This window comes from Ovis aries, chromosome 1, assembly GCF_016772045.2.
Source record: "Ovis aries strain OAR_USU_Benz2616 breed Rambouillet chromosome 1, ARS-UI_Ramb_v3.0, whole genome shotgun sequence".
NCBI lineage: Eukaryota > Metazoa > Chordata > Mammalia > Artiodactyla > Bovidae > Ovis > Ovis aries.
The window spans coordinates 73,832,941-73,977,119 of NC_056054.1; the positions used below are offsets into that span (position 1 = coordinate 73,832,941).

The 144,179-nt window shown below is 36.5% G+C and overlaps 1 protein-coding gene across 5 annotated transcripts; it reads left to right on the top strand.

Annotated features, from left to right (window-relative positions):
• The first annotated feature begins 15,426 nt into the window (after nt 1-15,426).
• On the top strand, nt 15,427-99,015 carry PTBP2 (polypyrimidine tract binding protein 2). 5 transcript variants are annotated; one of them, XM_015092131.4, is made up of 14 exons: nt 15,427-15,508; nt 17,191-17,221; nt 39,855-39,930; nt 57,650-57,822; nt 58,781-58,924; nt 64,589-64,753; nt 64,844-64,954; nt 73,122-73,317; nt 90,025-90,179; nt 91,636-91,669; nt 92,087-92,179; nt 96,952-97,168; nt 97,275-97,352; nt 97,515-99,015. In XM_015092131.4, the coding sequence occupies exons 1-14, from the start codon at nt 15,501-15,503 to the stop codon at nt 97,645-97,647; spliced, it is 1,614 nt and encodes a 537-aa protein (XP_014947617.2). In that variant the 5' UTR covers nt 15,427-15,500; the 3' UTR covers nt 97,648-99,015. The 5 variants fall into 5 exon arrangements, with proteins under 5 accessions (XP_014947617.2, XP_014947618.2, XP_014947619.2 ...); XM_015092132.4 differs by having other exon boundaries at nt 97,518-99,015; XM_015092133.4 differs by having other exon boundaries at nt 90,040-90,179.
• The last annotated feature ends 45,164 nt before the right edge of the window (nt 99,016-144,179 follow it).

The window sequence follows — 144,179 nt, forward strand, 5'->3', positions numbered from 1 at the left end:
CTCTGTCAAGAAGCTTCCAATAACACACAAGGGGATTCCCATAAGGATAACAGCTGATCTGTCAATAGAAACTCTTCAGGCCAGGAGGGAATGGCAAGACATACTTAAAGTGATGAAAGACAATAACCTACAGCCCAGATTACTGTACCCAGCAAGGATCTCATTCAAATACGAAGGAGAAATCAAAAACTTTACAGACAAGCAAAAGCTGAGAGAATTCAGCACCACCAAACCAGCTCTCCAACAAATTCTAAAGGATATCCTCTAGACAGGAAACACGAAAAGCGTGTATAAACCCGAACCCAAAACAATAAAGTAAATGGCAACGGGATCATACTTATCAATAATTACCTTAAACGTAAATGGGTTGAACGCCCCAACCAAAAGACAAAGACTGGCCGAATGGATACAAAAACAAGACCCCTCTATATGCTGCTTACAAGAGACCCACCTCAAAACAAGGGACACATACAGACTGAAAGTGAAGGGCTGGAAAAAGATATACCACGCGAATAGAGACCAAAAGAAAGCAGGAGTGGCAATACTCATATCCGATAAAATAGACTTTAAAACAAAGGCTGTGAAAAGAGACAAAGAAGGCCACTACATAATGATCAAAGGAACAATCCAAGAAGAAGATATAACAATTATAAATATATATGCACCCAATATAGGAGCACCACAATATGTAAGACAAATGCTAACAAGTATGAAAGGGGAAATCAACAATAACACAATAATAGTGGGAGACTTTAATACCCCACTCACACATATGGACAGATCAACTAAACAGAAAATTAACAAAGAAACGCAAACTTTAAATGATACATTAGATCAGTTAGACCTAATTGATATCTATAGGACATTTCACCCCAAAACAACGAATTTCACCTTTTTTCAAGTGCTCATGGAACCTTCTCCAGGATAGATCACATCCTGGGCCATAAATCTAAACTTGATAAACTCAAGAAAATCGAAATCATTCCAAGCATCTTTTCTGACCATAATGCATTAAGATTAGATCTCAATTACAGGAGAAAAACTATTAAAAATTCCAACATATGGAGGTTGAACAACACACTTCTGAATAACCAACAAATCACAGAAGAAATCAAAAAGAAATCAAAATATGCATAGAAACTAATGAAAATGAAAACACAACAACCCAAAACCTGTGGGACACTATAAAAGCAGTGCTAAGAGGAAAGTTCATAGCAATACAGGCATACCTCAAGAAACAAGAAAAAGTCAAATAAATAACCTAACTCTACAACTAAAGCAACTAGAAAAGGAAGAGTTGGAGAACCCCAGAGTTAGTAGAAGGAAAGAAATCTTAAAAATTAGGGCAGAAATAAATGCAAAAGAAACAAAAGAGACCATAGCAAAAATCAACAAAGCCAAAAGCTGGTTCTTTGAAAGGATAAATAAAATTGACAAACCATTAGCCAGACTCATCAAGAAGCAAAGAGAGAAAAATCAAATCAATAAAATTAGAAATGACAATGGAGAGATCACAACAGACAACACAGAAATACAAAGGATCATAAGAGACTACTATCAGCAGTTGTATGCCAATAAAATGGACAACGTGGAAGAAATGGACAAATTCTTAGAAAAGTACAATTTTCCAAAACTGAACCAGGAAGAAATAGAAAATCTTAACAGACCCATCACAAGCACTGAAATTGAAACTGTAATCAGAAATCTTCCAGCAAACAAAAGCCCAGGTCCAGATGGCTTCACAGCTGAATTCTACCAAAATTTCGAGAAGAGCTAACACCTATCCTCCTCAAACTCTTCCAGAAAATTGCAGAGGAAGGTAAACCTCCAAACTCATTCTATGAGGCCACCATCACCCTAATACCAAAACCTGACAAAGATGTCACAAAAAAGAAAACTACAGGCCAATATCTCTGATGAACATAGATGCAAAAATCCTCAACAAAATTCTAGCAATCAGAATCCAACAACACATTAAAAAGATCATACACCATGACCAAGTGGGCTTTATCCCAGGGATGCAAGGATTCTTCAATATCCGCAAATCAATCAATGTAATTCACCACATTAACAAATTGAAAAATAAAAACCATATGATTATCTCAATAGATGCAGAGAAGGCCTTTGACAAAATTCAACATCCATTTATGATAAAAACTCTCCAGAAAGCAGGAATAGAAGGAACATACCTCAACATAATAAAAGCTATCTATGACAAACCCACAGCAAACATTATCCTCAATGGTGAAAAATTGAAAGCATTTCCCCTAAAGTCAGGAACAAGACAAGGGTGTCCACTTTCACCGCTACTATTCAACATAGTTCTGGAAGTTTTGGCCACAGCAATCAGAGCAGAAAAAGAAATAAAAGGAATCCAAATTGGAAAAGAAGAAGTAAAACTCTCACTGTTTGCAGATGACATGATCCTCTACATGGAAAACCCTAAAGACTCCACCAGAAAATTACTAGAGCTAATCAATGAATATAGTAAAGTTGCAGGATATAAAATCAACACACAGAAATCCCTTGCATTCCTATACACAAATAATGAGAAAGTAGAAAAAGAAATTAAGGAAACAATTCCATTCACCATTGCAATGAAAAGAATAAAATACTTAGGAATATATCTACCTAAAGAAACTAAAGACCTATATATAGAAAACTATAAAACACTGATGAAAGAAATCAAAGAGGACACTAATAGATGGAGAAATATACCATGTTCATGGATTGGAAGAATCAATATAGTGAAAATGAGTATACTACCCAAAGCAATTTACAAATTCAATGCAATCCCTATCAAGCTACCAGCCACATTTTTCACAGAACTAGAACAAATCATTTCAAGATTTGTATGGGAATACAAAAAACCTCGAATAGCCAAAGCAATCTTGAGAAAGAAGAATGGAACTGGAGGAATCAACTTGCCTGACTTCAGGCTCTACTACAAAGCCACAGTCATCAAGACAGTATGGTACTGGCACAAAGACAGACATATAGATCAATGGAACAAAATAGAAAACCCAGAGATAAATCCACACACATATGGACACCTTATCTTTGACAAAGGAGGCATAAGCCTTTTATCCTTTTCTGTCAGAGGCCAGATAGACTGAAAACCACAATCACAAAAAACTAACTAATCTTATCACATGGACCACAGCCTTGTCTAACTCAATGAACCTATGAGCCATGCTGGGTAGGGCCACCCAAGATGGATGGGTTATGGTGGACAGTTCTGACAAAACATGGTCCACTGGAGAAGGGAATGGCTCCTCCTTCTACCAGAAGTCAAATTACATGAGGCTGAGGACTGTTGGACTGTTTTGTTTCTTTGCTTGTTTTCATCCTTGTGGCTGCAGTACCTCACACAGAGATTTAAAATATGGTACATTTCCAATAAATTACATGTTAAACAACTTAATTTTAAGAAATTTTGAACAGCCACAGTCAATATATTTCCATACTCACACAGAGAGCGTTAAAAGTGCAGTCTCTTACTGTTTTATCTTCTTTTAAATTTCTGCTTAAATATTGCTTTATCAGAATCAGCTTTGCTAATCTCCCTATTAAAACACATCACTCAATTGTCATTTATTGCCTTTTTCCTACCCTGCCTTGCTATTTTTCTATCTAGAGTTATCATCTCCTGATATATATATGGATACATGTGTGTGTATACATACATGAATATATATATACACACACATATAGTGTGATTATATTCCTAGTCCCTAAAATAGAGTCTGAAACAAAGAAAATGTAAATTCTTTCATTTAACAAAAATTTATTGTTAATAAGATTAATATTTTATAGATCCATGCTTATAGATATAGGCTATAGATAAAGACTTGGGGTACATTGACGAGCAAAGAGCTTTCCCTTGTGAGTGTCCATGGTGAGAGACTTGTTGAAGGAAAGAAAGAAAACAAAAATTAAATTTAATACAAAAGGAAATTGTTTACTATATTGAAAGATGTTATGAAGAAGTGAGAGTAGGGTGAAGAGGATCAGATTTGCTACAGGGACAATTTACACTATTAAATAGGACAGTCAAATAAATATTTATGAATAAATAAACATTTATTGATTATACAAATATGTATTGTGCAAATACATACTTGTCTAATGAATGAATGAATATCTCTTATTGTAAGTGGTCAACTATTTTATACATATTTAAACTTGCATTAGTTAAATAACTGGCTCACCAACAACAACATGAATGGTAACTTTATAAAACAGAAACTTATTTTTGTTTGAACTGGATATTTTGCCTCACATAAAAAGGAATTGAAAAATTTATGTTTTCAAGTAAAATAACCTGATCATAGACTCTTTGAGTTGGAAGGAAACCTCTAATCATGCCATTTCAAAATATTTCTTTTAGCAAAAAATCATTTATTGCCACCCAGTTTAGGCAACTGACACAAGAGCCAACTCTCCTGAACTACTTATCCTTTGCTCTTTCTATTTCTAATTCAGATAGTCTTTTCTGAATCAAATTACTAGCCTTATATAAATGCAACACACTTTATATCAATAGGTAAAGTCATTTGTTTTTCTATATTTCAGTCTTCCAAACGATGAAGTCAGGATAAGGAGGAAAAGATATGCCATCTACTGTCCAGGCAGATCACTAGAAATAATTTCTAAGTAAACTTTCTTCTAACTTTCCACTTTAGTCATTTGTCTTATGTATCTAATCATTTATTCATATATTCAAACAGTTTTATTGAGTGTCAATTCTGGTCCAGGCACTGTGCTAAGCACGTACAATAGAGAGATGATTACCACTTGATTTAGCGAAGTCTATTCATTAATTCATTTCATAATGATTTATTGACTGTTTGCTTTGTGCCAGGCATTGTTCTAAGTGTTTGAAGAGTAACAAAGGACAAAAAATGCAAATTTATTACTCTTCTGTAGTTTGCATTTTGGGCAATGAGACAAATAATAATCAATTAAACATTTAAACATACAGTATACTCTTAGGCTATTAATTCTTAAGGAGAAAAAAAGAAGTAAGGCAGAGAATAATGGAAGAGAGTTGTTATTTTAAGCAGAACTGTTTGGGAAGGCCTCTCTGAGGTGGGGTCACTTCTGAACAAGACTAGAAGGAAGGCAGAAAAACATGCAAAGGGAGAAAAGCATTCAAGACAAAAGAGCCCAGCCTGAGGCTGACATGCTTGGAAGCAGATTCTGGATTCAGTAAGGTGGCCTGTATCAGTGGTATGCTGGAACTGGCTTGTACACAGGCTTGAGAACCAACTAGGCTCACATCTTCCCAAATTCATGTTTGTGGCTTGAAATCAACCATGGAGGAAGTATTTGAAAGTGAAAGTGAAAGAAAGTGAAGTCGCTCAGTCGTGTCAGACTCTTTGCGACCCCATGGACTATAACCCACCAGGCTCCTCTGTCCATGGGATTTTCCCGGCACGAACACTGGAGTGGGTTGGCATTTCCCTCTCCAGGAGATCTTCTCGACTCAGGGATTGAACCCGGGTCTTCTGCATTGTAGGCAGACGCTTTACCATCTGAACCACATGCAAATCAGCACACATGACCAATCAGAGCTATTCTCCCAGTTGTGAAACATTTTCCCGTGTTCTGCCTATGTTCCCATGCACTGAGGGAGAGGACAGTAGTGGTGGTGAGATTATTTCAGGGGGCAGATCTGACTTCCATGAGACTGGTTCACATGGTAGAGATCTGGCCAAAAGCTTATACTTGTTTTCGTATGTATCCCTACAATTTCCCCACACTACATTTACTTTTTTCAATTGGCAGAGTATGCATCCCAATTAATGTGCAGACAGAATATTACCTTTACCCTTTATATATAAATGGTAGATTTCATTTATTAATCCAGAACCTAAAAATGCAGATAAACAGGGGTTAAAAGTGAAATAAAATATTTATTAAATGCAAGTAATACAAAGAATTTGACTAGCTTACTAGAGCGAGAGTGAAAATGAGAAAGAGAGAGACTCAAGAACAGGAAAACCATTGGGCCTTAGGAAGGACTGAAATAGGAACTGAAAAGCCTGATAGTCAAGCAGCATAAACACTCATTCAGATTTATTTCTTTGCATCAGCTACATTCTTTTAATTCTTCTACAGACCAGTTATCTTTACTCATTAGCTCATATGGTAGAATTCATACGCTAGAATATGATTGTTCATTACTTCTGGATTCAGATGTTACCTTTCTAATCACGTAAGAAGACCAGTTGAAAGATTTTTCTCCTGTCTCTAAATTTCTAGGTGGAAGAATCTGACTGATTCAGTTTCCTAAGCTGCCCATCCCTAGTCTAATTACCTATGTCCAAAGGAGCTGGGTTCTCACAATATAAATCTGACTGCTGGAAGCCCATCCAAGTAAAAAGAGTCAAGGAATGAAGAAGGAGGTAGACGTTTTATGGGTAAAGCAAATATCCTAAAAGTGCTCACATCAAAATACTTCAGATCTGATTCTAGAGTAGCAATGACTCCTCTAAAAATCAGAGTTCAATCTACTGCCAAATGCAGTGACCTCTGCTATCCTCTCTCTGCCCCATGGATGTATTCAGTATCTGCTTGGATAGCAGAAAGCTGGCTAAAGCCTGAGGCAGCTCATTCCAGCGTGAGGCCGTTTCATTGTTAGAAGGTCCATTTGTACACAGAGCTGAGATCTCTATAACTTCAATCCATTCTGCTTTGTGGAACAATATATGCCTAAATTCTTCCTGGCAGCCCTTTATTTATTAGAAGATAACTAACACGTTCTTCACTGATGTTCCCCAGGGTAAAAACATCTCCAACTCCTTCATTCTTTTTCTCTGGTATGAATCTCTTATCCTTCAGTACTTTAATAATTAGTTTGCTTTCAGTTGCCTAAAAAGGATATTTTTGTTTCAAGTGTATAAAGCCCTGAAGGAATCACCTTCAGGCAAGTCCACAGTCAGTTTTCTGCAAGTGGGTGATCCAGCAGCTAGGTTGCTCATTCATCCTTTAACAAAGGATTGAGGAGCACCTACTATGTGCCAGGCATTTGTAATAGGCACTCGAGGTATGTCAGGCCACAAATAAACCACCATTCTAGAGCTTATATTCTAGTGGAGAAAGACTGATGGTAAACAATAAATATAAAAATATAAACAATTGAACAGTAAGTTAGAATGTGGCAGGTGCTTTTAGTAAAATGAAAAAGTAGAACAAGGAAAGGGGGCTGAGATTGTTGAGAGTGGAGTACAAAGGCTATATTAGGGTAATTTTCTTTGAGATTTGAATGAAGACTTGAAGACTTTATTGCAGGTGTACATAGGAGGTGGGCAGGGAATATTTGAAGGAAGAGCAGAGAAACAGATTTAGAGAAGATACTAAGGTGAGATAGTACCTGGAATATTCTAACAGCAAAGGCCAGTACATCAGTAAGGAATGAGTATAAAAAAGGAGAGTCACTACAGATGCGGAGAAGGCAACGGCACCCCACTCCAGTACTCTTGCCTGGGAAATCCCATGGATGGAGGAGTCTTCTAGGCTGCAGTTCATGGGATCACTAAGAGTCGGACACGATGGAGCGACTTCACTTTCACTTTTCACTTTCATGCATTGGAGAAGGAAACGGCAACCAACTCCAGTGTTCCTGCCTGGAGAATCCCAGGGATAGAGCCTGGTGGGCTGCCGTCTATGGGGTCACACAGAGTTGGACACAACTGAAGTGACTTAGCAGTAGCAGCACTACAGATGAGGACAGAGAGAGGACAGGGGACCAGATCATGTCAGATTTATAAACCTTTGTAAGGACTTTGCCTTTTACTCAAAGTGAAATCAAGCTCCATTTCCAGCTTCTGGGCAGAGTAGTGACAAGATTTTGCTTACAAAAGGAACTCCCTGGCTCCTATTAAAAATAGATTTTTGGAAGGCAAGAGTTCCTTTCCGTCTTTCTGTAAGGTTTATGTTTAGGCAGTCTTCAGTTGTGATTCTAGTGTGGTTACCAGCACTGGTCAGAACTACATGCTTCCATGTTTGTGTCTATGGGATTTCATGCTGACTGACCCATCCTTGACCCAACTTCTGTTTTCAATGGAATGCCATGTTCTGATTAGCCTTAGGTCTGGATGACCTGAAATTATCACTCTGGAAGGAGAGGGATGATTACTTTGATTGGCTTACCCCTCACCAAATTGCATGGCTATCCATAAAGAGAATGGGGCTGCCAACAATATTGTTCTCTACAATTATCCTGGTACAACTTTTTTTTTTTTTTTTTTAACACATTCCAACTAAACAAAGTCCATGGGAAAAATTTGAGTCGAATATAATGGAACTATTACCTTCTTAATTGAATATTTTTATTTTATTAAGAATCCTAATTGCTTTGGGTCAATGCTTCATATTTTCTGTATAGAATGTATCATCAAGCCACATACCCCTGAATATGCAGAACCTTATACAGTTGATTTTTTAAAACCTAAATAGGAGAATTTACATTTATATTCCTATTGAATTCCTTCCAATATCATTTTGAATACTGATTTTATCTTCCTAATATAAAGTACCTGTCACTTGCAAATTTGGAAAAAATACTTCACCATAAATGTTAAATACATTAAATAAGGACAAAATCATATTCGTTTCTTCTTCCTTAAAAACATACGTTATTTTCTCTAATAGAAAATGGGTGTAGAGGGTAAGAGATCAGACTTGAAGTAACAATGCTCCAACAGAAATATCCGTTGCAAGATAATTAAGAGATTTAACCAAATCTGAACAATTTTCAGCTCTCATTTCTCAGCTTTTCATTGCCGGTGTTAAGGAGCAAATGTATTCAAATTACTTTGAACACTCTAGATTATTAAAATAGATTTTGAAAAGGCCGAAGGTTTCATTTGTTATTTGGTCCCTTTCTGTGTGAAGTTAACAAAGAAAGTCGGTTTGGAAGAGTTACTCATTCCAGGAATGAGCTTCAAAGCTGTAGTTTTATTTGCAGACCACTTGTCAGTCATCATTTTTGTGGTTATTTGCATAAAGGTAAGTAAATTATAATGTGGATTTTATAATACATTTATACTATTTCACAGTTTATGATATTATAAAGCAAAATGATATTGTTTCTTTTGTATTTAGCATATTTTTCATCTTTTACTTTTCTGTGCATTTTTCTTTATTTTTCACATTCGCTCCCCTAGTTTAGTTCTTTATGCATGATCATTCTAAAAACTGCTGATCCGCTTAAACTATTGTGTTCTCTTCCAAGAATAATCTTTATTATATGCACAATATAGGAAGGACAGCCAGCTATGCTGAGCTTTTTTCAGTGAACATGTAGATAAGCAGTCATTTTTGCAGAATACAAAAGAGGCAATGTTTGTGCTAAGACAGTCCTTTCGTAGCTGCCATCTAATCCTTTCTTTTTTTAATGTAAAATTTATTTTTACCAAAGTAACGCATGCACAAAACTTAAAAAGTAAATAGTTTTAGAAGATTTATCATGAAATAAACAAAATCCAAACTATACTCTTTTGTCTCACCCTTTTCTTATCCCCAAGTATTATACTCCAGAAACAACTGCATTCAACTCTTCTTCCTGATTTTCCTGGTATTTATCTCCATGCTTCTGAACAGTATGTTCATCTACCATTTTCTCATCTATCAATGCTAGACATTATCTATTGGCTTCCTACTTTGGAATATGAGAATTTGCATTCCCATCACATATATATATGCATACATCTATGCTTCTCTTCCATCCTCCCATGAAATTGCTCCACACTCTTAATTTTATTAATATTCAATGCTTACATTTTTATGGAGATGTAACTATTTTTATAACTGATCCACAGTGTACCTGATCATATCTCCTTACAACTTTTTGTTTATCTTGAAGCTAACTTTTAAAAAATTTCCATGTATCTTTTATTAATTTTTCCCTTAAGCTTGCCAACAGTGCTATAAAACTCTGCTCAATATATTCAGACATTTTCAGTCTGTAAGTTCCATGTTTTTCCTTGGAGAAATGTTTCCTGGAGCTCTCTGGTCTCTGGAACCCTATGACTGCTATATGGCTGTATAGCTGTTTGCCTAGGCCTTCTTTCATTGATACCTAATTTTCTTCTCTTACTCGTTGGCTCTCTGGTTTCCTGGGTACCAAGTCTTCTTTACTGATACATTGCTTCATTGGGAAATATATCTTCCAGAAGACTGCCAAATAAAAAATGCATAGGGAATAGACTTTTTGACATTCAGTATATCCAGAGGTGGGTTTCCCTGGTGGCTCAGCTGGTAAAGAACCCACCTGCAATTTTGGAGACCTGGGTTTGATCCCTGGGTTGGGAAGATCCGCTGGAGAAGGGAAAGGCTGCAGGTCAAGAAGAAAGAGTTAGAACCGGACATGGAACACCAGACTGGTTCCAAATTGGGAAAGGAGTACGTCAAGGCTGTAAATTGTCATCCTGCTTTTTAACTTACATGCAGAGTACATCATGAGAAATGCCAGGCTGGATGAAGCATAAGCTGGATTCAAAATTGCCAGAAGAAATATCAATAACCTCAGATATGCAGATGACACCACCCTTATGGCAGAAAATGAAGAAGAACTAAAAAGCCTATTGATGAAAGTGAAAGAGGAGAGTGAAAAGCTGACTTAAAACTCAACATTCAAAAGATGAAGATCATGGCATCCAGTTTCATCATTTCATGGCAAACAGAAGGGGAAACAATGGAAACTGTCAGACTTTATTTTCTTGAGCTCCAAAATCACTGCAGATGGTGACTGCAACCATGAAATTAAAAGATGCTCGCTCCTTGAAAGAGAAGCTATGACCAACCTAGACAACATATTAAAAAGCACAGACATTACTTTGCCAATAGAGGTCCATCTAGTCAAAGCTATGGTTTTTCCAGTAGTCATGTATGGATGTGAGAGTTGGACTATAAAGAAAGCTGAGCACTGAAGAATTGATGCTTTTGAACTGTGGTGTTGGAGAAGACTCTTGAGAGTCCCTTGGACTGAAAGGAGATCCAACCAGTCCATCCTAAAGGAAATCAGTCCTGAGTATTCATTGGAAGAACTGATGCTGAAGCTGAAACTCCAATACTTTGGCCATCTGATGCAAAGAAATGACTCATTGGAAAGACCCTGATGCTGGGAAAGATTGAAGGCAGGAAGAAAAGGGGACAACAGAGGATGAGATGGTTGGATGGCATCGTTGAATTGATGGACATGAGTTTGAGCAAGCTCTGGGAGTTGGTGATGAACAGGGAAGCCTGGCATGCTGTAGTCTATGGGTTGCAGAGTCGGACTGAGCGACTGAACTGATCTGAACTGATATCTAGAGGTATCTTTATTCTACTTTCACAATTGATACTTTGGAAAGGAATGCTTTCAGTACTGAGCTTTGTGTGATGTTTGCCTGAGGTGGAGGAGGGAGGTGGGCATTGAACAGGTGAAATTAGTACATTAGTACAGTTTTACTTTGGATGCTACTTATTATAAGTGAGGCTGAGGATTTATAATTTTTGCTTTTACTTTCCTATGATGTTTGTTAATATTTTATTCATATGCTTTCCCATTTTTAAAATTTGGTTGTTGGACTTTGATTTTTTTATTTTTAGGAACTCCTTGTATATTAGAGATAGCAGCCCTTTTTAATGATAAGAATTGGTAATATTTTCCTGCAAGGACTCAAGCACCTGTGGGGTAATGTGGTAGCATCCTTTAAAATAAAAAGTGAATTCTATCCACAAATTTATCTATCCAGAAGATATATTCATACATGTGAAAAATGACCTAGAAATAGGAATATTCATCACAAAATTGTTTGTAAATAGCAAGATTGGAGGCAACATAAGTATTATCTATGAGTTCTAGTTTAAAGAAATCATGATTCTTATTTGATGGAACATTATGCAGCTATATATAAAGAATGGGGGCTTCCCTGGTGGCTCAGTGGTAAAGAAAAACTGCCTGCCAAGGCAGGAGACATGTGTTTGATCCCTGGGTTGCGAAGGTCCCCTGGAGAAGGAAATGGCAACTTACCTCAGTATTCTTGCCTGGGAAATCCCATGGCCAGAAGAACCTGGTGGGCTATAGTCCATAGGGTTGCAAAGAGTCAGACATGACTGAGTGACTGAGCCTGCACTTTGACATATATAAAGAATAACATAGTTCTTAATGTGGTTAGTGATAAGGACAGATCTCTAAGATATATTTTTAAGTTAAAAAATAAGTTACAGGACAATGTGTACTGTGGTTACTACTTTGTAATAAAACCTATGTAACTCTGTATGTAATCAATTTATACATTAAATATATATATATGGAAGAATATACCAGTAAACTGGTAGGATGGGTTTCCTCAGTAGCTAAAGATATGTGCTTTTTCCAGTTGACAGATTTATTGATGTACAATTTACATATTATGAAAATCATCAGTATTAAGTGTATAATTCAATGAATTTTTTAATATTTAGTATATTGTATAACTATCACCACAATTTACTTTTAGAATATTTCCATTAGCCTAAAAATACATACTCCCCTGGAATTATCTAATTGATCCTATGATCATTTCCTCTTTTCATAAGAAGAAAAGCAGCATAAAAAAGTTAAAAGAAGTCTTTAGTAATATAGGCAGGAAAGATGTAAAGCTAGGAATAAAATCAGAATATTATGAAAAGAGCCTATCTTCTATTTTTATTGCATCAATATTAGACCTCATTTTGACTTAACATACACTGAAATTTAGATTTAATCATTGTTCACATAAGTGTAAATCTCTGTAAAAGGTCAAAACATTTACCACTCAGAGGAGAAAGAACAAATCATTATACTGAAAAAAGATATTGAAATGAAAATAATACTGTACAAGCACTTTAATTTTTATTGCCTTATTTTGTTAGGAAGTCATAAACACTAATATAGTCCTGTCATATATTACAAAGGTTGATCATCTGCTAATGTTGAGATTAATAATCTCCACCATGGTTAACTCATAAAATCACATAAATCTCGATTTGGATGAGGTTTTAGGAATTTATCTCTGACATTTCCCCAGATTTATTCCACTAGATATCAGCCAATCTAATTATGTTAGTGATGTGTTTAACCTTTGTGAAAGTCTCTATATAGTTTTATTTATATGAATATTATTGGTGCTAAAAAATCCAAGGGCCAAAAAATTGCAACCTGTTCCTTCTCAAGTGAATAATAATACTTAGTAACAACAACAACAAAATAGGATGATGATAGCACCCTTTATTGCTTTATTGAGCATTTACTCTATCCCATCAGTGAGCTAGAGTTCTGCTTTACATACATTAGGACTTTTAAGGCCAGTCATCTGGGATGAAGGCCTTATTTTTAATCCCATTTTTATTTATAGTAGAGGAAATCCCATTAACATCAGTTAATGAAACTTTTTCCTGGAGAGGCTAATGAACATGTCTAGTGTCACACATCTACTAAATGAAAAGAGCTCTGATTTGAATCCAGTATTTAATCAGAATGCTTTTGTGATATAGTTGTTGCATTAGTCTCACTTCTGGTTCTATGTTGCATTATCCTTTTGTGTTATTTCTTTATTTCACTTTATATATTTTACCTACTACTTTTTGTGTCTTGACTTGTAAAGAAACTTAAATTTTTTCTAGAAAGTGATGGGTCTAAATAAGCAAGCACACTGACTACTGTCTGTCCGTAGTCTTGTATTTTATTAGGGAAAAAAAAAGAAAAACACGTTTTTGTGACTATTATAGTTTGGTCTTGGTTAACAGGATAAACTTTTTTTGTTTGTTTTGCCACTTAAGGACAGAAGTTTCCTTTGGTGGAGTAGCTTGTCTTTGCCAGGATAAAACAAGAGCTAATGAATCAACATTCATTGAGTCACTGTTGGGGAATATAGAGAATTATGATAGAGTTCCTGGCCTTTGGGAGCTTACATATTTAATTGCCGAGTGAAAATACACGTTCAAAACCACAAACGTTTGAAAAGTGATTATTAATGGCACTGATAATGGGTGCTTTATGTATCACAAGTTAATGTTAAAGGCAAAGGGAAGACACTGTAGGAAATAATGGTTATTATTATTATTTTTTTAAAGAAATTCTAATCCCTGAAGCAAATCAAGAATTCTTAACATGTGAGTGCTCTGAAGAGTTCTGTTTGGACCAGATGTTCTATAAGTTTTGTTCAAGTTAAAAACAATGTAATTTTTATGAATCATAAAGTATATTTAGTACAGTGAAATTCCAAATAGTAAATGGATAAGAGGTTTGCATGAAGGAGATACCAGAAAACCCAGAGTAGTCATTGAGAGTAATTGGAGAGACAGAATATTTTTCATTTTAAGGATTAGAAGTGTGCGTATGTGTGTGCTGTGGTTGCGGGTTATGGATGGAGGATAGAGAAAAGTCGCCCACTGAGCAAATTTTTCAAAAACGGATGCCTTTTCAAACGTTGAGCCTCTGATAAAAACACTGTAAAGGAATTGTTCAATATGCTTTTAAAATTTAAAAGGAGACCGATGAGAGATATGGAAAAGGGAGTCAATTTGAGTAGCCCATCGTAGTGTTTCCTCCATCTTTAACCAACGGTAAAGATGGAGCTAGTACTTCCATCCCCACTTGCTCTTTCAAGCCTCCAAATGGTAGATCTTACCGTTGGTAGCAGATTTCTTACCAACTTTTTAATATATCTCTCAACCTGTGTTCTTTCCCATCCAGGTATTGTGAATATTTCCTACAGGTGCACACTAATCATCAGCTGAGTGACGTGAGAATCATATCTTTCTCCCCTTGGAACTTCAAGTGTCGGGAAGCAAAAGCCTATGTTTCAATCTGATGTCTACTTGCTTCAGAAGCACTGTTTTCACTAAGCAGTGGTCTTGGTTAATGGGATAAAGTTTCTTTTGGTTTTTGGTTTTAAGAGGATGGAGGGGTCTGTTAATAAAAGATGGCATAGTAAAAAAGAAAAAAGAAAAAAGCTATGAAATAGTTTTTTATTGGCCCATCTAAGTCGACGGCAGCCAAGTTGGGACCTGCTTTGGAGGGAAAAGTGAGGAGGTCTTTGGGCAGTCCTGCGGTCCAGGGAACACCCTCCCGAGGTCCAGGGCAGTGGGTGTGGAGGGCTGGGTGCTAGTCCACCCACACCGCCCTGAGTGGTCAACAGGGACTTCGAGGAGGAACGTACAATAGAAACCAAGCAAGCCACTCTGCTCAGCAACAGGCCGAGGCCCAGAGCGCAAAGGGCGGAGGGCCCCAGGCGCGCGGCGGCGCGTAGGAGGCCACTGCGGCGGCGCCCCCCTCCCCGTCGTCCCCGCGCCCCGCCGCTCGCCGCCCGCAGCCGGGCGCCGGCGCGCTCGGCTCTTTCCGCCGCCGCCGCCGCCACGCGCTGCCCCGTGCGCTCCGGCACCTTCGGCAATTTCCGTCGGGCTCTAGCCGCCATTTTCTCTCCGCTTGTGTGTCTCGCCAGCTGCGTGGCTCGGTTCTTGTGAGCGAAGCTTTGTTCGGTTCGGCAATGGACGGGTAGGTAACGGGGTTGGCGAGGTGGTGTGTGAGAGGGGAGTGGGGCCCGCTTGTGGCCCCGTCCGGGGTCGGGCAGAAACCCTCTGGCGGCCCCTCCCAGGGCTGGGCTGCCGTTACCCAACCCCCGCCCCATCGCACACACCCCTCCCTGGGCTTCCCCCGGCGGGCTCTGGTCGAGAAAACGGGAAGAAAGCGGACTCGTAGGCTTGGCCGGCACTGGGGCGACGACCCCGAGAAGCAGCGGGTCTTGGAGGGGCGGCGAGGAATGGGGTGGGGGCCCCAGAACGTCTCGCCCGGCCCTTCCCCCCCTCTAGGAGCCATTTCTATCCGTAACCGGGGACCCGGACCCCGGACGAGCGGCTCTGGTGGGAGCGAGTGCAGCGGCCGGAGAGCGAGGCCTACGTTGGGGGGAGGGGGGCGGCTCCCCGCCGAGAGAACAGAGGGCCCCCTCCCCGGACCCTCTCCCTGGAAGTCCCAGGCCTTCTCGGCCCCGCCTGGCCCGCCCTGGCTGGGGGAGATGCCGGTGGCGGGAGCTCCGGGGAAAGCTAAGTGGGAGCCGCGGGGGACGGGGGGCGGGGAGGCGTGCGGCGGCGGGAGGAAGGGGGAGGGCAGATGTCACACTCCTTTGTTTTCACTGGAGTCTGCTAGTGGGGGCGGGAGGCTGAAAAATGCCTTTCTGTGCGGCCTAAGAACGTTGAAGGCTTGGCAGAAGGGCCCAGAAATTAAATCATCTCAAATACGAAGTGTTTGTGGTGGACATCAGTCACATGGGCAAAGGCTAAGAGCTGTGGCAGGAAGAAGAGCAGATAGTCAACACAGGGCCATCTTTTCAGCTACTTTGACCAGTTTCTGGAAAAACAAAAACAACTCTTAAAAAGCCAGAACCATCTGCATCTTTGAGGCTGGCGATAGAATGCTAAGTAAGTGAGGTGAGGCAAAGGCTTCGGGAAATTATACCAGACCAGGGTTTCCCTTGTACTTAACGCTCCACACCTGAAAAGACTCTAATAATTTAGCTCATTGTTAAAGGAGGCATCCTTCAGGGAGAAATATAGCCGTATTCAGCCCGTTTGGGAGCATAGGAAAACAGTATCTTTTATTGGAATCAGTGACTTTATTTGGAAGGGTCAGAAGTAAAATACGAGGTTTTTTTTAAGCATCTGGAGTTTGATGTTTTTTAAAGATACCAAGTGCAGATCTAATAAAAGTTAACAGACTAACGAAATTTGAGTCATCCTAGAGGTTCTCTAAAGATTATTTTCTAGATGAAACAAATCCAGATTTCACCGTTTTCCCCAGATCAACATGGAAATAGATGGCAAAATTTGTACTGAATTTCATGTTTCCTTATCCTATTAAGATTACTAAAGAGTTGAATTAAGTTTTAAGTTACTAACCTAAGTGTAGCGGGACATTATGTAGGCTTTGGGATTTTGTTCTTTTTGCTATTTGAAATTAAAAAAAAAACCACAACAACACCTGAAACTGTGTTTCCTCACACGTTTGAAACTCATTTCTAGAAAGCCAAGTTGATAATGTTCCACTGACCATCTTTGTGTGTGTTTTCCATCTGCATCTTGAGTGGAAGATTTATGAATGATGAAATACCCTAAAAAGCTGCAGTCAAACAATGACCATTTGAATAACTAGAGGTTGAAGCTTTTTGTTTGTTTGTTTTACAGAATTGTCACTGAGGTTGCAGTTGGCGTAAAGGTAGGAAAACAGTGTTTAAAACTAATGAAAACTGGGTTCCTCGGTCTACTGAGTGTATTATCATCATTAATGGAAACTTTCTGTTCACTTTTGAAAACTATAATATAGCTTACAAAAATTCCAGTGGAAAGTACTTGCTGAATTTTTAAAGTTGGTTTATATAAATAGTTTTAACCTAAATAGACAACCATAAATTTTTCTAGAAAAGCAGTCTCTGAGAATAACATTTCAAAGTATGAAAGGTGTTCAAAGAATTGAAAAAGCTTTCAGACATGGCTTCTTGTAAATATAAAATGATAACCCAATTTTCTGAGAGGAACTTATCGTTGTAAATGGACAGATAAGTGATTTGACCTAAATGATATAATTATCGTAATGTAAAATTTTTTTCACTCTGCTTTTCTGTTATGAAGTCTGAGAGATTTTCACCAGTAATAAGCTTAATTAGAAATCAGTTTACTCTGATTTTTAAAGACAATAAAGAAACTTGTTCAGGCAGTTAGCTTCAAATTTGAGTCAGAAGTTACAGAGTTGGTTTGTGTGTCTATTAAAGAAAGTTAGTCCTTACAGTAGAGATTGTTTAGAATCTTTCCTCACTCACTTTGGCCAGAAAAATTATTCATACTTTAAACCTTAGATCTAGTGCTTTGGCCTTTCATTTCCTTGAATCTTTGTACATTTTAACATTGGGATGTATTACAAATTTTTGTTTGTAAACCTTTCTGCCCTGTTAGGGCACGATTCTTAAATCTTTAATTTTCCAAACCTGGCAAAATGTCTTTCAAGCCTAGATCTCAAATACTTGTTGGATGCAAGACATTTACCTCCTTCAAGTGTGAGTGGTCATGAGCGGCAGTTTGCTCTCGAAAGTCCAGTTATTTCTGACCATTCTAAATAATTTTTGGCATTCTTAAAATTTCATCAAAAACGATGTAATATTCTTTAGAACACTTGGAGATATTTTGTGTTTTCTTGCTTATTTTCTGTCCTCTCTATCTAGTGAATTAATTAAACCCTCGTCCACGCTGTACTATTTTGCCTTATCTCTTAAGTTCTTATTGTGTAGATTGAGGGAGAAGTAATGAGCTTTTTGTGGGAAGGTGTATTTATTTTTATTCAGCAATGCTATTTTCTAAGTTAAGAGGGTCAGATGTAGTTACCATCCAAGCATATCTTCTGGTAGTGAATTTTTAAAAAGAATATAAATGATGCAAGTCTGAGTTGTCAATTACTGGATAAGGAGAAAAGGAATTCACAAAACCTAGAACAAGCAGAAAGAAATGAAGATGCTTAGAAGAGGGTGTTCAGATGTGGTTTATTGACAGTTTTATACATTAGTAGTTAGAAGAGGGAATGTTAGAAAATGATGTTAAAGTGGTTGCTAACCTTTTTTTGGTCTGTTGTTTAATGTAAAAGTTTTGATAACTGAAGTTGTAGTTTTATAATCTGCTAGGATAATGGTTAAGAATTTTTCCTTTGGCGTCAGATTTATGTGCTAAGTAATTAAGCTTTCATGAAATTTAAAAAAGTAATACATGTGTGTAGTTAAAAAAAATTCAAGTGAAAAATATTTCTCCCTGATTTCCAGTCCTTTTTCTTAGGTGTAGGTAATTATGTTAAAATTTTTTTGGTGCCTTTTTTTTTTCCCTGAACTTAATAGTTTCCATATTACCACACATATAAACATCCTTGTCTAGTTACACAAATGGATTCATGCCGTGTGTACTGGACTATATTGTGCCTTAAAAAAAAAAAAGCTTTATTGAGCTATAATTTGAGATAAACCGCCTATATTTAAGGTATACAGTGTTTTGACATATATACACCTATGAACCACTACTATTATCCTGGGGATAATGAACCCCAGGAGTATCATTTTGCCCCTTTGTGATTCCTCCCTTCTGCCTTTCTTTCCCCAACCAACCACTGATCTGCTTTCTGTCACTGTAGATTAGTTTGCAGTTTTTAGAATTTTCAACAGAGAGTCATACAGTATGTATCCTCTTTTTCCCTGGATCATTTCACTCAGCATTATTTTATTGGAATTTCAGCCATGTTGTGAATCAATAGTTCATTCCTTTTTATTGCTTAGTAGTACTACATTGTACAGACATACAGCAGTTTGTTTATCCACACAGCTCTTGATGGACGTTTGGATTATTTCCAGTTTCAGTCTATTATAAATAAAGTTTCTGTGAACATTCCTGTGCAGGTCTTTTTGTAAACAAGTGCTTTCATTTCTCTTGGGGAAATACTTAGAATGGCTAGATGATATAGTTAGGCAAATGTTTAACTTTTTAACAAATTGCAGTTTTCCAAAGTGGTTAAATTTTTACATTGCTACCGGTTTACTGCTGGTGACGTCTTCCATCTGCATCCTCTCTAGTGCTTGTTACTGTTTTTTAATTATAGACAGTCTCATGGATGTGAACTGGTAATCTCTTTGTGGTTTTATCTTTCATTTTTCTAGTGTCTTTGGTGTTGAACAACTTTTCATGGACTTTTTTGCAAGCTGTATGTCATTGGTTAAGTCTATTTAAATGTCCACTTTTTGAATTGATTTATTTCTTTAAGTTTTGAGAAGTGTACATTCTGGTTACAGGTTCTTTATCAGATATATGGTTTACAGTTTTTTCTGCCTTTTTTGTTTTGATTTTCTCAATGGTGTTTTGAAAAATAGCATTTTTAAATTCTGATGAATTTAACAGGTGTTTGTTAGTGTGGCTCATGCTTTTGGTTATATGAGTCATCTTTAGGGTTTCCCTGGTGGCCCAGTGAGTGCTTCCCAGTGGATCAGGGGTAGAGAAACCACCTGCAATGCAGAAGATACGGGTTTGATCCCTGGGTTAGGAAGATTCCCTGGAGAAGGAAATGGCAACCCACTCTAGTATTTTTCCCTGGTAAATACCATGGACAGAGGAGCCTGGTGGATTGCAGTCCATGGAGTCACAAGAGAGTCTGAAGTGACTTAGCAACTAAGTACAAAAACAGGTCATTTTTGTGAAACCCAGGGTCACAAAGATTTCTCCTTTGTTTTCTGATAGATTTTATAGTTTTTAGTTTTACATTTAAGTTTTTAACTTTTTTTAATATGATGCAATGTATGAATCAAGATTTTTTGGATTTGGATATGGACATTCACTTTTTTTTAGCATGATTTGTTGAAAAGACTTTTTTTCTATTGAATTGGCTGTGCGTCTTGGTCAAAAACAATTATGTATCTACATGATTCTTTGTCTGTACTGTATTCTTTTCCATTGACCCATTTTTGTCTATTTAGTAGCCAAAAATGTACTGTCTTAATTACTGTAGTTTTATATCAAATCTTGAAATAAAGTAGAACTTCGTTCATTTGCAAAGTTGTTTTGGCTCTTCTGGGTCCTTTATGTTTTCCTATGAGTCAGTCTCTACAGAAAGGCCTGCTGGAATTTAATTGAAATTAGCTTGAATCAATAGAGCAATTTTGAAAAAAATTAACATCTTAATGTTGAGTTTTTTCACCCATGAACACAAATTATCTTAACATTTAATTCAGTCTTTTACTTTCTGGAGCAGTTTTTAGTTTTCACTATACAGATTTTTTGTTTTTTTTTTGTTTTTTTTACTCAGATTTATCCTTATTTTGCGGCTTTTTTGGTGCTATTCTAAGTAATATTTAAAACAAATGTCCATTTGTTATTAATATATAGAAATAAAGATTAATTTTGCCTATTGCTTTTGTATTTAGCACATTTGCCAGACATTTTTATTACAGTGTACAGCTTTTTGGTAGATGCCATCAGATTTTCTGTGTACACTGTTTGTCATATTTTCTATCTGAATGTCTTTTTTTTTTCTTACCTATGACATTTAGTTGTTCAGTCACTAAGTATGAAAAGGCATCTAGTGGAATGTTTAAGTAAGGAGAGCAAACATTCTTACTTTGTTGCTGAAATTAATTACCTTAAACGACATTATTTTTTTCCTAAATGTTTTGGTACAGTTCACCAGTGAAGCTATATGGGTTTGCTGTTTTTGTGGGAAGGTTTTAAACTACACATTCAATTTATTGAATAGATATAGGACTATTCAGATTACCCTTTTGAGTGAACTTTGGCAGTTTTGTTTTCATAGAATTAGTCTGTTTCATCACAGTTGCTAAACTTTTGCATCAAAGTTGCTAAACTTTTGCATCAGAGTTGCTAAACTTACTTGTAGGGTTGTTTGTTGTATTAGATTTTTATATTTTTAATAACTAGCATCTATAGTGATGTCATCTCTCTCATTCCTGATATTGATAATTAGTGTCTTCTCTTTTCCCTTATCAGTCTGGCTAGAAATACATTGATTTTATTAGTTTAAATAATCAGTTTTTGGCTTCATGTGTTTTCCATTTCTCATTTTATTGATTTCTGCTGTTTTAATGTTCTGCTTTGTATTCAGTTTACTTTTTTCATATTTAATATTAAAGTTGATGTGGTTGACATGGTATCTTTTCTAATACAGAGGATTAATGTTATGTATTTTCATACAAATATTGCTTTCATGGCATCCCTCAAGTTTTGACATTGTAAGCATCTTTTCATTCAGTTCAGAGTACATCTACCATGTTTATTTCTTTGACCCATGGGTTATTGAGAGGTATGTTATTTAATTTCCAGGTATTGGGAATTTTTCCATATACTTTCTGTTTGTTTCTAATTTAATTCATTGTGCCTGGAGAACATATTTTGGAAGACTTGAATCTTTGTAATTTTTTATTTTATAGTTTAGATATCATATATCCTGTTAGTTTTAAGTGCTTTATAGACAGGTATATTCTGTTGTTGGGCGATGTGTTCTGTACATGTCAGTTAGGTCATGCTTATTGGTAATGTTGTTCAAATGATGTCTTTCTATTGCTGTCACTCACTGAAAAAATGATATTGAAATCTCCTATATTGTGCATTCATTTGTTTTGCCTTGCGTTTCTATCATTTTCACTTTATATTTTTGAAATTGCAATTAGTGCATAAATATTTAAGATTACTATGTCCTCTTGATATATTCACCTCTTTAATATTATACAGTGACCATTTTTCGTGGTAATCTTTGCTTTAAGGTATACTTTTTCTAATATTAATACAGTCATCTTGGATTTGAGTAGAGTTCACAAAAGTAAGTATGTCTTTTTCCATTGTGTTACTTTCAGACTATTTGTATCCTTCAGTTTAAAGTGTAGTTCTTGTAGGCTACAGGTGGTCAGAGTATTGGAGCTTCAGCATCAGTCCTTCCAGTGAATATTCAGGGTTCATTTTCTGTAGGATTGACTGGTTTGATCTCCTTGCTTTCCAGGGAACTCTGAAGAGTTTTCTCTAGCACCACAGTTCAAAGTATCATTTTTTAAGCACTCAGCCTTCTTCACAGTCCAACTCTCACATCTGTACATGATTACTGGAAAAGCCATAGCTTTGACTATATGAACCTTTGTTGACAAAGTGATGTCTCTGCTTTTTAATGTGCTGTCTAGTTTTGTCATAGCTTTTCTTCCAAGGAGCGAGTGTCTTTTAATTTCATGGCTGCAGTCATTGTCTGCAGTTATTTTGGAGCCCAGGAAGATAAAATCTGTCACTTGTTTCCACTTTTTCCCCTTCTATTTGCCATTAAGTGGTGCGACCAGATGATATGATCTTAGTTTTTTTTAATTTTGAGTTTCAAGCCAACTTTTTCACCTTCCATTTTCACCCTCATCATGGGGCGTTTATAGTTCCTCTTGGCTCTCTGCGGATAAAGTATTAGAATACTTCTCCCCTTTTGGCCTGTGTACTATTGTTATTATAACATTTTATTTTTACATGTTATAAATTCTATAGTGCATTCTTTAAGTAGCCATTTATCTTTTTAAAAGACTTAAACAACAAGAGAAATAACCTTCTACTTTACATAGTTATGCACGTGCATTGAATACTCAGGGACGATTCTCTGCAGAATTTCCCGAGTTCTCTGTGCAGCTCTCTCTTGAACTCTCCCAAACAAACTTGAACTGCTTTGATCTTGGATTTTTGACTTTTAACGCTCAGGGAATTTTTGAAGTTCAGCCCGGTTTCCTTATTGGAGCTGGGCCTTGACCTGGACTTTCTCAAGCCAGTAAGCTGGGACTATCATGGCCTATCCCATGGTCCATCATTGTCTAATGTCCAGTGGTCTTGAAAAACAGTGTTGTATATATTCTGTGTGACTTTTTTGTTTTCCTAAGTAGGGCAGAGATTGGTGCGTTGTTACACCTTCTTGGCCAGAAGTAGAAGTTCACTTAAAAAATTTACTTAATATGGTCTCTGCAGTTACAGTTTTGTCTTCTTTGTTACATGGGTGCATCACAGTGCAGTTGCTTTACACATCACAGTTTAGTTCCACATCGACTAATATTTTGATTTAATTATTTTTGCAGTTAACAAGTGAGCATATTAAAAGTAAAAATACTGTGTCAAATTAAATTACAGCTGAAGAGTTTATTAAAACCACAGTGCCAAGAGGATTCTTACTCATTTGTTTTCCACAATTGTGTATGAGAGTGCTTGTTTTTCTGCACCCTTACCAATTCTGAGTTTTAAAGAAAATTTAGAATATTAGCTAATTTTAGGGTAAAAAAAAGCTTTGTAATTTATATTTTGAAATAGCTGAGATTTTAAAACTTAGGCTTTCTGTTTCTGTGAACTGCCTCCTTGAATATATGATCTATTTTAATGGTTATCTTGTTTGTCCAACTCTATATAAAAAGATAATTGATTCATATGCATTATAGGTACTTTTTCCTACAGTTTTGTTACTTTTTTGATACAGTTTTGGGCATTTAGATGTTGTTGCCCACCAGGCTCCCTGGTCCATGGGGTTCTCCAGGCAAGAATACTGGAGTGGGTAGTCATTCCCTTCTCTGGGGGATTCTCCCAACCCAGGAATCAAATCCGTGTCTCCTGCATTGCAGGCAGATTCTTTACCATCTGAGCCACCAGGGAAGCCCATTTGAATTATTAAGTAGTATAATTCAGCTTTTTTTTCTGTTTGATACTTAAACATTTTAAACTTGTTTCTTTAGAATTGAGATTACAAACTTTGAATATTAAATGTGATTGTACATAAAAAGTATTTTCCATGAACTAAGTCCTTTATTAACGTTAACCAGTTTATACTACATATAGAATATCCAGTTTTTGTAGCTCTGGGGTATGTTGAAATCTCATTTTTCATTATCCCTATGAATGTTTTCATTGATTTTAGTTCAGTTAGTTCAGTCCCTCAGTTGTGTTTGACTCTTTACGACCCCCACGGACTGCAGCACACCAGGCCTCCCTGTCCATCACCAACTCTTGGAGTTTACTCAAACTCATGTCCATTGAGTTGGTGATTCCATCTAACCATCTCATCCTCTGCCTAGCCCTTCTCCTCCCACCTTCAATCTTTCCCAGCATCAAGGTCTTTTCAGATGAGTCAGCTCTTCTCATCAGGTGGCTATAAAGTATTGGAGTTTCAGCTTTAGCATCAGTCCTTCCAATGAACATCCAGGACTGATCTCCTTTAGGATGGACTGGTTGGATCTCCTTGCAGTCCAAGGGACTCTCAAGACTCTTCTCCACCACCACAGTTCAAAAGTATAAATTCTTCGGCACTTAGCTTTCTTTATAGACCCCTTTTTATTTGGTTAGGTCAGTGAGACTGTGAAACAGAAAGGAAATTGGTAGATTTTAATACAAAGTTCATTGCATTTCTTTAAAAAAAATTTTTAAATTCTTTGTAATTTGTTTCAGAGGTTTATTTCTATACTCTTAACCATTTTGCCTCTGTGAAATTCTTGCAGAATGATGGGCCCAAGTAGTTAGCTTTTTTTAGGTTAAAGTTTGCTAGAATTTTGAAAGCACCAGTTGTAAACTGCTGAATGCAAAGACAGTTTAAGTTGTAATATGGGTATTTTATTCAGCATCATTGGCTTTCCTAGATAATTGCAATAAAATAGTACTAAACATAACCTTTCTAATAGTGGTTGAATATAACTGATTGATGACCAGTATTTTAATCAAAAACTGTTATTCGGGTTTTTAGGTTTTGAGTTTTCTTAAAATGTTACATAATTCTTGCTAGGGTATTTATATTAGAATTTCAAATTAAAGACATTTATAGTGTGTCTACTAAATGACAGCACTATGTTAAAAACTGGTGATTCAGAGACACTAAGAATAGAATATATGTGTCTTGAGAGCAGAGACCTTACTTGTTTTGTTGATTTTCCATCATTGGTGGTACATATTACATAGTACATGCTCAGTATACTTAGTGACTCTTGAAAGGTCTCTGGCTTCAATATGCTCATGATCTCATGAGCTACTTATCAGTGAAAAGGTCAATGCCAATTTTATTGCTTAACCTTCTTCCTTTTCCCTGGAGATCCAAAAGAGCTATATCTTCTAGGATGTCATCTAGTTAAAGACATAAATATACTAATACAAGGTTTACTAAAATGCCCTAAGGCTACAGCAGGGAACATTAATTGGTAGAATCAGAGTAGATTTCATGAAATTAGTGGATTGTGACCAGTGCATGTAAATGTTTGGGAGCAGAACTGAGCAATATATGTTGAGGGAAAGACATGTCTAAAGTTGTGCCAGTAGGCTGGCACGGATTCATAACCATTGAACAATCAGATGAATCATTTGAATTTTACTGCAGCGTTTGTATGTGGGAGGGAGAGGAAATACAGGATGTCAGGTAGGCAGAAAGATTGTACTTCATGTGGTAGGCAGTATTCCATATACCTGTTCAGTTCAGTTCGTTTGCTCAGTCATGTCCGGCTCTTTGCGACCCCATGGACTGCAGCACGCCAGGCTTCCCTGTCCATCGCCAACTCCGGGAGTCTACTCAAACTCATGTCCATTGAGTCAGTGTTGCCATCTCTCCCTCTCCCTCTCCCTCTCCCTCTCCCCCCCAACCCCCCCCCCCCACCCTCTCTAATTTAAAGAAATACAACCACAGTGCACTCCCTCCAAAAGAAAAAAAAAAAAAAAAAGGCAGCAATTGCTTAATGTTCTCAAGTGCCAAATTTGTGTTAAGATTTCTGTCTTGTAAAAGTTGTAGTATGTTTACTGGCTTTAGTTTTAGTGGTACAGAAGGTTCAGAATCAAATGAGATCAACACATTCAGTAAATAAATTTCATTCAATCTGCAAATTATCCTTTTATCCTTGTGAGGCTTTTATAATTACGTTTTATTTTTGAAGAAAACTGGTTGTTGGTCATACAGAGTTATCCATAGTCTGCATCTACTGATTGTATTCTGATGTTACAATTATGTTTTCCATGTGTCAGTTGGTGGATGGATCTAGAGGCCATCAAGTTCTTTTGATTTTTAGTAATATTTTGTAAGTGGTGGAATATTTTTCCATTAATAGATACATGATAGCTGATTTTTTTTTGCATACATCTGTGTGATACTTTTTTCAAGAACATTCATTTAAATAACTTTGTTAAACCTGTTTATGCTCAGCATAGTCTTCTCGATAATTATCTATTCATCAGTATTAAAGGATATATAAAAGTCCAAATAAAATTTTTATAATAAAGATGCAATATTAAAATATAGGTTGGAATTATTGATGATGAAAAAGAAATGTTTTGTCAGTGTAGGTCTTGTCAAATTAAAAACACATGATTTAGAATTAACAGACCAGTTAACATTGAACAAGGTAACCTTTGAGTTTCAGTTTTACAACTTTTAAAATGGGTTTAATGGGACCTATTTCAAAAAGTTGTCTTGATTGGACAATATGTAAAAGAATTAGCACAGAATGGTACATAACTACTCAAATGATGGTGATGCTTTTTATTATAGTTCTTTAATCTGTAAGTGAGCGAGTGAGTGAAGTCTCTCAGTTGTGTCCAACTCTTTGAGACCCCATGGACTGTAGCCTACCAGGCTCCTCCGTCCATGGGATTTTCCAGGCAAGAATACTGGAATGGATTGCCATTTTCTTCTCCAGAAGATCTTCCCGACCTAGGGATTGAACCCATTGTTTCCTGCATTGTAGGCAGACGCTTTACTGTCTGAGCCAGGGGGGAGGTCCTGTAAATCTGTAAATCCTAAGAAGGAGCACTTTACTAGAAGTCAGCTTCAAAGTTTTCATTTATTTTCTTGGAGTTTTATATGTTGATTTAAGGAGCTTTTCCTTTTATTGATTCTTAGCAGTTTTTATGTATTGTGGGCACTAAAGCTTTATTGTACAAGGTACAGATAAACTTCCTGTCTGTAGCTATTTTTTAAAAAATTGATGGTTAGATTTGGAAATACTAACATTAAATTTGTTTTAGCTTTAAGAAATTTGTTTTAAATTGGTCTTTTATATAGTCTTCCAGATTTTATTTTAAACGTTAAAAAATTTTTATTTTCAGTCTACTTGAAATTTAATTTTAGTGTGTTATAATGGTTATATGATTTTTTTTCCCTTATGGCTAACAAATTTGCTACAAACTTGATTGATTCATGTTTTTCCTACTGATCTGCAGTATTAGTTGTTGTGTTTCCATATATGTGAGAAACTTCCCTGGGCTATCTCTTCTGTTTCATTGTTTGTGACTATCCTATTGCTATCAATACATGTCTTAATTTAATGTAACATCATGATAAGTCTTGGAATTTTGGTGAGTAAATTTCACAACTTTTCTTAAAAACTGTCCTTGGCATTTTTTTTCATTTAATATATATATTTATATATATGTGTGTGTATATACAAGATAAGATGGCTGGGTTCCATGAAGACTTTTGATTTTTGATTATAGTTGTACTAAATTTATAAATTAATTGGAGAGCATATTTCTTCTCCAAGATATTTTCTTTATTTGTAAAAGACATACTCAATGCAGAAACTTAAATGCTTTAGGCAAAAAGGAAAATAAGTCACTGGCAATTTTACCAAAGCTAATGCATTGTACTTCCCATCATTTGTCTTACATGTTGCAAGGATTTTAAACAGCCTATCTGTAAGGCATGAGGAAAGAGAGAGCCTTTTTTTGACAAATAGTTTGATTTCTTCCAAAGTTATTTTTCAGATTTATTTCTTTTTAATTGGAGGATAATTGCCTCTCAATATAGTATTGGCTTCTGCATACAACAACATGAATCAGCCATAGGTATACATATGTTCCCTCTCCCTCTTGATCCATGCTCCCACCTCTCATCAAAGTTTACTGATCTATTCAGTTATTCAGTACTTTGCTATTCTCAGAATTTTATAGCATTTTTTAATTCTCCCCTTTTCTATTTTTGTTAAAAGCACATATTCATATTTTATCCTTTATTTTTCTTGTCAGAGGCCTTATTTTTACTGGTTTTTTTCGAAGTACCAGCTTCTGTAATTTTTTTGTTTCATATTTCACTAATTTCTGTTTTTATCTCCTACCCAGCTAGATTTTATTATTTTTTGTCACTTTACATGCTGAACATGTTTATTTTCTTATTTAAAAATGCATTTAAGATTAAGAAAAATCAGTTGATACGTTTGGCAGTAAGCTTTGATTTGTAGAGTTCTCTTTTTCCTTTTTTTTTTTTTTGAGATTGTGATATAATTGACATATAACATTGTATTATTTTCAGGTATACAACATGATTTGATGTATGTATAAATTGTGAAACAATTACCAGAATAAGTTTAGTTAACATCCATTGTCACACATAATTAAATTTTTTTCATTGTGCTGAGAACTTTTAAGATTTACTTTAGGCAACTTTCAAATATTGTTAACTATATTAGCATGTGTTACATGGTCAGGGCTAATTTATGGGCTTCCTTGGTAGCTCAGCTGGTAAACAATCCGCCTGCAATGAGGGAGACCTGGGTTTGTTCCCTTGCTTGGCAAGATCCCCTGGATGAGGGAATAGCTACCCAGTCCAGTATTCTGGCCTGGGAAATTCCATGGACAGAGGGGTCTGGCAGGCTACAGTCCATGGGGTCGCAAAGAGTTGGACACTACTGAGCGACTTCCACTTTCACTTTTTTACTTTATGTCAGAATTCCAAGTTTGTACCTTTTGGCCACCATCTTTACTGCCTCCCCCCACCTCCTACTGCCCCAGACTGTGCTTCTGGAATTCAGTGTTTTGGGTTTTCGTTTTTTAAGAGTTTACAGGTAAATGAGATCATACAGATCATACAGTGTTTGTCTCTCTCTGACTGACCTCACTTAGCCCTATTACCTCATTTGCATGTTGCTGCAAATGGTGAGTTCTTCTGTTTATGGCTGTTAGGAATGTGTAGATTAACCACATTTCCTTCATCCATTGATGGAGACCTAAGTTGTTTCCCTGTCTTGACTGTTGTAGATAGTGCTACAGTGAACATGGGGGTGCTAATGTCTAGATAGTGATTTTATTTCCTTTAGATAAATATCCAGAAATGGGATTACTGGATCATGCAGTTATACTTTGTAAAATTTTTTGAGAAACTTGCGTAGTGTTTTCCTTAGTGGGTACATCAGTTTACATTCCCATCATCATTGTGCAAGTGTTCCATTTCTCCAAATCCCTGCCAATGCTTGTTGCTTCTTTTTGATAGCATCTATCCACCTAACAGGTGTGAGGTGATACTTTATTGTAATTTTGATTGGCATTTCACTGATTCATGATTGAGTACCTTTTCGTGTACCTATTGGTCATTTGTATGTCAGTTTATGTCCTCTGCCCATTCTTTAATCGTACTGTTTATTTTTTCTGAGTTCTATGAGTTGCTTATATATTTTTGATATTAACATTTCATGTATGATATGCACATTTTTCCTTCCATCCCCATCTTGTTGATGGTTTTCTTCACCCTACAGAAGCTAAAGTTTGACATAGTCTAATTACTTTTGCTTTTGTTGCCTTTGCTTTTGGTGTCAAATCCAAAAAGTCACTGCAAAGATTGATTTCAAGGAACTTACTACTTACGTTTTCTTCTGGAAGTTTTATCGTTTCAGCCATTATGTTCAAATTCTTAATATATTTTGAGTTAATTTTTCTGTGTGGTGAAAGATGGTGGTCCAGTTTCTTTCTTCTGCATGAGATTGTCCAGGTTTCTCAGCATCATTTTAGAGAGACTGTTTTTCTCCACTGTGTATGTTGGCTCCTTCTGTTTAAACTGATTGACCATGGATTATTTCTGAACTCTGTACAATTAATCTATAATAGTCTGCTTTTATGCCCATATTATACTATTTTGAGTTACTCTTTATATTATAGTTAAAGACCAAGAGGTTTGCTGCCTCCCCTTTTGTTCTTTCTCAAGATTGCTTTGGTTCCTAAGGATTTTTTGTTGTTTCATACAGACTTTAGGATATTTTCTATTTTATGAAAAATGTCATTGGAATTTTGATGATTGCATTGAATCTGTAGATTGCTCTGAGTAGTATGGGAATTTTAACAGTATACTTCCAGTCCATGAGCATCCATGAGCACAAATGGAAATCTTTCCATTTGCATCTTGTTCAGTTTCTTCCATCAGTGTCTTTTACCTTTTTTACTTTTTCAAGCTTTGTGAAAGCTTCAAAAATGTACAAAAGTGGGGTGAGTGGTATAATAGTACACTTCTTTTGCCTTCCTTTGGAAGAATATTAAATCTTAGCGATAATTTTATGTCAATCCTCTTGAACATATTTTTATAGTTAATAAAATTTTAAAGAATTTTTTTGTTGTATTGAAAAGCAGAGACATTACTTTGCCAACAAAGGTCCGTCTAGTCAAGGCTGTGGTTTTTCCAGTGGTCACGTATGGATGTGAGAGTTGGACTGTGAAGAAAGCTGAGCACAGAAGAATTGATGCTTTTGAACTGTGGTGTTGGAGAAGACTCTTGAGAGTCCCTTGGACTGCAAGGAGATCCAACCAGTCCATTCTGAAGGAGATCAGCCCTGGGATTTCTTTGGAGGGAATGATGCTGAAGCCGAAACTCCAGTACTTTGGCCACCTCATGCGAAGAGTTGACTCATTGGAAAAGACTCTGATGCTGGGAGGGATTGGGGGCAGGAGGAGAAGGGGACGACAGAGGATGAGATGGCTGGATGGCATCACCGACTCGATGGATGTGAGTCTGAGTGAACTCCGGGAGTTGGTGATGGACAGGGAGGCCTGGCGTGCTGTGATTCATGGGGTCGCAAAGAGTCGGATACGACTGAGCGACTGAACTAAGTGTAATTGACATACTATATTATGATTTAGGAGCACAACATAATGATTCAACATATATACACATTACACATTGGTCACTGTAAGTCTAGTAACCATTTGTGACCATATAAAATTATTACAATATTATTATTACATTTCCCATGCTGTGCATACATCCGAGTAACTGACTTATAACTGGAAGTTTGTATCACTTAATTACCTTCACTTATTTTGCCCATCCCACCCACCACTAAAATAATTTTTGTTAACTTCTTTTTGGTTGTGCTGGGTTTTTGTTGCTAACTTAGGCTTTCTCTAGTTGCGGTGTGTGGGCTTCTCATTATGGTGACCTCCCTTGTTGTGGAGCAGGGACTCTATAATGTGGGCTCAGTTGTTCTGGTGCAAAAACTCAGTTGCTCTTCATGTGGGATCTTCCCGGACCAGGGATCAAATCCATGTGCCCTGCATTAGCAGGTGGAGTCTTATCCACTGTACAACTAGGGAAGTCCCTAAAATAATTTCTTAATGCCATGTAATCTCCAACAGTAGTAATCAGAATTTCCTGATCACTTTAAAGAAATCTTGTATATTTTCTTTTTAAATCAGGGATCAAGGAAAGTCAGCTTACTGATTTGGTATTTTTAGGTCTGTATCCCTGCCGGAGGGCATGACAACCCACTCCAGTATTCTTGCTTGGAGAATCCCCATGGACAGAGGAGCCTGGCGGGCTACATACAGTCCATAGGGTGGAAAAGAGTCAGACACAACTGAAGCGACATAGCGTGCATATAAGCAAGTCTATTAATAGGACAGTTGTGTTTGTTTGTTTGTTTGTTTTTTTCTCCCTTCCCCTTTCTTGATTTTCTATTAGAGAAACTGGGTCATCTATTCCATATAATTATTTGAAAATTATGCTTTTTTGACTTTACCTCTATGTTGTCATTTTTTCTGTTTCTCATATCCTTTATCTCTTGTGTACTTGTAGTTAGGTAATAAGACTTGATCAGATTCAGGTTTAATTTTCAGCAAGAATACTTTGTAAATGTACTGTATAGTTTCTAATGTATCACCCTAGAAGGAACATGTCTAGTTATCTTTTTGTGATGTTGACATTTGCCAGTAGGTTCAGGTGTTTTCTGCTTGATGCATCCAGTATAGTGTGCTCCATCATCTTTCTGTACTAGTGAGTTTTAGTAGCTAATAATTGCATAATTCCACTGGGTATTGCAAAAGTGGTGATACTCTTTTCCTGCATATGTTACTTAGTATTTTTCTATTCAGAAGAACTTTGCCTCTCAAATATTTGGTTATACGAAAACACCTTTATTAAAAGAAAAACAGACATTTTTGCTAAAAATTTTCCTTATGAGCTGCTAACTCTAGCCTAAACTCCAGTGTAACGTGAATTTTTTATTGTTGATCAAAGTGTTATTGTGAAAGCAAAGATTTTTACATTTAGTCTTACTACAGTGATCATTTCTTTAAAAATGTTTAAATTTTCTCATCTTGGGCCATCAGTGGCTCATAATATCACTAATTTTGCTACTTACCTAAAGTATTATTTTTTTCTCCAAAATTTTAGTTAGGTGGAAATCACGGGTCCTTTAGTGGGACCTGGTCCTTAGAGACAATAATAATACGGATGCAAAGGTGCCAATGTCTTTTAGGTTTGTTACTGTTTCCAAATTTTTTCACTTGACAGAGCTAATAAAATAAGATATATATTTGTGTTCCTTTCCAATTCGTAAATAATTTTACTATTTTTCCCTTTCCAATTTTTTTGTTGGTATCTCTTGTAGGTTGAAAATGCTTGCTAATGTTAACATAATTGCATATATATTTCTTTAAAAAGCAACATCAGTGTTAACATTGTAGTATATTTTTTGCAATGTAATATAATTTTAAGATTTGTTTTGCAATTATTTTTGTTCTCAGTGTATTTCATGAAAAATGTATAGTATTGGGTTTGCCAACAGGTTTGTTTGTTTTTCCATAAGATGACTCTAGTATTGCTTAGTTATCTTCGTATTAACTTCAGTCGAAACAATTTTGTTAGTTTTTTTTAACTTTATTCACTTGAAACAATTTTGTTAGATCGTACTGTGACAGCTATCATATCAGCATGCATTTAAAAAACTTATTAAAATTGGTGAATTTTTGTGCAGCCATTTTACAATTGAGGATGGAGGGGAAAGCAACATTTTCAGCATATTTATTATTTCAAGAAAGGTAAAGTGCAACTGAAACACAAAAAAGGACTTGTGTAGTATATGGAGAAGGTGCTGTGACTGGTCAAACGCGTCAGAAGTGGTTAATCGAAGTTTTCATGCTGGAGATTTTTTGCTGGATGATTCTTCAAGGTTGGGTAGACCAGTTGAAGTCCATAGTGATCAAATTGAGACATTCATTGAGAACAGTTGATGCTACACTATGTGGGAGATAGCTGACATACTCAAAATAGTCACATCAAGCCTTGAAAATCGTTGGCACAAGCTTGGTTATATTAATTGTTTTGATGTCTGGGTTCCACATAAGTGAAAAAAACCTTCTCAATGCTGTTCTCTACTTGAACATAGCAAAAACGTTCTGTTTTTAAAACAAACTGTGACAAGCAGTGAAAAGTGGATATTGTACAATCAGGTGGAATGGAAGAGATTGTGGGACAAGAGAGTTGAAGTACCACCAGCCAAACACCAGTCTTCATCCAAAGAAAGTGGTGATGTGTATATGGTGGGGTTGGAAAGCAGTTCTCTAATAAGAGCTCCCTCTGGGGAACCAAGTGATTAATTGTAATAAATATTGTTACCAATTAGACCAACTGAAAGCAGCACCCAATAAAAAGTGTATGGATTTATTCAACAGAAAATGTATAATCTTCTATCAGGATAATGCAATACCGCATGTTTATTTGATGACCAGGCCAAAAAAAAAACTATTAGAACTTATCTGGGAAGTTCTGATTCATCAGCTGTATTCACCAGATATTGCACCTTTGCGTTTCCATTTAGTTTGGTCTTCACAATATTCACTTAATGGAAAAGATTTCAATTCCCTAGAAGACTGTATAAAGCACCCGAAATAGTTCTTTACTCAAAAAAAGTTTTTAGATGATAGAATTATGAAGTTATACCTGAAAAATGGCAGAAAGTAGTGGAACAAAATAGTGAATGTGTTGTTCAGTAAAGTTCTTGGTAAAAATGAAAAACATGTCTTTTATTTTTATTTAAAAACAAATTTTTTGGTTAGCCCAATTCAATTACAGGATCTTAAAGTTTATTGAGATAATTTTGTGTGTGGTTCTCCCATCACCCTAATAGTTAGATTTGTTTGTTACATTTTGATTTTCATTTTTAGGGAATAGTTTTTCACTTTGAATAAATTTTCCAAAGTTGCAAAACAAGGTACATTCGTAGATGTCTTCTGCTCCTGTTCATTCTACTTTGCTTATTCTATCCCCTTAGAAAGGGTTTCTACTTTCATTAATTTTTGGTTTATTCTTTTATTTAATAGAAGCAAATGTGAGTTTTTTCTGCATGCTCCCTCCTAGCATCTTAGAGAAAAGATAGCACAGAATACACAGGGTTTAATATCTTTGACTTTTTAACGTAATGATAAACATGCCCTGGAAGGTAAATATGCCCTGGAAATCACTCAGTGGCTAAATATGGAAAATTATCTCATTTCTTTATACTGCTGGTTAGAAATGCAGGTTCCTCAGTTCTCCATAGCCTGCCCAGCATATTGAAATGCTTGGGATTTTGCCAGTCTGAGAAGTGAGATGGCATATAAGTCTAGTATTGATTTTTCTTTCTTTCTTTTTTTTTTTTTTTTTACTGTGAGTAAGATTAAGGGTAATTTTCATTTCATGTACTGAAAACTAATCTCTTGCTACTTATTTTATGAGTAACTTGTCTTTTAAAGTTTCTTATTACTCTGTGAAGTTTAGAGTCATTTTTTGGCTCAAATTTTTAGAAACTGTTTCAAAATCTTATCTGAATAAACTACAACAATTAGATTTTGTTCTGTTTTTCTTTTCTCTTATTTTCATTAAAAATCATGTTTGATCAAATATTACAATCTGTACAATTTCTTATTTTTGAAACTTATTGAGGTATTCATTACATAGTATGTAATCCACTTTTGTGACTTACACTCATAGATAAAAAGATATTTTCTTCTGAAAAATTTTAAAGTCTTATCTATTCTGTTTGTCTCTAATTCATCAAAAAAAAAGTTACTACACTATATTAGGTGGGGATCCAATTTTATTTCTTTTTGGTCATATAGAGCTAGCTAATTGAAATATGCAGTGTCTTTTTTTAATTTTTCACATTACAGGGGTATGTATATGTTAGTACTGTGCTGCTGCTAAGTCGCTTCAGTCGTGTCCGACTCTGTGTGACCCCATAGACGGCAGCCCACCAGGCTCCCCCGTCCCTGGCATTCTCCAGGCAAGAACACTGGAGTGGGTTGCCATTTCCTTCTCCAGTGCATAAACGTGAAAAGTGAAAGAGAAGTCGCTCAGTCGTGTCCGACCCTTAGCAACCCCATGGACTGCAGCCTACCAGGCTCCCCCATCCGTGGGATTTTCCAGGCAAGAGTGCTGGAGTGGGGTGCCAACAAAATGCAAATGCAGAATATAGTGGCATAAATAGCCTAGAAGTTTATTTTTCTTAAAAGTCCTGCAACTGTAAGAAAATGGTATCATTATGCTCCATGAGGTTATTCACTGAGCTAAGTTGTTTTCATCTGGTTGCTTCAGTTTTTTCCCTGAGCTTTTATTCTTATGTGCATGGATTAATGAGGTATAATTAGCTATCTTTTTTTGTTTTGTCTCTTTTGTTGTTTTCAAAAAACCAAAAGCTTGATTTTATTGATCCTTTTTGGTGTGTCATTGTTAAATTTATTTTGTATTTTTATTGATTGTGTGAGTTTGTGCTCTCATGGTGTTTAGCAAGTAGATTCCTCTCTCCATGGAATCTTCCAAGTGAGAAATACTGGAGTAGGTTGTCATTTCCTTCTCCAGGAGATCTTCCCAACCCAGGGATTGAACCTGCATCTCTTACATCTCCTGTATTGGCAGGTGGATTCTTTACCACTTGCATCACCTGCGAAGTCCATATTCATGTATAGAAATACTCGGTATAGTCAGGATGTCAGTTCTTCCCAAAATGATCTATAGAGTCAATCCCAGTCAAAATTTCTGCAAGTTGTTATATGGGTATCAGCAAATTGATTGTGAAGTTTATATGGAGAAGCAAAAACCCCAGAATAGCCAACACAGTATTGAAGGAGAATAACAAAGTTGGAGGACTGATACTACTCAACTTCAAGATTTAATATGAAGCTACAGTGATCAAGAGAGCTTCCCTGGTGGCTCAGATGGTAAAGCATCTGCCTGCAGTGCGGGAGACCCGGGTTCGATCCCTGGGTTGGGAAGATCTCCTGGAGAAGGAAATGGCAACCCACTCCAGTATTCTTGCCTGGAGAATCCCACGGATGGAGAAGCATGGTAGGCTAGTCCATGGGGTCGCAAAGAGTCGGACACAACTGAGTGACTTCACTTCACTTCACTTCACTTCACAGTGATCAAGGCAGCCTTGTTTTTGTGAAAGAATAGACAAATTGATCAGTGAAACAGAATAGAGAGCCCAGCATAGAGCCCCCTATAAATATAGTCAAACCTGTTTTTGACAAAGAGGCAAAGGCAAAACAGTGGAGCAAAGATAAGTCTTTCTGACAAGTGCTAGTGAAACAACTGAAATCCATGTGCAAAAGAATGAATTGAGACAGACGTTAAACTTTTCACAAAAATTAACTCAAGGTGAATCATAGACCTAAATGTAAAATGCTAAACTATAAAACTCTTAGAAAATAATGTGGGAGAAAAATCTCGATAACTTAGGTATAAAGGTATCTCTTCAGGTACAACACCAAAGACATAACCTAAGAAAAACATAATTGATTAGCTGGACTTGATTAAAATCAGTAATTTTTTCTCTGTGAAAGATAACTAGAAGACAAGCCACAGACTTGAAGAAAATACTTGCAAATAATACACGGGGCAAAGGGCTATTATCTAAAATACCCAGAACTTTCAAACTCAGCAGTAAGAAAGCAACCTGATTAGAAAGTGGACCAAACACCTCACCAAAGAAGATATACAGATGGCAGATACACATATGAAAAGATGCTCCGCATCATATGTCATTAAGTAAATGCAAACGGAAGCAACAGTGAGGTACTGCTGCACTATCAGAATAGCCAAAATCTGAAACCCTGGCACCCATAAAGGCCGGGGAGGATATGGAGTGTCAGGAAATCTCATAGCTTCCTGTTGGGAATGCAGAATTATATAGCCACTTTGGAAAACAAATAAGCTGTTTTTACAAAGCTGAACATACTTGTGCTATATGATCCAGCAACTCCTTGATTTTTATTCAGAGATGTTGAAAAGTTACATATACAGAGAAACCTGCACATGGATCTTAACAGCAGCTTTATTCATAATTGCCAAAACATGAAGTCAGTCAAGATGTCTTTCAGTAGGTGAATGGATTAGTAAACTGTGGTACATAACAATGTAGTATTTATCAGCAGTAAAACAAAATGAATTTTCAAGCGATGAAAAGACATGGGGGATTCCTGATAGCATAACGCAGATTACTAAATGGAAGAAGCCAATTGAGAATGTTTCATACTGTAAGATTCCACCTGTATTCTGAAACAGGCAAAACTATGGAGACAACAAAATTAAGGGGTTGGAAGGAGTCTGGATGAATAATAGCCAGAACACAGAGGATGTTGGGAGTAGTGAAAATAATGTTTAAAAAAAAAAGTTAAAAGATGGATATATGTCACTACACATTTGTCCAAACACATTGAATGTACAGTATTAAACCTTAATTTATTAAACTGGACTTTGGGTAGATATGATACATTAATCTTTGGTAATAAATGTACCAGTCTGGTGGAGGATGCTGATAATGGAGGACGCTGTGCGTGTGTAGTGGCAGGGTGTATATGAGAAATCTGTCCCTTCTTCCCAATTTTATTCTAAATCTAACAGTGTTCTAAAAAAACTAAAAAGAAAACAAACTAGGAAACATTTTTGTTGTTGATAGTTAACCAGTAATGTTTATTAGCAGTTCTTAAACTTTAGCATTCAATAGAAGCACCTGGAGGGCTTGTTAATGAACTCAGGTTGTTGGATCCTGTCTCCATTGTTTTCTTCAGTAGGTCTAGGATGGATCTGAGAACATAGTTCACTAAGGAAATTTCCAGGTTTTTAATGTTGCTCTAGGGACCACAATTTAAAGATCTCTTAAGTAGCTAATTCTGTATGGCATGTCCTTATAAAACATTGCCGTGCTGTATCTTCCATACCTTGACTAAAAAATTAAAGATGATGTAAATGTGGCATTAATGTGACTTCATACTGTGTTTTTATTTTTCTTCTTGTATTTCTCTGAGCTTGATGTTAATAAAAAGTTCCCTTTTAAAACAATGAGGACAATGACATATGAATATTTATCACTTTTATATTTGTTGTGATACAGTTTATTAAAGAATGAGTTTAACACAGATTAGCATGAAGCTTATGGTTAATTAGAATTGTTTTGGACTTTCTGAAATGCTCTGATAAATTATCTTTGTATATTTTTTTTCCATTTTGGTGGTTGCATTCAGCTTTGTACTGTTTGTCTAAATCAGCTAGTATTGATTTAGTTATTTTAAATATTGATTACCAATGTATGTAAGTATAGACATACTTCAGATAGGCAAAACAGTTGATTAGCTATTTTAAAATTAGTGTGCTCATATGTACTTTTGTAAGTATGCACATCTTAAAAGCAGCTGAAACGACATTGCTTGGTTTGAACAAACTGTAGTTCTAAGAACATATGAACATAATGATTCATATGATTTTTCTTTAAAGGATTTGAAGACATGATTGTCTCTTCTTATATTGGCAGAAAGAAATTTCTCATTCCATAGATTTTGCCTTTACTTACAGTGTTCTACCCATTGAAACATATACCTGTGTAATTTCAATGATTGTGAAGATGAGTTGTCCAGATCATTAGTGTGCAGTTCTCATTTTCTAAAGACCTGAGTTATCTGGATGAGTAAAGGATATGAGGTTGGAGGATTCGGAGTGTCTATGAGAAAGTTCAACTGCTTTGGTATTTGCTTATTAAAAAAATGATGTAGTTTTCCAAAGCTTTTGATTATGAAACCTAGTCATTTTTCCTATTTATTGCCTTTTGGACTCGGGTGAATGGAAGGAAGGACCTACTGTTGGCTTTGTGAGAAAGGAACTTACGAATAGGAGAGTGGAGTTAACTTATTATTTCAGGAATTAAATTTTTTTTATTCCCAGTAGTGTAACACCTGACATTTTTCAGTGACAGTATTTGAAAAGTTACAGAGAAGTGACTTTCAGATTAACATTTTTAAATTTAAAGGGGTCTTATGCCAATTTGTTCTTGTTTTTATAGAGAGGATCTGACGAACTACTCTCAGGCAGTGTTCTCAGTAGTCCAAACTCTAACATGACCAGCATGGTGGTTACAGGTAAGTGTTACTCTCCTAGGTCTCATTATTTGCCATTTTGCAGGGCAGAATGTTACAAGTTTGGTGTGCTTTACCAGAATAGCCTTCATTTTTAAATGCTTTGTGTTGAAACATTTTAGAGGAAATTTTGCTACAGTATATATGTATCAAGTGGAAAAAAAAAACCTGAAGTGGGTGTCTTGTGGTCAAGTAATTAATTCTGATAGATTTTTTTTTTTAATGACAAATGTAACTTTTTTTTCCTTTCATTTACAAGTTTCCTCACTCGCACTTCTTTTGTACTTTCGTGTGTTTAACTTTCATGTTTGTATGTCATAAAATATTTTTACGGTATTTCTTCTCAGTCCCACAAATCCTACAGCCCCAAATACAAGATTCAGTTGCATAGTTGTCTTTTTTATGTGGTTTCAATATGTTTCTTTGCTGTAACAGTATTTTAATTTTTTGAATTGATTTCCTTTATTTACTTGAAAACATAAGATTTGTTTAATCTTCACAGGGTATTTAAACTTTATATATTTGAAATAACTGGCTGTTTGTATTGTCTGTCTGTAAATATGTGGACCAATATTTAGACTTTAGATTTTTGGCCAGTGGACCAAATTTGAATCTGATGATGAATGAGTTAGTTTGCTTTATAACTGTAAATTTTATGTTACTTACCTTAACCAAGGTTTCTTTTTACTAAACTCTTTCCTGAATTACTTGTTTGAGGAATCAATTACATTGGGCAATATAAAGATTGTGAAAGAAGGAAAGCATTTTCGTTTTCTTTAGATAACCACGCCCATGTATATGTACGCCTCAGTGCACACATACAGACCCTGCAAGTTAAATAAAAATAATGAGGTATTCTCCAAATATAGTTATAATAATGATAAGATAAATTCTTCTTCGTATTGTCATTACTGAGTTTTCCATGTCACAATTACAAAGCAAAATTACTAGGCCATGATTTTGAAAGTCAGGGTACCATGTGCAAATAATTGAACGAACAAGCTCAGATGTCTGTGTCTCTCTGTCAGTTTCATTTTTTTAAAACTACATTTAATGATTGATAATTGAAATGAAATGGCAACCCACTCCAGTACTGTTGCCTGGAGAATCCGATGGACAGAGGAGCTTGGTGGGCTACAGTCCACGGGGTCGCAAAGAGTCGGACATGACTGAGTGACTTCACCTCACCTCAATGGAAATGTTTTAAAAACTGATTTGTAGGGCTGTGACAGACTATTGGTAGCAGCCTTTCCTTCTTTGCATCTTCCCTCAAAATGAAAAACTATAAAATAGAGTAAAATATGTAGGACAGCTGTTGTCTGGAATTGATGAGTAAATAGTATAAGATGGTGATTCTTGAGATAAAGGAAACACGTGAAATTAATCTCATAGTTTGGCTTTTCTACTTTGAGGTACCCTACTGTTGTAGCACATGGAGGTAGAACCCAAGCAGAGCATGAAGGTTTCACTGTGCTGAAGAGAGTAAGATTGGTATTCAGAGCTTCTGAGACATTTGGAATTTACAGAGGAGGATCCTGAAAAAGGAACTCGTCCAAGGGTTTGGGCATAGGTCAGAGGGCAGAATTTGGTGTAGGGATTCTTAAATCAGAATTTTGAATAATGACTGGACTGCATATGTGCAGGTTAACACACTCATGGTCTGTCAGGAATGACCTACTGTGGGGCTGAGAGTTAGAATGGTGATTCCATAGATTGTACAGTGCTCTGAGACATTGGAGTTCTGGGAAGTTAGAGTGCGTACGTCTTGTGGATTACCTCAAACATTCTGTTTAGGCTGCAGAATGCTCAGGCTTTCAGAGAAAGGATCATACACTAATACTAATAGTAAGTGACTGTGATAGTCCAGTCTGACAAGACGTGAAGAATTCACCAGTAATTTAATTGCCTGCCTAAATAGTATCCCCTATGGGAGACAACATGATTCAGTCTTCCGACAATTATCTACAGTATCCTACCTACATCAGATGTTACAATCATGTAAAGAAGCATTCAATAAGAATAGACCTCAAAATGACCTAAATATTGGAGTTTGAAGACAGAGACTATAAGTATTTTTAAAGCTGTAAAAGAAAATAATGAAAGAATGAACATGGAAGATGTGTTGAGAAAGCTATAAAGAAAGCATATAGAAATGCTGTAACTGAAAAATACAGTATTCACACTGTATTTGGAATGGAAAAATTCACTGAGATGAACAGAAGTTTGGAGACAACTGAAGAAAGGTTAGTGAACTTGAGTACAGATTGATAGAAATTATTCAGTTTCCAGAGAGAATGAAAGTATGTCTTTGGATGATCAGGCAGCCTAACGTATGTATCCTTGGAGTTTTCAGAAAGGGAGTAAAGAGAATGTTGCGAAATATGTATGTAATTGAAGCAGTAATAACTGAAAATGTCTAAAATCTGAAGAAAAATGCCAGGTAAGATAAGAAAAAAGAAACATTTTGTTGTTCAGTCACTAAGTCATGTCAGCCTCTTTGCGACCCCATGGACTGCATTACTCCAGGCATCCCTGTCCTTCACCATCTCCCAGAGTTTGCTCAAACTCATCTCCATTGAGTTGGTGATGCCGTCCAACTGTCTCATTCTCTGTCGCCCCCTTCTTCTGCCCCCAATCTTTCCCAGCATCAGAATCTTTTCCAATCAGTAGATTCTAGACATCAGGTGACCAGCATATTGGAGCTTCAACAAAGATGGATAGTTAAAAGCTAGTAGAAATTCAGAGGACTGACTCCTGTTTTCAAGTTATTGTAAACCCTAACATAATCAAAACAATATCATATTAAGGTAAAGGTACATAGATGAGTAGAACAGAATAGAGAGTCCAAGAAAAAAGCCACACAATTATGGACAGCTGGTTTTTGACAAAGGTACAAAGGCAACTCAGTAGAGGGGAAAAAATAGATTTTTCAGCAGAGAGTTGTGTAACAATAGGATATCCATATGCTGCCAACAACAGGAGCAGCAAACTTCTTGGATCTACGTTTGGTTGTTTAGTTGTTAATTTGACTCCAAAAACATGGTCTATGAGAGAACAAATGGGATTTGATCAGTTTTAAAAACTTAACGTTATTCAAAATACAGTTAAGAGAATGAAAAGACAAGCCATAGAGTGGCAGACATCTTGACAAAGCATGCAGTTGATAAAGGATTTTTATCCAGAATAAAAATTAAAGCTAAAGTGAGACAACATTGCCTATCTCTACAACAGCTAATATTTAAAAGAGTGACCATAGTAAGTGTTGGAAAGGATATGAGGGTACTGTAACACTCATATACTGTTGTTGGGGATGTAAAATTTAGGACTGTTTTGGAAAACAATTTGGCAGTTTCTTAAAAACGTTAAACATTTACTGTATGATCCAACTTTTGTTTCTTAGGTACTTAACCCAAGAAAAATGATAGCATATACTCATCACTCATGTAAATGTTTATAGTAGCTTTATTTGTAATATCTAAAGCCTAGAACAATCCAAGGGTCCATCAATGATGAATGGATAAATAAATGACTCTTTTGGCATTGAGTTTCATACATACAGTGAAATGCTGCTCAGCCATGTAGAGTGACCTATTGTTCTATGAGCTTCCCTGGTGGCTCAGTGGTAAAGAACCCGCCTGCCAATACAGGAGGTGTGCGTTCTGTTCCTGGCTTGAGAAGATCCCCTGGAGAATGAAGTGGTGACCTACTCCAGTATTCTTGCTTGGGAAATCCCATGGACAGAGGAGTCTGATGGGCTACAGTCTTCGGTGTTGCAAGAGAGTCAGACCCAACTTAGCAAGTAAACAACAACAAAGCAAAGGGCATGGTGGGCGGGGTCTGTAAAGGACATAAGGAATTTAGAGATGATGGATATATATATTCTTTTATGCTGAAGGTTTCATAGATGTAAACATATGTCAAAACTAGTCAGATGATTGTAGCTTTATATGAAGCTTATTTTATGTGAATCATACCTCAGAAACACTGTTTAAAATGAAAAACTCATAGAGGAATTAAAATGGAATACTGTCAAATATTGCAAGAGAAGAACAACAGAACACTGGACAGTTAGAAAATTAATGGCTAGATATTAAACCCAGTCATAAATCTCTAAATGTAAATTGGCTAAACTAACATAGTCTCGTAGTAACCATTGGTTATATAAGGCTGTAGAGCACGCAGAATGTGACTGCTCTTAATTGATAAGTGAATGGGTGTGTGCTTCAGACTTAGTACTGAAAAAATAAGAGTGTAAAACATCTCAAAAAATTGTAAAAGTACTGAGTATATGTTGATGTGGTGGCTCAGATTATAAAGAATCTGCCTGCAATGCAAAAGACCCAGGTTCGATCCCTGGGTCGGCAAGATCCCCTGGAGAAGGAAATGGCAAACCAATCCAGTGTTCTTGCCTGGAGAATTCCATGGACAGAGGAGAGAAGCCTGGTGGGCTATATAGTCCATGGGGTTGCAAAGAGTCAAACATGACTAAGTGATTAACACTTCACTTTCATAGTAATATTTCAGATATATTGGGTTAAAATATATATTAAAGTTAATTTCACTTTCTTTAACTTCTCATTATGGTTACTAGAAACTTCAAAGTATGTGACTTGTATATTTCTTTTGGATATTAGTGGTCTAAGAAGTTCAATTAAAAGACGAAGTCATACTGGATTAAAAAGTACTAGCTAACTACACTGTCTACTGCTGAAGTCAGGTTAAAGTACAGAGACACAGGTTGGAAATGCAAATAGTAAACAGAGGAACGTTTGTGTAATTGTATTGACATCAGATGACTTAGAATTCAAGACAAGGAGTATCAGTTGTATTGATGTAAAAAGACATATTTCTTAGTGTCAAAAGGGTCAATATATTGGAAAACTTTAAGTTCCTTAATCTGTATATCAGTAATAACAGTTTCAAAGTACATTTTAAAAATGACAAAAAGCAGAGAAATCTACAATTTTAAATTTAAAACTGGGCATTTTAATATTGTTCATAGTAATCCATAAGACAAATCAATCTTAAAAAATACATAGAAGATTTGAACAATGCTGTCGGCTCAGCTTAACTTACATTAATAAAACATGCAGTAACTGCAGAATAACTTTTTAAGCCAATATAGGATATTCAACATAATTTTAAAATAACTTACAGTAATTTTCAGTAACTTTACAGTAACTTTAACTTACAGTAAATTTCAAATGATAGAAAGTTGTATCTGATTATCCTGGGATTTAACTAGAAATAAAAAACAGTAAGAAATCTATAAATATTTAGAAATTTCCATAATTCTGTACAGCACATGAATCATAGGATATTTCTGATTGAGTAAAAATGAACACACAACAACATTGTATTTTCTTGGAATATAGAAGAAAATAGAGAAATATTCCCCACACCACCTCCAAGAAGTGCCTGGGGGAAAATAGTTTTGTACCTATATTAGATACTTATCTCTTACCTACCTTTGTTGGCTCTATATTAAAAAAATAATGGTTTAAAATTCCTTTTGAGAAAGAAAAAACATAAATTACTGGTAGCGGTAGTGGAAGTGGAGGTATTACTATAGACCCTATACAGTGATCTGTAGATCCTTGTTACAGGATAATAAGACAGTATTACAGGCATCAGTAATGCCAATAAATTCAACAAATGAAATAGAGAATTTCCTTTATAAATCTAGTTTAAAGAACTGATATTTTAGATTACCTCTCTATATATTAATAGATAGTATTATAGGCATCAGTAATGCCAATAAATTCAACAAATGAACTAGACAGATTCCCTTACAAATCTAGTTTAAAAAACTGATATAATAGATTACCTGTTATATATTATTATAGATATAGGTTATCTTTATATCTATTATCAAAATTGAATTTTTAATTAAAGTGTTAGTCACTCAGTCGTCTCTGAGTCTTTGCTTTGTGACCCTGTGGACTATAGCCTGCCAGGCTCCTCTGTCCTTGGATTCTCCAGGCAAGAGTACTGGAGTGGGTAGCTATTCCCTTCTCCATGGGATCTTCCCAGCCCAGGGATCAAACCTGGGTTCCCTGCATTGAAGGCAGATTCTTTACTGTCTGAGCCACCCCGGAAGCCCTGAGCTATTCTTCACAAAGATTACTCAGGCATAGGTGATTTCACTGGTCAGTGGTTTTCTCTTGAAGGTGATTTTACTTGGGTATCGGTGGTTTCACTGTTGAATTGTATGAAATGTCAAAGAAAAATAATAGCCATCTTTTAACCTTTTAGACAAAGAGAAGAATGCTCCTTAATTCACTTTATGAAGCTACTGAAATAAAAATCTAACAAAGATAATATAAGAAATACAGATTTCACACTAATACTTTTATTTACATAAATGTGGACATTCTTCACAAGATATTAGCAAATCACATTCAGCAGTATGTAAAAGATAATTCACGATGACTAATTGAGATTTACCCCTTGATTGTATGGTTTACCAGTGGCAAATGAACTCTACATAATCACAGTAATAGAATAACAGAGGGAAAAAAATCATCAGGTTAATAGAAGCAGAAAAAGCATTTGACAAAAAATACAGCATTTGCTCATGATAAAAAGTTCTCAGAAAGCTAACAGAAAAGGGAACTTCTACAAGATACACAGAGGGATCTACTGAGAACCTACAACAAATTTCATTCATGATAATGGAAGACTGAATATTTTCTTCTTAAAATTAGGAATGAAGTAAGGATGTGTCTTCCCAGACTATTTCTAGCTTTTACTTTCTTTAAGGCAAGTAAAATAAATAAAAAGCATAAAGTTTAGTAGGGAAGAAGTAAAACTGTCTTATTCATAGTCAACATGATTTTTAAAATAGAAAGTTCAAAGGAATCCAGGTGATTTTTTAGAACAGATACAGGATACAATTCAACATACAGAGATAGTTTTTTTGTGATAGTCTTAGCAAATTTTTGGAAAATGAACGTTTTAAAAGTCCATTTACAGAAACTTTAGAAAGAAAAAATATCAAAGAAGAAATTTAACAAAAAGTTGCATGTGTTATACTAAGGAGACTGAACTTTTTTAGAAAAGATTTGCACTTCAGTAAGGATGTTCTGTTTGGGTGGTTTTTTTTTTGTTTTGTTTTTGTTTTTTTTTAGGAGGCAGAGGCAAATTGGAGATATCAAGGTCCTTAATTTTAGAGTCTGAGAAGTAGAATATGGAGAAAATGATGTATCAAGAAATTAGAAGAATTTCTGAGTTGGGAAGTAGACTTTGATAGAAGTATTAAGAGTTTTGGCCTGGAATCACTGGGTAATGGATAGTACAGTAGTTCCATTAACAAAAGGAACAAAGTAGAGAAAGTGATTTGATTTTGTTGAAAAGAAAGAACAATCTGTTAATTGTCTTTCTTTTTTTAAAGTATATTTAGAATAACAGTATAACTAAAGAGTGAATCAAGTCTTTTTGTCATGATGGAATAAAGTTTCTTAAAGTCTGTTTTAACATAAGAAATTTATATGCATTCAGTTTATTTTACCTTTTCTGAACAGAGGACACATTGAGTTTTAAATTTTTGTGTTTTTCCTAACATAGATGAGGGTAGGGTCTATGTATATGCAGACAGATGCCAATTTGAATCATTAAGACCTTTGAAAACCAGTAGCTGTATTTAGCTAGAAAAATATACAGTTGTCATCCAAATGTCTCAAAAACAGACTTTACAGACAAATATTACTAGGACATTTTTATCATTGTCAGATGCAAAATAGTATTTCATTTTTATGTTTCAGCTTTTTCCATGTCTGTTCTGATTGACTTTACTATATAGAATTCTTGTTTCCAGTAGCATGTCTCAGCAGCCTTTGCCTGTCTAGACTGTGTTCCTCTACAGCTATATTTCTGTCAAAGAAAAAAAGAATTTTAGAAGTGGGGGAAGTTAATGTTATTAGAAACTTAGTCTTGGGGAAATAATCATACTCAAAACTATTTTGTGTTAAACTAGTTCCTTTAGAAGTTAAACATTTCAAAGACACAGCTCTAATGGATTGGAATTGGATTTTATTGGAAGGAATGTGTAATTATTTGAAAGTGGGGAGGAGGCTTGACAGTGGTAAGATAGGGTCTGTCTTGAGTCCATTTTATATAGGTATGGAAATGAGATACCTTTTTAAGTTAGGTGTGTTTCCGCCAGTATAGTATCAGGATTTATTATTTCTGAAAGTATGACTTTTTGTTTCATTACATTATGTGAATCATTTTACAGATTCTGTTACATGTTACTCAGAACTGTTTGAGATGTGTCTATTTTAACTTCTATATACAGACGTTTTTGATACGATGTCATTTTATTTTATTGTAATGTTTTGAAAATATTCCAGCACATTGTTTTGGTTTGAATCTCTATGAGGGTCCTAACACCATGTCCTCCTGCATAGAGGTGATGAGAGCCTTCCTCTGATATAGTCTGCATGCTTAGTCGGTCAGTCATCAGTCATGTCTGACTATTTGTGACTCTATGGAATGTAGCCTGCCAGGCTCCTCTGTCCTTGGGATTCTACAGTCAAGAATACCGGAGTGGGTTGCCATTTGCTCCTCCAGGGTATCCTCCTGACCCAGGGTTGAACCCACATTTCTCCTGTATTGGCTGGTGGATTCTTTACAGCTGAGCCACCTGGGAATCCCCTTTGTTGTCCAGTCACTCAGTCATGTCCAACAGTTTGCAGCATGCCAGGCTTCCCTGTCCTTCACCGACTTGCAGAGTTTGCTCAAACTCATGCCCATTGAGTTGGTGATATCATCCAAGCATCTCATCCTCTGTCATCCCCTTCTTCTTTGCCAGCATTAGGGTCTTTTCTAATAAGTTGGCTCCTCGCATCAGGAATATTCATTGGAAGGACTGATTCTGAAGCTCCAGTACTGTCCTTTAGCATTGACTGGTTTTATCTCCTTGTAGTCCAAGGGACTCCCAGGAGCCTTCTCCAACATCAGAATTCAAAAGCATGAATTCTTTGGTGCCCAGCCTTCTTTATGGTCCAACTCACATCCATACGTGACTCCTGGAAAAAATCACATCCATAGCCTTGACAATAATGACCTTTGTCAGCAAAGTAATGTCTCTGCTTTTTAATACACTAAGCTTGTCATTGCTTTTCTTCCAAGGAACAAGCATCTTTTAATTTCATTGCTCCAGGCACCACCTGCACTGATGTTGGAGCCCAAAAAGATAAAGTCTGTCACTGTTTTCATTGTTTCCGCATTTATTTGCCATGAAGTGATAGGACCGGATGCCATGATCTTTGATTTGGAATGTTGAGTTTTAAGCCAGCTTTTTCACTCTTCATCAAGAGGCTCTTTTGTTCCTCCTCATTTTCTGCCATATGGGTGGTGTCATCTGCATATCTGAGGTTATTGATATTTCTCCCTGCAATCTTGATTCCAGCTTGTGCTCCATCCAGCCCAGCATTTCTCATGATGTATTCTGCATATAAGTTAAATAAACAGGGTAACGGTATACAGCATTGACATACTCCTTTGCCCAATTTTGAACCAGTCCGTTGTTCCATGTCTGGTTCTAACTGTTGCTTCTTGACCTGCATACAGGGTTTGCAGAGGCAGATAAAGTAGTCTGGTATTGCAGTCTCTTTAAGAATTTTCCACAGTTTGTTGTGATCCACACAGCCAAAGCCTTTAGTGTAGTCAATGAAGCAGATATTTTTCTAGAATTATCTTGCTTTTTCTGTGATCCAAAGAATGTTGGCAGTTTGATCTCTGGTTCCTCTAGCCTTTTCTAAATTCAACTTGAACATCTGGAAGTTCTGGGTTCACGTACTGTTGAAGCCTAGCTTGGAGAATTTTGAGCATTACTTAGCTTGCATGTGAAATGAGTGCAATTGTGTGGTAGTTTGAAAATTGTTTGGCACTGCCTTTCTTTGGGATTGGAATGAAAACTGATCTTTTCTGGTCCTGCGGCTATTGCTGAGTTTTCCAAATTTGTTGGCACACTGAGTGCAGCACTTGCACAGCATCATCTTTTAGGATGTGAAATAGCTCAGCTGTTATTCCATCACCTCCACTAGCTTTGTTCGTAGTAATGCTTCCTAAGGCCCACTTGACTTCGCACTCCAGGTTGTCTGACTCTAGGTGAGTGATCCCACCGTCGTGGTTATCTGGGTCATGAAAATCTTTTTTTGTATAGTTCTGTGTATTCTTGCCATCTCCTCTTAATATCTTCTGCTTCTCTAAGGTCCTTTATTGTGCCCATCTTTCCATGAAATATGCTCTTGGTATCTCTAATTTTCTTGCAGAGATCAGAATTATTTAATAGTCTTTCCCCTTCTGTTGTTTTCCTCTATTTCTTTGCATTGTTCACTTAGAAAGGCTTTCTTATCTCTCCTTGCTATTCTTTGGTACTTTGCATTTACATAGGTATATCTTCCCTTTTTTCCTTTGCCTTTCACTTCTCTTCTTTTTTCAGCTATTTGTAAGGCCTCTTCAGATAAAAATTTTGCCTTTTTGCATTTCTTTTTCTTGGGGAAGCCCCTAGCCCCCTGTTATTTTCCAAGTCATGCATAAGTTACATTTGGCAGCTAGGCTGTGCAGCTACACAGAAATAGAGTTACAGGCAGATTTTACAATAAACCTAGTAAGATTTTTTTTGACATCTGTTGGAATTAACTAACAGCTAAAAAGTATTCTCTATCAGTATATACCTACATTTCTGGTTAACTGTTCTTTGAAATTTATTTTCCCATGTACGGATGGAAAGATAAGAAAGATAAGTATGATCATTTATTTTCTTTAGCTCAGAGTCTTTGTTTTTTTAAAGCTAGCAGCTTGTGTAACACTATGCTTTGCCTTGAGGTCTAACTAAAATTTTTAGTCATACAACTCAATACCAGAGAAATAACCCAATGAAAAGTGGGAAAAAGACCTAAACAGACATTTCTCCAGAGAAGACATACAGATGGCTAACAAAGACTTGAAAAGTTGCTCAACATCGCTCATTATTAGAGAAATGCAAATCGAAACTACAATGAGATATCACCTCACACCAGTCAGAATGGCTATCATCAAAAAATCTACAAAAAATAAATGCTGGAGAGGGTGTGGAGAAAAGGGAACGCTCCTGCACTACTTGTGGTAATGTAAATTGATTCAGCCACTATGGAATATGGTATGGAGATTCCTTAAAACACTAGGAATAAAAGCACCATATGACCCACAGTCCCACTCCTAGGCATATACCATGAGGAAACAAAAATTGAAAGCGACACATTGTTGATTGCAGCGCTATTTCCAATAGCTAGAACATGGAAGTAACCTAGATGTTCATCGAGAGATGAATGAATAAAGAAGTTGTGGTACATATACACAATGGAATACTACTCAGCCATGACAAGGAACACATTTGAGTCAGTTCTCATGAGGTGGGATGAACCTAGAAACTATTATACAGCACAAAATAAGTCAGAGAGAGATAAATATCTTCCTGTAACGCATATATACAGAATCTAGAAAAGTGATACTGAAGAATTTATGTACAGGGCAACAGTGGAGAAGTAAACATAGAGAATAAACTTACGGACATGGGGAGAGGGGAGCGGAGGGTGAGATGTATGGAAAGAGTTAACATGGAAACTTAAACTACCAATTGTAAGATAGACAGCCAATGGGAATTTGCTGTATGGCTTAGGAAACTCAAATGGGCTCTGCACCAACCTAGAGGGGTGTGGGGTGCAGAGGGAGATGGAAGGAACTTACAGAGGGAGAGGATAGATGTGTATACACCTATGGCTGATTCATGTTGAGATTTGACAGGAAATAGCAAAATTCTGTAAAGCAATTATCCTTCAATAAAAATTAATTAAAAAAATAAAACTATTTGGGGAAATAAATTTCAAACTATTTTTAGGATTAAAACTGCATTGCCTTTCAGTTATCATATTTGATAAATGAAGTTACTAGTGCTTTTTTATAAGTGCTTGTATCTGAAAGACTTGGAAAATGAAAATAAGGAGAGTATACTTAAGTTTTGTTAAGTAATTTTCACTGAACAGATGAAGTATGTTTTGAGATTTTGCACTTCAAGGTGGTATATACAGTTGGAAGTATACAATTAGAATATTGGTCAATGAGATTAAAATAATGGGCATATAGAAAACCTTTCTCTGGAGTGTTTATATGAGCAAGTAAGGATAGAAAGAACATGGAGACCAGAACAGCTTGGGGCACTCTAACCACTTTGAGACATAAATGAGTTAGCAGAGGGGTCAGTGTGTGTGTATGCTTGCTTGTTGTGTGCACTCAGTTGTGTCCAACTTTTGAGACCCCATGGACTGTAGTCCGCCAGGCTCCTCTATCCACAGAATTTTCCAGGCAAGAATACTGGAATGGATTGCCATTTCCTACTCCAGGGGATCATCCTGACCCTGGTATCAAACCCAGTCTTTTGCACCTCCTATATTGGCAGGCAGATTCTGTACCATTGCACCATCTGGGAAGTAGCAGAGAGGTCCACACAGGTATCAAATGAATCAGGAATTAAGGAAACTGGACATGAGTATTGGGGTGCTGTGAGAAAAGAGATTGGGTAAGATGAGAGGGCCCATGGCTCTTTGACCACCTATGGATTTAACAAATAACCCAGAATCTTGGTGAGACCTTTTGTGTTAAAACTACAAGTATAAAAGCCACTAGAAAATAAACCGTGGAAAATTCTGAGAGAGTTGGAAATACCAGACCACTTGACCTGCCTCTTGAGAGATCTGTATGCAGGTCAAGAAGCAACGGTTAGAACTGGACATGGAACAACAGACTGGTTCCAAATAGGAAAAGGAGTACATCAAGGCTATATATTGTCACTCTGCTTATTTAACTTATATGCAGAGTACATCATGAGAAATGCTGGGCTGAATGAAGCACAAGTTGGAATCAAGATTGCTGAGAGAAATATCAATTACCTCAGATATGCAGATACCACCCTTATGGCAGAAAGCAAAGAAGAACTAAAGAGCCTCTTGATGAAAGTGAAAGAGGAGAGTGAAAAAGTTGGCTTAAATCTCAACATTCAGAAAACTAAGATCATGGCATCCAGTCCCATCACTTCATGGGAATGAGATGGAGAAACAGTGGCTGACTTTATTTTGAGGGGCTCCAAAATCAATGCAGATGGTGACTGCAGCCATGAAATCAAAAGATGCTTATTCCTTGGAAGACAAGTTATGACCAACCTAGATAGCATATTAAGAAGCAGAGACATTACTTTGCCAGCAAAGGTCTGTCTAGTCAAAGATACTTTTTTTTCCATTAGTCATGTATGGATGTGAGAGTTGGACCATAAAGAAAGCTGAGCACCGAAGAACTGAATCTTTTGAACTGTGGTGTTGGAGAAGACTCTTGAGAGTCCCTTGGACTGCAAGGAGATCCAACCAGTCCATCCTGAAGGAAATCAGTCCTGAATATTCATTGGAAGAACTGATGTTAAGACTGAAACTCCAATACTTTGGCCACGTGATGGGAAGAACTGACTCATTGGAAAAGACCTTGGTGCTGGGAAAAATCGAAGGCGAGACGAGAAGGGGATGACAGAGTATGAGATGATTGGATGGCATCACCAAGTAATGGACATGAGTGTGAGTAAACTCCGGGAGTTGGTGATGGACAGGAAGGTTAGCATGCTGCAGTCCATGGTGTCGCAAAGAGTCGGACACAACTGAGTGACTGAACTGAACCGAGAAAACAAAAATCAATCAAAGAGAAAAAAAGATGGGCTGGGACTGATCAAAAGTGAAGATGTTCACTAGAACTGAGGTAGAAAACTTTGTAGTTTATTTTGGAATGTTCAGTTAGAAACACTGTCTGTGTCTTGTTTTGAATTTGTGAGTAGAAGAACATCCTCACTAAGCTTTTGCTTTTTAAAATGGCATATATGGGAACTAGTATAATTCAAGACTTCTACAGTTTATATGCAGCTTATCTATATCTGTTTTGCATAAATTCTTAAAATTTGTTTTAATTATTATTGTTTTTACATACCCAAACCAAAAGTTTTGGGATTTATATGGGATTATCAAGGAAAAGGATTGTGGAAAGAAGTCCAAATTAAACTGGGGACCACTCAGTTGTGCCTTTTTCTTTTTCCAGGGTTGGAGTACTTTTATATATGAAAGTTAGCTTAGTTATTTTTAAAGAAATTTTCATTTCTCAGTTTTGCATTCTCATAGTAATTAAGACTTTCATGATACTTTGCACTAAAATATGAATATGTGAAAGTCACCCTTTATGAAGTTATTAGCTAAGAGGAGTTTCAGGTAATGCAAAGAGTCTAAGTGTTGTTAGTTTCATGGCATTTGGAAGAAAAGAACAAATACTCTCTAGCCATTATATGTTACATAAAGTTTGTCTTTAGAGTCTTCCAGTGGTATAGTGGGTTGAAAGCACAGACTTCAGAGTTACACTTTTGAGTTTTAATTCTTTTTCTGCCATTTCCTGTCTTTACCACTTTTGTAACTTCCTGGCCTTGAGCAAGTTCAGAAGCTCTTGTTTATAAATGGAATTGATAGGTCATAAAAGCAATCTTAGAATTATGAAGTACCTGGCCTGTACATTGCTTTCAGTGAATGTTAAATATAAATGCAAATTTTTTATAAATCTTAAAAAAAAAAACCCCAAAACCAAGTTGTCCTCTTCTTTGACTGTGAAAGCTGTCCCATCTACTAAACTTTATTTTTCAGTTGTTTTATTTACTCTCTACTGTCCAGAAATCATGCAACACAAAATCAAACAGTAAACTCTTCTATTCTTTTAATAATAGGTTTAGGCAGGCTTTTGCCTTTTAGAAATTATATTCAAAGAATTGTTTGATAAAGGAAGAGTGTTTCTCTCTGTGTGTAGTGATGGGTAGTATTTTTATTCTGATTTTTTTCCTTTGCTTTTTCCTGAAGGAAAAAGAGGCTAAATTAAGAGAAATAGAAAGTTGCTGTTTGAGTTTCCTGGTACTATAACGTATAACTCATGTGACTGTAGGTTGGCCTATGAAGTATTCATTCTTGTTATTCAAATGAATGTACAAGAACACAATCTCTAGAAGAATATGCATTTGTTATGTCAGTTGTATGTTTTATGGCATATATATATATTTTGATTCCCTGATTTATATTATCAGTTAAACAGACCCTATGATATTGTGAGATGCTACAAAATAAATTCAGCCTGTTCCTGATAAGTTCAGGTGCTTGTGCAGGAACAAGTCTTCCTTATTTATGAAAGGAGGTGTGGAGAGCTTTTTATAGTTTTTCCTATTTCTGGAGTGATGAAGAGCTAGCCAGCAAGATTTTTCTGGTAATATATAGTAGTAAGTATCTGGAAAAATGTCTATTTCTGCTTTATTGACTATGCCAAAGCCTTTGACTGTGTGGATCACAATAAACTGTGGAAAATTCTGAAAGAGATGGAAATACAGACCACCTGACCTGCCTCTTGAGAAACCTATATGCAGGTCAGGAAGCAACAGTTAGAACTGGGCATGGAACAACAGACTGGTTCCAAATAGGAGAAGGAGTCTGTCAAGGCTGTATATTGTCACGCTGCTTATTTAACTTACATGCAGAGTACATCATGAGAAACGCTGGGCTGGAAGAAGCACAAGCTGGAATCAAGATTGCTGGGAGAAACATCAATAACCTCAGATATGCAGATGACACCACCCCTATGGCAGAAAGTGAAGAGGAACTAAAAAGCCTCTTGATGAAAGTGAAAGTGGAGAGTGAAAAAGTTGGCTTAAAGCTCAACATTCAGAAAATGAAGATCATGGCATCTGGCCCCATCACTTCATGGGAAGTAGATGGGGAAACAGTGGAAACAGTGTCAGACTTTATTTTGGGAGCTCTAAAATCACTGCAGATGGTGATTGCAGCCATGAAATTAAAAGACGCTTACTCCTTGGAAGGAGGGTTATAACCAACCTAGATAGCAAATTGAAAAGCAGAGACATTACTTTGCCAACAAAGTTCTGTCTAGTCAAGGCTATGGTTTCTCCAGTGGTCATGTATGGATGTGAGAGTTGGACTGTGAAGAAAGCTGAGCACCGAAGAAATGATGCTTTTGAACTGTGGTGTTGGAGAAGACTCTTTGAGAGTCCCTTCGACTTCAAGGAGATCCAACCAGTCCATTCTGAAGATCAGCCCTGGGTGTTCTTTGGAAGGAATGATGCTAAAGCTGAAGCTCCAGTACTTTGGCCACCTCATGCAAAGAGTTGACTCATTGGAAAAGACTCTGATGCTGGGAGGGATTGGGGGCAGGAGGAGAAGGGGACAACAGTGGATGAGATGGCTGGGTGGCATCACTGACTCGATGGACGTGAGTTTGAGTGAACTCTGGGAGTTGGTGATGGAAAGGGAGGCCTGGCGTGCTGTGATTAATGGGGTCGCAAGGAGTCGGACACGACTGAGCAACTGAACTGAACTGACTGAAGTAGAACTTCCTAGTTTTCAGTTCAAAGTCATCCTACGCAATTTTTAAATGCATTGGCTGTATAAACTTGAATGCAACTCTTAAACTGTGACTTAATTGACACTTCAAGTTGTATGATATATCAGATGAGTTCACATATCTCTGATCATCCAGTAAAATCACTACAATATCACCCTCTTCCAATCCTCTGTTATGTTACTTTTAATCTCATTACTGTGCTTTACTTTCTCCATAGCACTACCACTCTAGAAGTCATCTACTTCATGTACTAGGTGGGCCATCTGTCTCACTAGAACATCAGGACTCTTACTGCTTGCTGTCATTGATGTACTCCAGAATCTAAAATGTCAGACATTTTATTGATACTCAGTAACTGTTTAAAGAGTTGTTGTTTGAATAAATTTTAAGGACACTTTTAGAAGATCAAGATGGTCTTAGTTTTATTGTATTGAGTGGGGTATGTACTGTGAAGTACCAAAATTTGTATACAAAAATGGAGTATACATGTATATATCTCTCTGTGTAAGAGTTTTTCATTTTAATAGATTCTTAGAACTATCCTTGAGTCAGGTGATGTTCTGTTTATTGCATCTTTCGTAAGTTTTGTGTTTGTTTTTTTGTTTTTTGTGTTTTGGTATAGTTTTAGAATAAAGGTAGGCAACTAATTTGTTGTTCAAATATATCACTCTGAAGCTCAGAGTAACAGAAAAGATAATCAAGTCCATGAATGATAATATAGTAGGTAGATGTTGATAGTGATAAAATATTTAGGTAGAGGAATCTAAACCATACTGTGGGTTAACTGCATAATAATTTTTAAAGCATTGTCTGGCTCCATTTTTTAGAACATTTTCCAATTTGAGCAATTTGGAATTTTCAGGTAAAATACAGTGTCCCTAATTTTTGCTAAGTCAAAATTTTCACTGTTTTTGTATATTCTTTAGTCTGTTAAGATGATTGAATTGTAAAATAATTGTTTTGTATAACCACTGACCATTTCTTTATGAAATTTCATTTTAATGTTTTTGATTGTCACTTGTTACTCTACATATGCTATCCAGAAATGTCTCTACCCGATAATCTTAATTGATGAGATCATTTGGTAGTAATTGGTGGATGTGAGTTTTTTCCATTACTCTGAAAACCATGTTTTTAAATTTTTAGGAAGTATCACAAGTATGCTCAGCTATGTTTTTAAGTTCTCGATTGAAGTTTGTTTTGTGATTTTTTTTTTTAACACGCGTAAGATAAACAAAACTGTCTCTTTACTTTCTTTCAGCCAATGGTAATGATAGTAAAAAATTCAAAGGAGAAGATAAAATGGATGGTGCTCCTTCTCGTGTACTTCATATTCGAAAATTGCCTGGTGAAGTGACAGAAACTGAAGTTATTGCTTTAGGCTTACCTTTTGGTAAGGTGACCAACATCCTTATGCTGAAAGGAAAAAATCAGGTATACTTATTTCTGGACTTAGAAAATGTTAAGCTCCAAACTATCCAGCAAGTGTGATTTAGCTGTGGCCTGATGAAATGATAGTTTATATTATTATACATAGTAGGTTACTTTTTTTAAGGAACATGACAGAAGTTTTACTCTGACTTTTCCTGGTAGCTGTGTATAAGAAATTAATGCTAGGGAATTAAAATGAGTAAGTCACTATAGTTTTCAAATTTTGCTTCGTAAATTCACTTTAGGACTGTAGCTAAACTATTGTTCAAGGAGATTGTGGGAAATACAGATGAAATACTTTTTTTGTTGTGGCTTTGCTCTTTGTAATATCAGAAATCAGTAGGGACATTAGTATCATCTTACCTTTTAAGCTTATCCCAGGAAAATATTTATCTGATAGCATTAGAAAAAAATAGTTATTAGTCCCAGATATTCTATACTGAATAGATATATCTGTAGCAGTAGGGTCCAGGTGTATTAAAAATCAGATTTTATTTTAAAGTTCCTAATACCATTTAGAAGAATTTAGAAGAATTTAGAGAAATTTAATGCTCTCTTAAATATAGTTAATATCACTAATAAGATGACATTTAATTTTTTTCTTCTAGATTATAAATGCTTTAAAAATGACTTGGAGATCTCATGTTTTCTACGTTAGGCATGGTAAAATTCTGGTTCTAGAAAATGTTTGGATTTTATTTTCTCTAGCCTTTTTTGGAGGAGTTAACATTTGTAATGTATGGAAATCAGAGGTGGAAGGCAGAAATACTGTGTACGCTAAGAGCTTTCTACTGAGGTTAGCTTTAGTTGTATTTCTAAGCTTCAATAAGGATTTCTGATTCTACCTATTAGGGCAATTCTCAATAGTGATTTTTTTAATGAGCCCAATAGATTACACAGATATTGAAGTTTATTTGAATTTAATTCATAGTATTATAATTTTTGCTATTTAAATCTTCAGGCATTTTTGGAACTAGCAACAGAGGAAGCAGCTATTACCATGGTTAATTACTATTCTGCTGTGACACCTCACCTTCGTAACCAACCGATTTATATCCAGTACTCCAATCACAAGGAACTAAAAACAGATAATACATTAAACCAAGTGAGTATGTGTAGGTTTATAAACAAAATGTCCTAGAGCATATTAAGACTCATATTAGGAGAAAAATTTTAACCATTGAGAAGATTTTTGTATGATCTTATTAATTTTTTGTTGTTGCTATATTTTCTTGCAGTATGTCTCTAAGTATTAAACATTATGTTACTTTACAGAACATATGTGCAGTCTTTTATCTTCATATTTTAAATTAGTACTAGATAAATAGTATCTTTTCAGTTTTTTTAAGGTTCTGGTCAAAGTTCTTTTTCTTTGTACATATTAAAACTTGTATAGAAACTGTCTGAGGTAGGACTTAACTATAAACTGTTTATACAACTTTGATTAGATTTAATGTGTGAAATTCAGTACCTTTGGTTATTTGACTTTTTATAGGTTTGAATTTCTTATGGATAAATTCCTATTAAAGATGAATTAATGATTTTCCTGGAGGGAAATATAAGAATTGAGAATATATGAATGTGTTGATCTTTTAAATATGCAAGGTAGAAGTTTCTAGTTATATAAAATTAATGTTTCTTTAGAAAAGTATCATAGAAGAGTGGATTTAGATATAAACAGGATTGCAGTAAACAGTGAATTAGAAACTTTAGCTCTTTTAATGTAGCTTTTAGCTAATTATATCTGTTTTAGTAAAATATAAAACTCTGGCTCTTGCGTTAGCAAGTGGAAAATAATCCTCACAAAATTTAACCTTTGTAAAAAATAACTTAAGATCATTTTGATAATATATGAACAATAAGCTTGTGGAACTTTTTGCCTAAAAGATAAGGCTAAGATTTCAGTGTTTTTTTTTGAAGTTTGGTAATTTTTGTTACTTTTGAACCAGAAGTTGTACTTCTTACAGTTTATCAAAAGAAAATACCTATTCTCTATTCTTTTTACTTAAAGTGGCATTTAATATCCCAGTTGGGTTTAACATACTAATGTTTTCAGTAAAGTATTGAATACATTCTCATTTTAAAAGATTCAAATGAAAAGAATGGGAAAGGACAAAGATAAGGCATCTGTAGATAGATGTCTGTGGTGGGGCTTGGAAGGGGGGCTTGTAATTTCAAATAGATAACCAGTGGAAGCCTGATTGACAAGTGACATTTGAGTAACCTCAGAGATTAAAAAGTAAAACACTTATTACAGTTTTGGTTATTTTTGACATAGGAAATAATCAGTGCAACGGTCCAATGTTCCTTCTGTTGAAAAAAAGGTTACAGCCATATTTTTGACTTACAAAAGTTCTTCTTTGATAGCCTTTTTTGTATTACAACTGGTCATTGTTTATGAATACTAATTAATGGTATTTTTAAACACTCCGCTATCTTTTACTTTCCTTAGTATTAGCTGTATGTTTATCTTGCTCTCTTTCTTCATCCCACCCACTCTCATTGCCTGTTTTATATTTCAGAATGGACAGTTAGATTTTATTGGACTTTACATGCTTTCCTCTAGAGTAAAGTAATGAGTTGGATACTGAGCTGGGATCCCCCCAAATGCCAAAGAGGTCTTTACTTTGGCCTTTAAAACCCTCTTTAGAGTTTCTGTTCTTTTAAGGGGGTGTTTAGTTGTTAATTTTGTTTTTATTAAGTTGGTTGATGGTGAGGAGGAAGAAGAGTTTAGCTGTTTGTTAGCCAGGCTTTCTGTTAATCCTTTTATTTTCACATTCCATTTCACCTCCTTCTGTGTACCTGCCAGTTTCTAATTTGATTCCTATGGCTGCTACCAGTGCAAACGCTGTTTGATATATGTTCACTGTGTCTTCAGTCCATGCAATTTCTGTGTTCCAGGAATATGATAAAATTATTCTTGGCCAGTGATGACCTCTCTTCAGTGTCTGCATTTTCCATTTTATATTTATTTACTGGCATTTTAATAGTGTTTTATAACAAAAGAGAGACGAATGTGTACGTCAACCATGAATTCTTCTACAACGTTTTATCAAGTCGCAAGTCCTATGAATTCACTCTTCTCAATATCTGCCCAGTTTTCATTTCTTTTTTTCTACTTCAGTTGCTTAGACACAGCCATTTCTTAGCTATATAATAATCTTACCTAATAACTCTCTTAAAGTGAAGTGAAGTTGCTCAGTCGTGTCCAACTGTTTGGCGACCCCATGGACTTTAACCTACCAGGCTCCTCCGTCCATGGGATTTTCCAAGCAAGATTACTGGAGTGGTTGCCATTTCCTTCTCCAGGGGATCTTCCCAACCCAGGGATCAAACCCAGGTCTCTTGCATTGTAGGCAGACGCTTTACCATCTGAGCCACTAGGGAAGTTAGTAACTCTCTTACCGATCTTTAATTTTTGTCTTGAATACTTTCTCCCTAGTACAAATGTGTGTCTCTCTAAAATGCACAGATCTAACTTGCTCCCCTGCAGCAATTTCTTTTCATGCTCAGGATAAAGGCCCTGTCTGAGATGACTACTGTTTCTGTCTGTGGCTGCTCCCCCCTCCATTTTCCTGTGCTTCTATCTCAGTAGTAATGATAGATCCTATAACTTGGCATACCTTCTCTTATTTTGTCTTTGGAGGCCACTGTTTCTGTGATGTAACTTTTGCCTGAAATATTGTGGCCTGCCTATGTTTGTGCCAAGTTTCCATCCCACACTTCATATGACCAGTTGTTAGACATCTTCAAGTTTCCATAAGCCAGTTTCCTTGAAAGCCATCCTCTGATCTACAAAGTGGATTAGGTTTGGGTTAAGAACCTTTAATGCAATTTAAAATCACTGTGAGATATTGCCATGTGCTACCGTATTGGATACAATGAGGTAATTCCAAGTGTTGAAACAAATGTAGAAAAGCTTGAACTCTTATAAATAAGTGATGGGAATGTAAGTTGGTATAATAGTTTTTAAAATCTTCATTTATCTGCTAAAGCTGAGCATATTCTTGTTCTTTGACTTGGTAATTTTACTAGTCACATATCTGAGAAAATTTATATATATGTGCATCAAAAGATATGTATGGGAAAGTTCATCACACAGTATATGTAATTACCCAAGTCTGGAAATGATCTAAATGTTGAGCAGCAGTAGAATGTGTATGGTATATTTATTTGTTGGAATACTCTCTGGCAAACCATTTATATAACTGGGAGAAAACATGTCTGTGGCTTTTGGAGGGTTGGTAATGTTCTGTTGTTTATCTCAATAGTGCTTTCACAGATACGGTTTATTTGATATTTTATTGAGCTTTGTATACTCATGATTTGTGTCCTTTTATGTGTATGATTGTTTCAATACAAAGTTTAATTAAAATCTAGATTGGCAGGTCACTTCTGCTCCATGAATATTTTTAAAACATGTATGAAACATGAATGAAGTTATTTGTTAATGATAATAGAGAACATAATTGTTAAAAAAAAGGAAGATGTAGAGAGTGAATATAGTATTGGAAAGAAAAATATGCAGTAGATAAGTGCTTATATGGTTGTATGGAGTATATATGTACATACATGCTTGAATATGTAGGTGCTGTCTCTGGAAGAATACCTAAGATTATTGTGAGGGTTCATAGGGGAAAGCATACAGGATGAGTGAGTTGCAGAGGAAAGTTAACTTTTTATACTGTTTGGATAGCATACCATGATCATGTGATTCCTGTTTAGAAAGGTATTCAATTATTTGATTCGATTATTTGAAATAGCAGCAGCAGAGTTGTTCTAAATTGTGATATTTCCATGCTTATTATAATAAATGTATGTAGACATGTTCACTCGGAGAAGGCAATGGCACCCCACTCCAGTACTCTTGCCTGGGAAATCCCATGGACGGAGGAGCCTGGTAGGCTACAGCCCATTGGGTCGCGAAGAGTCGGACACGACTGAGTGACTTCACTTTCACTTTTCACTTTCATGCACTGGAGAAGGAAATGGCAACCCATTCTAGTATTCTTGCCTGGAGAATCCCAGGGACGGGAGCCTGGTGGGCTGCCATATATGGGGTCACGTAGAGTCGGACACAACTGACATGACTTAGCAGCAGCAGCAGCAGACATGTTCACTAATGAATAAAGTGATATTGCAATGAGCTACTTAAAATACTTCATTTAAATTTTTATTGGACTAAATATGTTCAAATATTTAACAAACATTGTTCTAGAAATACTTTCATCCCTCTTTTATAATAGCTATAATAGTCGTGTAAATGTGTCCATGGTATTAAATATTTATCATATTTCAAAATGTTGGGTTTTAGTCACTTTAGCTAACATAAATTTATAGGTCATGTTTTATTTAATTACCATTTAGATGATGAAGTTTGACTAGATGAGTGTGTGATCTCTTTGAGATTATACTATGTGATTTCCTAGCTATAGTATATATTATTTCAATGAAATGAGCATCCCCTCACCTTTGTTGAGATATAATAGGCATATACATTGTGTAAGTTTTAAGATACACAACTTATTTATTTGATTTATTTATGTTTTGCAAAATGATTACCAACACCACTTTAGCTAACAGGTCCAGAAAAAAATGTGACTTCATGAATTTGGGGGTCATATTTGCATAGGACCATGCTAAACTCTGTATTGTTTCAATATTGGTATGTGTGCTGCTAAAGGGAGCAGTGATCCTTCCTTATACATAAGTGTTCTTATTTCTTTGTGTTTGTCTTCCTTTTCATTTATCACTGTGCTTTTTTATATATATGCCTGTTCATCTGCCAATACAACTTCTTCAAACTATAACGCAGCATAGAGGTGTTAGTTACCATTATATTTAACAGTTATTTGCCTTTATAAAGGTTTTTTGACCCCCAGATAAGGTAGAAACAGTTACTTCCTTGTCAGTGAATCTGTCAGAGAAATAATAGAAAAGACATAATGGTAATAAAGGCAGTCTTTTTGGAGCATTTAACATAGATTTAGTTGATATATTTCCTAAAAATACTGTATTTTCTCAATTCATGTATATTTTTTTCACTTTTTAAAATCTCACAAGATGTGTCTTATAAGTTGATCTGTCATGGTTCAATTAGCAATATCTTATTAGTTCTACATAAAAGGATAGTGCATTTTACCATTAATGATATATTAGAAATAATAACATGGATGGAAAATATTATTTATATTTATCTTAAAGTATTCCTGAAAATTTTTTGGCTGTGTACTGTGGTATACATCAGTTTCTGTTGTAAAAATTTTGGTTTCAAAAGTTACACTAGTATCAAAAAAAAAATTTGTATCTGAATGTTTCTCTTTTAGGATTTATTAGAAATAATAAGCTTTATAGGAGTTCTTTTGGATAATCTAGTAATTTCCTTTTAAGGTTTGCTGTTTGCCTTTTTTATGGAATGAATAATGTTAAAGTTTCATTGTTCTCTGAAAGTTTCTGTTTAAAACATTTTCTGAATCTGTCAGACTACATCATGTTGTTTTGAGAATAAATTATGTGGCATATCTACCTTGTTCAGCATTGGTCCCAAACCCTCAATAGCTGTTCTGAGGTAAATACTAGTATAATACTTGAATTGTAAACAAACAATATGTGGCTTATGGCAGGTGCTTAAAAGTGTATTCACTGAGCGAGTGTTAAATTTTTTTAAATCTGTATGTGTTCTAGAAAAGAATTTCATACTGTAGCATGTAGCAAAGTATAAGTGAATATACCAGGAATGTTTCTAAAGTGCTTATGTTTTGATTTTTAGCGTGCTCAAGCGGTTCTTCAAGCTGTGACTGCGGTCCAGACAGCAAGTACTCCTCTTAGTGGCACCACAGTTAGTGAGAGTGCAGTGACTCCAGCCCAGAGTCCAGTGCTTAGAATAATTATTGACAATATGTATTATCCTGTAACACTTGATGTTCTTCACCAAGTAAGTTTAATTTAATTTCCATTTTATCTATAAAATGGAGAAATAATAATACAGTAGATATAATTTGTTTTGGTTTTAATATTTTAACAGATATTTTCTAAGTTTGGTGCTGTATTGAAGATAATCACATTTACAAAAAATAACCAGTTTCAAGCTCTTCTCCAGTATGGCGATCCAGTAAACGCTCAACAAGCAAAACTAGTAAGTCTAGGTTTTTTTGAGAGCAATAATTTTCAGTGGCAGATATATATACACACACATATGTATGTAATTAATATCATTAATATGATTTATTATTATTTTATATATTATTAATATTATGTCAGTAACTAATACTGACATAACCTAGCAGTACCATATAGCATTTTAGATGACACAGATTAGTGTCATAGAGATAGTATTAGAAAGTTTAGTATTTGTGATAAAAAGAAATACTTATTTTTAACAGTTGTCATATTTGTAGTTATGTGTAATATAGGCTTATATTCTGCATTTTTGTTTTATTTAGGTTCAAATGCTTTGTGCTCTTGAGGATATAGCAGGATTATATTATGCATGCATACCTATATAAGATTTTACATTTTCCAGTGGGAGTTACTTATTAGCTGTAAGGTACTTTGGCTGAAATATATCTGTACTCATGTGGCTCAGATGCTGTAATAAGCTCACAGTTGATTTCCAGTATTCTTTTTAAGTATTATTTTTAAAGATAGGTTTTTTCAATATGCTTTTGGTCTCCTTTTTATTCCAATACGCTCTTGGTCTACTTTTTATTCCAATCACTTACGTTTTTGTTCTTACATATGGAGGGTAAGAAACTATTCAAAGCAGTAAAATTTACTCATGTCACAGCTACCTTTGAAAACTGCATACCAGTCTTTGTCTTACTTAAATCTTCCTTTGTCTCTTTAACTTCATGTGCTGTAGTATAATATTGTTATTTTTATTCCACTATTACAAAATTAAATATTTATTAAGTGTGTGTAAAGTGTTAGTCACTTAGTCATGTCCGACTGTTTGCAACTCCGTGGACTATAATAGCCTGCCCCAGGCTTTTCTGTCCATGGAATTCTCCTGGCAAGAATACTGGAGTGGTTAAACCTTTAAATTAGCAGTCTCCGCTTCAAATTGTCTTACTACCTCTTTTTTCTCTTTCACTCTTTTACTTTCAGATTGATTATGGTGCATTACTTCAGTGCTTCCTCCAGATCAAGATAGCTTGTTTGAAACCAGGCCATTTTTAACTACTGTTTCATTTCCATTCTTAGAATCTCATTTGGGGAGCAGAAGTAGCTTCAGATAGCAGAAAGACTTTACTAGTAATAATAGCATAATTGAAATGATTTACCAAGTGCTATTATCTCATTCTTTTTCTGACTACTCTGTATTGTAAACTGAACAGGAATTTTTCCTGTTAGCAGATGCTAAGATTCAAAGAGGTAAATGATTTATAATGTACACATCTGTAAAGTAGACATTTTTTCAGTCTACTCTTCTCCAGTATATTTCTACTCAGTGGTTCCCAATTGCATGATCTAATCGTATTTCCCTTTTCAGGAATAAATTAGCAATTATAGCGTTATTTTTTCAAAAATAATTATCTTTCCTAACATGCTTCAGCCCTCCAACTTTGGAGATACGTTATATTTAAAGAGGTACCAAAATATTTGTGGTTATGAGGTTTGCTTAATAGCAGACAGTCTAGAAGCCATGTTCTTGATGGCAATTTTCACAACTTCAAACAAATTTAAATATAGCACACATTTTTCTTAATGTGAAATATTTTCTGTCATTCCCTTCTGATCCAGAGGAAGACTGTTTAGTAAAGGACCAGCGAAATGGAATTTGTTTCAAAATTGTACCTCATTTGGGCTATGTGATGGGGAAAGTAGTTTATATATATTTTTCAGTATTTAATAGGTTTTCATTTAACCAGTCTTCTGCATAGAAAATAAGCATTAAACTACCGGCATTTGTGAATGTTTATATACACTCAGGTCTTCTCTACAAAAATCTACAAAGAGAGAATTACTTTGTTAAGCTTTTATTCTGGTATCTGAGCTCACTATATTTCACTCATTAGTGAAGAAAAAAAGGAATCTATTTTCTAATCTTGCTTGTCCCATTATCTTGTAATCCAGACTCCTTTTAAAACCTATACTTTTGATGACTCCAGTATTTTTTCTTCATACCTTATCTGGACTATTGAGTATAGCCAGAGAATATCACATAATCTAACCAGTTGATACCAGTTTAAACTCATCAGCATTAACTACATACAAATAGGCCCTCTACTCTGCTTGCAAAGTCTTACCACGTTTCTTTAGTCAGCATGTTCTCCCGTTTTCCACAATTGTCTGTATCAGATAGAAATTTGTCTTTCTACCAAGTCGCTTTTCACTCTTACGACCTTGCCTACTCCTTCTCAGAAAAAAAATAGAAACTGTCAGATGGAAACTCTTACCAGCTTTTCTCACAGAATATACTTATACCCACACGTTTCTTTTTTCTAGATATAAGGCATAGATATTTCTAAGACCAATAAACACCAGTTACCACCCTCTTCTGCCTCTTAGGAGTCTTTGTACTGTTATCTCCCCTTTCCCTACTTATTGTAATTTGGTTTCATTGTAATTTGGTTTCAGCACCCATTTGCTCAACAGATTCTCCCCAGTGTCACCAGGGATCACTGGAGTAGCTAAATCTCAACAGAATTGTTCAGTCCTCTCTTACCTAACCTCTAGGTAACCTTTCACACTGAATCTTAAAATCCTTTTTTTTCCTGGTCTTTAACACTTCTCACCTAGATATATCCCACCTCTCTGTTCATTATTTGTTATATCCCTCCCCTTCTTCTAGGGGGACCTCACCTGTTATACACAGCTTAGTTATACTTTGTGATTCTGACAGTACTCACATACCTTTATTTCTAGGTCACACATCTTCTAAGAGACCCAGGCTGGGACTGTGGAGCACCTTCAGACTTAGTGTGTTCAATTAAACTCCTGTCAACCCCACCACCACCACCACCAAAAATACTAAAATCTACATTTCTTATACCATTCTCTAAGTATTGATCAGGTCAAAGTATCATCAATCCAAGAAACAAGACAGAAAACATTGAATCTTCCTTTCTTCTTCCTCCTTTCAGCCTATCACCAAATCTTACTAATTTTAGATCCTAAATTTCTGTTCAGTCTATCCTTTTGTCTCCAACTCTTCTTGTCATCACCGTAGTCTAAGCTAGTGTTTTTCAAAGTGCTAGTCTCCAATGCTATAAGAAGCTTGTGCCAACATGCAGATTAGCTTACTTTTAGCTATAGTGTGTTTAGTGTCAATATTGATACTAAATTCTGATGCAAACTTCTCTTCATGCAAGGTGAACTGGGCTGCTAGTCCATAACCACAGTTTGAGTAGCACTGATCTAAACCATCAAGCCATCTCTTAAATCTGTGCCTCATTGGCCTTCTAGTCTAAATCCAACACTGTTTAAGAATGATCTCAACTTAAAAGTCATATTTCTTCCTTTCTCTGTACCCTTCAATGACTGATTTTTGTCCTTGGTATAAAAATGCTCTTTCTTTAACATAGCTTATAAAAACTCTAAATCTTGCCTCTCCAGTCTCCTCTTATATCTCTGTAACCATATTGGGCTTTTTTTTTTTTAATGTTTTTTTATTGTGGTAAAAGTCACATAATATAAAAAATACTATTTTAACCATATTTAACTGTACAGTTCAGTGGCACTAAGCACATTCACATTGTTGTTCAACTTTCACCATCATCCATGCCCTGAATTTTCCACCTTCCTAAACTGAAACTCTGTCTCCATTAAACACTAACTCTGCAGTCCCTCTTCCCAACTTCCACTCCCCAGTCCCCTGGCATCTACTAGTGTACTTTCTGACTATGAATTGGAGTATTCTAGGTATCTCATAAATGGAATCAAACAGTATTTGTCTACACTTAATATGTATTGGACTTCTTTAAATTTTTGTGTGTGCTGTATATTCTCTGATCTCATAGGCTTACAACTTGCTATATTCTATGTACAGAAATACTTTTCTCTTCATCTCTTTATGACCAACTCCTCATTTCCCTCTTTCAAGTTTCAGTTTAGAAGTCTCTTCTCCAGAGAGGTCTTCTGTAACCTTTCAACTAGATTTGATCCCTTCTTTTCTTAGTTCTTAACCACCACAGATCACATTTATAATTACTTATTAAGTGTCTGAATTCTGGAGAAGGAAATGGCAGCCAACTCCAGTATTCTTGCCTGGGAAATCCCATGGACAGAAGAGCCTGGTGGGCTATAGTCCATAGGGTTGCAAAAGAGTTGGGCATGACTGAGCAACTAAACAAAAAAGTGTCTGTGTTATGTGTTGGACTATAAGCTGTATAAGAGTGGTTGTCATGTCTGCTTTGTTCTCTGCTGTATTCTTAGAACCCAGCACATTATAGGTATGAGGGCATTTTTTTCAACATGACACAACTTACCCAGCAGCTGGTGTGCTGTAGATCTCTTCCTACCTTTCAACCATCCATGTACATCTCAGTGTATGATAAAATGAGTCAGATCTAAACTTTGTAATTCAGTTGCTACATTTTTATGCTTGTTAAAACAGTAGAAATCATGTAAAATTTACAGGTAAGGAATAATAGTTTGGGAAGAGAATTTCAAGCCTGCTTCTCTACGTCTGTAGTGATAGTTGTTCACATGATTGAGAGAATGAATAAATATCACCTATGCCTTGGGAATTCATTTAGCAGGCATAGTGTTTCTTTAGGTTTGGAGGGGAAGAGAACTTAGAGTGTTCTTTTAAAGTATGGTTCAGGACCTTCTTTTCGTATAGATTGCTTATAAAAAATGGGACTCTTAGGCTCCTCTGAGCTAACAGTTATAATCTTTGGGGTTGGAGCCCACTGCTCTGTTTAGTTTTTCAAGCCCTGGGAATCACTGCCATGTAAAGGGAGCTTGAGTGACGTTGCCAACCAGACTCTTGCCATGTATTAGTTACGATCTTTGGCAATTACTTTCAGTTAATTGGAATTATTTCCCCCTAGCATTTTATTTTATAAGGAATAGTAAGGAAAAAAGCATCTTAAAAATGGAGTTTTTTTTAGTGAGGGTTGGAGGGGAAAAATTTAACCATCTCCTGAATTTGTTCTGAGGTTCGTGTATATTGCAGTCCAGTCTGTTTAAAAATCTCTGAAGTCAGGGGGACACATGTACACCCATGGCTAATTCATGTTTATGTATGGCAAAAACATTACTATATTGTAAAGTAATGATCCTCCAATCAGTTAATTAAAAAAAAAAACCCTCTTAAGTCAACCAAAAAGGTAATGTTATGTATATTGAGGTTGGCATTTAGGGTGGTAGTCACCACCAGTAATCACCAATCGCTGTAAAAATAATAATTATCAAATAAAAAGTAAACTATTTTAAATGATCCTCACATTTATTAATGAAAAGGCCCTAATGCCTTTTTCAGAAATCTTTTTCAGTGTATTGGCAAACAAAAATGTCATTCCCTTACTGTGGCTTTCTAGTTTAGTTTCTGTATTTTCAAGGTATAGAAAGTGAAGTTGCTCAGTCGTGTCCTACTCTTTATGACCCTGTGGACTATAGCCTACCAGGCTCCTCCCTCCGTGGGATTCTCCAGGCAAGAGTACTGGAGTGGGTTGCCATTTCCTTCTCCAGGGGATCTTCCCGACCCAGGGATCAAACCCGGGTCTACCACATTGCAGGCAGACGCTTTAACCTCTAAGCCACCAGGGAAGCCCTCAAGGTATAGAAGTAGACTCTTTTTCATTTGTATCTTTAAAAATTATTTAGTTTCTACAACCCTGAGATTGTAACACACTTGGTAGAAGATTGTAACACAGCTTTTAGGGGTATTATCTACTTTTATTAGGAATATGTGCAGTTGACACTGCACAGTGACACTGTGTCTTTTGGAAATCCTATCATTAATGATTCCTTCCAGAAGAGTATATTTCATTAAGTTTCATTAGTGGCTTTTCCTATTTTTAATCCATATGCAGTGTTTCATTGTGTTGTTAATTATGCATTCTGTATTTAACATCTTTACTGAGTTTATCATGTTTTTGACATAAATGTTATATTTACTATGAAGATATTTTTTCCTGATTGTTTTCATGTACTCTCCAAACTTTCCCTTTGCATAGATACATTTGAGAGGCTTTTTTGCAAATTAACTTGGGCTTTTGCTGTCAGAAATCTTTGCTCCATCAAGATCACTACAATCTTGATTGCTGAACACTGACTGACTTGTGTGCTACTGTTATTTCCTGGAAGTTGGCAAATAACAATGAGCTTAAAGTGAGCTTGCATATATAGTTTAATTTGATTTTTCGTCTTACTTCACTTGTTGTCACTTTACCTCAGCCAACTATTGAAAATACCTGGATTTCTATTATCATGTATCCTTAGCTCTTTTTCCTCTCCCCTGTTGCTAATATACATATTGTTTCCTGATTTCTCTAGCTCTTGTATCTAAGGTACAGTTTTGTATATGCCTTTTGTGTTTTCCTTGTATGTATCTTAGGTATATCTGTGTATAATACCTACATAAAGGGTTTTTTTTTTGGTTAAAGGTTTCTAGATGGCTTTCAAGCAGTTAGCATATTCTTTGTAGATATTTGGCAGTCAACCTCTTTGATAGAACTTGGCCCCAAAGAAACTCTGCTTGTTTTTAAATTAGTCATTTTGCATCAGTATCTTACTTCTTGGGTTAATTGAGGTACTATGATCCAAAGCCAGGTCTGTTCTTCCAGTATATCAGATTTTTTATATATTATTGAAATAGTCAGCTAAGAGTGAACTTTGACATTCATATATAAGGTAGAGACAGATCTATTACGTGGCTCGCCATTTCCCCTATGGGAATGAGTAAATGAAGACCTATTTTCAGTGCTTTGTTTGCTTTTACAGCAGGGTACTGAATTAATTACTTATTAAGTATTGAATAAGAATTACTTACGAAGTATTGAATTAATACTTACATTACTCTGCCTGAGAGTGTTGATACTTCCCATTCTCATGTGATGATAGGTGCTTTCCCTAATTCAAATAGAAGTCAAATCCTGATGTGTATGTAGTTCCTTTATGTGAATATAGAAATGGGTAAACTTGTGTTGAATTGTGTTTTTAAGTTAGCTTTTAGCTTGGTAAATATATTCACTTAAATCTTAATTTTGTATGTTAAAGGAAAGGGTTTTCCTCTTTTCACAGAGTGGGAATATTTTAAATATAATATTTTAACTATAAACTTTATATACAAAGCAGCTATTGAGGTTTCCTTTTTCCATAATGGAACACTCTTGACTATTCTTAAGTCTGTTTCAGTTAACGTTCCTTCTCCAATAATACAGCCATTACAGTAGTTATACTGAAGTAATATAAAAATTCTCTTTCAAACATCAAATGTGAAAAATATGTTTGTCTACTATTAATATAGTTCTATATTTACACACCTAGTAGGTCTTGGTCTACATCGTATCAGGCTTGATCTGTTTATGTATTGTTACCCGAAGAATTTTTGTTTTATTTTTGAAGTGAATTAGAGCTAAACATGTTCTTCATTTCTGAACTGTTACTTTATACAGAAAATGTTTATTTTTCTAATAAAAAATCAACAATATATTCCCCTGTTCTCTAGTTTGTTCCAGGCTTCTGTCTAGCTGGAGTATAAATGGCAATTATATAGGAAGAGAAAAAAACATAACAGCAGCATATTTTTTTAATATGCTTGATATACCTTTTTCTGTGCTTTATAATTCATGATACGCTTGCACACATGTGGTCTTTTATCTAATCCTTACAATAATCCTGCAAGGAAGCGTGGCAGCCATTGTCATCTGTCTTCCAGATTCTGAGATTAGAAAAGATTAAATAACTTGTTCAAGGTGACCTAATTGAGTGGTCTTTCAATTCTAGAGCATAAGTATTAGCATCCAGCAAAAAATATGTGTGTAATAAAATTAACTTTAAACTATTGTGCAAAGTATTGATATTACAGTGCTACTTTGGCAGGATGAACTATATTTGTGAGCTTTGTTTTTTTTTAATTAAAATATTTGCAGGTTTTTGAAATTAAAAGTATATTAGCATATATATTTAACTGGTTATATTTTATATTTAAGTAGCGCTTTCTATTTAAAGACAGTAGTATTTGTGGGAAACAATATACATACAGCTAGTGTAGCAAAGAAGAGTATCTAATTTGATCCCTTTTCTGGCAACTTTTATTATGTGCAGCTTTTCATTGTTGAGTTTTTTGTCAGTTGTACTTTTTCTAATTTTTATCTCTTAAAATTGCTGATACACTTTATTCACTTTTACAGGCCCTAGATGGTCAGAATATTTATAATGCTTGCTGTACTCTAAGGATTGATTTTTCCAAACTTGTGAATTTGAATGTAAAATACAACAATGATAAAAGTAGGGATTATACTCGACCTGATCTTCCATCTGGGGATGGACAGCCTGCATTGGACCCAGCTATAGCTGCAGCATTTGCCAAGGAGACATCTCTCTTAGGTATGATTTTTATTGTCTGTACCACTTCTGCCAAATGGGCAAGTGCCCCAAACTCCAGTAAGTATAATGAATCTCCCATTTTGAAATTTAAGAAATTATGTTAGATTCCCCCCCCCCCCCCAGGTAAGAATGTATATGAATACTGTTGGAAGAAAAACATAAATTCATAAGGATAATTAAAGTCGTGTCAGCATTCCTTTCACCTATCTTATCTTCTCTCCCAAAATAAAAGAGGAAAAGCTCTAATGAAAAAATACTGTTGAGTTCTTAATAAAACATTTACACTTTAAAGTCTTGCTATCTAGAGGCCATTGTGCATATTCAGTCTTAACTGTTTCAGGTAGATTGGTAAACCAGTCTGATGGTTTCAGTTTAGCCCTGCACAGAAAAACCCAGAAAGTTAACAGAGGCAGCATATAATGGGAGTAGGTGTATGGATTTTTCAAAGCATATTGTAGTCTTAAAACACAGTTTTACCTAGGAAGAATTTTATATAAAATTTATTTTGGTGTTTATTTGCATTTTGTCTTAGTTATTATATTTCACCTCATTCAGCAATGGGTTTGACCCACCTAATAAAAAACCACAAATATTTGCAACTAATAGTTGACAGAGTCAAGATGAAGAAAAAATAACAGAAAATGTTTTGTAAGTAAAGTAAGTGATTTATAACTTCAGATGAAATTTTAGTTTCTTTTTGATGTATTCAGGAAATTCTTGGTTTCTGAAGTTTGTAAGATTATCATTAAATGAATGTTTCTGGACATATGGAACCTAAGATTGATGAATCGCAAACTTGTTCTTACTGTTTATCTTATTGCTGTTACTCAGTTGCTAAGTATTGTCCAACTCTTTGTGACCCTATGGACTGTAGCATGCCAGGCTCCTCTGTCCTCCACTGTCTCCCAGAGTTTGATGAATATAAGCTGAGCTTATATTCATTAATTTAAAAAGAAATGGCATTAAAATAGTTTTTAGAAATACTTATTTAGTGTGGAAATATAACGTGTTATCCATTTATAAATATGTTATATAAGTGATACATCATCTATGAACAGAGAGACACTAATGCACAAGAGAAGCATTTGATATTTGAAATTAATTCTGATAATTTTAGACAAAACTGACCCCTTATTCTGATTGTCTAATACAACTTGCAGAAGTTATAGCAGTTGATCATCATAATGAATTCTTTAGGTTGATAACATTCTTTCCTGAGAGAATCTCTATCAGTATGTGGGCTTAGTTTAAAGCTTTATTTCCTCAACTTGGCTTGTAAGTAAATAATACTAACTATTTTATGGTGTACCATTTTTTTAAAGTCTAGAATGAAACAGTAGTGAATGATACATGGCCTTTGCTTATAATTGTTACTATGAATTCTTAATTTTTTTACTGATAGAACTTATAGAAAAGACAAAAATCAACATTTATTGAATAGCTTCTAGATCCCAGGGGTTCTGCAAGGTACTTGGCAAATACATTATTTAATTCTTAAAATAACCAAAGTAGAAGATGATGTGAAGATTTTATCGTGTTCCTAAGAAGTTTAAAATTTTATGTTCAACTCATTAAAGAAACAATGGTAAAAGACTGAGAAATTTCAGCTAGTTTCAAACATAGGACTTTCTTAGACACATAATCACTTCCTTGGACCCTAAGAGCTATGTGTATTTGCCCATTGGAAGGGGTAGTTGATGAATTCATGTATGTTTTTTGGATTCTGGGTAGAGTCATGGATTTGTCTATGGAATTTATCATTTTTCTTGTAATGACCTTCATGGAATTCTTTTTTAAAGTAATAAGAAATAAGAAATCTTTCTCATAAAAGATTATATAGTCCTAGCATAACTAACTTTTGTCTTATTCAGTGCTTTTATCATTTCTCAAGTGTTCTACGTTTTTGCATTAAAAGAATGTGAGTAAAGTTGCTCAGTTTTTAGTAAATTAGTTTGGTGTCTTCTTGCTGCTCTGTCTTGAAGATTTAAATATAATATTCTGGCATACCTTGTTTCAGTGTGCTTCACAGATACTGTGTTCTTTTACAGATTGAAGGTTTGTGGCAGCCCAGCATTGTCAGATGATAGTTAGCATTTTTTAAGCAATGAAGTATTTTGTAATAACAGTATATACTTTTTTTAAACATAATACCTTTTGCACACTTAAACTACCATATAGTGTCAACATAGAAAAATATTTTGGGGTGAAAATACGTGAATTCGTCTTCCTTTATTAAATGACTTCATTGTTTACATGTTTTAATGGTTTTCACTGGGATTTTTAAAATTTTAAATATCCTCAAATAGTTTTTGAAAGGTGAGTTATAAATTCTAAAAATCAAATAAAGGAATTTATTTATAATTCATAAGAGATAACTACCTATATTTTGATATATTTTTCCTTGTTATGTAAATACATATTTGTAAAAAACTAAAATCACACTATTTGCAGTTTTGTGTTTGTCATTTTATTGAGGTTTTTTTTTTTTTTTTTGAAAAACAGTAATTACAATAGCAAGATAGCCTGCTAATGGATATATAATACTTTTGGATTTATGTTGGACATTTAGTTTCCCTTCATACTTTTCATTAATATAAATGGCATTGTGACCACCAATACCTGTATGTAACATTTTTGTTCTTTATTTACTTAGACTAGATTCTAGAACTAGAATCATTGTGTCAAAGAAATGTTAAAGCCTTGTGATTCTTGTTTCAAATTTCTTTCCAGAATGGTGATAATTAATTTAACATACATGGTATATGAGGCTGGCTATTCTACTTTTTCCTGTTCAGCATTGAGTATTAATACTTTTATTTGCTAGGGTATTAATAAGGATGTCAGATTATTTTAATTTTTACCATTTTATGAACTAGTTTATAATTTCTAAATGTTCATGAGATATTTACAAATCTGAATTGGTTGTGTGGATTCTTTCTTTTGGAATATACAACACATGTTAAATGTATATTAAGGATATTTTGCTCATATTTTATGAGCTAAGCATTCAGCTTTATTCTGTTACTGTAGATTGGCCGGTTATGGAAAAAGATGTTTTAAAATAATTCATCATAATCCAAACATTTCCATTTATAGGACATTAAGGTAACTTTTTTTGTACCCCCGCCCCCTTCACTCACCTTTGGTGGATAGTATAATCTTTATGAAGAATTACTTACTATTTTACTTTGTAAAGTAGTCAGCAGACACTGTAGTGACTAGTGACATGCAATATTGCTTTAGTAAGGTCATACCTTCTGGAATGGTGACTAAATTTTTTTCTCTGTTTATTTGCTTTCATTGGTATCAGTCAGGTGACTTCAGATTACAACAAACTAATATTGATAGGATCCATTTTCAGCTTGAGTCTTTCTAAAGCAGTACTTGTTCAAAGTGAAATAATTTATAGGTATCCCTATATTTAAAAAATTCTATAAGAACACAGATAGAAAAGAAAGTGAGTGAAGTCACTCAGTTGTATCCAACTCTTTGCGACCCCATGGACTGTAGCCCACCAGGCTCCTCCATCCGTGGGATTTTCCACCTAGAGTACTGCAGTGGGTTGCCATTTCCTTCTCCAGGGGAATCTTCCCGACCCAGAGATCAAACCTGAGTCTCTCACATTGTAGGCAGCTGCTTTACCGTCTGAGCCACCAGGGAAACAGATAAGTAGGTGATAATTCTTTTCTGCTAAATATTTAAGGGGATTTACTTTATTTTGTATCATTTTTGTATCTAAGCAGTTGACTGAGTTTAGTCATTTTGAAATCAATATTATAAATTTTAATTGGTTTATTTTACACAGTAAGTTTTTAAAACTAGCATGTATATGTGGCTTCTCTGCTTCTTTCTTTCAGTTAGGAATTACTGTGTCGTCACAAACGCAGTTTAAGAATGGAGATGAGTGCTTTGTAATTAGTTAGAAATCTGATGTTTAAATACATAATCACAAACGTGGCAGACTATTAGTTATTCATATTCTACATCAAAGTACAAGGTGACCAAAAATCCTTGAGATTATAAAGTTGAGATGTTGTTATAATGATCATTTTATCATGTTTAAGAAGTGTAGTTAATTTATTAAGGGGTGGATCACTGTTAGAAAATTGCTAAAAATAATTTTTCATGATCATGCTATCTACATTTTAAAAATTAATGCAGTTAATATGTTCCAAGAATACTTTAGAGCCTTCTGTGAGCAGCCATTCTCATCATATAGTTTTAAAAGAAAACCAAACTTTGTATAAGATATTTTGATGTTAAAATAATTGATGATTGAGAATAGATGTAACAACCATCTAGGTAAATCTGTAACCCTTATAGATCTGTGCTTCTCAGTTTTCCTTCACATCAAAGTCACCAGGCCCTACCCTAGACTGAAAATCACTACAAGTGGGGTTCCATGCATTTGTAATTGTTTAAGATTCCAAGATGGTTTTTCCATGTAGTGGGAGTTGAGCATTACTGCTATAGAGAAAGTATGTAATATTTTAGATGCTTTATTTTAGCTTTTTAGCACAGTTATTAGTGTTCTTATAAAAACATTCTTCATAGCTGTTGACCCACTATTTTAATACTTTTCTTTTATTCATGCCTTGTAACTCTGCTTTGATAGAGTTCCACTGATAGATGTTCAGTTTAACTGTTAAATTGAATTTACTTTGCTTTTCTTTTCTACGTGTTTATGATATATAAAATTAACAAGCAAACTTGTTTTTAAAATATTTTTTTGAAACTTAATATGTTAAAACTTACTTTAAATGACTTGTGAACGCTTTTTTTTGAATGGGTTATTTACATGGTGATTTTTTTTAAAAAGCTTTTATTTAAAAGTTTTTTTTATCATATACTGATGTAATAAACCCTATATATTCATCATCTCAATTCACTAGTTTCCACACTTGTTATATCTGTTCATTTTTTCTGTTATATTTTAAAGCAAATCCTCGACATTATGTCATCTCAAACATTTCCATAATTTCTCTAAAATAATGACATTTTCTTACCAACCATACCTGATGGAAATCAATTAAAATCTGATCATAAAACTTACCAAAATTGAGAATGGTCTCTTAATGTTGAATACCCAGTTCATCTTGAATTTCCCCAGTTGTCTCCAAAAACGTTTTTTAAGGGTTGATTTGTTCAGAATAGGATCTTTTCAAGAGCCACATATGGCATTTGTTAGCTGTGTCTCCTGAGTGTCTGTTATTCTGAAGATTATTAATATAGAGGTTATTTTTATATAGAGGTTATTAAAGTTCTCTCCTGCCACCCAACCCTCAGTTTCATTGACTTATTTATTATAGAAACCTAGTTATATCCTTTTAGAAAATGCCACAGTCTGGATTGGTCGGGCTATTCCCTTTTATAGTAGCATTAGCTTGTTCTTCAGTCCACTGCATCTTTTGTATAAGTAAGAAACTAGCTCCAAAAGCTTGATGAGATTCAGATTCTGTTACTTACATGTTCCCTGTGATCTCAGTTGGAAGCATAAAATATATGGTTGGGTCACTTTTAGTGATTTTAGTGATGCATTAAGATTGTGGTTTCAGCTGGTGACATTCTGTTCATTCCATTTTATTTTTCTACTAATGGTTTTAGTATCGACTAATGGCTGCTGCCTTTATTTCATTTGGAGGTTGCAAATTTTGGATTTTTCTTCTGAGTTAAACATTTCTTCTATAATAATTTGTTGAAAGTGTTTATTGTTCCTTTGTCAACTTAGGGCTCTTTACGGTTTGTGCAGGACAGTTAGTTAAGTTCTTGAATTTATTTACTAATTTTTAGTGGAAGAAGTTATGTCCAGCTTTTGTTTTTAGTTTATTATGTATGAGTGGGTACAGACTAGATTCTTCCCTACTTCTGCTTTAAACTTGAAACTCTGGATTACTTCCAGATTTTGATAGCCCTAGAGTGGTTTGAGATGGTGACCTTACCCTAGAAGTGAGTGTTTTTTAATTTATTTATATTATTATTATTCGGTCTTAATGGCCCCAAAATGGAAGAGGACTAAAGAGTTAAAGGACTAAAGAGAGCTAATCAAATTTAGGTATATTTATCTCAAACAAGAATTCATCCCATGAAATAACCAGGAAGCCTAGAAACTTTTTTCGTAAAACCTAATGGACTAAAATCACTTCTCTCTTAAAACTAACTGTGGTGTTGTGGGGTGGGGGGTGCGGGGGGGAACCCTCCACCAGTGTGTTACTAATTCAGTCAAAAAGTTAGCATCTTTTTCCTTGTATCCATATGTATGTTTGCTCTGTGTCTTTTTGTTCCTTTTGTAATATATTTCCGTAGACATGCAGTAAAAAACATCTTCTGTGAAAACATTACTGTCTCATGTATCCCATTACAATAGAGTGATGGGGGCAGGGAACTACAAAATTGGAGATTAGTATTGAGCAGTAATTGAATATTGTCTTAACAAATATATTTAAGTGCTGCCTGTGATTTTCCTTTTGTGTATGTGTTTTACAAAATAAAATATATTTAGTGTTGTTTGTAGATACTTTGTAATAAGTTTAAGCTGTTTATGGTTTCAGTATCCTCCAAAGGTGAATGTTACTTGGAAATTCTTGTTTGTTTCAGTGTTTTTGCCGAACCATTCAATAGCACCAGAGCTTAGAAAGAATAAAATTGCCACTTGGTATATTGTAAGGCCACTTACAGTTCATCTTTGTGATATAGGTAAATAAATACTTTTGGGAAGGAAATGGCAATCCACTCCAGTATTCTTGCCTGGAGAATTCCATGGACAGAGGAGCCTGGCGGGCTGTAGTCCACAGGGTCTCAAACAGTCTGACACGACTGAAGGAAGGACTCACACTTTCTAGAAAGAAATGCTGGTGAAAAAGGAGTCTTAAAAAAACACATATACCAGTTTCTACGGAGTGATGTTTTTTGGATGATTGGTATTGATAGAAGGGGTTAGCTTTTTTCCTACCACTGTTTTCTCTCTCTATAAAAGTTTGGCTCCACTATCAAAGTGCCTTAGGGAGATCCTTTTGGGGATAGTTCCTACCACAGGAATATCTTTTCAGAAAAGTAGTTTAAAAGTAATTATTTAAATTCCACCTTTGTTGCTTACAGTTCTTCATTTCATATGTTTTGAGGCAAAAGCATTTAAAATATTGTGCTTTAGAATGGAATTGTCCCAATCTCAGGAACCAAAAGGTTGATGCATATGGATATTGATAATAGCCTATCATTTATTGAGTATACGCCAGTGCATCATTCTTAACCCTCTTGTGAGTTAATCCTCACCACTCCTAAATAAATTTATCCTTATTGCCCCCATTTTATAGATTTAGAGACTGGAACACAAATTGATGCGCAGTTTGCTCCAATTCCCATCATTAGTGAGGGCCTGAGCCAGCCAGGCAGTGTGGCTCCAACAATCTGTCCTTCTAATAAACATTAAAATGAAATGCGCTACAGATTAGCTAAGGCTTTTAGCCTGCCTTTTTTCCCCCTATGGAGTTCATGTAGAATAATGTCATACATACAGTAAATTGGTAAGCCTGTAGTTTTAATTTCCTTCTTTTTATATATAGTGAGATATTTTCTGTTGCCATGACAGATTTTTTGTTGCCAAGTCCATCCAGTGTTTAACCTGGTTATTTCATGATTATAAAACCAAATATGAGTATTACTCATATACCTACTCTATAATTGGATCCAGAATAGGAGCTGTGTGCCTGTGTATTTATATATATGTGATCATTCATATACATATGATATATGTAAACCAATATATATATGGTCGTTCATATACATGTGTATATTATATGATAGTAAACTGAATTTATATTTTTATTTTTTCACAAAATATACATTAAAATTTATATACCAAAATCTTAAACTTAGCAAAATCCTAATCTATAATATTCCATTATAAGACTAATTATAGCAAAGACAGTTATGGCCAGAAAATCACACCAAATAATTGATTTACTGCAGTCACATTTGAAAGCTCCAGGAGACCAAAATAATTACAAATATGAAAACATCCTAGAAATATTTCCTGGAAGTACTGAACCACACCCATTTTAAAGTATATCACTGAGTCTCAAACTAACAAGTTTTTAGAAACTACCTAATTTAAAAGCCAGTATTTTATAATTTTCAACATAAATCAGAATTTTTTCATCCAAAGTTCATGAAAATACCTATCCAGTAACTTTGATTTTCTCATTTTATTTCTGTTTTAACATCTAAGAGTTTAGAAACCATAGTTGAGCTTGCCTACTTTTTCATGTGTGCATTTTTAGAAAATGTTGAGTTCTTTGGATTATTAAACTATCCTCTATTTTTCTATGGCTGAATTTAAAAAAAAAATTTTTTTTTTTCAGTTTTTAAAATATCTCTTCTAAAAAGGAAGTTGCAAGAGCTGAAGTTGAATTGTTCATTTTTAAATTTGGATAAAGTTTTCACTTGTGAATCACAAATTAACTTGAAGCAGTGACCTTTAAAGAGTTTAATTCTTTTAGTATATTTTAAATAATACTTGAATTAACGTTTTAAATCTTGAAGTTTTTTTTTTTTTTTTTTTTTTTTGTCTTCTGAGCAAATGAAATGGTAATAGCATACTTTGGAGATACAATGGGCTGTAAACATTAGGAGAAAAAATTAATGCATCAGTTGGCATTTACTTATGCACCAGCACTCTCAAATGGAATAAACTCCTAACTGTAGGACTAAAATGTTAATTCATAGGCTGCTTTTTAACTATCTTGGATGCAAATTTTCATTCCCAAGTTCCTAATGGGTGATAATATAGTCTTTGCTTAACTGATTTTGTTATGGTCATTGATTATGTTGTTCTCAGCTGTAGCTTTAAGGAATTTCTTTTATTAATCCCGTGTTTACCTTCTCCTTTTCCATGATAGCCTGTCACATATTTGAAAACATTTTTTCCTATTTATTCTGGCTTCATATTTTTAAAGCTAAACAGCCTGAGTTCAGTGGTAATCAACTTCGAAGGCCTTTGGATGTAGAAGATAATTCTAAATTAAATCAGATGGTAAATTTAATCTTAAAAAATTTTTGCTTTTAAGAGTTGACAATTATGTATATGTGGTACGACTAAAAGAAAAGCCTTCTGAAGTATATTACTGCTATCTCTGCAATTAGTAGAAGAAAAAGTATGTATTTGTGACCAAGTATGAAATGCACCTCTTATCTGAAGGAGGTAAATATTATGCAGAAGGTTTTGAGTCTCTAAAGATGCACCAAGAAAACAATAGATACATATAGGAAATTTCATTTAGATTTTTTGTGTGAGTTCTTCCTAGCTTCATATTTCTCTTTTCATTTGTCAATATTTCTTTTTCCTGTTAATTTTAAAATGGTATTTTATCTCCTAGTCTTCCTTTCCTTTTTTGCCCCCTTGTGAATTTTTCTTACCCTTCTTAAGTAATTGCACTGAGCTTTTCACATTGCTAGAAGGATTCTGCCTCAACTCAGTAGCATCCTGCTTAATTCATTCATTGCATTTTTGATGGTTTTAGCACTGTGCTGGGTACTATAGGGTCTCAGAAAAATTGCACAATTTCTGTGCTTATAATCTGGCAGCAAGTATGTGACTATATATCTATTATGAGGCAAACTGAAATATGTAATAGTTATTATAGTATTAGAGTATAATCAGATGGGCACTTTATCATCCAAAGGAGAGAGTTGAAACGCATTGTAGGCCAAAAGCCATTTGGTTGGGATAAAAAGACAGGATTTATTTATTTTTACTTTTTTTTTTTTTTTTCCAGCTATGCCAAGTCTTCATTGCTGTGTGAGGGCTTTCTCCAGTTGCAGTGAGTGAGGGCTACTCTTCATTGTAGTGTGCGACTTCTCCTTAGGGTGGCTTCTCTTGTTGTGGCGCATGGGCTCTAGAGTTCAGGCTCAGTAGTTGGGGTTCACAGACTTAGTTGCTCTGCAACATGTGGGATCTTCCCAGACCAGAGATTGAACCCGTGTCCCCTGCATTGGCAGGCAGATTCTTAACCACTGGACCACCAGGGAAGTCCAGAAGAAAGGATTTTGAAAACACTACATGAGCAGATGTGATGAAGAATATATCTTGCATATTTAGGAAGTGACAAGTATTCAGTTGTGAATGAGGCATAGGGGCATAGGAAAACATGAAAGGCAGTGAGGAGAAAAAGCATTAAGTTTGGGACAGGATCTATCCTAAGGAGTATACTGGAGACTACTAGTCTAAGTAAGATAAAATTGTGAATCTATACTAGGGATAGAAATGAGAGTGGAAAGAAAGAAACATGAGGAAAATTAAACATAAAAGTAGTAAGACTTAGAATTTATGATATGATGACTCACTAGGAGTTAAACTTGAGAAGTACCTAGATAGTAGGAAATTCATTCCTAGGACTTAGGCAAGAGTTCTTTGCTGTTGAGAATTTGAAAGGCCAGAGGATTGATACTTGAAACTTTGGTTTAAAGAGATTGGATCAGACAGAGGGCTTGAGGATGGGGAGAAATTGGATAAAGGTGGACCAAATGATACAAACGTCTGGTTATAGGATAAATAAGTACTAGGGTTATAAAGTATTACATGATAAATATAATTTACACTGCTGTATGTTATATATGAAAGTTAGAGTAAATCCTAAGAGTTCTCATTACAGGAGAAAGATTTTTTTCCTGTTCTTGTTTTTATCTGTGAGATGATGATGTTCACTATACTTAACTGTGGTGATCATCTCATGGTGTATGAGTCAAATCGTTATGCTGTCTGTACACCTTAAATTTATACAGTGCTATGTGTCCATTATCTCAATAAAACTGAAAAAAAAAAAAAAAAACCTTTAGTCTAAGATTCCCAAGTGTAAAAGAGCAGGAGGGCTAAAGTCTTAAAACTTTGAGCAGTGTACATTTATGTTGTGGGAAAAGTAAAGAAGCAAGAGATCAAGGGATAAAATAAGATTAAAATTAGAAGTGCTTTTTCAGTTTAGTAGTGACCATAAAGTTTATTCTTATTCATAAGAATGGGTATAAATCAAATTATAATGAATTAGGAATATAAATATGATAAAATATTTACTCTTCGAAGTAACACACTCTTGGAAGGAAGGAGAAATGGGATGGTAGTTGAAAAGCAAGGAAGTGTGCATAATCATTTCGAGGGTAGGCTCAAAATCCAGACATCCTCGATTCAAAATCTGGCTCAGCTTTGCTGTCTTAGATTTTGCATTAGTCATGGATATGATAGTAATATCATATTCTAAGGCTAGTGTTGTGAGGATTAAATGTGTTAATGCATGCAGAGAACTTTTCACAATACCTGACACATAATGAGTGCTAATTTCATATTCGCTAGTATTTGTTTTGAAGGCTAGCTTAAATCCTAGAATTGATTGTAGTAGATTGGATTGAGAATAGTGGAAGTGTTGGGGCAAAATATATAGAAATTTTTAGGACCATTGTGAGAACTAAAAGGAACTTCTGTCAAGCTCACATAGAAATTTAGGAGCAGAGTTGGAGCCAGAACTGAAGTTGTCAGTTTTTTACAGTCTGTATTCTTGCTTCTCACCATTTGTATCTTTATAAAGAAAGGGGAACAGATGAAAGAAGGGAGAAGTTGTGAATTGGTTGAGCATTTTGAGGGAATTCTCATCTCAGTCTTCCAAGATATTTGCTGAACATAAGAATGAGGGTCGGGTACAGGAGTCTAGTGGATTTTTAGGGAATTCTTGAAAACAGACTAGTAAATCAGCTAATGTTGAATAACATGTGGACTCAGTTGCTTTTTGAGTGTGTGTGTGTTTTCACTTTAATATTTTACAAACCCAGCTGAAGGCATGTCCACAATATAAGATTTAATTTATCCAAGCCTGGCATAGTAGAGCATTAACAGATTAGTAGCAAGTAAGCCAAAATGCTCCAGCTACATAGTAAAGTCTAATCAAGGGAGACTAGAAAGGGAAGTGGATTTATCATATAGTCTAAAAACGGCTTAAGTGGTTGGTATAGAAGTAGAATCAAGAAGATGGAAGAATGAAGTCAGGAAAGAGGATTTAAATGTTAGCAATGAATGGCGAAAGAAGAAAGTCAAAGATGTAGCAGAAGAAGCTGATAAAATAGATTGATATAGTAAAATCAAGGTAGAAGGAATCATGGGACCAGCATGTCAGACAGATTGCAGGATGACAAGAGCTGGGCGAGGAGAAGGAAATAAGGTGTGAAAGTCTTCATGTCATGAGAAACAATATCCCAGTGACTGTTTCGATGAGAGATGTTTGCATGATATTAACATCAAAGGAGAAGAGTTCAGGAAGATAAAAATGAGGGTTATAAGAGAAGTTTCATTAGGATCAAGCAAGCTTTTAGTTAAGCGTTTTCTCTGAGGAACATATTGAATAAAAGTGAAATTGTTAATGACAGAAAAGAAAAATGGGTTCTAGAGGGTAAAATAGAAATTGAAGGGAAAGTTGGTGGGAGAGGAGGAATGGGCTGTTTCAGGAAAGAATAGCAGTTGTCATTCTTGTCAAAGGTAAAGTTTTTATTTTCAAATCAGGAAATATATTGTAAAAACTGCCCTCCCCACCCAGGACCCTATACTACATGAATTAGGATAAACCTCAAAGGTCCTACCACCCAATCCTCTGTTGAGTCATATGTGAGAATAACAGTCAACAGATAGATATCTTGAACAGGGCAAATAAGTATAAGATCAAAAGATGATGGTATAATTGACATTGGATGGAAGTTTTAGAATAGGAAATGAAAGGATAAAACAAATTATGTATCTTTAAAAAGCATAGACAAAACTGCCATAGTCAAGAGGAGCCTTAAGGAGACATGACTAAATTTAATCATAGCATCCTGAAATAAAAGATATGAATGCATTCTGTGCTCAGTCATGTCCGACTCTTTACAAGCCCATGGAGTGTAGCCCACCAAGCTCCTTTGTCCATGGAATTTTCCAGGCAAGAATACTGGAGTGGGTTTGCCATTTCTTTCTCCAGGGGATCTTCCCAACCCAGAGATCAAACCCGTGTCTCCTGCTTTGGCAGGCAGATTCTTACCACTGCGCCACCTGGGAAGCCAGGAAAAGAGGACATTAGATACAAATTAAGGAAGTCTGAATACTTTATGAACTTTAATAACAACATATTAATACTGGCTGATGAATTGTAGCAAGTATATCATACCTACTGCAAGATGTTAATAATGAGGGGAAAGGGGTGCCCAGGTTCTAGGAACTTTGGAGAATGTTTAGTTTTTCTACAAATCTAACTGTTCTAAAAAAAGCTTATTAAAAATTACAGATAAAATTGGCAAGTGGTTTAAGAGAAGTTATCAAAAACAGTTTAATTCTTTCTTCTGTTGTGATGGACAAGGAATGTGTGTGTGCCTCAGCAGAATGTGACCTGAGGGGATAGAGGGATAGATGTATAACTTAAAATCACTTCATCCCCATGGACTTTGAGTCTCTATCAGATGGATATACGGCAGTGTGGCCATCAGTTTCAGTGGAGGCATGGCTGGTAACATGTCAGAACTATTACAGGAAATTTATAAAATGGCTGAATCACTCAAAATGCTGGGTGGCCCAGCTAATGAAAATCATTTCACATAGAAAGGGTCCCTGTGACACCGTCCTTTTCTTTAGCATCTGGCAGTATATGAAGCTCTTTGATGTTACTTGATTCTTACAATAGCAGTCCTAGAAGTAAAACAGGTGTTTTTATCCCCCATCATCAGTATGCATAGTGTTTTTTACAGCATGTTTGCTACCTTAAAGATGTTAATCGTTAAAATTATTTTTACAGCTAAAAGTAATCCATTAGAGGCAATGTGTATAACATGTTCTATGTGTTTTTTTACAAAAGGAAGATAGTATATTGTTTTCTCTCACGGCTAAAAGTTAACATTACTATGAAAAATACAGAATTTGTTTCCAGAGTTTATTATTACAGTATAAATAGTGCATCATGAAATACTTTGTAGGTTTTTGTTTTTATGTAGCAGATGTTAAGATTTACCTGGTTGACAGAATTTTTAGAGAAGAATATACTGAAAGAAATTGTGGGATCTATCTTCAGAGGCTTTTAAAGGTCCAGTAAAAACTGCAAGACTATTCTAGTGACTTAGAACTGCAGAAGATGACTAAATAGTTTTTCTAAGTTACCAGCCTGGGAGAAGGAATAGTGAAGGAGAAGTACACGCTAGTGGCACTAAGCACAGTGACTCGCCTCATCTCTGAAAGTTTTTGCACCATGCTCTGGACTGCCTAAAATGAAGGAACATCATTTGGCAAGATGATAGATCATCTGGCTTAGTAGCATGGTAAGAATAAATGGAGAAATACGGAGACTGTGAAGTAGCATTTGGGCAGTAGCAACAACATTGGGGACGTCACAGCTTACATTCCACTTTTTGCTAAGCTTTCCATTGCTACTTTACTAGAAGGAGGTAAATTGTATCTGCTTTGAGTCACAAAATTTCATGAGAAAATTAATAGTCTCGTTTTTACTAAAGTGTAACATTTATCAAAATCTGGCATTCTGGCTTTTTTTTTTAATCAGGTTTTTCACACTTAAAAAGGGGCTTTAGCCTAGACTTTAATTCTTAATTACTATTTTAAATTAATTTTACTTATTCTTTCAATTCTCTGATTATTTTTTTCATGATAAGGCTTGATGATTTAAGTAATATTCTACTACCAAGGTATCTCCATTACAAATCCTAGACTTAAAGTTTCTTTGAACAAAATTTCCATTGTCTTTGAATATTTTGGTGAAGTTTTATGATTGTTTAATTGTGTGTTGGCATGGTAGAGATATATTTTAGAAGAAACCGTTTTCTATAGAAATGAAGTGTTTGTTTACCTAGACTGTTGTGTGTAGACTGATACATCGAATGTATTGATGTTTTATACGTGTTTCATTAATTAATAGTTTTTCTTGAATTAACAACAAAGAAAACTTACTTAGAACTATAAATTTGGGAACCTACATATCTCAGAGTATGCAGGAACTAAATGACTGTGAGTACATAGGAATTTGGAATGTATCGTTACATTGGCAGCATTTTAAGATATCCATTGAATGTTAAATGGAAACAACCTATGAAGTATAATGAGATCTATGGTATTTGATATGGAGGTTGGTAATACCATAGAATAAGTGGTAGATACTAAAAGGTGCTAAAGGTTACTTAGTATGTATAGTAATTATTAGATATGAGGAGTTTCTGTGTTAAAATTAGATCCTTATTTCTGCATTTACTTTAAAAATAAAATTGATGAGTAAATGAAACAAGATTGGCCTTGAGTTAGTAGTTGTTAAACAGTTATGATGGATACATGGGGCTCATTATTCTAGTCTCTGTACTTGTGTATATGCTGGAAATTTTCCAAAACAAAGAGTGAAAAGTCTAAAAAATAAAAGTGAAGAAATAATAAAAAGGGGGAACTCCCAAAATATTGTATTGGGGGAGAAAAACTGTAAACTCACCCAGAGCTTGAATATATATGAGAAACACCATTCCACTGATGAAAGGTGCTCAGTAAAGATCAAAGCAAATCAGAGAGAAAATTTTTCCAAGTCGAAAACTAAAGAGGCTAAGAATTGTCAATCCTGAAGAAGCTTCAGCCTGCCAATAAAAGGTCTTAGTAGTTTCTGTAAAGTAAACACATAAACAAACTTGGCTAAAAGAGTAAGATCTGACACCAGAGTTAACAGTACATCCTTATGACATGTACAAGAAAGCTGAAAAGAAGAAATAAAACATGAACTTATGGGACAACAGTACTAAGGGCCAGTTCTACCAGGTATGTCATGAATTAATTTTATATAGGTTGAATGTTTATCTCCTTTATCATGGGAAGAAAAAAAAACATGTAATTTGTTTCTTTAGTAAACTAATATTTATTAAGAAATAAGCTAGTGTGTAAGAATATAAGGAATGAAAGGAATCAAAGTTTATTAATTGTTGAAAAGTAGATTAAAGATGCTGAGACAAAGGGAATTCTTTGGCATAAATGAAGAATCCTGAAGATGACAGAGCAATAAAGACTGGAAAGTAGAACGCTAGAAATAAGAAGGAAATGTTCACACTGGTAGGTAAAGCATAGGAAAATGCTGGTGCGCTATATTGACTTCTTATTCTTTCTGTGGGGCAAGTGTTGTGTTTAAAAAACTTATACCTACCTGAGTATGGAATTAAGGAAGTCAAATTTTGCTAAGATTTTCTTTAGGTCAGTTGAATACATTATATAATGTATGTTCAGGGTGATTTGTTTCTAAGAATGAAGGATTTGCTGTATATGTTTTGTGAGCTATAATTGTCTGATTTCAAGTAAGTGTATGAAGAAGATAGCACTTGTTATTTTTTTTAGATTTGACTCCTCACTGTGTGAACCGTGGAAGTGAATTTTACAAGTCTCTGACTTGGAAGTACATTCTTTTTGCTTTGTTTGCTTTTCCATAGGAAATGGAATGTTATATATTTAATTTGTGACATAATACAGGTATGTACCTTGGTTCTAATACTTAATGATTTCATTGAAACCAGTGAATTTTCTCTGCTACTTACAACAACCAATTTTTCTAAATGTTATAAAAATTAACTTTCAGGAACCATTTGGAACGGTCAGCCCCAAGCCATCAGCCTTCGTGCTTAAATTGGTTTTTGTAAACGACTTGTGTGTGTTTCGTAAAATATGCTTTATTTTAAAATTAGGGCTTCCTGTTGCAGCTGTTCCAGGAGCTCTGAGTCCTTTGGCTATTCCAAACGCTGCTGCAGCAGCTGCTGCAGCTGCTGCTGGCCGAGTGGGTATGCCTGGAGTCTCAGCTGGTGGCAATACAGTCCTGTTGGTTAGCAATTTAAATGAAGAGGTTAGTAAAATAATTTTCTAATGTCTATTTTTTAACTCCATTTCATTTGTGAAAGTTTTTCATGTTTATTTCATTTTGCACTTGCCTTTCTTTTTATGTACATTCATTAGTCAAAGTATTTTCTGTGTGTTTCTACTTCCAAATAAAATCTATGTACTTGTTTAGGTAATACTTTATTTCTGTAGCTAGTCATATCTCTTTTAATATATATATATATTTTTAAACTAACTACCTATTTTTCCTAAGAAAAATATGGTGAAGTACTGTAGTTTGGCTTTTTATCTTTTTGTTGTTCTCAAAGGCAAATATCTAATTTGCAGATGTAACTGTAAAACAATTTTGCTCTTTGCCTTTTCTAATTATTTGCTTGTTCATTTCATGCTTATGTGTCATTGCATTTTTTTAAATCTTATTTTATGTGAACTACTCTAATACATTTTTCTTTGAAGGTTCTTCCAAAGATCTTGACGAGGCACTCTTCCAGTCTTTCTTAGTAATTTTTTCTTTGCAGTTATTAGTCATTGTCTTCTAAAAATATTTTTCAACTTTACCTCTCCCCAAACCCCTCCCACCCTGTTAAATAAAATGTATTGCTGAGTTATTTTCTTTAGTTGTACATCTTATGTCTGGTATATTTTATTTTGATTGCTATGGAAGCTGGTATGAAATGTGGGAAGCTCAATGTATTAGTTTATGATGTTTAATTTGAATATTTCATTTTTAATTGGCCTCTGTTAATATGAACGTTAAGCTATTTTATCATTGAATACTGTAGTCATTCACAGTTGTGCATGCTAAAATGTTTGAATCAGAGTGCCTTTGTTTTTCTTTTTAAGAATTTTGCCTGCATTTCATAACCAGCCATGCTTATGCAGTTAAAAGTTCAAAGTTTAAAATTCCTATGCATGCTTTCCTTCCCTATGTTGAGATGAAATGCTGTAATTTACTCTTTGATATAGATGTACTTTACCCATATTTGTCTTGGATGACTACATTTTACTCAGTTTTTCTTGTACAGTACATAAACCAACCATTTTCTGACCAAATCCTGCATTTCCTATGTACTGACCTATATTTTATTTTTTTTTTGTTCCCCAATTCCTTATTTTTTTCTTCTGCATTGCTGTTTCCCTTCCCCATTTCATCCTTTTCCCTGTGTGTTCACCTTCCCTTTCCTTGTCTTTTCCCAAATGCCCATTCCCTTCCCTGTCTTATCCTTTATTTTCCTTGTCCTTGTCTTCATTCCCTGTCTCCATTCCCTATGTTCATGCTTCTGTGCTTGAACAAATGTTCCTCGGACCAACTTGCCCCAATTAACCGCCTTGAACCATGATCCATGACCACCTCACCATTCTGCGGGAACCACCCTTCGTTATGGATGATCTGTTCATCTCCGCTCTTCCTCGACTCTTCTCTCTTCTTGTCTTACGCTGCTTGCTCTTCTCTCCTTCTAAAGATGGTTACGCCCCAAAGTCTGTTTACCCTCTTCGGTATGTTATTGTTAGCACTATACTTTTATTATTGATTTGATTTTTGTTTCACCTTAATTCTTATTTGTAGCTAGCACTTTGGCTTAAAGTTGAATAGTAAATCTTTTGCTATTTTTCTTTGCTATTTAAAACTTTCCATAGACACAAATTTGTTTTAATGCATGCTGATTTATTTTGCATGGTCTTTAATTTAATATCATTCACATAGCTTTGAGGGTTTATCAGAAATTATTCTTTTCAAAATTCACTGTTCAAAATCTTGATCTTCTTTATTCATTTGTGAGAATGATGAGTTTGAATGAGTGATCATGTTGATGTCTGAATGTTTCATTAATATGTCAGAAAGATAATCTTTAGCTGACTTGCATGTAAAAATTAATTCCATTTTTGGATTACCTCTCTGTGGCTCCAAAAAAGGTGTTTATGGAGATGTGCAGCGTGTGAAGATTTTGTACAATAAGAAAGACAGTGCTCTAATACAGATGGCTGATGGAAACCAGTCACAGCTGGGTAAGATTAAACTATGTATCATCTATACGGCTTCAGTCTGATTTCAAATGTATAATGTAAACCTGTGAATAAAAACAAACTCCTTTATATCAGGAAGAAACCATTTATTAATAGCCAAGGTTCACAGTGTCATGTTAATTTTCATATTTTAACGTGAATAGTTGTATATGATGAACATATTTGTATTTTTGCTATTCTCTTACCATTTCTTGCTTGGAGTTTAATGGAAAAAGGTTTTGGTTTCAAGATTGAAATAACAGTTTCACCTAAGAATTATGATAAACGTATTTAAAGATTCTTAGCATTTTTCATTTCTGGTTACTCCCTATAGTTGAAGTTAACTGTTAATATAGTCCATGGAATCCTGATTAACACCATGTTAATTTAATTCTTCTAAGGTCATTTGAAAGTATTTGACAGAACTTAGTAAAGAGTGACATGAAGTGTAATTTAGAGATTCCAGGTTACTATAAAATGAAAAACTTAAACCAGATGCCCCACTTTAATCCTTTTTGGAACCTTAAAATGTACTTCAACAAGTTGCACTTATATTATTAGATAAATAATTGATCACTTAATTAGCATCTCATTCAGTTTCATGCACAAAGTCAAATCAGATAAATCCAGAAGGTAGTTGCATATTCACAGTGTGATTGACTGTAAATGTCAGGATGATGTTAGCTTATAATTCTGTTCATTAAGATTCGGGGAGGATGGTACTTCAGACCGTGTGTACTCACATTATTAATTTTGAAATTTGCCATTTTTGGTGTAGAAACTAGTGTATTTTTGCTATTATATCCAGTGAGATTCACAGACTAACAGCATGATAAACCAGACCTTTTAGCCTTTGGCATCAGATAGAAGTTTGAAATTCAGTTTCTTACCAGCTATTAGGGTAGCCCAGGCAATGTATTGCTGGCAACCCACACCAGTATCTTGCCTGGGAAATCCCATGGACGGAGGAACCTGGTAGGCTATAGTCCTTGGTGTCGCTAAGAGTCAGACATGACTGAGCGACTTCATTTTCACTTTTCACTTTAATGCATTAGAGAAGGAAATGGCAACCCACTCCAGTATTCTTGCCTGGAGAATCCCAGGGACGGAGGAGCCTGGTGGGCTGCCGTCTATGGTGTCGCACAGTCGGACATGACTGAAGTGACTTAGCAGCAGCAGGCAATGTATAAAATTTTATATATCTGGCTTTCCATTTTAAAAAATGGAGATGTCTGTCTTTAGTGGAAGTTATATAAAAGTGCTGATTGTGTCATTGTGTGTGTGTGTGTTATTCAATCCTGTATGACTCTCTGCGACTCCATGGACTATAGCCTGCTAGGCTCCTCTGTCCCTGAAATGTTCCAGGCAAGAATACTAGAGTGGGTTGCCATTCCCTTCTCCAGTGATATTTCTGACCCGGGGATCAAGAGCAGGTCTCCTCCTGCATTGCAGGCAGATTTTTTACCATCTGAGCCACCAGGGAAGCTCCTTGATGATGTCATAGATGCTCATTATTCCTTTCTTTTTTATCTGCTTATGTACACTTCTGTATTCTGGTTAGGGATAGTCATTGCCATTATTGTTATGTGCTTTATAAGAAGCCTTTTACAGTGTTTCATAGTTGACAGAGCATTCTCAAATGTTTGATTTCTTTTTTCTCATTGTGTGAGATGTGGGTGGTGGTGGTGGTTGTTCATTTGCTAAGTGGTGTTCGATTCTCTGCACAGCAGGCTCCTCTGTCTTCCACTATCTACCAGAGTTTGGTCAAATTCATGTCCTTTAAATCAGTAATGCTATCTAACGATCTCATCATCTGCCACCCCCTTCTCCTTTTGCTTTCAGTCTTTCCACATTACCCTTATAAATAAGGGATACAAGTACCTGTTCAATCAAATTCTTCTGGATACTTTTTGGTTTCTTATATAAGGACTGTTTAAATAAGTGATGCTTTAATTTTTACTATGCTTGTATTAGTCTGCTTGGGCTGCCATAACAAAATACAACAAACTGAGTGACTAAAACAACAGAAATTTATTCTTAAGTTCTGGAGACTAGTAGTTAGGTGAGAACAGATGTGGTTTCTGGAGAGGACTTTCTTCCTGGCTTGCAGACCAGCTCCCTTCTCCATATGTCCTCACATGGCCTTTCCTGGGAACCTTCCTCAGCCTCTAAGGTGCTGATATCTTTTCCTGTACAAGGACATCAGTCTTACTGGATTAGGGCCTCACCCTTATGACCTCTTTTAACCTAAATTCCTTCAGTAAAGGCCCTGCCTCCAAATAGTCACATTGAGGGGTTAAAGCTTCAGTATATGAAGTTTGGGATAATGCAATTCACTGCCTAACAGTATTTATTTTAAAATCTTTTATCCCTAATTTTTATAAATTATAAAAGATAAAATTTTTATCTTTTCACTAGAGCTTTGCTTACTAATAGCATGATGTAGTTTTGGGACTATATGTAGTGGCAAATTTCTCATTGCTGCTAGGTTAGATTTTGCTTTCTTGAAGTATATGTCCATAAAAATATGGACTCACACCATTAATGCCTTTAAAACACACACAAATCCTATGCAAAACTAGTATGTGCTATTGAAAAAAAATCAGTGAAACTTTTTTTAATATAATATACTTTGTTTATGGACTCTCTTCTCTTTGGTTTTCATGGGACTCTATTTGGGAAATACTCAGTTGTTTTATAATATAAGCAAATATTTTTATATTCAGAAAGTAGTATGGGAGGGAGAAGTGGCAAGGTATAGTCAGTAGTATTCAAGTGTGAATGGAATTATTGCAAATCTTAGAGGCCTTGTTAAATCATTTTAGACCAGAATTTTAAAATTTGCAGACATTAAAGGTGCTTCCATTTCTATGATAGCCTATTTAATTAATGTACTAGAATTTTTATAAATTAGGTAGTCTAGGAAGAATAGAATTTGTAAATTATGTTTGAAATAGTGTACTGATCTTCAGTGATTAAATGAATTCTCAGAAAGTATCAAAGAGTAGTTCTTTGTTAAAATAATTATCTTATTTCTCCAATTCATATTTTCAAGAACAACTTACAAAAGAGCCTCAACTGTTTTTAGTTCATGTGTAGCTGCCATCTCTAAAGTATACTTAGTTTTTCATAATAGATCTTTACCTACTCTCTAGCAAAATGTGCTCTAGAGGGAGTATTTATAACATGCAGCAGTGTTAAATATATTTGTCATGTTGTACATTACATCCTTAGTACCTCTTTATCTTGTAACTGGAAGCGTAAATTTGTCTTTACAAATTAGGGATGCTATAAATGAAAAAGATTTTTCAGAATGGTACCTTATACTTTTATAGCATTTTCCTTTTCAGACCTGTTTTATATTTAACTGGTTTATTCTATACAAGTAAGTATGACAAGATGCATGGATTTAACAAGTTCTGGGTATCTCCTGTGTCAGACTGTGTACTGTAGTGTACTAATCAAATTAAAAACATTTGAGAGTAGGGATTTTGTTCTCAGTTCCCTGCTCTTCCATATTGTCTTTACCTCTCTGTTGTTAATACGCTAATACTTTGATTTGAGTAGTCAAATAGACGTTCAGTTTAGCTAAACTATATGACTTATGACATGGTTTTCTTCAGTTGTGACTACTTGAATAAAACATAAAACGTATAACTGTTCTCTAATCTCAGACCAGTTCATTTAGTTCAAAAGTAACCCAACTGCTGCCTCAAGAAGTAGGCATGTGGTGTTCTGTGTTTAGGCACTGTGCTGTGTGCTGGGGTAGAGACACTTGTTCCCGCTTTCATGTTATCTTACAGTCTGAAGGAGGATAATAATTAAAATGTGATGAATTTATAAAAAGAAATAGAACTGTATGGAAACGATCTAGTAAGGTTCTGAACCTTTTCTGAAGAGTGAAGAAAGGGTCCTAGGAAGTAACACTGACAAATAGCTTAGGAAAGTTAGTGTAGGAGATAGGAAATTGTTATAAATAGAAAAGCATGCACCAGGCTAAAGGCAAAATACTAGTATTTGTTTAAAAAAAAATGTTTTGTACACCTGAAAACTTAAGTATAAGGAAGATAGTACTAAGATACTGTAAATTCCATGAGGGTCAGGATGGTTTTTATCTTATCCTTTGATTCTCAACACTAACAAAGTTACTAGTATTATAAATCATCAATAAAATATTTATTCAGGGAGGCTTAATAAAGATGTTAGGGTCAGACTGAGAAATGTACAAGACATGTTGAAGAATAAGTTGAGGCTTCATCCCTAAGGATTTTAAGCAGGTAGTGACATAGATTTGTATAAAATGGAGGAACATAGAGAAAAATCCAACAAGACAGATTGGAAGACTGATTTGAGTTATAAAGATAAAAAGTAATGGCAGTGAAAAGTGTAGAAATAGATGAATTTGAGGGATAAGTAGGAGAAAGGGTTTCATAGGACTTGGCAATTAGGATATGGAGCAGAAGGGAGAAAAAGTTAAAGTTTCTTGGGCATTATGAGCAGGACTGTCAAGAAAGATACTCATTCTGGATTTTCATTCCATGAAAGAAGCTGGCTTCTTTGCCTCAGTGCCTTGTTGAGTGCAAATGAATTTGTTTTGTCACCAGTGGCTATTGTAAATTCATGATTTATTTTAAAACCATAGCAAAAAATAAAAAAATTAAAAAAAAAATAAAACCATAGCAAAATTAGGTATTTCAGCTATTCTAAGAACTATTGTAATATTTTTGCTTTGAATATTGATATTGTTTATTAATAGGCATTCTTCCTCTTTATAGCCATGAATCATCTTAATGGACAGAAGATGTATGGAAAAATTATTCGTGTTACTCTGTCTAAACATCAGACTGTACAACTACCTCGAGAGGGACTTGATGATCAAGGGCTAACAAAAGATTTTGGTAATTCCCCATTGCATCGTTTTAAGAAACCTGGATCCAAAAATTTTCAGAATATTTTCCCTCCTTCTGCAACCCTTCACCTATCCAATATCCCGTAAGTATTAAAGACGGAGTAGTTTATTAAGGATATACATTTTAGGAATAAAATGTAAAATTTTTTTAATAATGTTTTTACTTTTTTTTCCATCTAATTTTCCCAGTCCTTCAGTAGCAGAAGAAGATCTCCGAACACTGTTTGCTAACACTGGGGGCACTGTGAAAGCATTTAAGTTTTTTCAGTAAGCAAGCTTTCTTGTCTTTAAATTAGTGACTTGATAGAAGTAAAAGTTTTCTTCAAGTAGTTGTTTTCATTTCTAGATATCTTTTGATCCTGAAATGAGCAAAAGTATTTAAGCCGTTCTGATTTTTATGAAGTATCTAATTTCATAATTTTGTTTCAGAAGAGATCACAAAATGGCTCTTCTTCAGATGGCAACAGTGGAAGAAGCTATTCAGGCCTTGATTGATCTTCATAATTATAACCTTGGTGAAAACCATCATCTGAGAGTGTCTTTCTCCAAGTCAACAATTTAAAAAAGGGGGGAGATGAAGATTGAGGGTGAATCACATTGTTTGGTGTCATCACCTATTGACTGTTCAGAAAAGTGGGGACCAGAGTTTGATTTTGTTGTTTTTTTTTTTTTTTTCCCATGCTGTTATCATTCCTTGGTTATAAAATGAAATGGCGTATGTAAAGGCAGAGTTATTAACTGCTCTCTTTCATCTGTTCTGTAGGGAAGCCATTTTTGTCTGTTTGAAATTTTAGTTTAATTTTACTTTCCTTTTTCAACTTAGTTGACATACGTGCCTTAAAAAGGAAACTAGTGTTGCTGTTGTGCATTTACTAGAAAAAAGGAATTGGTTGTCTAGGGCACATTGTTAAATGGGAATTAACAATATGTTTAGGCAGGGGTGTGTAAAAAGGTTAAGTTTTTTTTCCCTCCTGCTTGGAACTTATTTTGAATTATCGGCTTGTCATATTTCTTTATTTAATCAAATAAGATACATGATATTGAAAGAATAAAGCAGCATTTTTTATTTTTTCAGTTTTTACTACCTTAGGCTTTATTGCTTTAAAAAAACATTGGCCTTTTGTATCTCACAATTCTGGTCTAGATTCAGTTATGAATGTAGGCATTAGTTAAAATTAACAAGATGCAGAGTATTACTTTCTTAAGACAACAAAGTGATTTCTGTAAGTTTGAGCCCTATGTGGAAAAGCATTGTGGAATCTTAACCTTTTTGTACACACTCTTGTGGGACGTATCATATAAATGTCAGCACTAAGTAATGTCTTGTTTGTGGCTGAATATTTTTCGTAGATGTTTTGAAGTTGACATGACTTATGTGCATTTAAATATATATTGCCATCCTTAGTTTGTAATTAAGATTTGGAATATGGTTGTGGATTTCTGAGCATGTGCAGACCGGTCTAGCTAGTTCAGGAACTGGTGCATGTATTTTTCAAAGATAAAAGAAAGTGTACTGCGAAAATATGCAGGAAGATTAATTTTGTGGCAGTTTTCTAAAACTGACAACCAGGTGGGACCAAAGTTTATGTGCCTTTAGTCTTAATTTACCTTGCATTGTAATATTCAGTTTTAATAAATCTTCAAAATATTTTGTATTTAGGAATAGATCTGACTTTAATAAAAACATGGCTCAGAATCTACAGGTCAAATTAATTTGAACAGTTCTTGTCAATCTGAATTGTTGATTCTGTTTAAATGACCAATACTTTTTTGAAATTGATGTACTTAGTTTCAAGATTCATAGATTCTGTTATCTATGTAGACAGAATGGTCATGTATATTTTCTATTAGTTGAGTTTTTACATCTTTAGAAATGTAAAATTCAGTATAGTTTGAAAGCGGCACAATTAAAAATTAATTTTCTAACAAAGTTGGGAGGTTTGATGGTTGTTTAATTTCCTTTTGTGTGTACTCTGCTTACCTCTGTAGCATGCTCAATAAACACTTCTGTAGCTCTGTATTCACCTTTTCTGTCTTTCTCTGCTGCCTTTTCTCTCTCTTCTTTGTTTTCACTCCACTGTGCTTCTGAATTCATGTTTATTCTCTGCCAGGGTGGGAAAGGAATAATAATAATACAATTCTATGACTTTATACCATAAATAAATCTAGATGCTGTGAAAATATACCAGCTGTTTTTTTTTTTTTTAATTTGAAAGATGGTAACTGCTTTTCAGGAGGACACATATTAAACATTTCCCACCCTGTTACAATCTACTGCTTTAAAGACATAACTTATTGTATCTTGTTAATTCTTTCTATCTCTTTTGTTGTTGTTGTTTTTTTTCCAGTAGACTTCTGCACTAATAGATCTTTTGGATTTGCCATGCTCTCTCGCTGCAGTTTCATCTTTCATCTTTTGTGTCTGCTAAAGATTTCCTACTTTGTGAGTTTTAACAAAGGATACTTGATGTTACTGGGAAGAAACAGAATCACACCATCTGCTTTTGCTTTGGGTGGGAGGGAAGATGCACATTAGGGTATTTAAAAACTTAAGGGTAATTACAGTTTTCACTTTTTAAATGGTTTCAGTTAGGGTACTGTTTGTATTAAAATATTTTTTGTCGGGGGTTCACTTTTGTCAGCAGTTAGGCATATTGGTGTCAGATAACTTTGCAGTTACTCAAGTTCCTTAAGTTTGTTCTAACTGACAAGTATGCAGAACTCACACATTAGGGAAATTAAAAACAAATGAAGGAGTATGCAATACCTTTCAGTGTGCCATATTAATGCAATAATTAGTCATCTCCAAAAAAAAAGTCTAGTAAATAAAAATAATTGTGTATGTTTGAATTAACATGAGGATGATTTGAAAGCTAAGTAATCTCAATTTTTTTTTCAAGTGTCATTGTAGTACAGAAGAACTCTAGCAACAGCAGATGTGCCTAATATCTTAAAAAAAAAAAAACCTGTACCATGAATGACTAGTAATTGAGCAGTTTCTTCAAGTGAAGTTTTTCTCAGGATGATTAGGCAGTAGTTGAAATATCTGAAGTGAAGTGAAAGTCGATCTGTTGTGCCCAACTCTTTGTGAACCCCTGGACTGTACCTCTCAGACAGGCTCCTCTGTCCATGGAATTTTCCAGGCAAAAAATAGTGGAGTAGGCTGCCATTGCCTTCTCTAGGGAATCTTCCCAACCCAGGGATCGAACCCCCATCTCCTGCATTGCAGACAGATTCTTTACCATCTGAGCCACCAGGAAATCAAGTAGGTGCTATCCCTTTTCAGATAGTCCCTTACGGCAGGGATTGGCTTGTAAGAAGAAGACAGAGGTCCTGAAATGTGTGTAGGAACTGAGGTTGCTTCGTTACTAAGCTGGGAAGAGTTCCCAGTGTTTTTGATGGGGGAGTGACCAGAAACCCAAGTTTTTCCTGCCTAGGAGTAACAGATTCTTCAGTTTTCTACAGTGCACTCCAGTGCAACCTTCCTTCCAAACTTCAAGCCCTTGAAGTGGGAGTTTTGACATTCTAGAATATTTTCATACATTAATTCAGTCCTTAGCATATGGTAAATTGTTTTTAAGTGTTAATGTGAAAATAGCTTTGTCCTTGTCATTATTACCACCTAGATGCCTCTGTCCTATCTCTTAGATATCTCTAAGATAAGAGGAGTAAACTAGCTAACAGTGTTCTTAAGACACAGCTGCTTGTTCCTAGAGGCCTTACCTTGAATACTAAGAGATAACTTGATTTTTTTTCTACAACAGAGAAAAACTGATTTCTTTTTACAGTAAGATTTTTAAAAATACCTACTTAAGGAATGGATTCACATATACTTAATGTTAGAAATCTAATTTAGTATTTGAAAGCAGCTAAGAACACCCTAGCTTAATAAGGGATAATAAGGAATCATCATATTTAGTTAACATTAGAGATATATTAATATTTTAGAGGTATTTTAACTTCAAAATATAATTTTAATATTAACCTTATTAACTATGTGGTGGTTAATTGGTTCATTAGTTCTATTTTGGATCGCCATACAGATTGAAGGGAAAGGACAAGTTACTTTTCTAAGCCCCAATATCCCTTATGTATTTATACAAAATGTAGGCAATAAATTCTGCTCTTCCACCTCACAAGGTACTGTGAAGCTCAAATAGTACGAATGAAGAAATGCTGTGCAACTGATAAATTGCTGTGTAGGAGGAATAGTTGCAATGCCAGTTTCATGTCTGCCAGATCTTAGTTATCAGCAATAAATAACACCCTAATGTCTTTCTTTTTGCCACAGAGGAATATTTTCTTTTCATGTTTTTAAAAAGTGTTGCATCTGGTAAAGCAAAAAGATGTAGAAAGCAAGTCTATAATGCATCCCAAAGCCAAATGAAAGGAGACTGGATTTAGCCTTATATTTTCTGTTTGAATTATTTGATAGCCCAGTAATAAAGATACATAATTATGAACTTAATTAAAAATTAGATTTTCTGTGTACATACCTTTAAAGGTTGCTGTGCAACTTGGAGATAATTCTGACACTTAAAAGTCCTGGAATGCTATGAAAAGAAAAGATTGTCTCATGAATAGCTTGGGATGTCAAGATTTCCTCACTGCCTTAATATTTTTAAATAGCATAAATCTGAAAATGTTTTTCATTCAGACAAGGATATGGAACTGTTTAGGGAAATTGAACATACATGGGTTTCTGTTTTGGCTAAAATCTGTTTCAAGACATATTCAGGAGAAAAATCTCAATTTTAAGCCACAGGATTAGAGTATGTGTACCAGTTATCAAAACCTTTAATTTTGGAGTTACTCTTTATTTTCCTAAATACACTTGTTCCCTTTATCTTTTTGTTTTGTTTTATATTTTACAAATAAAGTATAAATGTTAAAGACAAAAAGAGATTGCCCCACATTAAAGACAAAATGAAGTATTCAAATATGCAGAAAAATATGAAGAGCATATAATAAAACACTTGTGCACATTTATTCTCGCTGCCTAATACTTTCCATACTTTCTGTAATTTTAATATATGACTTAAAACAGATTGAACTGACATTTTTGTACTCTCCCTAATCTGAACCCCCGTATACCCCCTTCTACAGGTAATCATTACCTTGAATTTAGTATGTTTTAAACTCAACATGGTTGAGTTGGTTGATTTACACCGGGAATTTGTTCTGTAGTCTGTGGCTTTAAAAAAATAGCAAAATTTGTTTAAATGGTACAATATTTTGTTCAACACACTTTATAATTTTTTTAGGATTAGGATGTCTGAACATTAATGGCCCCTTACCAAATCTCATGACATTTAACCAGTTTTAAGGTTTTTAAATCAATTCCTTTTCAGTAAATATTTAAGTTTTTTGAGTCTCAATTTTCTTCTAAGGCAAAGTTGTGAAAAGTAAACAAGAAATTTTTATGTGTGAGATCCTCAAATACAGACATACCCTTTCTAGCTTTAGATTATAGCCGCCCTTGGTGCAACTTAATGCCTCCCTCTCATTTCAATGGACAGAGAGAGTATTCCCTTTAACTGGTGTTAGTGCTTAGAAAATAGTAACAAATCTCCATCATTCAGCTTCAGTTACCAACTTAATCTTTCTTGTTCTTCTGTCCACTCACCACCCATATTAGCACAAATCCCAGACATATTACATCATCAGACTTTCTGGGATATTTTCCATGTCATGTTTTACTCCTGCTCATAGTTGCAATTGTTTAAGAATATCAGGGCTAGCCAAGCTTGTCAGCATTACAGTTTCTTCAGATATTAGAACTTTGCTACTCAAAATGTTGTCCCTGTACCGAGGGCAATTAGTATCATCTGGGAGCTTATTAGAAACTCAAGACTCTCTAGCCTTGTCTGTGACTTACTGAATCTTCATTTTTGCAAGATTGGCAGGTGTGACCCATCTGGACATAAAAGTTCTATGCTAGTCAAGGCTATGGTTTTTCCAGTAGTCATGTATGGATGTGAGAGTTGGACTGTGAAGAAAGCTGAGGGCAGAAGAATTGATGCTTTTGAACTGTGGTGGTGGAGAAGACTCTTGAGAGTCCCTTGGACTGCAAGGAGATCCAACCAGTCCATCCTAAAGGAGATCAGCCCTGGGTGTTCTTTGGAAGGAATGATGCTAAAGCTGAAACTCCAGTACTTTGGCCACCCCATGCAAGGAGTTGACTCATTGGAAAAGACTCTGATGCTGGGAGGGATTGGGGGCAGGAGGAGAAGGGGACGACAGAGGATGAGATGGCAGGATGGCATCACCGACTCAATTTACAGAGGATGAGATGGTTGGATGGCATCACCAACTCAATGGACATGCGTTTGCGTAGACTCCAGCAGTTGGTGATGGACAGGGAGGCCTGGCATGCTGCAATTCATGGGGTCGCAGAGACATGACTGGACTGAACTGAACTGAGTAGAACATTCTTTTCAGTTCAGTGAAAACCAGCTTTTTTCCTTCTTGTGAAAAAATTACCAAGAAAATGTAACAAGTTATTTGAAAGATCTGTACTGTTAGTAACACTAAGGAATAACTGTAGAGCTGAAAAGGACTCTAGGTATATGGTTTTAACCTGTAGTTGAGGTAGGTCAAATGACTAGTTTAGCAACACGTTTCTATTTACTTATCTGTAATTATAATACAGGTCCTGGGTTTCCAATTCAGTCCTATAATGTGTTATATTAATTAAAGCAAATAGAGACCTGCTGTTACTCATAAATTAAAACTACTGGAATTAAGTGTGCAAGTTAATAGGTAAATAGTTAATAATAGTAATGATTTTTTTATTTAGTAATAAATACCAAGTTCATGGAAGATCTTCCACATGAATTGATTTTGTTGAATGAATTGAAATTAACACTCTTAAGCCCTGTCTGTATTACATCATGCTTGCGTATGTGTGTGCTCACTCAGTCATGTGTGTGACCCCGTGGACTATAGCCTGCCAGGCTTCTCTATCCATGGGATTTCCCAGGCAAATGTACTGGAGCTGGTTGCCATTTCCTTCTCCAGGGGATCTTACTGACCCAGGGATCCAAGCTGAGTCTTTATCTCCTGCATGGGCCAGCGGATTCTTTACCACTGATCCATGTGGAAGACCCCTATTACTTCATTGAGTTCAGTTCACTCACTCAGCTTTGTCCAACTCTTTGTGACCCCATGAACTGCAGCACGCCAGGCCTCCCTGTCCATCACCAACTGCTGGAGTCTACGCAAACCTATGTCCATTGAGTCGGTGATGCCATCCAACCATCTCATCCTCTGGTGTCCCCTTCTCCTGACTTTACTCTTTCTCAGCATCAGGGTCTTTGCAAATGAGTCAGCTCTTCGCAGCAGGTGGCCAAGGTATTGGAGTTTCAGCTTCAACATGAGTCCTTCCAATGAACACCCAGGACTGATCTCCTTTAGGATGGACTGGTTGGATCTTCTTGGAGTCCAAGGGACTCTCAAGAGTCTTCTCCAACACCACAGTTCAAAAGCATCAATTCTTAGGCGCTCAGCCTTCTTCACAGCCCAACTGTCACCTCCATACATAACTGCTAGAAAACCATAGCCTTGACTAGACGGACCTTAGTCGGCAAAGTAATGTCTCTGCTTTTGAATATGCTATCTAGATTGGTCATACATAACTTTTCTTCCAAGGATAAGCATCTTTTAATTTCATGGCTGCAAGCACCATCTGCAGTGATTTTGGAGCCCAAAAATTAAAGTCTGACACTGTTTATACTGTTTCCCCATCTATATCCCATGAAGTGATGGGACCAGATGCCATGATCTTCATTTTCTGAATGTTGAGCTTTCAGCCAACTTTTTCACTCTCCTCTTTCACTTTCATCAAGAGGCTTTTAGTTCCTCTTCACTTTCTGCCATAAGGGTGGTGTCATCTGCATATCTGAGGTTATTGATATTTCTCCTGGCAATCTTGATTCCAGCTTGTGTTTCTTCCGGTCCAGTGTTTCTCATGATGTACTCTGCATAGAAGTTAAATAAGCAGGGTGACAATAAACAGCCTTGACGTACTCCTTTTCCTATTTGGAACCAGTCTGTTGTTCAATGTCCAGTTCTAACTGTTGCTTCCTGACCTGCATACAGATTTCTCAAGAGGCAGGTTAGGTGGTCCGGTATTCCCAAAACCAGCTTGAACATCAGGAAGTTCATGGTTCATGTATTGTTGAAGCCTGGATTGGAGAATTTTGAGCATTACTTTACTAGCATGTGAGATGAGTGCAATTGTGCGGTAGTTTGAGCATTCTTTGGCATTGCCTTTCTTTGGGATTGGAATGAAAACTGACCTTTTCCAGGTCTGTGGCCACTGCTGAGTGTTCCAAATTTGCTGGCATGAGTGCAGCAGTTTCACAGCATCATCTTTCTTGATTTGAAATAGCTCAACTGGAATTCCATCACCTCCACTAGCTTTGTTCGTAGGATGCCTTCTAAGGCTTACTGGACTTCACATTCCAGGATGTGTGGCTCTAGATGAGTGATCACACTATCATGATTATCCAGGTCGTGAAGATCTTTTTTGTACAGTTCTGTGTATTCTTGCCACCTCTTCTTAATAACTTCTGCTTCTGTTAGGTCCAGACCATTTCTGTCCTTTATCGAGCCCATCTTTGCATGAAATGTTCCCTTGGTATCTCTAATTTTCTTGAAGAGATCTCTAGTATTTCCCATTCTGTTGTTTCCCTCTATTTCTTTGCATTGATCACTGAAGAAGGCTTTCTTATCTCTTCTTGCTATTCTTTGGAACTCTGCATTCAGGTGCTTATATCTTTCCTTTTCTCCTTTGCTTTTCGCTTCTCTTCTTTTCACAGCCATTTTGCTTTCTTGCATTTCTTTTCCATGGGGATGGTCTTGATTCCCATCTCCTGTACAGTGTCACGAACCTCATTCCATAGTTCATCAGGCACTCTATTAGATCTAGGTCCTTAAATCTATTTCTCACTTCCACTGTAAAATCATAAGGGATTTGATTTAGGTCATACCTGAATGGTCTAGCGGTTTTCCTACTTTCTTCAATTTAAGTCTGAATTTGGCAATACGGAGTTCATGATCTGAGCCACAGTCAGCTCCTGGTCTTATTTTTGTTGACTGTATAGAGCTTCTCCATCTTTGGCTGCAAAGAATATAATCAGTCTGATTTCGGTGTTGACCATCTGGTGATATCCACGTGTAGAGTCTTCTCTTGTGTTGTTGGAAGAGGGTGTTTGCTATGACCAGTGCATTTTCTAGCAAAACTCTATTAGTCTTTGCCCTGCTTCATTGTGCATTCCAAGGCCAAATTAGCCTGTTACTCCAGGTGTTTCTTGACTTCCTACTTTTGCATTCCAGTCCCCTATAATGAAAAGAACATCTTTTTTGGGTGTTAGGTCTACAAGGTCTTGTAGGTCTTCATAAAACCATTCAACTTCAGCTTCTTCAGCATTACTGGTTGTGGCGTAGGCTTGGATTACAGTGATATTGAATGGTTTGCCTTGGAGATGAACAGAGATCATTCTGTCATTTTTGAGATTGCATCCAAGTACTGCATTTTGGGCTCTTGTTGACCATGATGGCTACTCCATTTTTTCTGAGGGATTCCTGCCCACAGTAGTAAATATAATGGTCATCTGAGTTAAATTCACCCATTCCAGTCCATTTTAGTTCACTGATTCCTAGAATGTCAATGTTCACTCTTGCCATCTCTTGTTTGACCTTTTCCAATTTGCCTTGATTCATGGATCTGACATTCCAGGTTCCTATGCAATATTGCTCTTTACAGCATCAGACCTTACTTCTATCACCAGTCACATCCACAGCTGGGTATTGTTTTTGCTTTGTCTCCATCCCTTCATTCTTTCTGGAGTTATTTCTCCACTGATCTCCAGTAGTGTGTTGGGCACCTACTGACCTGGGAGCTCCTCTTTCAGTGTCCTATCATTTTGCCTTTTCATACTGTTCATGGGGTTCTCAAGGCAAGAATACTGAAGTGGTTTGCCATTTCCTTCTCCAGTGGATGACATTCTGTCAGACCTGTCCACCATGACCCACCCATCTTGGGTTGCCCCGTGTGCATGGCTTGGTTTCATTGAGTTAGACAAGGCTGTGGTCCTAGTGTGATTAGATTGACTAGTTTTCTGTGAGTATGGTTTCAGTGTGTCTGTCCTCTGATGCCCTCTTGCAACACCTACCGTCTTAGTTGGGTTTCTCTTACCTGGGGCATGGGGTATCTCTTCACGGCTGCTCCTTACCTTGGACAAAGGGTATCTCCTCACCACCGCCCTTCCTGACCTTCAACTTGGGAAAGCTCCTCTAGGCCCTCCTGCGCCAGCGCAGCCACTGCTCCTTGGACGTGGGTTGCTCTTCCTGGCCGCCGCCCCGGCTATGGCTTTAGCTATCACTTATATTTATCTTTCTCTTCACCTTTCATCTGTCTCTTCCTTGCAGCTAATTTCTTGCTCCTGTGACTTACGTTTTTATAACCATAACCCATTAGATAAAGTCTTTTCAACTGGTTAATGAACTGATAAATGACAGTGCATTATATGTAATATTCAGTTCTGTTTTTGTCTAGTTCAGCTTAAAATCCTTCCTTTTTTAAAATTTTGTTTTTTAACTTGTGGTATTATAACAATTCCAGGTGATAGAAACCACCAAAGTATCCAGAAATCTGAAGTATTAATGTATTTATCAGTAGTGTGTTCAGTGCTAGTGGAGGAGAATTTGTCAAAGAACTGGGGTTAAAGAGCTCCCTATAAGGACACTTGTGAAGTTCTAAAAGGTGGTTCCAATTCACTCAATCACGATTCATAGAATTAAAAGTGCAATGTTCAAAGGAATAATTACTGTTGTTTCTTAAAGATGTAAACGGCCCCTTGAAGAGCATAGTTACATTGCAGTAGTTGTCTCTTGCCTAAGTTTGGTGTTTTATAATTATAAATGCATTAAATTATAACTTTTTTCTTCTGGAAAAAGCATAGGCATTGACATTAGACTAAACTATTCAAAGACCTTTTTCTGCGACCCAGTAGTTATGAGACCTTTCAAAGTCTTGATTTTCTCATCTGTAAAATAGAGATAATATCTGCCTCATATAGAAAGATCCCCTGAAAAAGGAAATGGCAACCCACTCCAGTATTCTTATCTGGGAAATCGCATGGGCAGTGGAGCCTGGCAGACTACAGTCCATGGAGTTTCAAAGGAATCATGCTTAAGAAGATAATGCCCAATAGTTTATTTTATAGTTTTTGTTAATCATATTCTCTTGAGCATTAGTTTTGAATTTTGGCGTGGTATTTCTCTTTCTTGAAATAATAGCATTAATTTCAACCAGTCATGAATACTAAAAATATTACACTCTATGTAACAGTGGTATATTTATTGCTAAATCAATATATAGATTAATAGCACCAGCAATAAAACATGGCAAATGTTAAAAATATTTTCAAAATAATTCATACAAGCACTTTTATAAAATATCAACTGCTGCAGAAACACAGCTTTGGAAATACCTAGTAATATTTTTAAAAATCACCTTTTGAATCTATTTTAGGGTGAGATGGTTGTAATATTTTTCTGAACAAATGGAAGTTTCTTTTAACCCCAAAGTCCATGGCTGTTTCCTCTGTCCACCACAATGATATAAATTATTTATTGTTAGTTTTTTCCTTTTCTATTTGTTTTGTTAGATAGTAATTGAGTTTAATTATTTGTCCACATTTATAAAATATAGGAGAGCACCTGAAGAAGTAGTATTCAGTTTTAAAACATTGTCAGTATAAAACATCCAGTATTATGGATGAACCACTAACTTCTAAACCTGAATTTCTAACCAGAAACATAAACCATACTGACCTGTTAACATCTGCTTGGACAAATACTATTAATACTACATGGTAAGTAGATGCTGTGAATAAGCATGAAACACAGTTCCTTCTTATCAAGGGGCTTTCAGTGTGGTTTGAAATAATAGCAGTTGTGTAAGTTTTATGGAGAAATTACTGGGTGCTCTTGGCTTCCCAGGTGGCTCTGTGGTAAAGAATCTGACAGCCACTGCAGGAGACCTGGGTTCGATCCCTGGGTAGGGAAGATCCCCTGAGAGATGGCAAGCTACTCCAGTATTCTTGCTTGGACATCCTGGGCAGAGGAGCCTGGTGGGCTACAGTTTATGGGAGTGCAAAGTAGTTGGACACAACTTAACAGTTAAACCACAATGGGGTGCTATTAGAATACATTCAACTTTTATCTGTTAGGATTCCTGGAGGTACATTTGAAACTTGAACAATGTGGTGGTCAGGTGCTTATAAAGTTTTCTAGTCCTTCCTCTGTACCCTTGGTTCCACATGTGGGGATTCGGCTGAGGATCCTGTAGTACCACAATATGTATTTATTGGAAAAAGCCCATGTTTAAGTGGACCCATGTAGGCCAAAGCTGTGTTGTCCAAGGGTAAACTAGTTATAGTTGAAAGCTGAGTTAGAGGGAAGGGTGAGGAAGGAAAGTGTTGAAGACTGAATAGTTTGTTTAAAAAAAAATAGTACCGAGTCAAGATTATGGCACCCTGGAGCAACTAGAAGTTCAACATTGCTAGGTCATATAGCGATGACACAAGAGAAATGTATTTTGGTATGAAAAGTTCAAATTGTGGGCCAGGCTAAAGCATTTGGGCTCAAGATCAGTGTTTTCAAACAATTACGAGTAAAATGGGTTTAAGAGAAGGGTCTGAGTTGGGGTGACAAAACTGATCAATTTATCCTGGTTATCAAAATATCTCTTTTAAATGTAAAGCTCTTTGTTCCTAATTGTAAAAAATCAAACACATATTAAATTTATTTAAACCTGTCTTTACAAGAAACTGAAATAAAACTTGATTTTAAATTCTTTTAACATATAAAATTAAGATGTCTAAAAATACTATGTTGGGTGTCATTAAAGGAAGACCCTTACTCTAAGGCTGGATTATCCTCTGATGATTTAAATGCCATGGCCATCCTATTCTAATTATATGAAAAGGATTAGAGAAATTCATGAAACAAACATGATACATGATTTTGGATTGTCTTTTTATATGGTAATTTAAGAATATTTTCCCACTAAAACATAGACATATGAGAAGAATGGGAAACAAAGCAATTACAAAAAAAAAAAAAAATGAAATTTCAGACCCATTTTAGTCACTGTACTTTTAGGACCATTTTAGACTGCCTCAGATTTCCCTAGGAATATTGGTTCATCCTCCTAAGCTGTTCATGGTGCTCTTTTGGCTGAGAATTCTACAATAGAATCACTGTCCTTACATAACACAGAAATTTTAAATCTGAAATAATTAGTTTTGTTGAGTCAAAGGATCAATGTAAAAGAGCAAAGACCCTCTCCATAAAAATGTTTTAACCTTTAAAAACAGCTTCAAGTCCCACCATAAGTTTAAATATTACCTGCCAAATAAGAAATAACCATATTTTTCATTTGATTCATGTGCAGAATTACACATGCAATGTATTCTTGAGTTTACAACCACACTCAAAACCAGCTTGACTGAACATTCAACATAGTTTTCTTCACCATCTGAGATTCTAAATTTGCTCTTTACCTCAGCTTATCATTCTGTACACAAAAGCCAGATATATTTGAGTTTAATGAGAATTACTGACACTTGAAGTCAAATAAGATGTCTTTGAGAATATTGAGTTTTTACAATAAATAGAATTGCCAACAATATTTATGGGCATTTGCTTTCTGTCTGATCACTAAATCACTAGAACTCTAGAAGTTCTTTACCAATATATTGTCTCCCTCTATATTTTCTTTCTGTGTCTCTCATCTTTGTTTTTAGGTCAAATCCCACTTTAAAAATTCTAAAGGCTGTCAATTTTGTTGACAAGTTTTAATTAGTTTAATAGTGTTTGGCCTAAGGAGATCCAAGGACTCATTCATCTATATTTAATATATTTACTTCATAAACTCCATGCCATCGTGGTCTAACTCATGGTGTAATAAATGCAAAATAATTGGCAAAATTAATCCAAATTTTGTTTCCATTCGCCATCTATTTTTACTGAATTCTTAATCTGAACATGTGTACACAAGTACTAGTATACCAGTAAAAAAAAAGTTTTTTTCTATTAGGGAAGGAGAGCTTAAGTATGTGGTTCCTTGTAGATTTGTTGAAGCAAGAGATAAGAGACAATTCAGATGATTTGAACAAGACACAGAAAGCAGCAGTCATACAATATTGTAACGGGATTTTTGAAAGAACACGAGGTTAGATGTGTCCTTTTCTTCTTTGTATTTATACTCAACACTTGTTGAATATAGAGGTCTGGAGTCATGGTGTACTCTTTTCTTTCCCTGTCCGAGCGGGGGGAAAGTATAATGTGTTCTCTAAGAACCTAAATTTATAGTTTTATTTGCTATGATAAATGTTGAGGTCCTTTAATGGACCAGAACCTGGTGGTCCGGAGTCAATGATAAGAAAGTAAAGAAGAGAGAAGAGGCTGATATTCCTTGGTTTATGCAGAAAACCAATAAAGTCCCTGACACGGGACTTGCTCTGTTCATGAAGGCCTCAAGTGCCCTCTCGATGGGGTGAAGGCACAGAGCACCTTCTCAAGAGGGTCTTAGAAGCTGGGGCAGGGAAGTGAACCCAGAGGGCCTCTGAGCTCCAAAGAAATAACCTGAGAGAGAGAGAGAGAGAGAGAGAGAGAGAGAGAGAGAAGACATGGGGACCAAACCTCTGATGGAACAAAGGTGTTTTAATCAACATGGTGTGGGCATATATACTGTCTTACAAGAGATATTCTCAGCAAAAATAAAGATTAAAATTCCAGACTTATAAAACATAGGCGATCCATGTTAGAGTTGTAAACAATCACTTTTATGGTATGGTTCACAAGAAGGAAGAGGGTACTTATGGTATTGAAAAACCAACAAAGGAAATGCCTGGATTCTTCAGCCCTGGGAGAGGCTTGCCTCTCCTCTTAATTCCTGAATATTCAGGAATTAATAAGGAACAGAGGATTCCTGACAAATCCAAAACAGCACACAGGAAGCCTCCTGTTAAATGCTTCCTGACAGATAAAGACATGATCAAAATCAATCATGGACCTAATCTAGCTTTGTTAGATTTGTAGTGCTTGAAGGAGACACATTCCTTTAATTTGTCTATACAACCAGTACTAAAAGCAAACTATCCATGCCCTTCAGTCTAAGGAAGATGGAGAAAAGATCTTTTTTTTTTTTTTTATTCTTGGTCCTGGTTGCTTCTCTATATACCTTTTATCCCTGACAATTTTACATGTGTAACATTTCTTCTGTCCTTTCAATGTAAATCTTGTACATTTTTATCATAAGATCTTTTTACTGCATTTTTGCACAGGAGAGCCAGAACTTTCTGCTGTATTCCATCTTTCTCCTAAGGGAAGGATGATCATGAAAACATCTTGTCTCCTTTTTCATATAGTGGGGGTGGGGTGGGGGCGTGTGGGTTTAATAAAGCTTTAGGAAATGACACATGTTGGAGCAGTGACAACAGGAAACACAAATCTGATGTCCTGTGGGTCTGGAGTTACAGTTGTCTGTATTATGTATTATAATAGCTAGAACTTGAAGAGCATTTGCTAGTAACACAATGCTGAATCTACAGTTACATATTTAATTCCTGTGGCAACAGAGTGTGTGCAGACTCAGTCACTTGAGTTGTGTCCAACTCTTTGTGACCTTATGGACCACAGCCTGCCAGGCTCCTCTGTCCATGGAATTCTCCAGGCAAGAATACTGGAGGAGGTTGCCATGCTTTCCTCCAGGGAATCTTCCTGACCCAGGGTTCAAACCTTGTCTTTTATGTCTTCTGAATCTGTAGGTGGGTTGTTCATCACTAGCACTACCCAGGAAGCCTAGCAACAGTGTGAGGCACACGTTATTTCCATACTAGAGAATGAGGCTCAGAAGGTGTTACTACCAAAGTTGCATGGTACACAGCAAAGCCTGAGCCCTTGTTTTAAAAACTAATCCTACTATCAGCCCACAGACCTTTAGAGATAACATTTTATCAGATACCTCCATAAATATGCAGAGTTTTCTTTTGACTGGAATGTTCTTTATCCTGTCTTCCTGCCTACCTCAGACTCTGGCCTTTAGAACCAAGTGATGAGACAAACAAAACTAGCCTCACTTTCTGTTGGAGCTGTGTTATCAGACACCAGATGAGGGTATTCTTTGCTACTGAGTCTTTTAAGTTGGGCGTTTCTGTTTTTATCGACATTAATGCACTGAGACCTCAATCTACTCTGAGTTTCTCAGTACATTGGCCTCCATTTCCACCAGGGACCTACTCTTGCCCTGGCTTCAATATCCACAGATCAGACCTCCCAGGGCATCAGCCTATAATTGGTAACTGGCCCCATTCAACTTGGCAGCACTCCCCTGGACTTTCAGTTCAGTTCAGTCGCTCAGTCATGTCCAACCCTTTGCGACCCCATGAACCACAGCACGACAGGCCTCCCTGACCATCACCAACTCCCAGAGTCCACCCAAACGCATGTCCATTGAGTTGGTGATGCCATCCAACCATCTCATCCTCTGTCATCCCCTTCTCTTCCTGCCCTCAATCTTCCCCAGCATCAGGGTCTTTTCAAATGAGTCAGCTGTCTGCATCAGGTGGCCAAAGTATTGGAGTTTCAGCTTCAGCATCAGTCTTTCCAAGAATATTCAGGACTGAGTTCCTTTAGGATGGACTGGTTGGATCTCCTTGCAGTCCAAGGGACTCTCAGCTTAGAACTGGTATGTGCAAGCTCTACATGAAGTAATTTATATAAATTCCAAAGTCGTAGAGCCTCTAACTGAAGAGGTCTCTCTAGAATCTGGACTCAACCTGATGCACCTATACTTTTTTTGTAACATCAAGTCAGCCAACTCCACTTCTTGATTGCTGCCCAAAATGTAATTTCCTCAAATCATTTATCATTTATTATATATTCATCCTCATACTTTTCTGTGCTTTCTCTTTTCTGAGCCAACTTCCAACTGCTAACCTTCCTCCTTGCCCTTTTTATCAGGACTGTGGAACACTCATTCCATGGTAAATACAGTCCTTATTGCATTCATATAATACCTTTCCCACTACCTTAACTGAAACCTAATGCTTCTCATTTTATGTATATCCCACTGGGATAGAGCGTAGGGCATGCTATTTTTTTTCCCCTCTCAGCTACAGCTTCTCTCCACCTCCTTTTAAAAAACATTCCTACTCCAGTGAAATGGTTGCATCTGATCCCACCTTCCTTTGCCCATTTTCATCTCTACAACATACCAACCTCCTATTCACTCCTTCACATTGACTGAAGACTTGGACCTGGCTTTTTGTCTTACCACCCAAGCGGTAACAAATGCCTTGACTAATTGCCTACCCATGTTTGTGACTTGAGGAATACATTCTCCTTACACTTTCATGTTATCTTAAACTCCCATATCTTCACAATACTTCAGTCATCCATACCCATGGCAACATATGCGCTTTCTTTTACCTCTGAAAATTTGAACTTCAACAAACATCATGGGGATTTTTTGTCTTTTTTTTTTTTTTTTTTTCCTGGTCTATCCTGAGTGCTTAAGACAGTATTTGGCACATAGCAAGTGCTTAATGAAGAGAAGTTCCAAAAGAAGAGAAGCTAAAGGCAAAGGAGAACAGGAAAGATATATCCATCTGAATGCAGAGCTCCAAAGAATAACAAGGAGAGATAAGAAAGGCTTCATTAGTGATCAATACAAAGAAATAGAGGAAAAAATTGAATAGGAAAGACTAGAGATCTCTTCAAGAAAATTAGAGATACCAAGGGAATCTTTCATGCAAAGATGGGCACAATAAAGGACACAAATGGTATGGATCTAATGCAAGCAGAAGATATTAAGAAGAGGTGGCAAGAATACACAGAAGAACCATACAAAAAAGATCTTCAAGACCCAGATAACCATGATGGTGTGATCATTCACCTAGAGCCAGACATCCTGGAATGTGAAGTCAAGTGGGCCTTATGAAGCCTCACCACAAATAAAGCTAGTGGAGGTGATGGAATTTCAATTGAGCTATTACAAATCCTAAAAGATGATGTTGTTGAAGTGCTGCGCTCAATAGCCAGCAAATATGGGAAACTCGGCAGTGGCCACAGGACCAGAAAAGGTCAGTTTTCATTCCAATCCCAAAGAGAGGCAATGCCAAAGAATGTTCAAATATTGTACAATTGCACTCATTTCACATGCAAGCAAAGTAATATTCAAAATTCTCCAGGCTAGGCTTCAACAGTACCTGAACCATGACTTCCAGATGTTCAAGCTGGATTTAGAAAAGGCAGAGGAACCAGAGATCAAATTGCCAACATCCGCTGGATCATACAAAAAGCAAGAGAATTCCAGAAAAACATCTACTTCTGCTTTATTGACTACGCTAAAGCCTTTGACTGTGTGGATCACAGCAAACTGTGGAAAATTCTTAGACATGGGAATACCAGACCATCTTACCTCCTCCTGAGAAATCTGTATGTAGGTCAAGAAGCAACAGTTAGAACTGGACATGGAACAACAAACTGGTTCCAAATTGGGAAAGGAGTATGTCAAGGCTGTATCTTGTCAGCCTGCTCATTTAATTTATATGTAGAGTACATCATGCAAAATGCTGGGCTGGATGAAGCATAAGCTTGGAATCAAGAATGCAGGGAGAAATATCAGTAACCTCAGATATGCAGATGACACCACCCTTATGGCAGAATGCAAAGAACAAAGAGCCTCTTGGTGAAAGTGAAAGAAGAGAGTGAAAAAGCTGACTTAAAACTCAACATTCAAAAATCTAAGACCATGGCTTCCGGTCCCATCACTTCCTGGCAGGTAGATGTGAAAACAGTGACAGACTTTATTTTCTTGGGTTCTAGAATCACTGCAGATGGTGATTGCAGCTATGAAATTAAAAGATGCTTGCTCCTTGGAAGAAAAGCTATGACCAACCTAGACAGCATATGAAAAAGCAGAGACATTACTTTGCTGACAAAGGTCCAACTAGTCAAAGCTATGGTTTTTCCAACTGTTGTGTATGGATGTGGGAGTTGGACCATAAAAAAAGCTGAACACTGAACAATTGATGCTTTTGAACTGTGTGTTGGAGAAGACTCTTGAGAGTGCCTTGACTGCAAGGAGATCAAACCAGTCAATCCTAAAGGAAATCAGTCCTGCATATTCATTAGAATGGCTGATGGTGAAGCTGAAGCTCCATTAATTTGGCCACCTGATGCAAAGAACCGATTCATTGGGGAAAAAAAAAAAACCCTGATGCTGGGGAAGATTGAAGGCAGGAGGAGAAGGGAACAACAGAGGATGAGATGGTTGGATGACATCACCAATTCAATGGACATGAGTTTGAGCAAGCTCTGAGAGTTGGTGATGGACAGGCGGGAAAGCCTGGCGTGCTGCAGTCCATGGGTTTGCAAAGAGTCAGATACAACTGAGTGAGTGAACAGAATTGAAGTGCTTAATGAAGATGTAGTCATTCTACGAATTACTACTTTCAATTTTTCAATCACAGTTTATGTGGTTTTCTGAAAACAGAGCCTATGTTCCTCGATTCTTGTCAGTTCTTCTACATAGTCTGGGACTAAGAACTGTCTTCTGTACCACTGTCACTCAAATTCACCTCCCTTTTACCTGTCTACTTATGCCATATCTGACCAGCAAATTCCAACTCGGATCAGTATTTTTTTGCTATAATTAGTAAGCACAGTTGAACAAAATCTTGATACATCCTCACAGATAGCTCAGCTCATCCAAGTATTTTGCAACATCTTAAAATTATTTTTTTAATCCCTTTTTGTATTTCCCTTAGCCTATATATACATATTTCCAACTTTACCACTAGTAAATAGTACTTACGGATCAAAGTACATAACATTGCTTTTTGTGCATGTTTGTCCTTCTTCCTATAATGTTCTTACTTCTCTTTCCTGGCCTGCTGGTTTTTACTTATTCTTGAGACTGAATTGTGTTACTGGAATCCTTCCCTGATTTCTCAGCCTAGACTTGGTAAATTTTCTCCTAACAAATTGCAAATAGGACCAACAATCTAGCAAAGAAAACATAGGCCAACCATATTGCCATGGTTATAATTGAGATGTATCTATAACTGTGCTGTGAGAGCATGTGGGAAGGATAAACTAATGCTACAAAAGAAGTGACATTTGACTAGAGTACTAAAAGTATGTAAGCATTTGCCAGAAGGAATAAATGGGATAAGGAAGGCATCTTAATGCAATAAAAGATATGTGTGCAGAGGCTCAGAGTAATGGGAAAGACTTTCCATTATTTTCCACTCATATGAATAGTTCAATATTGATGGAATATAGTATGGGAGTAGGGAGATAAGACTAGAAAAGGTGAGTCTTGTCTGTCATGCTCAGGAGTTTAGTCTTCTTTACAGATAGAAATTGTGAGTATTTAAATAAAGGCTCTATATAATCAGATTTATATTAGATAACTAGTAGGAAAGATGAGGATGGATTGCATGAAGAGACCCTGGAATAGCTCTTGGAAATGGTGCAAGCCAAGAATAATGATATGAACTCAGGCAGTAGAAAGGAAGAGAATTTAATAACTTTTTCAGAGACAGACTGGGGAATTAATTCAATGAGAGGATGTGAAGGAAAAGGAAGAATTAATGACCAGAAGGTTACAGTATTATTTCAATTGTTTAATTGGTGTAAAATTGCTTTACAATGTTGTGTTGGTTTCTGCCATACAACAATGTGAATCCGTCATAATTATGTGTATGTATACATATGTATATATATACACATACATACATACACACACACACACACACACACACACACATATATATATATATATCCTCCCTGTGAGCTTCCCTCCCCTCCCTGCTGTTTTTCACTTATTCCCATCCCACCCCTCTAGGTCATCATAGAGCACCAGGCTGGGCTCCTTGTGGTATATAGCAACTTTCCACGAACTATTTTGCACAGGATTGAGTATTTATGTTAATGTTACTTCCTCAGTTCATCCTATCCTCACTTTCCCTCACTGTGTCCACAAGTCCATTCATTCTCTACTAGGTGCATCAGCACTATTTTTCTGGATTCCATATATATGCATTAATATATAATACTTGTCTTTCTCTTTCTGATTTATTTTACTCTGTATCTAGGTCCATCCACCTCATTACAACTCATTCATTCCTTTTATGGCTATGCAATATTCCACTGTATATATGCACCACATCATCTTTATCCAAAGTTCATCCGTTGAAGGACATCTAGGTTGCTTCCATGTCCTGGCTATTGTAAATATTGCTGCAATAAACACTGGGGTATGTGTCTTTTAAAATTGTGGTTTTCTCAGTATATAAACCCAATAGTGGGATTACTGGGTCATATGATAGCTTTATTCCTAGTTTTTAAAGGAATCTCCATACTGTTTTCCATAATGGCTCTATCAGGAGGGTTCCCTTTTCTCCACATCCTCTCCAGCATTTATTGTTTGTAGATTTTTTGATGATGGCCATTCTGACTGATGTGAAGTAATACCTCATTGTAGTTTTGATTTGCATTTCTCTGATAATTACTGATGTTGAGCATTTTTTCATGTGTTTATTGGGCATCTGTTTGTCTTTGGAGAAATGTCTGTTTAGGTCTTCTGTCCATTTTTTGATTGGGCTGTTTGTTTGTTTTTCTGATATTGAGATCTATGAACTTCTTAAGGTAGGAAAAAAAAAGTAGCTCTTGCAATTTAGTTTTATAGCATCAGTAAAGGACAAAAATTGAAGAGGAACTAAAAAGCCTCTTGATGAAAGTGAAAGAGGAGATTGAAAAAGTTGGCTTAAAGCTCAACATTCAGAAAACGAAGATCATGACATCCGGTCCCATCACTTCATGGGAAATAGATGGGGAAACAGTAGAAACAGTGTCAGACTTTATTTTTTGGAGGTCCAAAATCACTGCAGATGGTGACTGCAGCCATGAAATTAAAAGACGCTTACTCCTTGGAAGAAAAATTATGACCAACCTAGATAGCATATTCAAAAGCAGAGACATTACTTTGCTGACTAAGGTCCGTCTAGTCAAGACTATGGTTTTTCCAGAAGTCATGTATGGATGTGAGAGTTGGACTGTGAAGAAAGCTGAGCACCAAAGAATTGATGCTTTTGAACTGTGGTGTTGGAGAAGACTTTTGAGAGTCCCTTGGACGGCAAGGAGATCCAACCAGTCCATTCTGAAGGAGATCAACCCTGGGATTTCTTTGGAAGGAATGATGCTAAAGCTGAAACTCCAGTACTTTGGCCACCTGATGCAAAGAGTTGGCTCATTGGAAAAGACTCTGATGCTGGGAGGGATTGGGGGCAGGAGAAGGGGGCGACAGAGGATAAGATGACTGGATGGCATCATGGACTCGATGGACCTGAGTCTGAGTGAACTCCAGGAGTTGGTGATGGACAGGGAGGCCTGATGTGCTGCGATTCATGGGGTCGCAAAGAGTCGGACACGACTGAGCGACTGAACTGAACTGAAAGGACTGTCAGAGCACTTGATCAGGTTGTAAGAGAGATGGGAGTGGAGATAATATCCAGGGAGTATTTTGGCCATAACAGATAGATCATAGTTTAAGCAGTAGGAGTGGGTAGAGATGCCTGTGATGCAGGAGACCAAGTTCTACCCATCGGTTGGGAAGATCCCCTGGAAGAGGAAATGGCAACCCATTCCAGTATTCTTGGCTGGGAAATCCCATGGACAGAGCAGCTTGGCAGGCTACTCAACTCAGTGACTAAACCACCACCAAAGATTATTTTTATCTATTTCGTATTCTATCAATCCACCTTGCCCAAATAAATTGTGTGCTCTTTGAGGGCTAGTATTGATTCAAATTTCAGACACTTCTAAGAACCCAGCATAAGAAAATGATACTTTCCAAGAGGAATGAGTATTTGCTAAAGAACATTTTTCCCCCCTCTTTGCTTTTTTCTCTCTAAAGCACGTAGCTTTGCTTATGCTGTCTGTTCAATTCAGCACAGAGAGTAATTTGGAAAGTAATTTATGGCAAAGAATACAAAATTATGAAATACCATTATAGGGAAAATTTTCAATGTTCTTGTTCAGTGGTGGAACTTACCATATATCTCCAGACACACTTTCACTTTAGAGGCTTTTCAAAAATATATAAAAGTTATTATTTTTGGAAATGCTAATGATGTATTGTTACTTCTATTATTCTCCTTTGAAGTTTAAATATATGATAATCAGAAAGGATATAACATACACATAGGCCTATGCACTGTATCAGTCAGTCAGTCAGTTCAGTCACTCAGTCATGTCCCACTCTTTGTGACTCCACGGACTGTAACACTCAAGGCTTCCCTGACCATCACTAACTCCTGGAGCTTGCTCAAACTCATGTCCATCGAGTTGGTGATGCCATCCAACCATCTCATACTCTGTCATCCCCTTCTCCTCCTGCCTTCAATCTTTCCCAGCATAGGGTCTTTTCCAATGAGTCAGTTCTTCACAGCAGGCACCCAAAGTATTGGAGCTTCAGCTTCAGCATCAGCCCTTCCAATGAATATTCAGGACTGATTTCCTTTAGGATTGACTAGTTTGATCTCCTTGCAGACCAAGGGACTCTCAAGAGTCTTCTCCAACACCACAGTTTTTAAAGCATCAATTCTTCAGTGTTCAGCTTTCTTTCCCTGGTGGGTCAGATGGTAAAGCATCTGTCTACAATGCGGGAAACCCGGGTTTGATCCCTGGGTCAGGAAGATCCCCTGGAGAAGGGAAATGGAAATCCACTCCAGTACTATTGCCTGGAAAATCCCATGGACAGAGTAGCTTGGTAGGGTACAGTCCATGGGGTCCCAAAGAGTCAGACATGACTGAGCGACTTCACTTCACTTCAGCTTTCTTTATGGTCCAACTCTCACATCCATACACGACAACTGGAAAAACCATAGCTTTGACTAGTTGGACCTTTGTCAGCAAAGTAACGTCTCTGCTTTTTCATATGCTGTCTAGGTTGGTCATAGCTTTTCTTCCAAGGAGCAAGCATCTTTTAATTTCATAGCTGCAATCACCATCTGCAGTGATTCTGGAACCCAAGAAAATAAAGTCTGTCACTGTTTTCACATCTACCTGCCAGGAAGTGATGGGACTGGAAGCCATAGTCTTAGATTTTTGAATGTTGAGTTTTAAGTCAGCTTTTTCACTCTCTTCTTTCACTTTCACCAAGAGGCTCTTTGTTCTTTGCTTTCTGCCATAAGGGTGGTGTCATCTGCATATCTGAGGTTACTGATATTTCTCCCTGCATTCTTGATTCCAAGCTTATGCTTCATCCAGCCCAGCATTTTGCATGATGTACTCTACATATAAATTAAATGAGCAGGCTGACAAGATACAGCCTTGACATACTCCTTTCCCAATTTGGAACCAGTTTGTTGTTCCATGTCCAGTTCTAACTGTTGCTTCTTGACCTACATACAGATTTCTCAGGAGGAGGTAAGATGGTCTGGTATTCCCATGTCTAAGAATTTTCCACAGTTTGCTGTGATCCACACAGTCAAAGGCTTTAGCGTAGTCAATAAAGCAGAAGTAGATGTTTTTCTGGAATTCTCTTGCTTTTTGTATGATCCAGCGGATGTTGGCAATTTGATCTCTGGTTCCTCTGCCTTTTCTAAATCCAGCTTGAACATCTGGAAGTCATGGTTCAGGTACTGTTGAAGCCTAGCCTGGAGAATTTTGAATATTACTTTGCTTGCATGTGAAATGAGTGCAATTGTACAATATTTGAACATTCTTTGGCATTGCCTCTCTTTGGGATTGGAATGAAAACTGACCTTTTCTGGTCCTGTGGCCACTGCCGAGTTTCCCATATTTGCTGGCTATTGAGCGCAGCACTTCAACAACATCATCTTTTAGGATTTGTAATAGCTCAACAGGAATTCCATCACCTCCACTAGCTTTATTTGTGGTGAGGCTTCATAAGGCCCACTTGACTTCACATTCCAGGATGTCTGGCTCTAGGTGAATGATCACACCATCATGGTTATCTGGGTCTTGAAGATCTTTTTTGTATGGTTCTTCTGTGTATTCTTGCCACCTCTTCTTAATATCTTCTGCTTGCGTTAGATCCATACCATTTGTGTCCTTTATTGTGCCCATCTTTGCATGAAATGTTCCCTTGGTATCTCTAATTTTCTTGAAGAGATCTCTAGTCTTTCCCATTCTACTGTTTTCCTCTAATAAATGCAAAGAAATAGAGGAAAACAATAGAATGGGAAAGACTAGAGATCTCTTCAAGAAAATCAGAGATACTAAGGGAACATTTCATGGAAAGATGAGTACAATAAAGGGCAGAAAGCCTTCTTCAGTGATCAATGTACTGTATGGTTTTTCACCAAACATATGAAAAAGGGCTTAGAAAATCAGTGACTATTCTGTAATAATACAAATGAGTTATAAATATACTATCATAGAGTTACACAATTCTCCATTTACACATGCACTGTATGTAAATAGGCTGAATCTATATTTGTTGGTGCTTGTTAAAATTGTATTCCATTAAAAATTTTTCATCTATCTGGTTTAATGGTTTTTTTTTTCCTGCCCTCTCCTCCTTTATTCCATCCCCTCTTCCCCCACCTCTCTTGTTGCAATAGATTCTCAGAGTTAAATAAGCAATTTTCTAAGATGTCCTTGTCAGGTGACATTATGGAAATTATTTGAATATCATTGCTAAGCCAGGTGAGCCATTTAAAAATGTAAATAATTTGCAATACCATGAATCTAGCTGATGAAGAGCAACCTCAATGCTGATTGATTTATTAGAATCTTTTCCTGATTAGTAATTGCTGCAAAATCTCTTTTCTATGGTTCAGTTTATCATTTTTGTGCCAGATCTTAATATAAATCTGTACAGCTATCAAGTCTGTAATAAGCACTTCACATCATTAGTTACTCTGTACTTCTCAAGCAAGTAATAGGGGGCCAATAACTGTATATTTCTTACAGCTATTGATACAGTATAAGTTGATATTATAAAATATTTGAAAACTTTACATTGGTCCTACTCAATGCTATATTTTAAAATATACACTATAGCACCATAACAAGACTGTCAGGTTTTTATCCATTCTTTAAAAAAGTATTTTAAAGGAAAAGATATAGTCATGACCTTGAGGCATTTCAAACTTGAGCTTTGTTTGAAATTCACAATCATGATTATAATTTCAAGAAGCACTGTCTTAAAGTTGTCTTATTGCTGTAATGAAGCTGCTAGAAATTTCATTTATTCTCAAGTTAAATCTCAGGAAGCCTATTTTATCATAGGAAATAAGCCAGTGCAAAAATACTGCCTTGACTCTGGGCTTCAAATTTATTCATGTAACTCTTGAGGAATGCCTATCAGTCAATCACAGAAATTTTATTGCATATTATATTTATTTTTAATATAAATTTCAATTTAGCATTCTCTGAGGATAAGTACTCTGTGTATTTCTACTTTCATCACATGCGTATCTTCATTTATTTAACTATAGATACATAAGGAAGCTTACCATACCCTACATATAACAGGTTTTAGATGGGTAGTGATAGGAAAAGAATTTTAATGCAATACATATTAACTAAAAAATATGATTATGGCTGATTTTTTTTAGCCATCTGTTTAACAGAGTTACTATGTGCTATATGAGAATGTTTTCCACTTTGAAGTTAACTTGACTGTGAAGTTATTTTGGCTGCTGTGATTTTCATAAAAACAATGATTTACTGATGCAAGTCTGATAATTGATATATCCATGAAAAAGTTAGGACAAATCATTTACTAAAAAAAAAGAACAAATATGTAACTTCTAAAACTGTTCACAGGTAGCTCAAATTCTTATACACTGTTTTGTTTAAAAAAGTATCCTTTTGTGGAAACAAAGACTCCTCATTTCTTTCTATTTCTCAAACTGTAACTATGTTTGTTTGTTTGTTTTTTAAAGAAAAAGCATAATTATACAGTTTGTGCACTGGTATCTATTATGTTTGGGCTTCCCTGGTGGCTCAGAAGGTAAAGAATCCACCTGCAGTGCAGGAGACCTGGGTTCAATCCCTGAGTTGGGAAGATCCCCTGGAGAAGGGCATAGCAACCCACTCCAGTACTCTTGCCTAGAGAATCCTCGTGGACAGAGAAGTTGAGAGCTACAATCCATGGGGTCACAAAGAGTCAGACACGACTGAGCACCTAAGCACAGCACATCTATTATGTTTAAAATATTTTATTCTTTTAAAAAATTTATTTATTTTTTAATTGAAGGGTAATTGCTTTACAAAATTTTGTTTTTCTGTTAAACTTCAACATGAATCAGCCATAGGTATACATATATTCCCCTCCCTCTTAAAATGCCTTATTCTTAAATGGAGGTATCTAACATATTCAAAAGTCCAGAAGATATAACTAATATATTGCAAATAAAATAAGATTTCTTTTTGCATATTCATCTAAATATTAAGTTGTATTTGTATTTGTACTGATAGACATGTCTAAGTTTTTTTGTTAAATTCTAAACCTTTCCTTATTTAGTACAGATTAGTTCTATTCCATTTATATTTGATCTATCAAGAATTTGTGAGTCCTGAAAAGTCTACTTGTTTAGCATAATAAAATATTAGAGTTTAAAATGAACCATTTCATTCCGAAATTCAGTGTGGAAGAAAGTACAAACTGGCAGGATCCTACCTAGAATAAAAAGTTAGGGCATTTTTTTCCCCAGAGATAATTGTATTAAACAAAGCCTTTCTTCAACCGATAAGATATACTTCAAAAATGATCAACTGAGCTAATAAGTAAATAAATACTTCATAAATAAAAAGAAGGATTTATTTATTTGTTTCTACTGGTCTATTTCTACAAACTGAAGGCTTTGTAATCCCCAGTTTGCTATTTTTTTTTTTTTAGTTTTTATTTTTAAATTTTAAAATCTTTAATTCTTACATGCGTTCCCAAACATGAACCCCCCTCCCACCTCCCTCCCCATAACATCTCTTTGGGTCATCCCCATGCACCAGCCCCAAGCATGCTGTATCCTGCGTCAGACATAGACTGGCGATTCAATTCTTACATGATAGCATACATGTTAGAATGCCATTCTCCCAAATCATCCCACCCTCTCCCTCTCCCTCTGAGTCCAAAGGTCCGTTATACACATCTGTGTCTTTTTTCCTGTCTTGCATACAGGGTCATCATTGCCATCTTCCTAAATTCCATATATATGTGTTAGTATACTGTATTGGTGTTTTTCTTTCTGGCTTACTTCACTCTGTATAATCGGCTCCAGTTTCATCCATCTCATCAGAACTGATTCAAATGAATTCTTTTTAACGGCTGAGTAATACTCCATTGTGTATATGTACCACAGCTTTCTTATCCAGTCATCTGCTGATGGACATCTAGGTTGTTTCCATGTCCTGGCTATTATAAACAGTGCTGCGATGAACATTGGGGTACATGTGTCTCTTTCCATTCTGGTTTCCTCGGTGTGTATGCCCAGAAGTGGGATTGCTGGGTCATAAGGTAGTTCTATTTGCAATTTTTTAAGGAATCTCCACACTGTTCTCCATAGTGGCTGTACTAGTTTGCATTCCCACCAGCAGTGTAGGAGGGTTCCCTTTTCTCCTCACCCTCTCCAGCATTTATTGCTTGCAGATTTTTGGATCGCAGACATTCTGACTGGTGTGAAGTGGTACCTCATTGTGGTTTTGATTTGCATTTCTCTAATAATGAGTGATGTTGAGCATCTTTTCATGTGTTTGTTAGCCATTCGTATGTCTTCTTTGGAGAAATGTCTATTTAGTTCTTTGGCCCATTTTTTGATTGGGTCGTTTATTTTTCTGGAATTGAGCTGCAGAAGTTGCTTGTATATTTTTGAGATTAGTTGTTTGTCAGTTGCTTCATTTGCTATTATTTTCTCCCATTCAGAAGGCTGTCTTTTCACCTTGCTTAGAGTTTCCTTTGTTGTGCAGAAGCTTTTAATTTTAATTAGATCCCATTTGTTTATTTTTGCTTTTATTTCCAGAATTCTGGGAGGTGGATCATACAGGATCCTGCTGTGATTTATGTCTGAGAGTGTTTGCCTATGTTCTCCTCTAGGAGTTTTATAGTTTCTGGTCTTACGTTTAGATCTTTAATCCATTTTGAGTTTATTTTTGTGTGCGGTGTTAGAAAGTGATCTAGTTTCATTCTTTTACAAGTGGTTGACCAGTTTTCCCAGCACCACTTATTAAAGAGATTGTCTTTACTCCATTGTATATTCTTGCCTCCTTTGTCAAAGATAAGGTGTCCATATGTGTATGGATTTATCTCTGGGCTTTCTATTTTGTTCCATTGATCTATATTTCTGTCTTTGTGCCAGTACCATACTGTCTTGATGACTGTGGCTTTGTAGTAGAGCCTGAAGTCAGGCAAGTTGATTCCTCCAGTTCCATTCTTCTTTCTCAAGATTGCTTTGGCTATTCGAGGTTTTTGTATTTCCATACAAATCTTGAAATTATTTGTTCTAGTTCTGTGAAAAATGTGGCTGGTAGCTTGATAGGGATTGCATTGAATTTGTAAATTGCTTTGGGTAGTATACTCATTTTCACTATATTGATTCTTCCGATCCATGAACATGGTATATTTCTCCATCTATTAGTGTCCTCTTTCAATCCTCCTCTTACTGCCCTTTTAGAAATTCCTCTATGGAGTACCCCCTTTTCCTCTATCTCTGATTATCCCTTTAGATTTCAAACTCTTCCAAAAAAATAGATGAGAGAACACTTCCAAACTCATTTTACAAGGCCAACATTACCCTAATATCAACACCAGACAAGGACACTACAAGAAAAGAAAGTTACAGGCCAATATCCACGATGAACACAGATGTAGAAATCCTTAACAAAATACTAACAAACCAAATTCAACAATACATTAAAAGGATCATACACCATGATCAAATGGAGTTTATTCCAGGGATGAAAGGATGGTTCAAAATCTATAAATCAATGTGAGAAATCACATTAACAGAATGAAGAGTAAAAATCATGGATCATCTCAATAGATGCAGAAAAAGCATATGACAATATTCAATACCTAATAATGATAAAAACTCTCAACAAATAGGGTATAGAAGAAATAAAACAACATAAAAAAAACTACATATAATAAGCCTACAGCTAACATTATATTCAATAGTAAAAAGCTGAAAGTTTTCCTGCAAGATCAGGAACAAGATAAAGATGCCCACTCAATACTTTCATTCAATATTGTACTGGAAATCCTTGCCAGTTAGGCAAGAAAAAGAAATGAAAGACATACAATTTAGAATTAAAACTATTTGTAGATAACTAGACTATTCAGGTATGACCTAAATAAAATCCCTTATGATTATACAGTGGAAATGAGAAATAGATTTAAGGGACTAGATCTGATAGACAGAGTGCCTGATAAACTACGGATGGAGGTTCGTGACATTGTACAGGAGACAGGGATCAAGACCATCCCCAAGAAAAAGAAACACAAAAAAGCAAAATGGCTGAGGAGGCCTTACAGATAGCTGTGAAAAGAAGCGAAGCAAAAAGCAACACAGAAGAGGAAGGATATACTCATTTGAATGCAGAGTTCCAAAGAATAGCAAGGAGAGATGAGAAAGCCTTCCTCAGGGATCAATGCAAAGAAATAGAGGAAAACAATAGAATTGGAAAGGCTAGAGATCTCTTCAAGAAAATTAGAGATACCAAGGGAACATTTCATGCAAAGATGGGCTTGATAAAGGACAGAAATGCTATGGACCTAACAGAGCAGAAGATATTAAGAAGAGGTGGCAAAAATACACAGAAGAACTGTACAAAAAAGATCTTCACGACCCAGATAATCACGATGGTGTGATCACTCACCTAGAGCAGACATCCTGGAATGTGAAGTCAAGTGGGCCTTAGGAAGCATCACTACAAAGAAAGCTAATGGAGGTGATGGAATTCCAGTTGAGCTATTTCAAATTCTGAAAAATGATGCTGTGAAAGTGCTACACTCAATATGCCAGCAAATTTGGAAAACTCAGCAGTGGCCACAGGACTGGAAAAGGTCAGTTTTTTTTTCATTCCAATCCCAAAGGCAATACCAAAGAATGCTCAAACTACCACACAATTGCACTCATCTCACATGCTAGTAAAGTAATGCTCAAAATGCTCCAAGCCAGGCTTCAGCAATACGTGCACCGTGAACTTCCTGATGTTCAAGCTGGTTTTATAAAAGGCAGAGGAGTCAGAGATCAAATTGCCAACATCTGCTGGATCATTGAAAAAGCAAGAGGGTTCCTGAAAAAACATCTATTTCTGCTTTATTGACTATAAAGCAACAGTTCAAACTGGACATGGAACAACAGACTGGTTTCAAATAAGAAAAGGAGTACATCAAGGTTGTATGTTATCACCCTGCTTATTTAACTTATATGCAGAGTACATCATGAGAAACGCTGGTCTAGAAGAAGCACAAGCTGGAATCAAGATTGTCAGGAGAAATATCAATAACCTCAGATATGCAGATGACATCACCCTTATGGCAGAAAGTGAAGAACTAAAAAGCCTCTTGAGAAAAATGAAAGAGGAGAGTGAAAAAGTTGGCTTAAAGCTCAACATTCAGAAAACTAAGATCATGGCATCCAGTCCAGCCACTTCATGGCAAATAGATGGGGAAACAGTGGTTGACTATTTTGGGGGGCTCCAAAATCACTGCAGATGGTGACTGCAGCCACGAAATTAAAAGACGCTTACTCCTTGGAAGGAGAGTTATGACCAACCTAGACAGCATATTAAAAAGCAGAGACATTACTTTGCCTACAAAGGCCCCTCTAGTCAAGGCTATGGTTTTTCCAGTAGTCATTATGGATGTGAGCATTGGACTACAAAGATAGTGTTATTTATCTGGTGTTGGAGAAGACTCTCGAGAGTCCCTTGGACTGCAAGGAGATCCAACCAGTCCATCCTATAGGAGATCAGTCCTGGGTGTTCATTGGAAGGACTGATGTTGAAGCTGAAACTCCAATACTTTGGCCACCTCGTGTGAAGAGCCAACTCATTGAAAAAGACCCTGATGCTGGGAAAGATTGAGGGCAGGAGGAGAAGGGGACAACACAGGATGAGATGTTTGGATGGCATCACCCACTCAATGGACATGAGTTTGGGTAAACTCTGGAAGTTTGTGATGGACAGTGTGGCCTGGCGTGCTGTGGTTCATGGGGTCGCAAAGAGTTGGACACGGCTGAGTGGCTGAACTGAACATGATATTATATCTATAAAACTCTGAAGCCTCTATCAAAACAGTGAGAATAAAGAAATTCAGTAAAGGATACAAAATCATTGTAAAAATTCACTTGCATTCCTGTATTCTAACAAGGAAAAATGGAAATAGAAATTAAGAAAACCAATCTAATTTACAATTGTGTTAAAAAGAATAAAGTACCTAGGGGTAAATTTAGCCAAGGAGGCGAAAGATCTATTCTCTGAAAATGGTAAGACAAGGATAAATGAAATTGAGGAAGGCACAAATAAACGAAAATATCTTCTCTGATATTGGGTTAGAAGGATATTATTAAAATATCCACACTACCCAAAGCAATTTATAGATTCAATTGCAATTCCTATCAAAATTCAAATGGCATTATTTTTTAGATAAATAGGAAAAACAATATTAAAACATGTGATACTGCTAGGGACCCAAAATAGCCAAAGCAATTTTGAGAAAGAATAATAAAACTGAAAGCATCACATTTCTTTGGAAGGAATGGTGCTAAAGCTGAAACTCCAGTACTTTGGCCACCTCATGCGAAGAGTTGACTCATTGGAAAAGACCCTGATGCTGGGAGGGATTGGGGGCAGGAGGAGAAGGGGACAACAGAGGATGAGATGGCTGGATGGCATCACTGGCTCGATGGACGTTGAGTCTGAGTGAACTCCAGGAGTTGGTGATGGACAGGGAGGCCTGGTGTGCTGCGATTCATGGGGTCGCAAAGATTCGGACACCACTGAGCGACTGAACTGAACTGAACATCCTATCAAGTGTATATTTTTATCCCAGTTTTTCAGATGAAGAACTTCACTTCTTATAATTCCTCATGTCTCAAAAGTTAGCCTGCTAGGATTAGCTTGATTTACATGCCAACTAATGAGATCATCATCACCGAATTTCTCTAACTAGGTAAGTTGGAGTTGTGTGCCTTTCTCTGAACCAATCATTGTAACCAGGGGAATTTGATGCTTTGATTGGCCAAGAGTGACTCACTTGTTCCATCCCTGAAGTCCTAAACACATAAAATAAGAGTAAGAAAAGCATGCTTTCCTAAAGGAAATTCTAGCACCTTTATATATGCCATGTTTTTTTTTTTTTTTTTTTTACCATAAATGTGTTATGGTTATTTTCTGCTATGCATTTTTTTCTACCAAAAAGGTGTGTTCTGACTTTTAAAAACAATATAGTAATATATATATGTATGTATGTATATTAGTGGAATCTCTATGAAAATAATCCTCTTTAAATTAAAAAACTTATGAAATGTATACCATGTCTTAGGCATTGCATTAGATCCTAGGGGTACAGGTCCATGGGGTTGAACAGAGTCAGACATGACTGAGCGACTTCCCTTTCACTTTCATGCATTGGAGAAGGAAATGGCAACCCACTCTAGTGTTCTTGCCTGGAGAATCCCAGGGACGGAGGAGCCTGGTAGGCTGCCGTCTATGGGGTCGCACAGAGTTGGACACAACTGAAGTGACTTATCAGCAGCAGCCATTACCATAAAAGAGCTTATAATATGTAACAGTGGTCTTTAGTAATTTTTGCTCATATACCTCTTAAAACAATTGTTAAAAGGTATGTACCGTCATAAAACATAAACTGACATAAATAATTTTGTAATAAATTTAAATAAATCATTTAATTTCCAGAATATTACAATTTTTTAAAGAATAAAACTGAATGCTTCTTTAAAATAAAACTAATCATATTTAAAATCCATAATCATTTGATACCCACCCTTGTGGCTCAGCTGGTAAAGAATCCGCCTGTAATGCGGGAGACCTGGGTTCAGTCCCTGGGTTGGGAAGATCCCCTGGAGAAGGGAAAGGCTACCTGTTCCAGTATTCTGGCCTGGAGAACTCCATGGATCATATAGTCCATGGGGTCGCAAAGAGTCGGACATGACTGACTGCCTTTCACTTTCACTTTCATCTTCTATCCATAATTTATTTGTAATAGCTTTTCTTTGGCATTCAAAAATTTAAAATTTTCCTTTTACTCCCTCAATTTGAGCTATTGTTCCTTTCCCCAAAGATTTCTGTCTTTTTTACTGATTACCCTTATGTCATCATATGTAACCAAAATATTTATAAAAATGAAAATATCAACTGTATTCTTTTTTATTGCTGTGTGAAAAAATTACCACAAGATTAGTAACTTAAAACAAACCTATTAATTATTTCAGCATCTGTGAGCCAAGAATCCAGGCCTAGCCTAGATGGGTTTTCTGCTTAGGTTCTCACATGGATATTGTCAAGGTTGAGACATGCTTTCATTTGAAGATTCAACAAAGGAAGAATCTGCTTGAAAGCTCATCTAGAATGTTGGCAGGACTCATTTCCTCGCAGCTTTATGACTAAAGGGCCTACTTTTCTGCTGGTTGTGGACTGGAGTCCTCTGGAAGGTCCTAGAGGCTGCCTATGGTTTCTAGAGGCTATGTTTGGTTTCCTCAACATGTCTGCTTGCTTTATCAAGTCTCCAACCATCTGCTAAGGAGGAGTGGGTAGTTATGGAAGTGACATGCCATCACAGTTGCCATAGTCTATTGGTTTGAAGTCATCCCAAGTGGTGCCCACCCTCAAAGAACAGGTCACCAAGAGGAATCAAATCACTGGGGTTCACCTTAGGGTCTGTCTGCCACATCCATGTTTCACTACTTCTTACCAATGCTCCCTTGAGACCTTCTCCATTTCTATGAAAATAATTGGAGGATAGAAGAAACATATATTTGGATTCAGGATAACCCAACATGGACCAAAATTCCACACTTCTAACCCAAGCTTTATTCCCAAGTAGAGTAAATAATGATAGTGAAATATAAGAATTTTTATGAATCCATGGCATCTTGATTAACTATTGAAAGGTATGTCTCCCCTTTTTTTTTGGTGACAGATTTTCAAACCCCAAGCAATAAAGCATAGTAGTATTTAATGTGTGGGAGAAGTATGCATTTTTTGGTAAACAGAAGGCGGGCTTTTACAAAGACAGGCAGGTTCTTAGGCAAACCAGTTTTTTTTTTCTTTTTAAATTATTCTTTTCATTGGAGTATAATTGCTTTACAATGCTGTGTTGGTTTCTGCTGTATGACCGTGTGAATCAACTATATGTGTACACATATCCCCTTCCTCTTAAGTCTCCCTCCCACGCCTCCTCCATCCCACCCCTCTAGGTTCTCAGAGAACCAGGCTGAACTCCCTGTGTTATAAAGCAACTTCCCACGAGTTATTTTAGACATGGTGGTGTATATATGCCAATGCTACTCACTCAGTTTATACCACTCTCTCCTTCCTTGCCTCCCACCCCTCCTCCAGCCCCCCTCCCTGTTCACAAATTCCTTCTCTATGTCTGCATCTCTATTCCTGCTTTGCAAACAGGTTCACCAGTACTGTTTTTCTAGATTCCATATATATGAGTTAATATATGCTTGTTTTTCTCTTTCTGACTTCACTCTGTATGACAGACTCTAGGTTCATCCACATCACTGCAAATGACTGGATTTCATTCCTTTTTACGACTGAGTAATATTCCATTGTATATATACACCACATCTTTATCCATTCACTTGTTGATAGAAAAGAATATTATGGAAACTGAGGGCAGAGAGACTGATTTCCTTAGGGTCATTCATACTCATTTCCTGCTGAAAGTCTGCACATCAGGAATGTTTATATCCCACCTTCAATTCTGCTGGTCTAGTTAAAGATCTTATACTCATGTGATCCCAACAAAACTGATGCTTTTGCAACTCTCTTTATCTCCAGAGTCCAACATACACAAAAGAGAGTATCCACCCACTAAATTAAAGTTCTAAAATTATTTTCTAGAGAAATGTCTACTGGGGCCTTTAATATACTATCTATTTCAATAGGTATTTCTTTGACTATCCATAAATGGAGGGGAGGGTGAGGAAACCTATTCTAACAGGGCTATCCATTTCTATAACATGTCTTAAGTCTTTGGGTTTGAGGTCCTTTCACTATGTCAAAAACCAATCACGATTTTACAGAAATTATTACTCTTAGTACCTTTTGATTGAGAGAGTACACAGTAGTGGAAAACTATGATTTTAAATGGATCTGCTACTTTTCATTTATTTATTTTTGGCTACCAAGGGTCTCTGTTGCTTTGCATGGGCTTTGTCTAGTTGCAGAGAGCAGGAGCTTCTCTTGCTGCAGAACATGGACTCTAGGGCCCACAGGCTTCAGTAGTTCCTGCACACAGGCTCAGTAGTTGTGCTCATGGGCTCTAGAGGACAGGCTCAGTAGTTTTGGCACATGGGCTTTGTTGCTTCATGACATGTGGGATCTTCCAGGACCAGGGATATAACCCATGTGCCCTGCACTGGCAGGCTGACTCTTATTCACTGCACCAGCAGGGAAGTCATATCTCTACTTTTTAAACCACATGTAATAAAAAATATTTCAGTACCATCTCAGCCAGTGTTTGTATACTTTCAAAATTTGCAGACCTTTTATAATACCCACTAGGACTCTGTGGGACTCAGGGTGGGAAGCAATGAGTTATGTTACACGTGCTAGGTCACCAGAGTTGTGTCTAACTCTTTGCAGTCCTTTGTGTTGGGAGCCACGTTAGGCATTACTGACAAAATGGAGGCATGATTCCCCAGCCCCCTCTCCTCATTCCGCAGGCACGGATCCCAGGATGAAGGAGTTACGCCTTGTAATTCTGACTTGTCTTTTCCTCTCCTTGGCTGATTTGACTGAAAAGGAATATTAAGTTGCTTATTGTTCTTGAGAGGAGCATGAGAAGGCACAAAGCCTTCTGCAGCATTGGTCAGAAAATAATTGATAAAGTTAATCATTGACATTTGTTCAAGGACTTTTACAAAAGAGTGTTCCAGGATGAGCACATAGGCTGTAGCTTGAGGCCCAGATAGCATATTCAAAAGCAGAGACATTACTTTGCTGACTAAGGTCCGTCTAGTCAAGGCTATGGCTTTTCCAGTAGTAATGTATGGATGTGAGAGTTGGACTGTGAAGAAGGCTGAGCACCAAAGAATTGATGCTTTTGAACTGTGGTGTTGGAGAAGACTCTTGAGAGTCCCTTGGACTGCAAGGAGATCCAACCAGTCCATTCTGAAGGAGATCAGCCCTGGGGTTTCTTTTGAAGGAATGATGCTAAGGCTGAAACTCCAGTACTCTGGCCACCTGATGCGAAGAGTTGACTCATTGGAAAAGACCCTGATGCTGGGAGGGATTGGGGGCAGGAGGAGAAGGGGACGACAGAGGATGAGATGGCTGGATGGCATCACTGACTCTATAGACTCGGTGGGTTTGGGTGAACCCCGGGAGTTGGTGATGAACAGGGAGGCCTGGCATGCTGCGATTCATGGGGTCACAAAGAGTCGGACACGACTGAGCGACTGAACTGAACTGAACTGAGGCCATGGGAGGGATTGATATCTGAAGCCTATTTGTGAGGAGAATGTTTATGGCAAAGGAGTTTACTGAATTTAGGGCTTAGAAATAATTAAAATAGTTAGAAGTTAAAGATTTAAGGAATGTTGTAAAGTTAGCATATTTTACTATAGCTTATATGTTAGGTAGGTAGAATAGGGAAAAGAAGTCCAAAAATGGTGGTGGCTAAAAGACAAGGAAGGGAAAAGCCAGCGAAAATAGAACAAAAGAAGGTCCAAGGACCAGAGTGAAGACTTCAGGTAGAACAAACAGCACTCCTGGCTAAGCCCAATTTGCATAGGGCAGGCCCAGGTGGAGGAAAAAAACATATAAAAGGAGGAGCCAAAGTGCTTTCTCTCTCTCTTTCTCTCCCACGTGCCTGTACTCTTTCTCTCTCTCTTCCCCTCTCTCTCCCCCTCCCACATGCACTCCTCCACTCTCTTTCCTTCAAGTCTTTGGGTTGGCATGCCCTCACACTTCGAGGATGGATTCTCCTGCTATCTTCTAAATAAAATAGAGCTGTAACACTGATTTGCCTAAGAGCTATAACACAGTTTGTCCAAGACCCGAGAGCTATGACGCGCCAAGGGCTTTAATGTCCATCGCTCCAAATCTTTGTTGTGATGAGACAAAGAACCAAGGAACATACACTCGTGTGACATTATAGAAGTAAATCTGGGAGAGGGGGAACTGAAAATGTCAAACCTCTGGCCTAATGTTTTTGTAAAAGTATAAAAGGGAATCTTAAACTTGGAATAAACAGGCAGTCCAAAAGAAAACTGAGAGGCTGCCTCATCGCCGACACTGTTCATCTCTTCAGGTTGAATCCTTTGTTGTTGGAGTTGGACTCCTGCACCTGTGGACTGTAGCCCACCAGGCTCCTCTGACCATGCGATTTTCCAGGCAAGAATACTGGAGTGGGTTGCCATGCCTTCCTCCAGGGGATCTTCCTTACCCAGGGGTCAAAACCACGTCTCTTATGTCTCCTGCATTGGCAGGCAGGTTCTTTACCACTAGTGCCACTGGGAAGCATATTATGCTATACCCATTTCCAAAAGGATTCAAAGCAAATAAGGTAATGAGTGTTGGTTATTACCAGAACAGAGGACCTAGTTTTTATTTTTATTTTACTTTAAAGATTTTTTTGATGTGAACCATTTTTAAAGTCTTTATTGAATTTGTTAACATATTGTTTATGTTTTATGTTTTGTTTTTTTTTGCCCAAGGCATGTGGAATATTAGCTCCTCAACCAGGGATCATGCTGCACAATTGGTAGGTGAAGTCTTAACTACTGGACTGCCAGGGAAGTCCCTGTTCTTTATTTTTCTCTACTATATCTTGTCCCAGAAAGTTTTAAAGGCAATGTAGAATATGTAACATTACAGAGAGCATAAGGAAAAGTGAAGAAAAATAAAACCAAAGATGAGGACAAAATAGAGGTAGGATAAAAAGCCACATTGTCCATTTTACATGTCACCATCTCTTATTTCTCATACATAAATTCTCACACATAAAAATGCCCCATGTCTAGATCCTCTGGGATTTGGATTTAGTCTATGATCTAAAATTATATTCATTTTCTCCTCTATTTGTTCCACTCCCCTAGCTATCCCACTGATGATGGGCGACTGTGCCTTTTCTCTTTTCCTTCCCCTTTCTCCATAGAAACCATGTCATAATAAAAGCCTAATGGTATTTTGAAACATTAGTTGATAGTTCCTTTTGGAATACCCTATTATATTTGTACTTTTTCCCAATCCTACAAATAATGCATCACTTCCTCAAGAAAAACAGGTAAGAGAATCATATTTCCGGCATTTCTTCAAGCTGAAGTACAAAAATACAGCAACAGATTTGGAAGAAAAAGTCTTTTGTCAAAACCAGATTTTTCTTGTCCTCCAGTCTTTGTCTCAGGAGAAGGAAATGATTAACGGAAAAAGCAGAGACATTGGTTTGCCAACAAAGGTCTGTCTAGTCAAGGCTATGGTTCTTTCTGTGGTCATGTATGGATGTGAGAGTTGGACTGTGAAGAAAGCTGAGCTCAGAAGAATTGATGCTTTTGAACTGTGGTGTTGGAGAAGACTCTTGAGAGTCCCTTGGACTGCAAGGAGATCCAACCAGTCCATTCTAAAGGAGATTGGTCCTGGGTGTTCTTTGGAAGGAATGATGCTAAAGCTGAAACTCCAGTAGTTTGGCCACTTCATGCAAAGAGTTGACTCGTTGGAAAAGACTCTGATGGTGGGAGGGATTGGGGGCAGGAGGAGAAGGAGACGACAGGATTAGATGACTGGATGGCATCACTGACTTGATGGACATGAGTCTGAGTGAACTCCGGGAGTTGGTGATGGACAGGGAAGCTTGGTGTGCTGCAATTCATGGGGTTGCAAAGAGTTGGACACAACTGAGCGACTGAACTGAAAGAACTTAGAATGTTGGAAGGGATGAGTAGAAGTTATATATCCTGCCCCTCAAAAGTAGACTGAGACATTGGGGTAAGTGATTAAACCTGGACAAATTTGTGGATCCAAGAATAGGGAAGGTCTGTCTTCTATTCCCTAAGTAAGCCAAGGACAGGGCTAGCAAACTCTGTCTCATGGGCCAGCTGCCTGTTTTTGTAAATACATAGCCATTCATTTATGTATTACCTATGGCTACTTTGATGTTGTAATGGCAGCATTGAATCACTGCAACAGAGACACTCTGGATCACATAGCCTAAAATATTTACTAGCTAGTCCTTCACAGGAAACATTTGCTAACTCTTGGCCTATGGCATTGGCAAATTCCAGTTCCCCAAGTAGAAGTATAGAATATTGTCTGGGAGTAGAATGAATGGCCAACACACTTAGGTGGGCGGGCTTAAAACAACCAACCAGCATGGGACATAACAGTCAAATGCATTTGACAGTTTCCCATGCACTCAAAGTACAAAAAAAATGGAGAAAAGGCTGAGATGATCCTAATGAGTTTTTTGCAACTTCTATGTGGCATAGAAGCAGCAGAATACTGACTATGCAGAAACAACCAAGAATGTCCTTAGGGCTTGCAGGGGCCAGAACAGACAAGAACAAAGAATGACCCATGAGCATCCTATAGGATTCGATGGCCAAGGACCCTAAGGGATGACTGGTGTCATAACAGATGCCAGTCTGGACTGTGAATCTGCACCACAGACCAGCTGCCAATGCATAATTGCCTTCAACAAACTCTAGGAACCATAGGGTGAAGACCTTATACCCATTCCTTTGTTCATTCTTCCATTCCACAAATTCTCACAGAGTACTTATTATTTTTCTGTTAATAATTGAGGCCTGGGAAATGCTGAAATAAATAATAGTGTTGATTTCCCCCTAGATATCACCAGACACCCTGTTGATAAAGGGAAGGTACATTTATTAAAACTTGCTGAAGTAAGGGAGAACACCACCATGACGGAGTTTGGAGTGTCTCAGAAGTATGAACGTAAAATGTTATAGGACTTTGGGGTCTGAGCTCAAGTGGTTTCAGGAGGGTCTTTCAAATGGAGGTGGACAGAGATTATGATACAACTTGTCAGGACTGGCCAACAGACAAGTGAGAATCTTGAAATGAGTCTAGCTAAGTAACGGTTTTTCCAAGTGAGCAAAGTGTTTTTTCAAGTGAGCAGGTCATTGTCTTTGATAAATTGTTCTGAGGGAATTTACTGAAGTAAATAGTGAAGTTATTTATTGGCTTACAGCAGTGCCTTTTCTGGGGAAAGGTTTTCTGTGACAAACTACTAAGTTAGGTTGATATAGGTGGTCTACATTCATCAAAGTCAAATGGCCACAGGTGTTTTCCCATTCTCAACCAAGTCCTCATGGGGCTTCTATTCTAGCAGGGGAAGACAGACAATGAACAAATTCCATATACATCAAACGTGACAAGTGCAATGAGAAAAAAAATATAGTCAAACGTGGTAGAGAGAGAGATCAGAACAGGGTTGTGAGTGCTATTCTACCATCTATGATCAGGAGAGGCATCCTTAATAAGGGAGCATTTGAGCAGCTCCTATAGTGTGTGTATGAGAGTCTCAAAGACTGGGATGGGGATGGCCCGAGGGCATCTCTACTGCATTAGAAACAGGGGCTTAATAATTACTTCAGTAAGAGTAAAATACAGTTGCATTTCTTCCTCATCTGAGTTGACCAACTGAAATTTATATTTTGTTGTTGTTTAGTCACTAAGTCATGTCCAACTCTCTTTTGACCCCATGGACTATCCACCAGGCTCCTCTCTCCATGGGATTTTCCAGGCAAGAACACTGGAGTGGGCTGCCATGCCCTGCTCCTGGGGGTCTTCCTGACTGAGGGACTGAACCCACATCTCCTGCATTGCAGGCATATTCTTTACCGCTGTGCCACTGGGGAAGCCCCTAAGATTTATATTGGGTTCGCCAAAATGTTTGTTGAGGTTTCTCGATAAAATGTTTTGGAAAAACCTGAGTGAAATTTTTGGCTTGCCCAATACCTGTTCTAACTATACAAAAGGCAATCTGCCATCTCTCTCTCTCCTCTTCCTACATGGGAGTCCCTTCTCTGCCTTACCTGTTGATCTTTGTTCTGGGTATATCGTACTTGTCCCAGGTCTCCTTTTGGAACATCAGCTCTGGGCTTGCCAACCCTGTGTTTATCCTTCATATATTTCACCATGCCTGACTCTCCTCCTCCCCTTCCTGAACTTCCTGCAGGCTTTCAACATAGGAAACACTCCTCTCTCCCAGGGTACAAGTAGCCTCCTTGCCTATGCAGATCAGTGGACAAGGCAGTACCTGTGAAGCAAGGCACTCTGGAGAGAAAAGGAGACCCAAGCAGAGACTGGCGAAAAAATTTCTCAGCATACATCAAGGCTGCAATGAGCAGCTGAGCTTTCCTGACCCCTAGCTCGGAACCCTCCCAAGCTGTGTGCTACCTTTCTGTGAGAGCTGTCTGCTATGACTTGGGCATTGCCTGGAATACCTCAGATTCTCAGGTCTGGACTTTTTATTTAAAATGATTATAACTTAGATGCACGTAGTTCTTTATAGTGTGCAATGAATTTCTTTACTCATTTGTACTTTACACAGGCACAAAGGAGTCTGAAGGAGGAAGCTGCCGGTGATGATCAGAGCAGCTAACATTTAATGGACCACTAACTATGAGTCCCTGTCAGTTCTAAGTGATTTATGTCTATTGTCATTTCAACCTCACAGAATCCCCTAAGATAATTACATTCTTCTTTACTGGTTAGGAAACGCAGACAGTAAAGCTCAGACCTCATCTCAGGTCTGTTATTTGTATGGGAATTCACCCCAGAAGATCTAAAGCCTGCGCGTTCCTCACTCTGCTATGAGCCTTTATAGAGTTCCTCTTTCATGAGTATGTAAACAGAGGTTCCACCACAACTGCTTAGGGATGGAGCTAGATAGAAATATAATTCCTAGTTTAGTAGTCCTCCCACCCCACAATTTTTGCTTTGAAACCTAGAACTTTTTGGCTAAATTCAAAATGGAAGTCATTAGGAAGTTGCTTTGTTTAACCTAGAAGACAGGATGAAAATCAACTTTGGATGACATTTTTCACTATTGAAGCCAGACTGGGAAGTTCCAGACTTCATTTTCCACCTCCTCTCACCTTCCCACAGCTTTTGGTCATGGGTCCTTGTTCATGCAAACTACTTTATCACACAAGCTCCAAGTAAGGGTGAGTTTTCCCTGAGGATGCACCAGTCTCTGTGCAGTCTCATCAAGACATTAAAGCTCTGTTTTCATAAGCTGATGTGAATGATAAGATTTCTCCTTGAGGACTGACTGCTCTGTGACACTTAAAACACTTATTTCTGCAGCTTCTCTTTTCCTGACTTATAGACGGGAATTCCAGAAAAACATCTACACCTGCTTCTTTGACTCTGCTAAAACCTTTGACTACGTGGATCAAAACGAACTGTGTAAAACGGATAGGAACACCAGACCCCCTTACTTGTCTCTTGAAAAATCTGTATGCAGATCAAGAAGCAACAGTTAGAATCAGACATCGAACAATGGACTGTTTCAAAATTGGGAAAGGAATATATCAAGCCTGTATAATGTGACCCTGCTTATTTAACTTATAAACAGAGTACATTATGCAAAATGCCAGGCTGAATGAATCACAAGCTGGAATCAAGATTGCTGAGAGAAATATCAACAATCTCAGATATGCAGATGACACTATTCTTATGGCAGAAAGCAAAGAGGAACTAAAGATTCTCTTGATGAGGATGAAAGAGGAAAGTGAAAAAGCTGGCTTGAAACTCAACATGAAAAAAACTAAGATCCTGGCATCCAGTACCATTTCTTCATGGCAAATAGAAGGGGAAAAAGAAGCAGTGACAGATTTTATTTTCGTGGGTTCCAAATCACTGTGGATAGTAACTACAGCCACAAAATGAAAAGACATTTGTTCCTTGGAAAGAAAGCTATGACCAAACTAGAGAGCATAAAAAGCAGAGACATCACTTTGCCAATGAAGTTTCGTATAGTCAAAGCGGTAGTTTTTCCAGTAGTCATGTCCAAATGTGAGAGTTGGACCATAAAGGCGGCTGAGTACTGAAGAATTGGTACTTCTGAATTATGGTATTGGGGAAGACTCTTGAGAGTCCACTGGACCACAAGGAGATCAAACCAGTCAATCCTAAAGGAAATCAACCCTGAATATTCATTGGAAGAACTGATGCTGAAGCACAAATACTTTGGCTATCTGATGAGAAGAGCCAACTCACTGGAAAAGCTCATGATGCTGGGAAAGATTGAGGGCAGGAGGAGAAGGGGACGACAGAGGATGAGATATAGCATCAGTGACTCAAAAGACATGGATTTGTACAAACTCCAAGAGATAGTGGAGGACAAGGAAGCCTGGTGTGCTGCAGTCCTGGGGTGGCAAAGAGTCAGACACAACTTGGAGATTAAACAACAAAGATGGTTTGAATCTAGAAGTTCAAGCAAAAACAACTGGGGTATGCTGCGGTTTGAAATCAACAGCTTCTCAGTGAACAACTTTAATTTTAGAGTTAGTAAAGAAATTGCCTACAAGCACAGTAGATGGAGGATTGATCCCTGGGTCAGGAAGATCCCCTGGAGGAGGAAATGGCAAGCCACTCCAGTATTGTGTGGAAAATCCCATGGACAGAGGAACCTGGCAGGCTACAATTCATAGGGTTGCAAAGAGTCAGATATGTCTGAGCAACTAAACACGCACACAGCTTCTTCTCTTGAATATTCTCTTGCTCACCATGACCTATGAGAGCTTATCCCTAACTCATGGCTTCCTGAGCAACTAAAACAGAGTGAACACAAAGAATCATTTCCGAGTGTGATTCCAGGTCTCCACGTACTCTCTCTGCCAAGCCCTCTCGCTCTCAAGTGGAAATGCAACACTTGTGCATTTTTATCTTCAAAGAATTTTTCTGGAAAGTTGATGATCATTCTTTATAACCCCCTTTAGAAGTGTTTGCCTTTTGTCTCTAGTAGGGGTGAGGCAATGGCACCCCACTCCAGTACTCTTGCCTAGAAAATCCCATGGACGGGGGAGCCTGGTAGGCTGCAGTCCATGGGGTCGCTAGGAGTCGGACACGACTGAGCGACTTCACTCTCACTTTTCACTTTCATGCATTGGAGAAGGAAATGGCAACGCACTCCAGTGTTCTTGCCTGGAGAATCCCAGGGACAGCAGAACCTGGTGGGCTGCCATCTATGGGGTCACACAGAGTCGGACACGACTGAAGCGACTTAGCAGCAGCAGCAGCAGGGGTAAAAAAAAAACAAGATAAAAAAGTTAGAAGATTGAGACATTTGCCAAAAGCTGGAAAGGATGTTTGATGAGGGCTGAGATTAAGGTGAGGCCAGATCTTTGCCTCAAGTTCCCTACTCACAGCTCTCCTGCTCCATGAAAAATACATTCCATTTAAATATTTACATTTTGTTAACAGTAGCAGAAATAATGCCAACAAATGTTAATTAAACAGCCACGAGATGATTAAAACACTGGTCTGGGCCTCCCCAGCGAGAGTAAATCTATTAACATTTCCTTATTGACTCTCAGAAGCCTCACTGTGATCTGTCTACATGAGCTGAAACAAAACAAAATTTCTGATCAAAGGGATTTTTCCCAGGGGGGATCAACTTTGCCAGGCGATACTCATCGCTTGGCTGGTAGGGAGTGGATGCTTGTCTGATGGCAGCCAGGCATGGCAGTGTGACTCTGAGGAAAGGATTTGTAGTTAAGAAGAATAATCCTCTGGGGGCCAGGTACCAACTAGAGTCTCCCAGCGCCTGCTTGTGTGGCTTCTCCAAAGAGGGCCATCTCTGCTCACTGTTTCATAAATGAGGTCTCTACAGCTGCTGGCAGTCTTACGTTCCTTACCTGTATCCTCAAGATGCCAGTTGAGTGTGAGTGTGTCTGTATATGTGCATGTGTGTGTGAGGGCTCAGCTTTGTCTTTCTCCTTTCATTGGATTCTTTCTCTGCCAAGTCTGGGACTTGGCTCTATTGCCTCTGTTAAGTGCAAAGAGGTGGTTAGTACATTGCATTTCATGTCCAGTAATTGTTTCCCCGGCCTTCTATATTGCAATCCCACAGGTTAACAGTGATATCTTTCCTTTCCTGCTCCCTCCTGTTCTCCCTGGCAAAAGTGACACTGGGACACTTCCTTTCCTCTTTTAGGCAAAATTTTTGAGCAGTGCTGGAGGAGGGTTCCCTTTATGGCCTGCAATTTTCCTCAGTTCTGGGCACTCTCTCCCCTTTCTACCACTATAGAGAGTCTCTTCTTTGTGGCCTTGAGGCTGCCACTGACAATTCGGGTGTGTGCATGGTACATAGGCTGCCCCCAGTTTGCACGCCAAGAGTTGACTCACAGACTGGCTTTCCAGCATCCCGTAAGGCCACAGACTTGTCATTAATGGAAGAGGAGGTTTTCAAAAAGAAAAGTTTTCAGTTGCTAGCAAAAATGTATAGGAATGAGAATCTCAAAACAAGAAACACCTCATTTATTTAGTCTAAAAATATTTTCATAGAGGTTATGACTGGAAAGCCACTATGCAGGAATTCCCTGGTGGTCAAGTGATTAAGAATCCACCTTATAATGCAGGGGACTTGGGTTTGATCCCTGGTCAGATCCCAGGGATCTGATCCCACATGCCTGGGGACAGCTAAGATGTGTACCATAACCAGAGATCCCATGTGTCACAACTAAGACCCAATGCAGCCAAGTAAATAAATAAATGTTTCAAAAATCAATAAATAGGAACTTTCCTGGTGGTCCAGTGGCTAAGACTCCATGCTCTTAATGCAGGGGGCCCAGGTCTGATCCCTGGTCAGGG

Bases quoted from the DNA above. Each gene is read 5' to 3' on its own strand.
- PTBP2 (XM_015092131.4), top strand. The intron at 64,754-64,843 runs GTAAGTTTAATT...ATATTTTAACAG, and splicing joins CACTTGATGTTCTTCACCAA to ATATTTTCTAAGTTTGGTGC. The intron at 90,180-91,635 runs GTTAGTAAAATA...CTCCTTCTAAAG, and splicing joins TTAGCAATTTAAATGAAGAG to ATGGTTACGCCCCAAAGTCT.